Source organism: Glycine max, chromosome 1 (genome assembly GCF_000004515.6).
Source record: "Glycine max cultivar Williams 82 chromosome 1, Glycine_max_v4.0, whole genome shotgun sequence".
In the NCBI taxonomy this organism is placed as follows: domain Eukaryota; kingdom Viridiplantae; phylum Streptophyta; class Magnoliopsida; order Fabales; family Fabaceae; genus Glycine; species Glycine max.
Window position 1 is genome coordinate 51439296 of NC_016088.4, and position 123681 is coordinate 51562976.

Consider the following 123681-nt stretch of genomic DNA (forward strand, 5'->3'; position numbering starts at 1 on the left):
TAATTAAAATTAATTAGGTAAATTAAAATGATAAATAGTTATTCAAATAGGTTATAATTAAACAAATAACTATTTCTCCTTCCCAAATTATAGCTGCCACATGATCAGCATATAACATCAACATTGATGTATCATGCGGTCCGTCTAAAAAACCCTCAATATCAACACTTATATGATTCGTAACTAGCTCGTGATGCTCCTTATGAACCTTGTCAGCAACATGATCCACATGGTCAATATCCTCAAAACCAACTGCAGTTGTCTGTTGCCTACGTGTGGATGTTGTCGGTCTTTGACGCTAAGGGGATTCTTCCTCATTACCCTAAATTGTCTGCCTAAGGCTCTTTATGAAACTCTACCTACAATCCGACACAATTCTTTGATTCTAACTATAATATACAAATTTACAATTTCACATCAATTAATGTCATCGTTCAAATAATAGTTGAGTTTCATATTTCATAACAAAAATGTTTTCATTTTATTGCTAAAAAACTAACTAAAAAAGTAACTAATAAATTTTCTAAAACTTTAATGTATTATAAAATGTAGTATATTTTAAAAAATGTAATAGAAAAAAATTAAATTAATATTAAATTATTAATCTAGCAAACTAAAATATATAATCAAAATCAAGCTACAATTTTATTTTAAATATTTTATAAATTACTATTTAAAAATTCATAGATAAGTATTTTATTATTTTATAAATCATTGTACAAATTTATTTTAAAAATTTTATACTTCAAATCAGTATTTCGTGCAAACTAAAATATATCATCAAAATAAAAGTACAATTTTATTTTTAATTTTTAATAAATGATTATTTCAATATTTTATAAATAAATATTTTAATACTTTTATATATTTTTAAATGAACGAAAAAATTGATTTATATATTTTGATCATATAGGTGTGTGAATGCGTGTTTTATTCACACAAGATTCGAATGTAAAGAGAAGCCGGATCCGTGAGACACAAGATTCGAATGTTAAGAGGGCAGGTCCAAAAAACTAGCCTAAATTTATTGTTTTGTTTTTACTATATCTTCCCTTCTTTACATCTTGGTATTGGGCGATTACTCTCCAGAATTCACTCGAGCTTTGACCCAAAATGCGCCCAACATATATAACTAGGCCCATAAGCGCATGACTTCAGCATTTTGTAACCAATAATAAGATAAGAAAACACTCTTTAATTTAACTACAATTTTTTTAATTGGATAAATTTACTTGAAAACTATCAAATTAAAAGAGAATTATGAAATATAACGTGAAATCTACACAATTTCGATATTTGATAAGAAATGAAAATGAAAGGAAAAGAGTAAAAAATATATATTTTATAGGTTATTTGATATTAAAATTAATGAAAATAAAAACAAATAAAGTTAAAGCTTTTTGTGTGAGCTTTACTGTTGCTAGTCTAGATTTAAGGGTTTATTGTACAATTACTCATTCTATATTCGAAATTATATATGAAATCAAAGGAAAAAGACCATAAGTTCTTGTAAGCAAAATGTGATAACAAGATTACTTTTTTTTTTTACCGGTAAGCAAAAGATATTTTATTAAATCTGTGGTTTGCGACTCAAAATTACAAAAGGTACAAGTGGGAAGGTTTCAAGTGGTGTTGTCATAACTGAATTCAGTTATTATAACTGAATTGGTTTTGACACCAAAGTATAGCCTTTATTCCTAGGACTAGCATCTTGAGTGTATATATATGTTTGATCATGGTATTCATTGATGGCAGGCTGAAAAACAGAGTAGTTGCAGAAAATTCAGAGTGTTCATAAAGAGATAGTGAGCTAGGTGATTCAGAGAGGTTTTGTTAGAAAGAAACCAAGAGAGATCAAAGCTAGCTATTGCTTGTATTGAACTTGTAATTTTCATGATCAATGTGATGATGATGAATTGTCATTTCCCGTGGATGTAGGCACATTGCCGAACCATGTAAATCTTTGGGTTCTTGTTCTGCTGCACTTGTTTTTTGTTTTCTGGTTTTTTTATCTTGTGCAGGTTCTATGAAAAATGGAACTGATAGAAGACCACAACAAGTGGCGCCGTCTATGGTAAAAGGATCAAGATCAAGAAAGATGGGAACAACAAAGTACAATATTGAGAAGTTTTCAGGGGAAAATGACTTTGGGTTATGGAGAATCAAGATGGAAGCAATCTTGATTCAACATGGCTGTGTAGAAGCTCTTAAAGGAGAAGAAAAAATGTTTGAATCTCTAAGCTCAAAGGAGAAATCAGAGATGATTGATAGAGCCAGAAGTGCAATCATTCTATGCCTTGGAGATAAAGCTTTAAGAGAAGTTGCAAGATAAAAGACAGGAGCCTCAATGTGGTTGAAACTGGAGTCATTGTATATGACAAAGTCCCTTGCAAATTGGTTATGCTTGAAGCAACAATTGTACACCTTCAAGATGACAGAGTCAAGAACAGCCAATGAACAATTGGCTAATTTCAACAAGATTCTTGATGATTTGGAAAATATTGAAGTAAAGCTTGAAGAGGAGGATAAAGCTCTTTTGCTTCTGAATTCCTTACCAAAATCCTTTGAACATTTCAAGGATGCAATTCTTTATGGCAAAGATCAAGAAGAAGTCCAGACCTCAATAAGGACCAAGGAGATGCAAAAATAGCAAGACTCCAAATCTGAGGATAATGGTGATAGCCTGAATATTTCAAGGGGAACGAGTGAAAAGAAGGGAACAAGAGGAAAGAAGTCCAGATCAAGGTCAAGGGATTCAAAGAATGGCCAGAAAACAAAGTTCAAATGCTTTAATTGTCACAAAACTGGTCACTTCAAGAAAGACTGCCCAGACAGGATCAAGAAAGGATCTTTGGACTCTACTGACATAGTTGAAGCCTCTGAAGGTTATGAGAGTGCATGTGTTTTAGTAGCTTCTAATACCAAAACACAAACAAAATGTATTATGGATTCTGGATGCTCATATCACAGCAGCCTGAGAAAGGACTACTTTGAAACCCTGAAACTGAAACTAGCAGGAGCTCTATTGCTAGGAAACAACTACCCCTGCAAGGTACAAGGCATTGGAACTGTGAGACTAAAGATGTTTGATAACAGAGAGTACCTACTGAAAGATGTAAGGTACATTCTTGAACTCAAACGAAATCTTATCTCCATAAACATGTTTGATGATCTAGGATATTCAACTAGAATTTTGAATGGTGTTCTTAAGATTTCAAATGGATCTTTAATCATAGCTAAGGGTAACAAGAATAAAAGTAATGGCTTGTTTATTCTTGAAGGTTCCACTATTATTGGACATGCATCAATAGCTAGTAATACATTGATTGATAAAACAAAACTTTGGCATTTGAGATTAGGTCATGTTAGTGAAAGAGGATTACATGAACTTGAGAAAAAAAAATTTGTTAGGTGGTGATAAACTAGATAAACTTGAATTTTGTGATCATTGTGTGCTTGGTAAATCACATAGAATAAGCTTTGGCACTGGTATTCATGTTTCATCTAGGCCTTTTTAGTATGTGCATTCTGATTTATGGGGACCATCTAGAGTGAAAACTCATGGTGGAAGCTCATACTTTCTCACCATCATAGATGATTTCTCAAGAAGAGTATGACTGTATGTTTCGAAAAATAAATTAGAAGCTTTTCAAAAATTCAGAGAGTGGCATACTCATATTGGAAATCAACTTGGTACAAAATTAAAAGTTTTAAGGACTGACAATGGCCTGGAGTTTGTTTCAGAGCAATTCAATGAGTTTTGCAAGAAAGTAGGTATCAAAAGGCACAAAATAGTCCCTCTCACACCACAACAGAATGGATTAGCAGAAAGAATGAATAGGACCATTTTGGAAAGAGTGAGGTGCATACTGCTAAGTGCAGGACTGCCAAAGACCTTTTGGGGAGAAGCTGCAAACACAACAGCCTATTTGATTAACAAATGCCCTTCATCAGCCTTAGATTTCAAGACACCAATGGAAGCTTGGAGTGGTGAACCACCTGATTACTCAAAATTAAAGGTGTTAGGATCACTGGCCTTTGTTCATGTTAAACAAGGAAAACTGGATGCAAGGGCTGTAAAGTGTGTGTTCGTTGGCTATCCTGAAGGAGTTAAAGGGTACAAGCTGTGGAAGTTGAAACCTAGTGAGACAAGAAGCATCATTAGCAGGGATGTAACCTTTGATGAGAGCAGAATGAAAATGCTAAGCAAGGAGCAGATGGATAACAACTCAAGTAGAGAGAGTACCAATTTTGAGGTGGAGCATTATGAGATTTCAGATCATGACAGTGGAGATGCTATTGATCACACTGATCAAGTAGAAACTGGAGATAATGAAGAGCTGGGTACTCAGCATGACTTGTCCAATTATCAATTGGCTAGAGATAGAGCAAAAAGGGTGATAAAGCCTACAAAGAGGTATGGTCATGCTGACATTATCTGTTATGCCCTGAATGTTACTGAGGAGATTCAAAATTCAGAACCAAAGACCTGGAGGGAAGCAATTGAAAGTGAAGATAGTCAGCTGTGGCTTCAGGCAATGAATGAAGAAATGAAATCCTTAAGAAAGAACAAGACCTGGATACTTGTGGATCAACCCAAGAAGCAGAAGGCTGTTGGATGTAGGTGGATTTTCAAGAAGAAAGAAGGCATTCCAGGAGTAAAAAGGCCTAGATTCAAGGCAAGATTGATAGCAAAAGGCTTTACACAGGTTGAAGGAATTGATTACAATGAGATTTTTTCACCAGTTGTGAAGCATTGTTCAATAAGAATCATACTTGATCTGGTAAATCAGTATGATTTGGAACTTGAACAGCTAGATGTTAAAACAACTTTTCTCCATGGAAATCTGAAGGAAACCATTTACATGAACCAGCCTAAAGGTTTTGAGGAAGGGGAGAACAAGGTGTGCTTGCTGGAAAAATATTTGTATGGATTGAAGCAAAGCCTTCGAATGTGGTATCTGAAATTAGATGAGTTCCTTATCAGATATGGCTTTATTAGAAACAGATATGACAGTTGTGTATATATCCTGAAAAAGGGAAAAGTGTGTGTTCTCTACCTTTTCTTGTATGTGGATGACATCCTCATAGCAAGTGCTAACAAGGAAAAGATTAGGAAACTCAAAGAAAGCTTGAACACAAAATTTGAGATGAAAGATCTAGGGTCGGCTAGAAGGATACTCGGGATTGATATTCATAGGGATAGGGCAAATGGTGAACTATTCTTGTCCTAAAGCAATTACCTCAAGAAAGTGGTAGAAAGGTTTAAGATGCATCAAAGCAAACCTGTTAGCACACCACTTGGCCATCATACAAAGCTATCTGTTATTCAAGCACCAGAAACAACTGAAGAAAGGTCTAAAATGAATCAAACACCCTATGCCAGTGGTGTTGGAAGCATAATGTATGGAATGGTTTGCAATAGACCTGACTTGGCTCATGCTGTAAGTATTATAAGAAGATTCATGGGAGATCATGGAAGTGCACACTGGGATGTTGTGAAATGGACACTGAGGTATCTAAATGGATCTTTGAAAGCTGGATTAAGGTACAAGAAGACAACACATGAGGCAGCAATCACAAGCTCTGTAGATGCAAATTTTGCAGGAAATGTAGATACAAGAAAGTCCTTAACTGGATATGTGTTTACTTTGTTTGGAACAACAATCAGTTGGAAACCAAATCAATAATCAGTTGTTGCTCTTTCAACAACTGAAGCAGAGCACATGGCCCTAGCTGAAGGAGTTAAGGAAGCAATTTGGCTAAAGGGAATGGTAAATGAGCTTGGAATAGCACAGTCCTGTGTCACAATTCATTGTGACAGTCAAAGTGCTATTCATTTAGCAAATCACCAAAGTTACCATGAGAGGACAAAACATATAGATGTGAAACTACACTTCATCAGAGATGTGATTGATTCTGAGGTGAAGGTGGAGAAGGTTTCAATAGAAGAAAACCCTAATGACATGTTCACAAAGTCTCTATCTACTGTCAAGTTCAAGCACTGCTTAGACTTGATCAATTTTGAAGATGCCTAAAGCAGGTTTAGTAGAAGTGCAGCCCTGAATCACAAGATAAACAATTGTTGATTTGGAGTCAAGGTGGAGATTTGTGGTGTGTGACTCAAAATCACAAAAGGCATAAGTGGGAAGGTTTCAAGTGGTGCTGTCATAACTGAATTCAGTTATTATAACTGAATTGATTTTGGCACCAAAGTATAGCCTTTATTCCTAGGACTAGCATCTAGAGTGTATATAAACGTTTGACCATGGTATTCATTGATGGCAGGCTGAAAAACAAAGTAGTTGCAGAAAATTCAGAGTGTTCATAAGGAGATAGTGAGTTAGGTGATTGAGAGAAGTTTTGTTAGAAAGAAACCAAGAGAGATCAAAGCTAGCTGCTGCTTGTATTGAACTTGTAATTTTCATGATCAATGTGATGATGATGAGTTGTCATTTCCCGTGGATGTAAGCACATTGCCGAACCACGTAAATCTTTGAATTCTTGCTCTGCTGTGCTTGTTTTCTGTTTTCTGGTTTTTTTTTTATCTTGTGCAGGTTCTAAGAGAAGCGGAACTGATAGAAGACCACAACAAAATCAACACAATTTATATAACATTCATAACATTTCTCTATTTATGGGTGAACCATCCACTTGACCTCCTTCTCCTAGGTTTTTGTTTTTCCCTGGCTCGATCGAACTGCATGAAAATTCAAACACTTTAAAAAACTATCATTTATTTTATTTTAATAAAAAGGTGAAGAAAAATTGTCATAAGCATAAAATCATAGACCTTGTGGTTGTGGAGGATGTGGGAGTGATGGTATAATCAGCAGAAGCACAAGTGAAGGAGTCGTGGTCATAACCATAGACGCGAGCGCAAGAGCAGAACCATTGCCACCGGCGCATTCCAGGTTGAGGAACCACAGTCACTAGTGACGCAGGTGAACTTGCCGGCGACGTTGGATTCTCCTGGTTGTAGCGCGAAGCCCGTGTTGGAGATATGCGAGGTTCCAGCGCCAAATGGAAATGGTTGGCCAAACTTTGTAGCTAGCTGCACTTGTTGGTGGTAGTGAGTATTGCTGAATTCGAACCTAAATAATGTTAAAGACATAAAAAATCTTTACCACTTTTAGTCTTGGAACAAAAAGCTATGAAAAATAGTTACTTAGTAAAGAATCACCTGTCAAGAATTGGAAGAAAAATAGACTTCCGAAAGAGATGAACGAAATTTGCGCTGAAGTTCCCATAGTGGAGGTAAAGACTCCGCGGGAGAGGATACAAGTTCAGAATATATACATTGGAATATTTTTATATTTTAAAGCAATGGAGTACGTATTTTGTTAGCTGACGTGGTAAAGTTGGAAGTTTTTATGATCACAGATTGGAAGAAAACAAGCTTTTCCTCTTTTTAGTACTAGTTATACATAGGGAAAAGGAACACAAAAATGTCATGCTTATTTCTTGATCTGCTTTATACAAGCAGATCATAGGTTTCGGTTAGTAGACCACTTGGGCATGTTCTATGTTTTTTTTGTGTTCGTAAATGATGGGCGAGTATGAGTAATTGGGCTTAACTGTAACCCGGGCTTTGACTGCGCAGACATGTTTGTTGTGCAGAAGCATGGACTGCAAGTTTGAACAGTTGGTGAACCGTTTTCACCTTTTCTATACCTCTTGACTTTTGTCTACATTGACACTGATACAATGATTAAGACGAATCTACTTATCAACATACTGGCGTGAGAAACCCCTGTGCGAAAAATGGATTAGTTTGGCACTGGCCATAGCATAAGTATCGAAAAGCAATAGCTATACACGTTCTATTCACCGTGGAAATTTTTGCTTGGATTAGTTTATCTGTTTTATCCAAATGCTGTGTGGTTTGAGCTGACATTTTTTCAAGGTGAAGACATTTGACCATCGTCTTGAACGGGTTTTACCTACGTGTGGCATAAGCCTACGTGAAAAATATTTGTTTGACTAGTTAAAACTAGTATATGTATACCAAAAATTGTAGTCGTCTTTTTGCCCAGCATACGTGTGGTTTCATCTTCATTGTGTATTTATTCAGTAACGTATTTTCAGTCAGAAAGGAATTAAATCATCATGCAATCTAGATATTTTGCCCAGCAAAGAAAGAAAGAAAGATTTGTTAAGTATGTAAATATGCATTTCATAGCAGCTAGCTTCCATTCGGACTTGAATAGTATTTTGTTGAGAAGCTGTTTGCAACTTGCTATGATCCATAATCCAAGTATACAACCTCAGCTGCACCTAATTCTTGGTTCCACTTTCTAAAGTAAAGTCAATGGTTCTTTTCTTACTTCACGACATAGGAGAATATCGTCATAAATTTGCAAGTTAACTATATTTTATTTGCAATACAGTGTCATGATGTAATAAAAATATATTCAAGTAAACTAAAGGTGGGTTAGTTTGAACAGGTCCAACTTTAGCGTTCGAATCTTTTGGACCATGATCCATCGCCATAATTCAGGTCAACTAGACTTGTCCTTTTCTATCTATATATTCTCTGCTTTCTATTCGCCCCGAAAAGCCGAGGAATCGTTCAAAGCAATAAAATATTCTCTCGAGTCTTTTTCTATATGGTTCAGCCCAGCTATGAATAGTAAACTATTGAAGACAGCAAATCATGCAACGCTCTGCGATCTACCTTAAGGTAAAAAAATTGCTCAAGAAGAAAAATAGTGAAAATATGCTCAGAGTATTATTAGGTGGTGTTATATCAACATTTGAATAAAAATTGTGTCATGAAAATATTATCAGAAATCATACATACAGGGTCTGTTGAGCATGCAATTCAACCTTTGTAGAGTATAGAGTAACAGGGAGAGGAAGGAGGTGTAGAACACTAGAACAGATGGATGAGGAAAAACAATATTATCGGGACAATTGAACAAGTGAATCGATTGTATACACAGCGAAGTGAATGAAAGAACAAAAATGAATGAAAAAAAAAAGAAAGAAAAAAGAAGAACCTTTACAAATTAGAATGATCCTACTGATGCAAATGCAATTTATGGAATCCTCTAGGACCTCTAGACTGGTAAAGGTCCAACTTGGTCTTGGACTCCAACAACAAGGCCTCGATTGCTTGGTCATTAGCAATGGAGGATTGCTTGGAGGCCCATTCAATGACTCCAAGCACCTCAGCCTGAGCAAGTTCCTCGCTATCAGGGACGTGCATTGCAATGTAGGAGAGCAGAACCAGCGCTGGAATCTGAACCATCTCTTCCCCTCCAAAATACACCAGCTGAATCAAGTGCTTGGCCCCGCCGGCGATTATAATCGCCTTGGAGTGATCCACGTGAAGGTAGTTCTCCGTGCACGCGAATTTCGTGAGCGCAATCGACGCTTCCCTTGACACCTCCGCTTCCCTTTCGTCAAGAAGCTTCACCAATGGCCCTATCATCCTTGTCTCCGTCGCCTTGAAGGTCCTCGCCAGATTCCCAATCGTCTTTATGCACGGAATCAAAAGCTCCGAATCCGCTTTCTCTATTATCTTCACCACTTGATCAACAACGGCTTTGCAAGCAGGAGAGTTGGGCTTAAACGCGGATTTCCTTAATTCAGCATCTTTCTCTGCCACTGCTGTAATCTCCATCACCGCCATAGCCGAATTGTACTGCACAGCCTCCGTTCCTTTTTCAAGAAGAACAGCGAAACAGAGCAGTGCTCTTGATTCAGTAATGCTACGACAAATTGGCGAGTTTCCTTTCGCTAATTGCCAGAGAGCCCTCGCTGCCATTTCCTTCATGTTAGCCTTAGTCTTAGGATCCTCATGATCCCTTCCTTTCATGTTTATCCCCGAATGTGAATAGTTTGGCTGGTGATTCTGATTCTGATCCTGATTTCCTTGCTTGGCATCATTACCAACTCCATTGGTCTTGGGATTTGATTCGTTTCCGTGTTTGGTGGCAGCGTGCATTGCGATTGTGCTAGTGATTACTCTATGGAGATTTCGTGGTCTTTCACCCAAGGGATGTGGCATTCGTGCTTTGTTTTGGTTGTCGAGAAATGGATCTTCCATCTTGACGTTATTGGTGCTGGCGATGACGAGGGCGTGGATGGAAGTGGGTTTGGTGCTGACAATGGTGTACTTACTGTGCTCCTCGACGGTTTCGAAAGCGAGGTGACCGACGAGTAGCCTTATGATGTTGTGCTGGGCGAAAAGGTCCTGACACTTGGGGTAATTGGCGGCGAGTTCCGACACGGCCCAGGCCACGACAGCTTGCACTTTCATAGGACCTTCTTTGAGGATCTTCGCAAAGACGGAGCACGCGCCCACGTGGATCACGTGCTCAACGCTCTCGGGGTCACGCCCCAGAACCCCGATGGCACGTGCCGCGTGTTCCTGCCCTTCGGGTTTTCCTTCCTTCAGAAGCTTCAGAAGTGGGCCCACCCCGCCTTCTTCGATTATCAGCTTCCCGTAGCGGTCGCTGCTGCTGGCCAGCGAGACCAGCTGCGCGGCCGCGTCGGACCGGTCCTCCGCCGAGCCCGTGTGGAGGACGGCGATCTGCTCCCAGATGAGGCAGAGGATCGGGTCGTTCGCCGCGATAGGAGGGAGCCCGCCGATGTAGTCGCCGCCTCCGTCGCCGGCGGAGACGCGGAGGAGCCAGGAGACGTCGCCGGTGGAGTTCTCGAGGAGCAAGGAGACCTTGCGGAACGCGGCTCCCGGGTTGAGCGTGAAGACGCGCTTCATGAGGGCGTTGCCGCGGCACCTCAGGACCAGGGCGAGGGCCTTGTCGAGGACTTGTTCGGTTTCGTCGATGATGCGGCGCGTGGGACGCTCGTAGAGTTCGGAACTCGCACGCGCCGCCTGACGGAGCAGCGCCGCCAGCTTCTCCGTCTTGGACTTGAGGTCGCCGCATTCCTGCTTGAAGGAGCTGGCCTCGTCGGCGGCTTTGGTTACTTGGTCCGCCAGCTGGATCGGCTTCGCCAATATTTGCTTCACTATGTCACCCATCGGATCAAAAAATCGAATGGGCTTTGTTTGGCTTTCTTAATTTCGAGAGAAGGATGCGAATGCCTTTATGCGGTGGCTGAGGAGATTTTATTTTACCAAGTCAAACGCGCTTTCTTATCTTACTTCTCTTTTTATAAACCCGGTTTCAGTAAGCTCACCCTCCGGCTTCTCGTTAAACGCTACTGTTTAGATGGACTTGTTTAAAGTTAAACAAAGTTGTTTAAGAAACTCTAGTATCAGAACTGATGGTTTAAATATTGTGTTATTTAAGTGATTTATTTATGTAAATAATTGTTATTTAATTAACTATTATAAATGAAGAATTATTTTTTCAATCTAAAATTTAATGTGGAAGTTAAATACTTATTCTATCAATTTTAATATTAAAGTAATTTTTTATATAAAACTTTTAAATTCATATGATATTATGTGATTCATAAATTTAAGATAAATAATTTATTTAAATCATTGATTTTCTAAATTGTGTCCACAAGACACACACGTCCTCTTCTTTCTTTATTTCAGCGATAATAGTTTTCTTTTTTCTTTTTTCTTTTTCGTGTTTTTCAAGCTGAATCTTAACCTAGTATTGTATTATCCTACCCCACCAGAGATTCACAGCTGCCTTTTCCTCCAAAATCAGTAGGTACTTCACAACTACCGCACGTACGAAGATGCACTTTCCCTTTTTTTCTTTTCTTTTCTTAATTTCTGAGTGTTCTGATTTGAGATCTTATTAGGAAAAAGGATTCATCCTTCATTTATTTCTTTTTAATTTATAGTAAGTGATGGTAACTAACTAACTATGATTCACGTGGATTCCTTACACAACTTTGCTTGCTTTGAAAAGAAAGCTTAACTGAGCGAGAATTTGGTTTTATTCCAAGAATAGCTTGAACACAAAATTCCAAAGTGCCTTATTGGCTTCATCCATGTTTAATTACTTAGAATTAGGTTGAAATATCACCTGGAGTAGTTTTAAATAACTTTTTATATGCTTAGTTTTATATTCAAAAATTAATTATGATCAAATAAAATGTATGAATAGATCGATTTTCAATTAATATCTAGAATTATATAATCACAACTAAAGTTTTTTTTTTAGTGTAATTGCATCTAAAGTTATAATTCCAAATTAATAAAATGTAATTGTTTACTGTCAATTGACAAAAAGTACAAAATTGTCTCAATATTAAAAATTAAGAAAATAAATTCAACTGTTTAATAATAGAAGAATTAAGTTAAACAAATTAAATAAAAATAGAGATCAAAACAATAATTTAACCAATATTTTTTCAGTAACATGATGGCTCAGGCAAAATGTCTTTCCACACAGTACCTTTGAACTGCAATGACTGATTTGAACCAATAATTGGGAAAATATCATAAACAATCTGTCATGGTTGACGCTTCTCACAAATTCAATCCATCACATGGCATGTCAAAACCTGCACTGCTTTTTCACTCTCGCAATCTTGCAAATTTTGTAGCAACAGTGCTATTTGTGCCATATTTTTGTAATATTAATTTTGCAATATTATTTCGTAAACAACAATATAATAAAAACATTTTTTAATAAAACACCTCTTTTCTATTTTAATTTGTGATTTGGTTTTAAAAAATAAATACCATTTGAAGCAAAAACGAGGTCGAGTAGCTCGACCTCTTACCAGTCAATAGGTTCGTCCTCAGTGTCGGTTAAGAACTTGATCTCACAAAGACAATCATTGTCCAACAATCAATCACTGTTAATCATGTAGAGCGTGTTTGATTTCCTATTGAAACTAAGTTCAACGAAATTTTCTTACTTTCCAAGACAAGAAAGTAGAAGTAAATACCTTGTGTTTTAAAAGGAAGGCTAGTTATACTCCACATAAGTGTTATTCAAACATGTTCATTGCTATCAAATCAAACAATTCCTTTCACGGTGTAGATCTCGAATACAAAGAAAGTCTATCATACTTCACAACAAATGTCTTCAATAAATGTGACATCTATATGCTAAAAAGACTATCTAATTTCTTAAAATATAATGTATAAATTTTTTTACGACAATCTTTTCCCTATGCTACAACATACATATATAAACATATATATATATATATATATATATATATGTTTAAATATATTTTTCATACCTGTAATAAATATATATATTCTTTTCTATTTATTATTTAAAAATATTTTTTTATTTTACTTTCTTATATTTAAAAAAATTTCTTTTGGTATTTGTTGTTATTTTTGATCCGTTGATAACATACTATTATTAAAAAATTAAAACTAAGATTTTTTAAGGTAAATTTTTTTCACACTTAGGATGTGCAATAAACGAGTGAAATGAAAAGAGAAAGAAAAGGAGAGAAAATGAAACTTGTGCTAAAACTTGAAGAGAAATATACAGAGAGATGAAAAAGAAAGTGTTAAAAAAAAGCAAAATAATATTTTCTAAGACCAATTTTATTATGTGAAAAGTTGGTGTAAACTCACTAATACTTTGAGTTCAATTTTTAAGGGGAAAAAAAAAAACTGGTGGCCTTTGGAATGGGCGAAAGGGTTTTTGTAGGTGAAACATGATCTGAATTATGTGTAACACGATCTGAACTTTACATGGCCACTATTATTCCACACGAGCAAGGATTACCTCAGGCCCAAGCTGATTTTGTCCGGAGACATACTCCACTGATGCGAAAGTTGAGAAAAAGATAATAATTTGGGTCCCATTGCCAATAAGATTGCACACAACAAGCCAATTGCCATCTAAAGTAGGTAGAACTTTATACGTTTACAAGGGAAATATTTCTTTCTATGTTGCTTTGCATTTGGATAACGATAAACTATATATATTGAAGCTGATGCACCAAATATTACATGCACAATTGTTCCATGACTTATTTAAAAAAAAAAAATTGTTCCATAACTCGTACAATCATTTGATCAGTACTAACCCCTTTTAGTGGCTAATTTGCAGGGAAATCTGCAGATCAATTAATTGTCAAAAGGACCAATTTAGTGGCATTACCAATGAAACAAAGCTAGGAGTCACGACAAGGTTAACTAATTTTGCTAGAAAATGTGGTGACAAATCAACTTTCGTGTTTCGCATTATACGTGCTTTCGATGTTATATTACATGCATTCACCGGATTGGTTCCTTTATATTGGAGCTGAGGAGCATACGTTAGTTTCCTATTTGTAAGTATGGGTGAGACACAATAGTACATGTCTAAATCACATATATGGCTTTATAACATGCTCCTTAATCATGTCCTTCTTTCTCAGTGGTACAAACTTTCGAGGAAGCAACCTCGTCTGGATTATCTACTTAAAAACTACAAAGGGTCATTTTCTCAACATTGCCAAATCTGATATTTTCCGCACGTTAAACTGTACATATTGGCCCAAACAAGAAAAGTGAGCACAAAGCAATGTGCATATATTATAAGCTACTCATCAGGGAAAGTAATTGGGAGCACTTATCACTCACTGTCTCCATACTACAAACTTCTAGGTATCAGCTACACTGTGATCAATCAATTAATTAACCTTTCACTATCAGGGCCAATTAGTTCTATTACTTCAGTATAATATATATATATATAAATGAGGGAGCATCAAGTTCCTCATTCTGTGTATATATATATATATATATATATATATATATACACACTAAAGATCAAGAATTTAAACTGTCAATTATCAAAACTATCATGCACATTAAATATTAGATAAATCAAACATATAGTTATATATTATCTTACAGTTTATATTCATTTATATTTTAATTAAAAAGTATATTATACATTAAATTAAATTTTACTAACGAAATATTAAATAATTATAAAATTTTATAAAAATGTAAATTTGATTCGCAAGATAAAAAAATTATTTAACAGTTAAATTATTAAAATTCGATATTTATAATTTTTTAATAAAAAATTACTTTTAAAATAGCTTAATCGTCACTCATATAATATAGAATAGAGTGTCTTTATTACTGTCAATTATATATGCCAGATACCAAGGTCCCACACGTTAGGTTTTTTTGCTTATCATGTAAACCTTTGGAGTGAATATAAATAGAATAAAAAATAATAAGAAACTCATGATTATTTAAGATTTTTTTGAAAAAAATAGAAGGACAAATATGGGCTAATTTTTTTTACATTAAATGAGGATGAATAAATTGAGCCAACATATACAAATATCTGTTTACTTAATTTGTTAAAATATTGGTTTAATTAGATATGATATTTCGTCTTGCTTGTGTGGTTGTCCTAAGTTCGTTAGAAATAACGATTTCAGATTTCACACGAAGGCAAAGTAGGTCCATATTTGATTATTTTCTGCTCTCCTACACGTGACACAGTGTCACACTATTCTGTCTTACTCTTGAACAAAGCAGAGAAAATGAAACCTCCACAGGCCTTATGCCCCCAGTTCAGGACTCTACCCCTACCCCATTTGTGAGCTTTCATTTTCCCACTTCATTGGGATGCATGGTTACTGTGCCTGAAAAAGTTGTGTACGTGAGTGGTGTTTAATTAAAAGCGATACGTTCATACTTCATACACTCCTACACCCCAATTATAGATAGATCGCTTAGATCTTTATAATCATTTTTCTCGTCCTTTTTTATTTTAATTTTTCTGGAAAGATCCAATTGTTTGAAGACTAGCCATCAATTACTTCAATTGTTTTTGTAATCATCAGAGCCTGCATTTTGGACGCTTTTGTGAATAATGTGAACAAAGTTGTGCACTGTTCTCCCATAAGTCCTCTACTTACTTGTAGCAGAGTAAAATACCATATATCTTCCAGCCGAGAGCTTTAGGGACTACATGATTGACAGATAATGGTTGAGAATGAATCTAACCAATTCGAAACTATTTCTTTCATATATAATTAATTCATTCAACTTATAGTGCATGAACCAAATGAGTGGGTGCAGAAATTCCTTTTTCCCTTTTTCTCACAGCCATAATTAAGCTTACCCAAATTATATATTGAAAAATGATAATACGTACAGATGTTTGGAGCCAAAACACGTACTGCTGATCAGTTTGTTTTCACCAACCCAACAACTAGGAAAAAATAGGAACCTTAAATACGTTTGGAAAAGTTTGGTTAACGACTAGTGTTTAATTCCCATTTCCTGTTTGAGAAAAAAAAAAAATATGCACGACTTACTTTGTAAGAGTACTCTAGTTAAAGTATTGCTAATCACTATCTTAACTAAGATATTGGTTAAAAAATCAATCAATAATTTCTTTATTATAAGTAATACTAGAAGAATATTAGAAATTATGAAAAAAGTACATTAACAATATTTTCAATAAAAAATGAATTTGTTTCTTAAGGACACATGACTAGTTGAGATAAACAATTATCCTTTCACTTTTCGATACACAAAATCACATTCTTCTTTTGCCTTGAGAAACGCTCTCCTTTTTGTTTGTTAACTTGTAAAATACATTTAAGAGCATATTTATGGGGTATTTTTTATATTCTTAAACAATTATAGTTAAATGCAATCAATCATTAGAAGATAAGGAAATTATTCAAATGACACATAGAGAGAGATTTATTTATATAAATAAAAAATATGTTGACTTGTGTGTATATGGATTGCAAGTGAAGGAGAGTTATGTGTTCAAAAATTAAAAGATGTTCACTTGTAAAAAAAAGTTAATATAGCTTAAAAAAAACAATATCAACTTAAAGATAATTGGTTAGAGGTTATATCAAGATTTACCATTAAACTCGCATTACTCCTTAAAGTAAATCTTTATTGTTAGAAACGCCTTAAAAGTCACCCGGTATTATAACATCAAAGGGTAAGATAAGAAAACTATTTAAATGACACTAACGACGACTTTGATGATGTTAATGAGAACCTCGATGATCACTGTTGGAAGTAGGATATAAGGTCAATATGTTTGATTTTGATTTTGACATTGAACCTATTGTTGCCACTAATGATGGCATTGCTATGGATGTTAATGAAGAACCTGTATGGTTTGCTATGAGTCCACTATTAATGCTTCATTGTACCTTTCTTAGCCATCATTCTCCAAAAGATGGTTTGCATCATAATGGTATTTTTACCTCCTCATGCGTGATTGTAGATTCGAGGACGAATCTTTTTGACGAAGGAAGAAATGATGTAGAAGTGTGGTACAATCATGGGCTAAAAAAGGATCAAGGTGCGATCCAATATTGAAATCCAACGTCTCAAAAAATTCATATAAGGTTCAAAATGAAGAAATCATTTAAAGAATATGTCCTTCTAGAATTAGTTATAATTTATTAAGAAATTAGAAATATTAATATATTGTTTTTTCTTTTTAATAAACATATTATATATATATATATAGCATTAAAGAGTATGATTCTAGTAAGTTATATATAGAGAGAGAGGATATAATTAGTAGTATTTTCTTACGAATCAATGAATTTGATATTCTTATGAATCAATGAGTTATCTTTGATATTCTCTTGAATTAACGAGTTGTTGAAATCTGTGTTTAATTTCTTTTTCCATTAGGTACGCTGCATCAACTCTCCTCTTATGTGTGAACCAACTCCACTCATTCTCACATTCTCACATTTAAATCTCCAAAATCCCTGTCGTCGTGCGTTGTGATCATCACACGACAATAAGTCAGACTTTTTCCAATTTGCTTAAAGAAGTTAGATAATGAGGCCGTTTTACTTGGTTTGATTGATGCGCAAATATATATACTTGAGACTGAGTTGGTCTTTTGACAGGACCAAATGTTAGCTTCGGGATCATTGGCTAACAAAAAAAAACTATTTCTCTAAAATCCTTTAAACTAAATACATACTTCTGTTATTTGTAAGTTCAAATTCAAATATCGATAAATCTTCTAAATAAAAATGAATTGCATTTGCTAGCAAAAGGGTGTGGTGATTCGGCCTTAAAGTAGCGAACAAAGTTTATTTCCAGCTTTTAGGCACCCAAAAAGTTAATAAGAGTCTTCGATCTTTTTTATTATTTGTTAATTTCGACCTTAGCAGCAACACTTACCCTCTTTTTAGAACACACATTAGTGGCCCACCGTCCTACAGACCCCAAACTTTTAAATTGGGCCAGCATGTAAGAACTCTGTTCACTCGGGCTATATATTAATTCGTAATCCAGCAATTAGACATATATATATATATATATATATATATATATATATAAAATCTTTCATGGATAATTAATTCAACAATGATATAAATTTGATTTCAATGAAATCAAGTTGGATCAATATGACGAATGACAATATCTTAGTTATCTAATAGACTCATCATCCAGAATTAAATAGTATAACAAGATCTTTTATTCATACTAAATAAAACAAAAAAAAATATTTTTTTGATGGAATTCAAAATTTCCTTTCAAAACTTTTGCCACTATCTATTACGGGGGAGGAAAAAATCTATCTTCTTAGGAATGGTTAAACTACATAAATTTTACCGATTGTTGGTTTAAAATAAATTAACTCATTTTCTTAAATAAGGTTTTGAGTTTTAACATTGTGAATGAAAAAAATATGATTAATTAAGTTATCATCAAAGTTCATAAATATTTCATACTTATAATATAATAAAAAATGTTAATTAAATTTTTAGTTCCTCTAGTTTTTAGCTTCTAAGTTTTAGTCCCTCAAAATTTTTTTTGACAACTTTTAGTTCTTCACTAATCTTTTGTAATCACTTTTAGTTCCTCTAAAATTTTTTGCCCACTTTTAATCTCATTTATTTTTATTATTCAAAATTAGTTCTAAATATAAAAAAATGAGGGATTAAAAATTGAAAAACTAAAAATTAATTTTGAGTAATAAAATAAATAATGGACTAAAAATGAAAAAAAATTAAAGAAAATAAAAATATTGAAGAAAAAATTATGAAAGATTAAAAATTGTCGAAAAAATTTAAAAAACTAAAAATTGGAATCAGACAAATTTAAAGTATTACAAACTTAATTGACCCTAAAAAAATTATATAAACTTTGTTGGCCCGAGCTTTCAATTTGGTAGTCAAATTTTCAACTTATTGGGAGTGTTGATTAGCTTTTTTTTCTTTAAAAAGAGAAATTAAACCAACCATATTTAGAAAATATATTTTTAAAATAAAGAGCTTAATTTTTATCAAAAGGGAGAAAAATAGCTTTTAAGATAAAAAATTTTAATTAAAATAAGTTGTATATCTAATTAACCTTCCTACTCCTCTCCTTCTCACATTGAACTATCAGTTGACAGACAATAAAATAAAACTTTTAGTTTGAAAGAAACTTTTAAGTTGATTGTTAACTCGTTGGCAAGTGTATTAAATTTGTCACAAGTAGTAAAATACTCGAAAGTCCGAGTGTCGAACCCACGTGGACTTTGTTTGTAATTAGATTAATGCAAATCCAAATTAAAAGCAATAGATGAATAATAGATAAAGAAAGATAGAAGATAAGGTAAAGATTTAAAACAAAAAGATAAAAGATTTAAAGATAAAAATAGAAGATGAAAAAAGATAAAAGATTTGAATTAACAAATGATAAAGATTAAATAAAATAGAAGATAAAAAATAGGATAAGAAAAATAAAAGATAGGAAAATTAAAGATTAAGATAAAGATAAAAAAAGATAAATTCAAGATGTGATAATGTTACGACCTGCTCTGCCCTGTTTACCTAGGATGTATGATTTTATGATTTTATTTACTTGCCCCTGATTTCTCAGTATGACAAACCTATTTTATTTATCTATCTCCCAAATCCATAACAAATAAAAAGTACGAAGTCTGAATTCTAGATGTTTGCAAAAATGCATGGCTATAAAATTATCATTCTATGTCTAGCAATGACTTGTTTTATGAAATATTTTCTTTTTGTTCTATTAGAAGTTACCATCTTCCGAGCATATAACTCCTGAAGCTGATGTATGCATACTTTTTTAAAATCTTATTTAGAAGTTATCCTCTCACGAGCATCCAATCAACCCCTAAAAGAATGAAAAAATGAATAATGCATGAAAGATTAACAGAAAAGACAGTAGGATAGAAAATACCTGGTATTGCATTGATAAATAATGAAGAGTACATCATATATCACTTTGCCTTTTAGGTCTGCCTAGTCCTAACTAGGGGTTTAGCCACTCATGGTCATTGATAGTTTTACAATGGATGAGGTATAAGAACTCATGGAATAAGAGGGGTGAAAGAAAGAGAGTAAATAATTTCCCCTACTAGAGATACTCAGGTGGCTTAGGATGTATTCATTGCATTGTAGAGCTCTGAGTCTCCGAGGTGTGTTTTTCCTCGTTGTCTGACTCTCTATTTATAACTGCTGAAGTGGATTTTGGACCTTCGTAGGCTCACTTAGCATGTCCTTCCTCGCTTAACGCACATTGGATCGCGCGCTTAGTGAGCTCCTCTCGCTTAGCGTGCTATGTTTCTGGCTTGTGCGCTTAGCACGTGCTGTTTCTGTTTTGTTCGCTTAGCTTGTGTGCTCAGCGCGAGCTACGCACTGAGCGAGACGTGGGTTGAGCCTTGTTGTAGATTTCCTCTTTTCTTCGTTTTTTCTTCAACTTTTTGCTTTTAACCCCTTCAGTTTTTATATCTGCAACTAAGATTCAACAAAACATCAATTCTTAACATTTTAAACATAAATAACTGCTAAATAATTATTTTAAAGGATAATTTTTCTTAATTTTTTTATTATCAAAGTACAATTATTTAACAATTATCATTGATGATTAAAATTAATTAAAAAACAAAAATTATAAATTGTTTGATAGTTTTAACTTTAAAGTTTCTTTTAAGGAAAAAAGTTGTTACATCAACCATAAGTTAAGTTCTTTTACACTATCTTTATATTGTAATTAAATTTAAAAAGAAAAACTAAGAATCCAATTGGTTCATGATGAATTATTTACCAATGCCAACGTGGGATCTTACATTTCATAACTTGATATCTGATTCAGCATTTGTCATCGAGGAGCTTACATTAATGGGACGTTTGGTAGAGAATTTTTTTTTTTTTTAGAATTTTAGGATGAGAATCTTAAATTTTTATGTTTGATATTTATTTTAATTAAAAAATAATATTTTATAGAAAATGATGTTTCTTGAGAATGTTTTTTAAACAGTTTTTCCCAAAAAAAAATTGCATGAGAAAATTGAGAATCTTATTTTCTTGAATTTAATTTTTCTTACTATAATAAAAATATCATATTATTTTTGTTATATTAAAAAAAATTATCCAAATATTCTTAATAATTAACCAAACAGATTTTATTCATTATGAGAAAACACAACTATTCTCATGATTCAGGAGAGACCAAAAAATATTTCTCCCCTCGAAAAAATGTTCCCTAACTGCAATCAAGTGCATTTTTAATTGCCCACCGGATATTAAGCATAGATAAATGACCATATAGAGATTAGAGAGAGACATTCACATGAAAGCGAAAAACAAAAACGTCTACAAACAGGAATCCTACCTAATGTTTGGCGTAGCTGAAGGATCAGCTAACAATACATGCAATAGAAAGAAAATTAAGGAGGGCCAAACTTAGCATGGGGGTTTGGCTTCTCTATAGATGCGAATCAAGAGATATACTATTTGCAGCATTTTGAGTGCGTGCGTGTTTGTCAATGATTATTGCTCTCTCTTCATGTCTCAAAGCTCAAGTATGCAAAACCAGTCTTTTTAGCTTCAAGCATATTGAAGCTGCAGTACCAAACACGCCGTGAATACTAAATAGCTCGGATCATTGTGAAACATGGATGGTGTTGTCTGTGATTAATTAATGTTATGCTTGATTTATGTTGTGTTTATACGGATATTTATTTATTTATAGGATGAAATACATACAGCTGAAAAGAGACTCTTTGATGTTTACAAATGAAAAGATTATTTTTGTAAAAAGTAAACACACCTTTAAATATAATATTTGTTCATGAAATTTAGGAAGACAATAGATAATCGAATGTCGACTATTGAATTTCAATGTTATCCACGAAATAACAGCAAGCAACCAACAACAAATAAAACTCAATTGACTTGAAGTTTCCTCGATCTCCATTGGGGAACCCTGATCAAGTTTTGCATCCCTCCCCTCTCAATTATCCCTTCAGGCTTCGGCCTCTCTTCCATCTCCTTCCCTCTGTGTTCAAGCTGCCACCAACACATGCATGCATGTTGGCCCTTGTTAGTTAAAGATGCTTAATTAAGGACTAAAAATTATTTTTCAAAACTATCTGTTGAAAAACCATCTGATCCGTTCATTTCTTAGGGAGTTGTATATATCATTAATGGATACAATTGATCATGGAAGCAAAATATTTGGTCATCCTCTGCTCCAATATATATATATATATATATATATCATATAAGTTTTTAAAAAAATTGGTAATTAGTTAATTGAGTCCCTAAAAAAATCATCATTTTTTAGTGTTTTAAAGATTTTTTTTACTAAATTAATTCAATAAAGATTTGGCACATCGTTAAATTAGTTCTTTAATATTTAATTCTCATATTATATACTATATTGTAGTATGTGGTTTCTAGTGTTGCACGAGGTGTGAAGGGAAAAAAAGAATCTTCAACAAGAAAAAAAATGCAAAGAGTTATAATTCAACTTTGTTTTTACAAAACTAGATAGTTATATACTAAATTGGAAATTATTAATTAATTAAAAAATATTAGTGATTTTAATTTTTAATATCCGTTGTAATTAAAATAAATGATTTTTTTATCAATTATAATCATAATTGATATAAAATCTGTATAAAAAGTTTTTTTTTAAATCGATTAGAATTACAACTAATATAAATGATTTGATATATAATTTTACAAAATCATCTCATTTAATATAAAAGTCGTTATAGTGCTACCAATCTGTCAATGATTGTTTGTTATCCCCTTGCTAATTGCTATGTTCTAGTCTTCTAGAAACACATCTACTATAACCAAACTATATTAGACATTGTCACACACCAGTTAACCAATGGAAGGTTGAATTCAGCAAAAAAAAAAAAAAAAAAATGCCACTGCAAGGTTGTTGAAGTTTGTTCTTCGACATCAACGCACACTGCAGCCTGCAGGCAAACCACACACATTGCCTTTTTCGTTTTAAATTCTATACCTCGTTCTAGAACTAAAAAAATAACCGAACAATAAAAAAAATTAAAAATTGAAGTCATCTTAAAGAATTTAGTTTCACTAAAATAATAAAATTTGTAAATTAAAATAATTTATAAATTTAATTTTCTATAAATTAAGGGTAAATATATCCTTATTTTCTGAATTAACGAATAATTGAAAATGAATAATTGTTTAATTTTTTTTATCTATCTAATGACTTTAATTCTAATTTTTTATATCTCCAACCTTGTTTCATTTATACTAAAGAATTCCACTTACATCTATTTTTCCTTTTTTTTTTTTCATCTCTTACACTTCTATTCATTTTCATTCATCTCCGTCAAACAAACTCTAAATACTAGTGTCCCAGCAGCCTCCAAATATCTAGAAGGTTTTTTATATAGAGGTTATCTTCTCTCTCATGTGTGATTGTGTCTACTTGAATAATTTATCAATTAGGTTTGGAAGATAGAGTCTAGTCCATTACAGTGATAGATAAATATATGCTTTATCTTCTTGTACTATTCAGGGCCACAATACACATCACGATGAGTTTGCTACATATCTTCTTTCTAGAAGGATAGGAGGACAACATCAAAATTAATTAATTTTCAAAGCTGCTGAAAAGTCACCTCCACGAGGAGGAAAATAATGCCATTTTCATTTTTCATTCGTTTCATAACCTGTGATTCGTTTTTATAATTTTATGTCTTTATTTTTTCTTTACGTATTTTCTCTAAAATGTAGAATGGTATGTAGTTAGCAATGTGAAAATTTTGTTATCACGCTAAAATTAAATCAAATCTTATATCATCACAGTAAAATAAATTAATTGTTAAGTATTTATCAAAGGAGAACTTTATTAATCACGTTTTCTGTCCCATTTACACAAATGTTATTTTCTCTTTCAGTTCAAGAGAATTTTAGTCAAAACCTCTGATTGAATGAATATTCTTTTCTTTTCTTTTTCTTTTTCTTTGTTGTATGCGGAGATTATGTTCTCACTTCTTAGGTGCCCGAAAAATATAGCTTGCATATATTGTTTACTTGTTTCGTTATCCTTGACATATACTGGTGGTCCATGCCTAGTGACACTGCAACAACGTCTGAGATTTCAAATTTCATGTATATATTAATCGTTCATCTAGTTTTGTTAGGATTAAAATAAATATACACAGTCAATATGAATGTTTTGATTCTATTAACTAATTAAAAATCATCTTTATACGATGTTGGTTTGTTATCCATTTTATGTGATAGATCATTTTAAAATTTAAATACTTAAAATCACTCTCATGATCTGTGTGATTCAAAATATTGCTATGCATGTTCCCTTTGTCAGGTTTGAATTTATTTTCTATTTTCATTTATTAAGTTGATTGGCGATTAATTAGAAATAATGAGATCTGCATGACCACACAAATGTTGCTGGGACTGGGATTTCTGTTAGATCGCTTCAAATATTACATTTTCTTTTAAATTTTTTTATACTAAATGATATCTATTACCAAGAATAAAAAAACACGAAAAATTTAAAAGAGTAATGCCACGGGATCTTAGCACATGCAGTAGTAATAATTTATTAGATGATTATTAAGAAAATGAATGATGACAAAGTTTAAATAAAATATTTGAGAACTATTATTTGAATATAGTAAAGTATCACTATGTCATAATACTATATTATATTATGAATCACATTTGTCGCGGATATTGTCGTCCATGGACACCAAATTTTAATTTTATTGGATATTTTTGTTAATTATGAAAATATTTTTTATGACCATATGACATGTGAATGTTATTTTTAAATATTTAAGAAAATGAGTAATAATTTTATAATAATTATTTTATTATCCAATAATAATAATAATAATAAATTTAATATAATATTTCTAAAAATAAATAAATATTTCATGAAACAAGCACTTGGAATATAACCTCAAAACATTATTGAACTATAAACAAATTTTCGTTTACCGGTTAACTTTTGGCAATTTCAATGGGAGGAACACGCACCTTACTTTTCTTGGGTTGTCCCTCTCATGTGCGTGGCAAGTTGGAACTTGGATCATTCCAAAAGGCACGGTACCCCATCTTCTAGAAACCTTGAGCTTCTAGCATTTTTTCCTTATGAACACGCCAAATGGAGTTGACTTTGGGTTTTTTAATAATAGAACCAAAAATTCCAATTACACAAAGCAAATTTCATTTAGAAAAAGCAAATTAACTTTCTTTGTGCTTTAGGTTATCTCGCCCCTAACCCTATCAACACCACGGATCTCAATCACCGCAAATAGAACTTTCTCTGTTTCTCAGTTCAATCATGTTCATGCTTTCTCTTAATTTCTTGAATTGATCGATAATTAATCACCACTAATAAACCTTGAGATGTTTTCTTAATTAATCGAAAAAAACAATACTAGAAGCAAAAGTACATATTGGACAATCTCATATACCAAAGTCAATTTTCTTCTGTTTTTTTCCTTTTCCTTTTGTTCATCCATAAAATTTTGATGATAAGTGGGAGAGAGTAAGTACAAGTGGCAGTCTATTCTACTCTACGCGTATATGTATGTTTGTAGCTATACATATACGTAGTATAATACAAACTCTAACGACTAACTAATTAGTGATTAATTTTACTATATGCAAGGAAAGGCGCTTCAACAACCGCGTCTTTTCCCATTCACTCGAGCGAGTCGACTCAGTGACTCACTACCAACACTGATCCGTTTCCCAGTTCCGACGCGTATAACCGGAGAACACCGCCGCCGTCGACAACGGCCGTTGTCGCCGGAAGAGCCTCTGATCGTAGTTGGCGCGCTTGTCGGGATCCGAGAGAGTAGAGTACGCAGCGTGGATCTTCATGAACTCATCGGCGGATGAGTTTTTCCGGTCAATCGCCGCCACGTCGGGGTGGAAGACTCTGGCCAGTCGCCGGTACGCCGCCTTGATTTCTTGGTTAGAGGCGCCGGCGGGGATGCCGAGAACCTCGTAGAGCGAAGAGCAAGAGGAGTTCAGATACGAAGGTCTCGGTTGCTCCGTCCAGGAAGAGCGAGCTTCCGCGGTGGCGGTGGCGGTGGCGAAGGCAACTATAGGCCTGGATTTGACGCGGCACGACGGAGAAGCCACGGCGTTGCCGGAGAAGTTAACGGCGGGAAGAGACGCTGGAAAGGACACGGAAGAAATCATGTTCGCTACTTGCTATATTGCGATCCGTTGGGATATGGAAATTGGGAATGGAATGTTAGTAACGAAATTTGGGATTAGGGTTGTTATATAAGAGTGAGGAGAGAGAAAGAAGGGAATGTGGAGCCCACAGTGAATATAACAGCGGTTTTGGCGTGTTTGGATTTTATGACACGGAAATAGAACTTATCCAATGGACGATGTGCTGACTCAGGACGTATCTGGCTTGGCTTTCGGCTTTAGCTTACCTTATTCTCTGCTTCGAGATCCACCAGTTAAACATCGTTGTCATATATATGCACTTGCCTAGTTTTCCAACCCTATTTTTCCCTGCCACATTTTTATTCGTGCCTGTGATTCAATAGTTTTGTCTGATTTTTTTTTTCCTACAAATTTTGCTTTTGCTCTGCTAATAATATTAAAGGTATGTATTAATTTTATTTTTGGTTGTTTTTCTGCACTTTCTATTAATGGATTTAATAGGTAAATCAGTTATCAAATAAATATAAAAAAGGGAAAATGCTAACTAGCTCATTATCTTAAGAGTTAAGACACTGCTTAAGCTGTCAAGGAATTTAAAATAAAATAATTGTTAAACAAATAGCGTTAATACATTTTTAGTGTGATTTCCAATGTATTCTTAAAATGAATTCTAATAAAAAAAACTTTATTTTGAATTCTTTTACTACATTAGCATGACCCAAAAGAAAATCCTATGGATATTTTTGAAACCAAAAGAAGATTTTTGTTAATTTATTATGAATTATAGAAAATCCATCACTAATTAACATTCCATACTATTTGTTGGGTGGAGGAAGATTTTTAAATTATCTTAAATTGATAAATCAATGATTCAAAATAGTACTGAATGTTAAATTGTTAATTAGTGATTGATCCTTTCACCGTGGCCTTTATGTTATTGAAGTATCCATTTTTTTTTTCAAATTGGGATATTTTGAAGATTTTGGATTCAATATTATACTTTTTTTCAAATGCTATTGAAACACAACCATACGGTAAGGAACAAGAATCGGCGTGTCATGTGCTCTATGATGTCGTATTATCAGTGGATTCAGCAAACATAATTAATTAAACACCGTAACTTTTGTTTATATTTTCTTGGATCAAAAGCTTCAACATTCCCTTCCCATCTCAAAAAATAAAATAAAATTAGGGCAATTAATTATTAAAACTGATATAATAATAATTGAACAGCTATGGCCCGCCAGCTACCTTTGTTGCACATTTGGAAGATGAACATCATCATCATGTTCCCCTATACGTCTATCTTCCTTCTAGAGACGAAGACCAAAGATATCTTATATACCACCAATTAATGCTATAAGTGGGTTGCTAGTTACAACTTACAAGTTGCGCCAAATGCATGGCCCCAGTGCTTTGCTCAGATATTCAAATTCACATGGAAGCAATGTATATACTATTAGATTCTAATCTATAGAAACAATTAAATGTATCTCATATTCTCATTCCATTAATTAGTACTATTATTAGATACTATAGGCTTAATTAGTTTGAATTATCTTTTAATTTACGAGTCTTTTAATTAAAATAAGTATGAGCGCGAGGCAACTTAATTATATATTTAAATTTGGTATTTATAGAAAAGTTATTTGATCGATGAAACTTATAAAAAAAGTTAAAAGGAGAAAGTTTTTGAAATTATTTATATATAAAGATTTATAATTTTAATTTATGTCAAAAGTTTATTTTTTATGTCTTTTTCTACAAATAATTTGTCTCACATTAACTTTGCTTATAATTTAAAGAATGACTACTATGAAGTGTGAACTGCGAGGGTGCTGCTTAAGTTTTCAATTAATGATTTAATAAGAAAAATACATTTGGAGAAAGGAGGGTGTCTGACCAAAAATCATTTGGCTTTTTAATTTGCCGGAAAATGATGAGTTTAACTTCAATGCCAAATTTACCAAAATTTTTAATCTATATATGAAGTGATTAATTTTGGGAGTGTGATAGAAAAAAATATGAATTGAATTTATATATTTTGTAAGTGTAAAATGTTTTTGCACATATTAATAAGATTTGTTTATTTTATTTACCGGCGACATCATTTTATTCGTTATTATGATGTAGTGATAGTGTGAAATTAAAGCCTGAGTAAAAATATTTTACACTCATATTATATGACTTCAATTAAAAAAATATTATTCTATAATTCAAATTATTAATATAGTAATTTTAAATCTTCCTACAACAATATTTCGTAAACCATCCTACTTACTATCGATGAAAACATTATTAGATGTTTTTTTATGTTTTTAGTATATTTTAAGTTTTCTTCAACTTTCGTTTTTACTTAAAAATTACTTTAAAGTTAAAATTCAAAATAACTTTTTTAAAGTCAAAGTAAAATTCATTGATAGTTTTCATTTTTTTATTTTAAAAAAACTTCTGTGCATATATATATATATATATATATATATAGATAGATAGATAGATAGAAAGAGAGACGTTTGGTATCACAATAATCATAACTGCACTATATATTAAGCATAATGCTTCTTCATTCATCACGTACAAATATAACACGAAACAAACATTTTTTTTTTCTTTCTTTCTTGTTTTTATTTATTTCTATCTTGCCGGATAGCAACAAAGTACGAGAGCGTATTTCTCAAAACACTCAGAAAACTTATAAGTTTCTTTAACTAATTTATAAGCTAATTTAACTAAACAGGGCAAGCAAGCAATCAGTGCCAATATTTTTCTTCGTCGCTCTTATCCCATGGAATGCATGTCATCCACATTCGACAAAACAATATGGTAAGAGTAATCATACCACGTCTAAGTGCAGTATATATATTATTAATTTATTAACTTGTGAGTGATCAGTGATGCAACTGATAGATCAATCACATACCTCCATGGACAACCATACAACCCTCAAAAGTCACAAGAGCCACCGCACACACAATTAAGAAATATTATTCATTTTTATATTTTTTAGGTTTAAATATGTTGATAATCCTTAAAACATATTTGAATTTCGTAATTAATCCCTGGAATTTTTTTGATTAGGATTGAGTACTTGAAACTTCAGAAATTTTATAGAAAATCCTTTCAAAATATGATAATGTGTTTTTTTATGGAGAAAATTATAAACAGAAAATGTTGTTATATAAATTATTTCATGAATAATATCTTTACATAATTTCCTCTTCCATTTGTATGTGTTGCCCTTTTAGACTTTTCTGTAATCGAAATGGCACTTTACTATTTTCAACCAAATTTTTTGTTCCTAGTTCTTACTGTTACTGACAAGTTGCGTATTCTTCTTTAAAGTTTATTGTGTGTATCAAAGTCAACAGGAAACTTAATAATTTCTTGACACAAGAAATGCGTACGTACTAGCTAGGTTAACTATGCCTTATGTATTATTATAAATCTTATTTGTCTATATTTTTAATTATTAACATTATATTATAAACATATTTATTTATATTATATATAATTGTCATAAAATTTGATAATTTTTAGTTGTTATTTTTATAAAAATCATTATTTATTTGTTAATATATAAATATTTAAGTAATTAAGATATAAAATAAAAATCAGCCCCTTTCTGCTTGGATCCGTCCCTGCTACCGGCTATTGTCATGCATGTTTTCAAATTCATAATCTTTCATAATTTAAATTGAAGTTTAAAGTGTGGAAGAAGAGATTCTTATCCTATTTCTAGAACTTATATTTATGAACCAATGATGATGCAGATTGTCGTGTTTGTGTGAAAACATAATATACCGAATACCCGCATTATAATAAGAAGACGTCAACTGAATATATTCGATTAATTAACTGTAACTGTATGTGAATCAGAATGCAGGGACTATATATGCCTGATTCCTATTACGGAAGAAAATTGCAATACTACTTCCTGTCTCGTTCTTTACCTTAATTATAATTTTCATTTTGAATTTAAAATCATAAACTTCCATGTTTGAATTCAATGCAATACTACTTCCTATATTGTTCGATCTTTAATTAAGATCCAAATAAAATATGCACTAAAATCCAGTTTGAAATTGCAGTTCATTGATAGTAAGTAGATCAATGGTCTGTTTGCATGTAAGTTAGAATCGCTTTTGAGATTCTCCGCTGAAAATATAGAATAAGGACGTATCGGAGGAACAGTTGAAGTTCACGTGCTGTTAATTAAGATATGGAAATCCACAATTTAAGTGGTTTATAAGCATATGTTTGGTAAAATGGTTAGCACAACGTAGCATGTTTTCCAAAATGGTCTCACTTGATTATGACACAAGGTGTGAGTAGACTAGGATAGTCCAACCATAATGGGAAAAAAAAAATTATTCTCACGCAAAATTGAGTTAGGAAACTAAATGATTAGAAAAATAACTAATTTTATAATAATTAATAAAATTAATTGATATCATTAAATTTTACTAATTTCAGCTAAAAAAATTATTTTAAAAATATCCTTAATTAGAATTTATTATCATAAATGAAAAAACTATTAAAAATAAAATTAAAATTAAATAAAAAAATATTTTAAAATGATAATGTTAAATAAAATAAAATAAAATTAATTAAATTTATTTATATTTAAGTTTAACATATAATTTTATTTTTTATTTATATATAAATTCAAAGATAATAATAATGTTATTATGTCGGTTATATGCGGGTCGAGAGACATATTTAACTCTCTCCCCATTTGATCTCTGGCATCCCAAGACAAAGTTCTTAGAATGAGGTGAATTTTATAGTCATTAAAAAAAAACATGAACACTCAACTAACACCTAGTAAAAAAGAGATAAAAGTGAAAAAAATAAATAAATAATACTTTTTTAATCCTAAAATAATAATTGTCTTAGATTATTTTATTCAGATAAAAAATGAGTAATAAATATATAAAAAAATATTAATTTTACAAAATTAATTTTATATCATCATTAATTTATTTATAAAATTTTTTATCTGTCATTAATATCATATGAGATATTAGTAAAAAAAATGTAATAAATGTTACCTTAAAAAATTTAAATAACAGTTATTTTAACAAATTTTTTATCTTATACGATACTTATAATAAGATTAAAAAGATAATAAATAGTATGTTTCTGTTACATGCTCATCGGGATACATGTTTAATTATCTATCCCATTTAATCTCTAGTCTCAAGACAAATTTATTAAAAAAGGTGAATTACACCGTCATTTCTCAAAATATACATAATATATCGGTGGGTTTTTTTCTTTTAATGAAATATTTTCATATATGATTATGAGTCAAATATTGATTAACATGATTAAGAGACCTACTGATTATCTATCAAATGTACCAAATTTTATTGGCAACTTTTTATATTAAAAAAAGCCACACCTCCTCCCTTTGAATGATGTAATTAGTTGCACTTTATTTTAATGTAAATAAATTGAGTATTTTTCCTTTTTCTACAACTTTGTGCCATTAATAACAACTATTTTCAGCATTATAAAATCAATTTTATGAATTAAAGATTTTTTTTACTGAATTTAAGAATTAAAGATAAGTAATATTATTTTCAACATCCTAACTATACCAGCTAGTATGTCGTTAGTTAAGTAGAATTACACTTAATATTTTTAGTAAATTTTTAGGCTTTTAGCTTCCAATTTTGTGGATAAAAAAATATAATTGAAAAAGAATATTGCACTAAAGAAAATCCATTTACAACCCATTTCATTCCTAACTCGTCGACTCTTCAATTTACTGAAAAACCCATTCACAACATAAGAAGAATGAAAACTGAATTTTTTTTTTGTTAATTTGTTTTATTTAATGAAATTGAGAAGTTATTTCATTTAACTTATACTTTATTTGATTAAGTTATGTAAACTATTTAAATTACATAGAAATGTCCAATAAATAAGTATATGCCATTAATTTATAGTAACTTTTCAAATACTACTTTATATAGTTTTTTTTTGTTGCTGTTATATCTACCAAAGTGATATATTTTTTTGTTTATCTCCTAATAACTACAATTTATTATTCTTATTATTATTATTATTATTATTATTATTTTCATTTTTATTCTCAATATTTTGATAATAGGAAAATATCAACTAGTGTCCTTGAAATATTGATTAAGAAACTAAAAAGAAAAAAAAATTATTACAAGACCCTTAATAATATTCTTCATTGGTTGTCTTCTTTAAAATTATACTATTTAATTTTTCAACTAAAAAAGTGAGACCTTAAAATTAATTTTAAAAGTTAAAACTATAATTACTTAACATTATATTTTGTCTGCAATATAAAATATTATGTAAAAATATATATTCACATGTATTTTATGAAATTTTATTTATCAACTAATTGAAAAGTTATTTTTATCAAATAATTCTAATTTAATAACTTAACAAATTTTAAGTAATAATTAACTTTTGACTTTTAACTAATTTTCACCTATTTTATCAGTTATCACATATAACCTAAAGTGAAAAAAAATGTTTTAGTGAATAGAATGCCGTTATCTTTATTAATTAAAAAAATAAATAATAAAATAATTGACATCAGTGTCCAAATCCAATTTTAATATGTCTTGGTGACCCCGTTTGAGTGATTATCAATTAGACGGGCAAATCAGTTGAAAATTTGATATATACTAGTATATTTGTCAGGGATGCGATATCATTAGTAAAATAAAAGGTTGTCTTGCCAGCACAAATCAACATCAGCATATAAAGTAACATTTTTACTGTTTCAATTGCCTCTTATGTTTATCCAATTATACATTTTGAAATCGTTAATAATTTGTCCAAGACTAGTCTCCGTCTACGAGTCTGTGTCAAACGTTATTTTCAAAATTCCATTACTTGATGAATGGTTCTTATCTTCTAGATGTGTTTTGTTTTTCTTTTTTTTAGGTCCCTATATGTGGTTATTAGCAATAGCATCAGAGCGTTGAGTGGTAGAACGTCTATTTATCGTCTTTGAACTTATGGTCAATTTACGCAAAAGCATATTGATTTGCCAACCAATGAAATATTGGAAAAAGATATACACTTCTGTGTCTGTATCAATATTTTCAAAGTGAGGATGCATAAAAGAAGAGGAAAATTCGCACCTATATAAGACATATATTAAGTAAAAATGCGAGAAAATTCTATCTAGAATAATTAAAATTAAATTTTATTAAAAACTATTTTTGATTATTCATATGAAATGGTTATCTTAATGCACCACATACCTTTTCAGATATGGTCATTGACAATTTTAATAAGTATGCTCCAAGTTCCCCATCTTTGTCCTCTGCATCTTCCCAGTTACCTGCGGACACCACAGCTTTGCAGACACCATTTCTCCCAACTTCTGCACTACTAGCAAGACAGGCTCCTAATCACTACTACACTCACAGGTGTGTTTTTTAAGTTGTCATATATTTATTTCCTTTTTGTTAAGGATCATTAATTAAAAATGTTCAGTGAAACTCAAACGCAAAATATATTAAAGAAAGAACATTATAACAGTGTATGACACAAACAAGTAAGCATGTTTAAAGCTACTTAGCTAAACATAATAACAGTTCTGAAAAGTATCAATACATTCTCGTAGGGTAAAGGATCCTTTTATTCATGAAAGTGTAAAATAATGATAATTTAATCTTAAAAAAAACAATTTTTGAATAGTTCTTAGAAGGGTAAAAATGCATAAAAAATATATTATTGTTAAGTGTGGAATGTTAAGTTTATGTTAAACATTTTTAAACTTTATAATTTAATGTTAAATTAGATTAAAAAATTATTGTGATAATAAAATTATGATGATGCAAGAATTAGTCATAATTAAACAATCACAAATTTAAACATTGGCTATGGTTCAACATAAGATTTATAATAGCTTTCAATGTTAATCAATACTGATGAATTTGAATTAACATCAATGATAAAATCAATTACTTGATAACAATAATTAATGAGATCATTGCTAACAAAAGCCAAAGGATAAAAAACAAAATATCTTTAAAATCGTAAATAAAAAATTATAATTAAATGATGGATGAGAATCCAAGTTACTGTTTTTTTGTTACTTGGTAAAATTATTCTATTACTATATATATATATATATATATATATATATATATATATATATATATATATTAAATTTAAGTAACTTAACTGTTAAATATTTTGATATTATCTCGATAATCATATATATTAAATTTTAAATAAATCTAACTTCTATAGTTGAGTAATTTATAGTCAAAGATACATGATATGTTAAATGAGAAGGGCTAGAAAATCTCTTTTTAACATACTTCTTTAAATATTTTTTTTAGTTAAAATTTATAAAAATTACAAAATCATGATAAAAATTATTAAATATGATATGGATTGTGGGTCTGGGTCCAAAATTTTGTCATTTCTAATAAATTTTATCTAATAAGATATTATTTTGAAAAGAGTAATAAATGTAATTAAGTGATTACTCACAATTAATTAACACGTTAGAATTAAGATTAAATATTCAGATAATATCTGAGTTCCATCTTTAATGAAAATAAATTTTATAATTTTCTTAGATCAATACTTGCCCCAAATCTAAACCCTTAATTTAATTAGATCTAAAGGTTTACAATATTTTAGGGGGGAAATTAAAACTAAAAGAAAGCAGTCACGTGATACTAAAACATTTTCAAAAGCTTTCTAAAACTATCCTCCTATTCCTCAATTAATCAAACACAAAAACACGAACACAAGATCCTCCCTTCTCCTCTCAAATCCTTTCGAGCTTCTCCACCGGATTCACCTTCGCAATTTGCAATTACAATTACAATTGTTGTCTTCGAACCAATGTTTTTTTTTTTTATCAAAGTCTCTGAACCAGTTTGGGTAACTAAATCATAGTCAATGCAGAAACTTTCTTCGGACTGCACAAGAGTTATTTTTAAGAAACAAAATAAAAATAGAAAAAAAATTACAAAATAAATTAAATGAAGATATGAGAAAATACTATTCGTTAGGAATGGAGGAACAACGGAACATAAAGAAAATATTTACTCGTTTAAGGTTCATGGCATTGGGAATGTTCAGGGCACCATTCGCGAGTTTAATTAAAAAATAACGGGAAGAAATTAATATCATAAACAAGCGGATTTAGGGTACCATTGTTGTGGTACAACACGAATCCAGTAGTGCAGAGAGACGAGACGTCGATCGTCGTTGTCGTCGATAATTGGTTTCCTTGCGAGAGTGTCGAATTCAGAAAAAAGATAAACAAAAAAATATCACGTCATTTACCTTTTTTATTATTTCAGTTTTTTAATTGAAATATTTCAAGTAATTAGATCTAATTAAATTAAGGGTCTAAATTTGGTGTAAATCTATACCTGATATAAACAGATCCTATCCCTTGAACAAAATATATTTTACAAAAAAGTTATTTTTGAAATAACTTAATCCTCAGCCCAAAATAATAATTAGTTATAAAATCAACGTAGCTAATGTGCTTTTAAAGTCAATAAAACCTTCATATCTATCTCATTGATTAATGTTCTTATTTTAATAAAAAAAATTATTATTTAATAGTATCCTATAATACTATTATATCATGTACTCCGTATCTATCTCATTGATTAATTTCTGCTATCATTTTTTAATCTTCATTTCTCTCTTAAACATAATTGATTAAATAATAATTAATTCTACACTTTCAAAATGACAAATAAAATGGAACAAAACTTTATTAAAAAAAAAAAGCCAACACTAAAAAAAGGAATAGAATTGACGTGCGAACAAGAAAAGAGATTACAAGAGTAATAAATTGAAAACTAAATATATTTCATTTGATGATTAATTGTAGGATTTTTTTTTAATTTTTTTTGAAGGGGAAGGGGAGTAAGAAGTTTTTTATTTATAGTTACAGTATTACACATTACATGTATGGCACAAACAAGCCAATGATGTACACCGATGAAACTCTGATACCTCAAGTCAATCCACACACTATTTAAATTCCTCTTGACATGGTCGTCTAGACTAAGCTTAACACACAATCCTGTGTGGTATGCCATAGTCAATATTAACTCTAGTTTCAGAGTTCCATATAATGATGGTCAGAGTGCAAAATGTGCAGCAGAATAGATATCACAAGGAGGGCTTCAGCACAATCTGCATAAGAGATCATCATCTTAAAAGGAAATCCATCACTCTCATCTCCTGAATTATCCCTGTCTCCGAAACATATCTAATCTAAATCTTTCGATGATGACGGTGACTTGGGCTCATTACTGTTCGAGAACCCATGCTTGCAGTTCTTAGAAGTCTACGAAATTCTGGTAAGCTGATTTTCCCATCTTTATCAATATCGGCTTCCTCAAGCAATGGATCAATGGAGCCTCTCAAACCCGTATGCTAAAAAGCCAACAAACTGATATCAGTTGCGTGCAGCAAATCTGTATCCACGTAAAAAGCACTACTCTACAAATATATAGAGCTCAAGCTGTGTAGATTTTCTAGCTTCACTTACACACCACCCTTCCCTTTCCTCAAAAAATAAACTTTGATAAATGATGCAAAAATGAACTAAGTATACTATTGCAGGAGTACTATTACTAATTTCTAAGGAGAGAATTTATAATAGAAAATCTTAAGGGAGATTGAAATAAGACATGAGACCAACCATTCTAAGTTCATCTGGAGTAATATAGCCATCCTTATCCAAGTCAAATTTCTCAAAAGCAGCCTGTGACCGTTGCTGCCACTTGTCAGAATCATGTTCCTCCAATTGATGTACATGTAAAGTAGCTGCCACAAACTCGGTGAAATCCACTAGCCCATCTGTGTTGCTGTCTATCTGCCAACACACAGGACAAAAGCTATGGTGAATAGAGAGTGATTAGGAGAAACATCTATTGTCTCAATAAAAATAAAATGATAAAAGAGAGAAAATAATATCATCATACGCTAAGGAAACTTCATGTGTTTCAAATTTTTTAAAGTAACAAACAAAAATGTGGTGCCTATAAAGGATCATTGTAGATACTAACCGCTTGCAATATCTCTAGCACACGTGATTCTTTCAACTTCCAAGGTTGATCTTTAGCAAGAGCCTGCACAAAATATACCCTTTAGACCAAAGCAGGGAAAATATATTCAAGGGGTTAATTGTTCACCAATTCATAAGTAACGAGTTTAAATTTAATATAGTCAGAAAACAGTTGATTAACGGGTTACCTGTCTCATCTCCTCAAGACTAATAGAACCATTTTTGTCCACATCTATTGCATCAAACTGATCTTTTAGATCAGACAACTCTCCTTCATTAAGTGTGCTAGCCAATGCCTGCATGATAATAAAGTAACAACACATCGGCATCAAACATTTCCATTGCATCTAACATGTAAAGGCTTTAATTTGTCTTTTCTCACCCTTAGTGCAAATTGTTTCAACCGACTATATTTCACAAACTGTCGCATGTTGTTCAGGACAGATATATCAATAGGAATCTCTAATGCCTCTCCTCCTTCTCTAACCCATGGATGTGCTGGAAATATCAGAATTCGTCAGTACAACACAACATAAGGGTATAGCTTTGTTTTAACTACGTTTAGATAAAGGAAACAAATTATAGTTAGAATACAGTTAAGTATTTAATTGAGAAAACTCTGTATAGAAACACCATTTACCATAATTGCTGAGGTTGAACTGCAACAAAAATTCTATGAAAAAATAATGCATTAATTCAACAAAACAAACTTGGCCGAACAATTAGGCAGTTAAGCCACTCCCTAATTTTGAAGATGACTATTTAATTATTACCCTTTATTTGGATTTAGATAAACAGTTTATTGATTGTAAATTTATTGTCACTACAGCATACTTGCAACAGTAAAAGGGCAAGCCTTTCGTGCAATTTTAAGGTTGTTGCATGTTGACCTAGAGGTCAGAGGTTCAAATCCTAGAAACAACCTCTACACTTGTGGAGGTAAAACTGTGTACATTTATCCTCTCAAAACATCACTGGGTGGGAGTCTTTTGCACTGGGTCAACTCACTGTTTCACACTAGCAGCGATGGTTATGTCCCTCTTCTGTTCTTTTTTCAAGATAACTTACTTCTGGTCTTTTGGGTTTATGCACAATCAATTGTGCAGTATAGTTTTCTTCAGTCTTTCACTCTCATTTTTCATTTCGAAAATTTCCTCCATCTTTTTTTTACTTCAATAATAGTTAAACTCGATAACATACATTTAATTTAAACCAGCTTCATTAAAAATAATTGTAACCATTTTAATGAACAGCTTTTCAAATGCTACTAAATTCAGTACTTAAAGTTTAAGCATTAATGAATGCCCTAAATTTTAGGCAGTGATCATAATGTATATTTATTTCAAGGAAAGGAAACTAGATATCGTAATAAACAGCCTTCTCAAATTAAGAAAACAGTTGGATACTTACAAAGAGCCTGAGCAGCAGTATATCTCGCACGAGGATCTTTTACCAACAATTTCTTCATAAAATCTTTTGCAGCATTGCTTATAGTAGGCCATGGTTTCCGCCGGAAATCCGGCTTGTTCCGTAAGACCTGGGTATGATAAGATCATAAATTAAATGTAATAGCAAAATATTTATTCAAGTTCTTAAAGGCCATGAAAGAAAAGGCCAAAGATTTATTAAAATTCCTAAAGAAACAAGACTAGATAAAAATCCCACATAAATTACAGGAAACTCATGTCATAAAATGAAATATACCTCCTTGAAGATACCATCCTCTGTCTTATCCCAAAATGGGCGTCTCCCACAAAGCAATATGTATGTAATCACACCAATACTCCATACATCCGACTCGGGACCTGACTTACGTTTTAACACTTCTGGTGCAACATAGTAAGCACTGCCAACAATATCTTGAAACCTCTTTCCTGTTTTGTTTGCAAAGAGAGAAAACCATAACTCAAATAAAGATTGCAAGAACATTTTGAATGCTAAGAGGGATAAAAAGGAAACAAAGATAATGATCAACACATTTTTGCTCACCAGGTTTTATGAAATCAGACAAACCAAAATCGGTAGCCTTTAAAGGTGAATCTTCTTTGGTTGACTTGAAAAGAAAATTCTGCAAAGAGGAAAATTTTAATGTATAGTAGCATATACAAATCCATATTGCGTAGATATGCTAGCGAACTTGACCATACCTCTGGTTTCATGTCCCGGTGTACCAACCCATGTAAATGACACTCAGCCGCAACCTTTAGCATCTGCCTTACAACCACAGCTGCATCTTTTTCAGTATAACGACTGTCCTTCCTGATAAATGTGAAGGCAGAGTAAGTTCTAGTACAAGGAAAAATATATTGCTAAGACAAAAATATTTGGAGTCATTAGGGATCATGGTTCTGAAATATGATTCACCATTGACACACTGAAGAGCCACTTAGACAAGGAAAAAAAAATCACATTCAAGATAAATTAGAACTTACTTGGCCAATATCCGATCTAGCAGTTCTCCACCCTCACATAACCTAAGAAGGTAATTGTCACAAAGTTCATGTTAATAATAACATTGATGTATATATAAAGGAACATTAGAAAGTATAAACACATCACAAATGATTTGGCGAATCAGCTCCCGAAAGATATATCCAGAGTAAATTGCAGTTAAGTGATGCTCAAAACCATATGAACACATTGAAGCAGTATAGAAAAGAGACTAAAAAATGAAAATAACTTACTCCATAACTATGTACACATATGAATCATCCTCAAAAGCATTAAAGAACTGAACCACATTTTCATGGCCTGTAAGTTCTTTCAATATCTTGACTTCTCGCTTAACATCCTCAACCGCAATGGGGAGAACCATCTGCCACCAAATTCAAGGATTGATTCAGGAATGCACGAAACCGCATAAGAAAACAAATGGGAACATAAATAATAAGAAAACACTGAAAAAGAGTTTGTGTAAAACTTCTGTACACAAAACCCGTATTTCACTTTAATTCAAAACCAGTTGCAGGCATCAACAGCGCTAGCCAGATTCATTATTACCCTACCACTCTTTATTTGAAGTGGGTGTTTGGAAACAGATCAGGGACGAGGTTTGTCACATCACAATGAACACCGCTAGACATGATTTGTTTGGTTGTAGAACACGTTACAAAACACACTCAAATTCACACAATTCCATATAGCATTAATTATCTCTATCACGACCTTCCCAGGAGGATGCCACGACATAATGGTGAGAGCTAAAGTGAAATGCAAAACGGAATTGTCAACGACTGGTACTATTTTCTACAAGGAAGAGGGGGGAAAGAAAACACAACCAAGTGGTTTTATATACAGATTGCAGAGAAAGCCATAATTAATCAACCTTGTATGTCTGATTAAAACTGGGCATACAAAAACTTCAACCTCGAAACCGGAAATTTGAGCTAGTTGAGGTAAACATGGAACAAAATAATATTAATAGATGCAGTAGGGGAATCAGCAGACATTCCAAAAAAAAACCCTTTCCAATCAACGAAGCAAAATAAATAAATAAAATTCATCCTTATCCCAAACTCCAAACAAATTTACCAATCTCCAGCACCAAAATTACTAGTATAGTACCTCCAGAACCGGGAACCAAAAACAAAAACAAAATTCTTCCTACTCCTGAACAAACAAAACCACAATTGGAGAAGGCGACGAAAAGAACAGAAATTTAATTCCATTACCGCACAACGATCACAAAATCTAAACTGGGTATCCACCACGGAAGAAACAAAAGACGTAACATTGAATACCTTGCTCTTCTCTAGTCTCTTAACCGCGACACGGTCCCCATTTTTTTTGTCAATTCCAACGTAGGTGTAACCGAATTGTCCATGTCCCAACAATTTCCCGAGCGAGAATCTATTCTCGAAGTCTTTCTCGTACCCGAAATCCGTTCGCTTTCCGCACGGAACACGTGTCCCTTGCCGACGCGCACCCGCTTTGTCTTTGGCGCGTGGGTTCTTCCGCGACTCCTCTGGCACTCGCCGCCGTTGAGCCTGCGACGGTTGTTTCTTCTGCGGCGTCACCGGCTCCGGCGGCGCTGCAGCCGCCGGCGCGGCCGAACATTTGCGGTTACGGTTGGATGAGGCGTTGTTGTTGTTGTTGTTGTTGCTGCTGGAGCCGCTGACCTTGGTGGAGGAGAAACAGAGGCCCATGATCGAAGAATGGGAGAGAGATCAAAGGAATAATGAGAAGATATTATCATTCATTAGCATAGAGAGAATTGAGAGTTATGCGTAATGAGAATGATTGAGAGAGAGAAATAGGAATAGGAGGAAGAAGGAAAGGAGGAAGCAGGGACGACGAAGAAGGGAAGAAGGTGGAGGGGGGTGGTAGTCAAAAGAGACTTTTGAATGAAATGAGAGAGAAAGGAACAGATAAAATGGCGTTGGCGTGGCGTTGCCAAAACTAAACTAAACTACTTCCAATAATTCCCATTGGACATTGTGTAAATTTTGTACATGTGTTGATTCATTTTAAGTTTTAACCTCCTCAATTTTTATTTTTCACATCTGACACGCTTTGGTTTGTATTTTTGTTTTTTTTTTTTAAATAATAGGATAGGATTAATTTTAAATAGATCAATAAATATCCGAGTTTAGGACCAGATATAGGCGAAAACAATAATAGTACAGACATTTTGGTTTTTAAGATGGATGTTTGGAAAATAATAAATACATCTAATGAATGCTAATCAAACTTTAAAGAATTTATTAAACAATAAGTTTGATTATTGAACAAGGATAGTGCATCGCTTATTAATTAATGAATTTAAAGTAAAAGGACTACAATTGTAAAAGTGATGAATTACGACTCAATCTTTATTGAAAGAGATCTATATTTAACAATTAATCGGATTACAATTTACAAGTAAAATCGTCTATTATTAAAATATTGTGAGAAAAAATATCATTTATTTATTTAAGATGGATTAATAATGTCGACACGTTTTAATAATATTTTTCGGGGACATATTTCAATAAGAAGGATAGGTTTTACTTAAGAGAATATCAAGTTGAAGCTTGTAGTAATTTTTTAAAAGTTTCATTCTATGACTGGTGTAAATATTTTTAAAATATTAATTAGAAATTATCTTATATATGACTTTTACATTGTTACTATAACAGAAATCAGAGCATCTAACAATTATTTTTTAAGAAAAATTACGGTGACTATAATGAAACTTTTTTTTAAGAACTATAACGAGACTTTGATCTTAGAAAAATTTTCAATATATAAGAATACGATAATCTCTTTTCTTATTTATTACTCTTACTAAAGAAGAATACTTTTATCACCAAAATCATGTAAAATTAGAATTAGATTTGAAAATTAACGATTTTCGTGTACTAACTCATTTTCTTTCCTTTTTACTTCTTCTTTTTATGTGCATTGCAACCCCAATACTATTTACTCGACCTCTAAAATCAACTTCACCAATTACAATTCTAAATTTCACTCTATATTTTCATCCACTAACCCTAACACAAAATCACTGTGGCATGGACATCATCTAAGGCTTTCCATTGCCAAAATGGACATTAGGTTAAGGTGTTTTCATTCATGTGAATGGACAAAAATTGATGTTGAACTCAATTACATCACTTTCAAGTTTAATCACACTCTTCTGTGATTGTGCTAATTACTATTCCTCACATAGTTGTATCTCCTTTAGACATTAGGACTATCACACATGCACATACTCACAAACCTAATTAGGTTTGTACTAAATGCAGTCATATCAATTTTCTAAGTAAACATTCAATTATTCAATTAAATGGGTGTTGAAAAATTGGTGTCTTAGAACACATGATTGATAGGAATATGTGTAAAAAAGAAGTTGAAGATACCCTCCATCTTTTTGAGGAAGATAGGGAGGATACATACCATTGCTTGTAGATTTGGGATATGAATCGTATTATTTTTACATTTATAAAATTATTAGATTATCAATTTTATTTTAAAATTTCATTTCACGTTAATATTTTAACTCAAATTTCAAGTTCAATTTTTTTAAAATTTTGTATATTAATTTTTATTTCAATTCTCAGCAATTTATACATTCAAAATATTTGTCTAAATTTCAAAATTTTCTTCACTTTTTTTAGTTTTTCACATATATTTTCATTTAAAAATAATTTTATTTGGAATAAAATTAGATATTAAATATTAACATCTATATTAATTAACAATATTTTCACAAAACAAAAAAAACACATCTCAACTAATAAAGATTTGAACATTTTTTCATTATAGAATAACATCTTCCATTAAATTTAACTTTTTTGAAGATTTTTTTATTAGTTATTATTACATTCATTTCAATTTATAAGAAATGAATTATAATGTAAAATATACCTTATTTTTTATAAATTAAAACAAGGGTAGTATTACTCTTGAATCTTATACATGTATATTTTTTTCATAGTTTTAAATTATTAGATGTTACTAAAAGAGATTCAAACTAATTATTTCTTTATCTTTATTTCTCTTTTTATTTTTAAATTTACTCTTTTTAACTGTGAAACTAACTTTATATTTCTGTATAGTATACAAAGTTATTATTAGTTTAATCAGTACTGCCATTTGCACACTTCGTTTGACGATTTTATTAATCACTACTACTGTCCTTCTGAATTTAATATCCAAAAAATCATGCGAGAGATTTAGAACACCAAATACACTAATGTTGACCAAGTCTTTACTCTTCAAAATAAACAATAGTATTATAATTTAATCGGGCAATAATCAAATGAACTGCAATTTCACTGTCGTTGGGTGTCCTGGGGTCCAATAGTTGCTGTTTTCTGACAAATTCCTTTTTCTATAGCTATTTATTATGAGAAGACATTGACACAATTTTAATATGATTTTATTTTATAATATAAATAGAACCAAAATTTTTAACTAGTTATATATCCTTTTAAAAAGTGTGCAGATTGATAAACGAATATGTAATGCAAGGGATGTTTTATTATGTAGAAGAAAAAAATGAAAGATAATTAAGAAAATATATTTAAATTAACGTAAAAAAAGTGTGAAATTCACTTTAGTTTTAAATGTTTCTATTTGAATAGAAACTTCGTCTCTTCAACCAAATCATTCCTTAAGTATTTAACTTCAACTTATCAATTCAAATTATTAATTTATTAGTTGGCAAATTCATAGAGCTTATTAATTTTGGATTAAATCATCATTGTCAAGCACAAAATTATGTAAATAACATTAGGTACAATTATTATTTTTCCTATAGCATTATTTGCCAGAATGCTATTCTTCAAAGAAACAAAAGCACATACGCTAACCAAATCCAAAAGTAACTCTTGCACTTCAAATTAATTTAGTTAAGTTATAATTGACGTTTCACTAGTAATCAAATTAGTATTTTGTTAGACATATGATGTAACTTACATCTCAATACAAGTTGTTGGTCAAAATTGAGTCTCAATTTTCATATTTATTTATCTATAAATACGCACATATATAAAAAAAAAATCTTACAAAAAACATAAGTCGTCGTAAATGATTTTATATTTTTATCAAATATCAAATAAAAAAAATCCACACATATAATAGTATCAACAGTGACACACACATGAAGCAAAATTAACATGATTTACTCTCTATATAATTCATTTTAAAAAACATATAACTAAAAAAGTTATCTACCCTTCTTAAGCTGTACTAACTACTAACACTAAAAAAAATAAGGAAGCTCCATTTATTAATTAAAAATCAATAGCTTGCATGTTTAACACCAATTGTTTAAATATTTTCATTAATTCAATTGTTTCTTTTCAATAGTAATAACCTGCTGGACTGTGATGAGTTGCAACGTCATGCTCGTGCAATTGTAAGGATTTTATTGTTTTGCTATATAATAAAAACAAAATAATTTCAAAGATTAACACCTTTTGTGGTTTCAATAGAGAGAATCTCGAACCACCTCATGCCATGGATTATTCCTAATATTGATTGTGTTAGGAATAGAAGAAACATACGCATTACCGAAACGGAGTGTGCATTGGTTGAGTCTTGAGGATATTCATCTGTCTGTCAGTATATATATATATATAAAAATGGGAAAGGATAATTTAATGAATGTAAATATGATGAAATGTTTATGGGACTAATTTATAAGATTAAAATCCAAAAATTTTATATTAATATTAGAATCATTATAAATGATTTTGTTTTAGATATTATGGTCCTATTTGATATTTGGGTTAATTCAAACTGTATTTTGAAAGGATTAATTTTAATAAAATTCTTTGAGAAAACTTAAGAAAAAATAGTGAGTGATTCAAAACTAAAAATCAATTATAAGTTATCAAGAGCAATTATAGAAAATCAAGGCCTTATAATCGAAACAAATTTTCTTTTGGTAAAAAATCTTAAGAACGAAGTCATCTTAGGAACATCTTTCATGAGATCCCCATCCAAATTTTTAAGGGAGAAATAACCACTTGGCACTTAGGAAGAAAAATCACATTTAATTTCTCCACTAAACCAATTGCAAGAAATATAAATTTCTTAAAAAAGAAGATTAGCCAAATCAACTTTTTAAAAGAAGAAGTTTCTTTTAACAATATTCAGAAACAATTAGAAAAACCTCAATTGAAGGAGAAAATCCAATCTTTATTACAACATATTCAATCAACCATTTGTTCCGATTTGCCACATACATTCTGGAACCAGAAAAAATACATAGTTGATCTCCCTTATGAGAAAGACTTCAGGGAAAAATAAATTTCCACAAAAGCCAAACCAATCCAAATGAATGAAGAACTCCTTCAATACTGCCAAAAGGAGATTAAAGATCTCCTTGATAAGGGATTAATTAGGAAGAGCAAAAGCCCTTGGTCTTGTGTTGCCTTCTATGTCAATAAACAAGCTGAACTTGAACGGGGAACACCCCGCCTAGTTATAAACTATAAACCTTTGAGTCAAGCCTTACAATGGATTAGATATCCAATCCCAAACAAAAAAAATTTACTCAACAGGTTAAATTCTGCAAAAATATTCTCCAAATTTGACATAAAGTTAGGATTCTGGCAAATCCAAATAAAGGAAATTGATAGGTACAAGACTACCTTCACAGTACCGTTTGGACAATATGAATGGAATGTTATGTCATTCGGTTTGAAGAATGCCCCTTCAGAATTTCAGAAGATTATGAATGATATCTTTAATTCATATTCAAAATTTTTCATTGTCTATATAGATGATGTTTTAATTTTTTTCTCAAAATATTGATCAGCATTTCAAACATCTGTAAACTTTCATTAACATTATCAAACCAAATGATCTTCCGGTTTCCCAATCAAAAATTAACCTTTTTCAAACAAAGATCCGATTCCTTGGTCATAACATTCATCAGGGAACAATTATTCCAATTGACAGGTCAATTGAGTTTGCTAACAAATTCTCCAACCAAATCTTAGATAAAATCCAGTTACAAAGATTCTTAGGTTGTCTAAATTATGTCGGAGAATTTGTGTCATATTTAAACAATACAGTCAAACTGTTACATGATAGGTTGAGAAAAAATCCTCTTCCTTAGTCTGATATTCATACCCAGGTTGTTAAAGACATTAAGCTCAAAGTTCAATCTATAAAATGTTTGTATATCCCAATCTCGTAGGTATTCAAAATTGTCGAAATAGATACATCTGGCATAGGTTATGGTGGTATCCTCAAACAAATAGTTAATACCCAAGAAAATGTCATTGCATACACATCAAAATATTGGAATTCTGCATAATTGAAATATTCAATTGTGAAAAAAGAATTCTTAACAATTGTTTTGTGTATTTCCAAATTCCAATATGATTTATTAAATCAAAAGTTTTTAATCAGAATTGACTGTAAGTCAGCCAAAGATATTTTACAAAAAGACGTCAAAAATCTTGTCTCAAAACAAATTTTTGTGAAATGGAAAGAAATTTGAAGTGTTTTTGATTTCGAGATAGAGTATATCAAGGACACTTCAAACTCTCTACCTGACTATCTTACCCGTGAATTCTTACAAAGAAATTGTCATGCCACCTAAGGCATCTAACACTTCCTTACGAGGAAGAAGAAGTACACGTAAAGGTTTCAAATTGACTCTACCAAAGCCATCCTCCAAAATGAATCCACCCTCAAAATCTGGGTCACCAACCCAAGCTAGGTCATTAACCCAGAAACCAAAAGAAGAAGGGTCATCTACCCAACTAATTTTAATTAAACCTGAGTTATCCACTCAGGAATTCCCTAAAAATCAAACATTAAAACAAACCAAGGCTGACTATGCCTTCCCAATAGAAACACTTTTGGCCCTCCAAGAAATTGGCCTCACAAAGCTCCCAAAGAAAACATGGGCAGACATAGCCTCTAAATCAGATGATGATTCTGATATTGATTTACAAGCCCTTATTCAAAAAACCAAAGAATCTAAAGTTGTTTGTAACCCTCCAAAAGAAAAACAATTATTGACCACAATATCCTGAAGGGCAACACCACCCCCAAAGCCAACTAACAGTTATATTTATAAAAATAAATTTTCAATTATTTTGCAGATGGAGCCGGAGTATTGGGAGAAAAATCCCTTTAAGGCCATAGCCAAGACATTTCCTTATGGATTCCATTTTAAACTAGTAGCCATTAACAAAACCAAAATTTTCTATGAATTTATTTTAATAGACTCAAACTCATTGTCTATCAAACACTTCAAAGACCCGAATGATATGCTGTTGAACACCCATTCAACAATCCAAATCTTAAAAGTTTTGCAACCAAGACAATTTGGACCAAATTTAAATGAAGTAAAAAAATTATTGGTTCCTTTTGGCACCAAAACAATAAATATAAGCATTACTAGCTGATATACTTCAAGACCAACACAGTCTACAATTTTTTAAATTGGTTTCTTCAATGGTGGGATTTTTTTGGTTCAATTCCCGAAATTTTCCCAAAGCAGGTTCAACAAAACATTTTCACAATTTAACAAAATGTTTAATTCTCAGGAATCACAAATTCCCACATATTTAAAATATTTTTCCAATTTTGCTTTGTCTTGGGTATTTTCATGACAATACAAATATAACAAGATTGAAAACAGCAAGCAATTTCCATCACTTCAACGACATGCATTTGTCAAGTGGTGAAATCAATTCAATGCATCCAAAGCTGAACCATATTAGGTAAAAATTTGGTTCAAAGCCCATTTGGAGTTCTTGAAAGTAAATGATCCCAAGACTTCCTTGTTTCTCAACCAAAAGTCTCAATTAGCTGTCTTCCTGGCTGGATCCAATTCTAAAGAACACTTGACCAAAAACTTGAAGGAAGTTTTGCATTACTTCAAAAGGAAGAAGAAGAGAGTTTTTCCTCAAAGAAAGAAGACACCAACTCTTTAGAAAATGATGACGTATTTTATCAAAACGATGATGATTGTTTGGATATTTCTTTAGATGACATATAATTCAATTTTACTTTTTCTGTAGTAATATTATGTCTATAAAAGGAGTCTTCAATTTCATTGTGAGGTGAGACATATAGTCTTGCGTAGTTTGTAGAGAAAATGACCAAGAACACTCCATGTAAGATTTTCTTTCTCAAATAAATTTTCAAGTTCCTTCTTTCATCTCTCTTCTCCCTTTTTATTGATCCCGTGCATATTATTCCTATTTCATTTTTTTCTCTTCTTTCCCCATAACAGATTCGGTGTAGATTACTGCCGTTTTTGTTTTCTTTTTAATAATGTTTTTGATGCATTAATTTTTCATATGCTTATTTAAATTATTTATATTTACTGTTAACCATATATATATATATATATATATATATATATATATATATATATATAGCCAATCAGTTATTTTTCTTTGCTGAAAATAATTTAATAAGAAATTGGACTTTGACTTGATCACTTGACTGCGGTTTTCCACTATACTGTTAGGATGCTTCAATTTCGAACCCGCGTGGACTTCAAAATTCAAAGATTCCACTGACGTAGAATGTATTTGAAATTGGACTAGTCCTCGTTAAATCAAGAAATAGTTGCCTTGCTCTGTCTCTTCCTTAAGAATTGGTTTTCAGAAAATTATTTAATTTTTACTATTTATTCGCTGTTTTCAAGCTTTATATTTTAAAATAACCAATATCTTTTGTAAACGTATTATATCGGAAAAATATTTACTTTTATATAATTAAAGTTTAAAATAAATAAATATTTTTAATATTAATGAATAATTTAAATTATAATATAAAACTATTCTTTACTATGTATAAGTTATATTCAAATTCAATTTAGAAATGCAGATAAGAAAGGGCAGAGTGAAACAGATGGGTAGTTAGAAAGATCAAATATATACAAATAAAAGAATAACAATTGTAAAAAAAACATATAAAAGAATGCCATTATGAAATGATTGATATATTTTTTGGGATAATACATGATATCCTTTAAGTAGAAAATATTGAACATGTGTTTAATAAAAAAAGTGAGGAGATTAAAAGTTGTGTATTCTACTTTTTTTATGATATAAGAGTAAATATTATTTTTTTAATTATATCCTTACTTTCTTCTAATTTTTAATTAATTTACATATTTATCGCGAAAATAAAAATAAAAAGAACTTATATGCATTTATAGGGTTATAGGTTCTATTTGAAGAGCAAATTTTGAACGTAAAGGTTAAACTTTTACAATAAATTTCACAAAACCTAATTTATCCCAACCTTTTTTTACTCGTTACTCTAAAATTTTAAATTGGTACTATTGTTTTATAAAAAGGAAGTGGAAATATTTGAAGAGTTAATATAAATTTATTTATGTTCATGAAAATATTTTATAGCTTTAATATAAATTATTTTTTAACTTTAAAAGAAAGTTGTATGGCTATAAAAATATTTTTTAAAATTTCACGACAAGTTTAACCATAGTATAATTTTTTACGTTGTACTAATTTATGTTTCTTTTTATTAAATTAATATTTGTCTTACAAATAGTTTCTAATTTATATGGCATATATAATTGACTAATTTTAAAATAACTATGAGTTATTATATAAATTTATTTTGAAATATTTATAAATGTAGGATAAAGTAAAATCGGTGCAAAATTTTAATATTAACGTGTTGATGGGATCCTCTATAAAATAAAAAGTAATAATAATAAATGAAGATAGGGTCAAGTTGACCAAAAGCCCATCCCTAGCCCTTTGGCAATTGCCAAGTCAATAAACCTCGTGCTATTGATTTGTACTTATTGTTAATTATAACACATGTTCAACGAAGGGGCAGTAATGGTCTGAATGGATTTAAGTTCACATGTTGAGGGAAGGCAAGCGATAATCTAGTTATGTAGCTGGCTTACTGATCATAAAATCATAGGCTTATTTATCATTATAGTTTTTCTTTTTAACAAAACCATTTAGCTAAATAGGAGGCTCAACAACAATTTATCAGAATGAGTGATTCTTATGATGTAGGATACAGAAGACTCTAGCCAAACATGCTCTAACTAGAGGTGTCACCCTTACTCATGCTACTGTTGAGTTTGTTTCCCCACAAAAAAACATGAATAGGAGGTGTCACGCTATGATGCTTCACTAGGTGACGCCATGCTGGTGATTGCCACATAAGGCTCCACCAGTGGTGTTTCACCTGCTTCGTTTCAATGTTTAGGGCTTAAAGTTAGGGTGCAGTCCTGATGTTTTTTTTTTATATTCAAAATTACCAAAATAGGTACATTTTGAATTAATTACAAGATTGGATAAGCTGCCAACCAAAGGATGATTTCAAATATAGTATTTAGTTGATTTTAGTGTAATGATTAGGATTATCGTTTACGTGTTAGGGTTTAGTATTTAGTTGATTTTAGTGTAATGATTAGGATTATCGTTTACGTGTTAGGGTTTAAATGCGTGGGTGTTAATATTTTTAATATTATATTTCGTTACTTGAAAAGATAATAATATTTAAGTAATGTTCATGTGTTTTTTATATTTTGATAATTTATTGTATTTCCCTTTTAAAGTAAAAATATTGATTTTTGTTTTACGAAAAAATAATGATATTATAGGTAGAAAAAAAATTTAAATTGAAAATCGAAAAAACTAAGAACAACAAAATCCATTAAAATTACAATGGACACATTGATGTCAATTCTTTCGGCAATTAGTCATGTTTGCATTGACTACATGTTTGTGTATGTTGAGATTTTATCCAATCCCTTTCATTTTTTATGCGCGAAGACTTTGGTCAACCCTTATCACGTATTTTGGATTCCTCCGGAACAATAATAGGTCCATTCTTTTCAAGAATGGTTTTCTCATAGCCAAGGGGATTCCAGTTGCCCAAATTGGCTTCAATGATGTTTTCGATTTTGTACATGTTGTCTACATACGGGCTAATATGGACATGGGCACACATTGCAATGATGTAGTAACAAGGATATCTGTAGGCTTGAAAAGCTCAACACTTATAGTAACATTCGTTCAATATAACATACCATGTTTTTCCTCCTCGTTGTGTGACATGATTAAATGGCTCCTCAACATCTTGTCCTTCCAATATTATATCTTTTAACATGCATGATAAATAGAAGCTTTAGCGTGAATTTTTTCAAGGACATCTAGCCACCTCTTGCAGTAGTGTCGACTGACATTGTATTCTGCTCGAGCTTGCACACCTCTTAGCACAAAATACTAAACCAATATGTCGTGTGTTACCTTAGCCAAAGTAGTTATCAACATATTTCGTGTACCTTTGAAGATCTTATTGACTACCTCTGATATATTGGTTGTCATATGATCATACCTACGGGCACCCTGATCCTGTGCCAAGCTCTATTTTTCTTTCGAAATGTCCCAAATCCAATGTGCAATTTCCTCATTTTTATCCTTAAATTTTTCAAGTCTTTGTTTAAATCAATGCAAACATGTTGTATAAGCTATAAAAAAAGTGGAAGAAAAAAATTAATAATGTGTTGATCACTAATTATGTATAAATATAATGATGAAGAAGTACCTAATTTGATTAGCTCTTCTTTTAACTTTGCATTCTTGAATTTATGGTTGAAGTTGCTTGCAATATGACGAATGCAATACACACGATAACCATTAGGTGGTTGCCATTGTGGTGACATCACAACAATTGATTCGATGCCTTGATGTTCATCTGGATCAAACATATGTCTTGTTGTTGGGTGACATGTTGTTGTATGTTAGACAAAAACCACAACCAGTCACTTTGTGTCTCCTTTTCAACAATGGCAAAATTAATTGGCAGTACACAACCATTTCCATCTTGGGAGGTTGCAATCAACAAGGTTCCTTCACATTTCCTATACAAGAATGTGCCATCTATTTGGTTTATTGGTTTGCACAAGTTAAACGTGTTAACAACATGTTTAAATGTCCAGAAAACATGTTTAAATTGTTGGAATTGTGTGTAAAATGCCCCTCCATACCAAAATTCGGTGGTTTCGATTTCGTAAATAGAATTTGGAGATTTTTTAAACATCCACTCCAACCACCTATGCAACAGATCGTATGATTCTTCCCAATCTCCATAAACCCTTACTAAAGCTATTTGTTTAGCTTTCCATGCTTTACGATATAATATCTTAAAATGTTTTTGGCTTGAAATGTGTTCTTGAATTATGGATATGGACACAGATGGGTCATTCTCAATCATGGCTGCAACAAAAACATAATTATATTCAAAAACCGATCATGCTTAACACAAATACAACATTGATATTATACCGAGAATTTTGTTGCCGATGAGTTATGATGTGAGGTTGGCATGGTCTTGTGTTAAGTTAACATTGACACATTGATATGGACTGCCCATTTAGTTATTGTCCATTTGTTGGTCCCTTAGGACAACAAAGATCTTATTCTCCAGGGACATCCAACCTCACTTCTTGGACATTTTAATTCAAGTGTTGTTGGTCTACTTTCAACAGTCTGGAACTTTTGGTACATGTTCATTGAGTAAGAAACTACAATAATGTGGACATTCTACTTTGAATGACAACATAAACCTACCTAGACCTCACAACCAATCTTCCATGAACCAGGTATATCCAAGCCTGGGACATCCATCTCTTGGTCAGCATAATCCCAATTCACATTGGAAAAATGTGGTGACGAACCCCATAGTGGTTGTTGTGTTTGACCTGCAAAGCAGAAATAAATACTAGTAAATAGTTGTAGTTTGTTAAATTGAAAGAAAGTAAAATAATATTTTTTGCGTACCGTGTCATTGTTGATTAATGGGGTCGACACCCTCATCTTATGTGTCATAAGAATTTTCTTATAAAATCCCAATATCCTTACCTCCATTATCCTCATCGGAGTCATCATGGCTACCATGAAAATCATCTTCACGATGATACTGATGACTTAAATTTGTCACGTGCTGGTGTATTTTTGTGGCAACACTTTGGGGGAAAACGTTGTTATTATCATGTGTTGTCGAACAACCCGACTAATTCATTGTGGCAACCGAGGTTGACAAACTACCTGCTTGGTCAATGTCGACGTAAAGCTCAATTCTGGTTGTAAATGTATTTTGTTGAAAAACACTTATCATACATTGAACGTATTCGTCATCACAAACTTCAAGTGCATCATACTTAGGGGGATTTAGAGTAGCAAAGAATCTACATGTAAACTTACTAATTACTTGATCATTACACTAATTAAGTTTTTTTGCAAGTTTTCGTAAGTAATATTTGGATTTATTTTAATACCCCTTTTAGACCCCTCAAATATAACCCCCTCTAGTCTTAATTATTATTTACCATTCCAATAAATAAAGGCAACGACAAAACTCATTGTAAAAAATGAAAGTGTTGTTAAAAATAACAAAAGTTTTTGTAAGACTAACAACGAAATTCAAGAGGAATAAATGGAATAGGTTGGTGCATTTTCTTTCACACTCGCGAAATATATAGTAGTAAATTGTCAAATTTTGATTCAGTAACATTTTTATTTGTAAACTATTTTTTAAAATTAAATAACAAAAGAAGAAGACCAGGGTGGCGCCTCCAATGAAAGAAGTGGCACCTTGTATGTATTTCGTTGTCCACGAGGTGTAAAACAAGTGTATATTGTTAACATATTGATAAGTGTACCAATTTTATCCCAAGTAGTAACAGATTGACAAGTGTTCCAATTCTTCCAATTTTTCTACAAGGTTTTTTCTTCTAGTTTTTACATCAATTTTTCCTCTAAAGCACTTGAAATCTTTTTCTTTTGAATTTTGCTAATAAAAAATAGCAAAAATGTTAATTTCTTCATTATTTCATTAAAAAATAATAAAGTAAAGAAATTACATCACTCATTAATCCAAATTGACTATCAAATTAGTTTATATTTTACAGTTATGATATATATGGTCATCTACTGTATCTACTTTATCACAAGTAGTAAAGATTAAAATGAAAGTCCAAATGTTGAATCCACAAGGACTTTGGTTGTACTTAAGTGATGCAAACCCAATTATTAAACAATGAGAAGAAACAGAAAAAGGTAGAGACAAAGAATTGTAAATGTGAAATTTGAGAGTTAAAAGGGCAAAAGAAAAAATAATAAGAAAATTAAACAATAACTTTAAATGCAAAATATGAATTTAGAATATGATAATGTTGGGGTCTAGTATGCCTAACTACACTTGATGCAATATTAATGGTTTTCTCTATTAAATATTTTTTCAATTTCCACCCACATCTACTAATATTCTTAACCCAGATCCGTCATGCTGAAATACCTAATTTATGTATTCTCTCTCCCAAATCCCTTTACAAAGATGAAATAATAAACAACATTAAGTATAAAGATGTATGCACAGACACAACAAAGTAACTCTATCCCTAGAAATGCAATGTTGAGATGTCATTTTTTAGTTCTTTAGACATTATCATTTCTCAATGAATAACCCCTAAAAATAGATGCATGGATGACCAAACCACATAATCACAATGAAAAGCATGAAAGAATAATAGAAATTGAAATTGCATTAATAGATAAGAAGAACAGTTACATTACAAGGGGACTTTGGCTGCTAGGTTCCAACTGGGGGGTTTAGCCTATCATTGCCATGAAAGACTTTTACACTTTAGGGGGTTGATGTGGATGGAAGGTGATAGATGACTAGTAATAAGAAAAGGGAAATGACTAAGGAAAGAGGGTTTCCCCTAAGGGATAAATCCTAGGTTTTTGATTGAGACTCGGTGTATCTTTTCCTTCTACTTTCTCCTTCTTATATAGGCACCAGATAGCTTACTTTTCTCGTTGACTTCGCGTTTAATGCGGACTTTCGCGATAAGCACACCTTTGAGCTTCTTCGTGGGCCTTTTTCGCGTTAATCGTGTGTTGTACGCTGAGCGAGAGTGCACGTTGGGCCTGTCTAGTACGCTAAGCGGACTTTCCAATTTTTCTTTAAGATTTTTTCTTCCAATTTTAGCATCAATTTTTCCTCCAAAGCACTTGAAATCTTCTTCTTTTGAATTTTGCTAATAAAAAATAACAAAGATATTAATTTCTTCATTATTTCATTAAAAACAATAATAAAGTAAAGATATTACACCACTCATTAATCCAAATTGACTATCAAATTATCTTATATTTTGCAGTTATCATATATATATATATATATATATATATATGACAAAGTCTATCCCTAAAACCAATTTTTTCATGACTCTACAGCCATTTTTTCATAGCATATTGTGCAATATATGGGGGATTTATTTCGTTGTAGCTGGCCTGAACTTATGTAACAGTGTCATCAGGGAACAATATTTCCAGAAAGAATGGTATACCATTATTATTTATTTTAAAGTTAGTATTATTATAGCATTAAGAATGTACATGTAATTTTTTTTTGCGCATGTTTTCTATAAATACCACTCTATATGTGAATGAAATAATATCAGCTGCAAAGAAAGCAAATATTTTGTTATGTTATACTTATAAATGGCTTTTTTAGGCGAAATCTCTATCGAAATATCACAAATTCATCACTTGTGTTTGTTTACCATGACGACGAGATAAGAAACAATGAGCATGACACTTACTTCACCTAGGACCAGCCCATTCCTTTCAGAGTTATTGAAAATTATACATTTGTTCAATTGAAGAGAAAGATTAAAGATGTATTAATGGTGGAAGATGACAAACAAGTGACTAAGATATACTATCGATGTCTTATGTGAGTCCAACACGATCATGTTTGTTATGATTCATTTGAGTTAAAAAATGATGAGCATGTGCGAATCATGTTATTCATGTTCAACCAATATCAAAGCAAGGGACCAATAAAGTTATATGCAAAACTGTCAAATGTACGTTCTCGTAAGACAGTTCAAGAATTAAGATAGGATTGAATAATTTTGAACCACCGCCATGGCGTTATATATGGCAAGATAATCGCTGACTGATTTTTGGTTGAAGTCTTAACAAATATTTTTATGGTGTTTATAAATTATCCATGTTGCTCTGTTTACCGTTGTACTATATTCCTAATTTTGTGATTGGGTTTGTTATGGGTGTGCTAGTTTAAAGAAAAACATGTCCACAAATAACACAATTTAACTGTGTTGAGACAAACACAATGTCGGGTCCTTAATTATAACATTATTTTGAAAAATTTGTTTACCATTTTTATAAAATCCTTTTCTAATTTTTAGATGTGTTAATTAATTTTTTTCCTACTTAATCTTAGTTAACTATTCTCATTCAAAACATTAATGACAACCAATTAAGTGGATAAAGAGATAAGAAAATGGTAATGTTGGAATAATAATACAAGTAATTGATAAATATAATATGATTAACTAAATTAACAACTTTTGTTAAAGGTTAAGGTTTTAGTTGAAAGAATCTTATAATTAGTGATGAAGAAATTTTTTTTTTTCAAAAATTTTCTTGATTGACCATGCATCCTACAAGGTATTAAAACAACTTTATTAAGGGGAAGCAAATAATTGGATGGCACCTCCAATTATGGGATTTTTTTTGTGTAGCAATGGACACAGTGGCTCCTCTTGTTGAGCATGTAGCAAACCACGCACTGCGCCACCTTGTCCCACAATGAAGGTAAAAAATTATTTTGAAAAGGAAGCAAAAAGAAAAGTGGCACTTCTTGTGCAAATTTCTTTATTTTCGTAGCAATTTGCTGAGTTGCGCCTCCTCTTCATTTATAACAAACCATGCCATCTTTGGTATTGCTGTCTCACAAGGCCCACAAGGAAGGTGGGAATTATTTTAAAATGGAAGGAAAAATCAGAGTGGCTCCTCATTTGTAGTGTTTGCTTTATAAATAGGTCAACAACGTAAGAAATAACATAATAACTTGAAAATGTTGATTTTGTTTCCATTACTACTAGTAAATTTTAAGAATTAATGAGGTTTGTATACAATACCCTTTATTACAATTTTTCAATGTAAACAAAACGTGTTTAGTTGTACTATATATTTCAAGTTAAGCATGACTTTAATTGTACTATGCCAGGTTACATTGTACAATTAAAATATATTAATATTAAATTAAACATCCATCGATAGAGACTGTGGCGCTTCTATTCCATGCCAGATTGATGGCTCATCCTTCATGCACATTTGTTCAGTTCAGTAGTTCATCCTCTGTGAATGAGACTTGTAGAAGTGTTCAACTTGACTATTGTACGTTAGAAGCAATCACAACAACGGGTTCTTAAATGGAAATGTGTAAGTTCGACAATTGCAGTTATATGTATGCATATTTTTAATTTCAGTATTTAAGGTAAACTTCCACGGTGACAAGTTTTTAATGTTTTGAGCATTGTAGATGGAAAAAAAGTCTTATTTGATTTAAAACAAAAAACATATGGCGAGGGTGTCTTGTTGCTTCAATTTGTTGCAGTAAATGCGTCATTTTTGCATAAAATAATGATGATTCCATTAGTATTCATGTTGATGAGTCCAATGGTAGTATTCCCGCAGCGCAAATCGCACTACAAATTTGTCTTAAACCACCCTAAAAAACCTTTAAAAATTGATATTTGCTGTCACAAAAAACCATAAGACAAGGGTGTCTTCTTGCTTCAATTTGTTCCAGTCAATGCGTGATTTTCACATAAAATAATGACAATTCCATTAGTATTCATGTTAGTGAGTCCAATGGTAGCATTCCTGCAGTGCAAATCGCTTTACAAATTCGTCTAAAACCACCCTCAAAAACCTTAAAAAATTGAAAATTGTTGTCACAAAAAGGAACTACAATGGTTGTTTACTATTAAAAAGACATGCAATTTTTAGACAAATTGTTATTTTACACTGATACACATATGCGAATAAAGTTAGTGCACTAATTATACAACAACAATTGACTAATCACCCTCATCAGGATGCACTTGGTTCAAGTTTACGGTCAAATCTTGAGCCCTCTATTGATATATTTGGGACGAACCACCTGACAGAAACATTGGCATTGGGGGAAAACATGTTAGGTGATTGGTCCCAGTTTGCATGGAATGGTGGAGGGGCATAAGGAGTTACAAGGTTAGGATCATACGGTTAGGAGTGAAGTTCAAGAATTGATATATGGTAGGGAGGGTTGCGGAACATAACATTGTTCACTGTGAGGAACTCGATGCATGTCCCTTTGACCTCAGCGACTGTTGGGAGTTATACGTGAACTAAGTAAAATCATTGTAAGGTTGAGAAAGAGTCACAAAAAATTCCATCATTGGGTGCAACCGGAGGCGCTAGGAACTGCAAGGGGTTGTGTTGAACAAATCTTCTTTGTCAATGAAGTCTGTGTCCTTCCCTACGACCCATGTTGATATCAACATTATTCGGTGGCTGTGAAAAATGATGTGTTGCTGGAGGGGCTTGTTGTGTTGGCACAGTTATGCGATCCATTTCATTTAGAGCTTACAATACATTTCCGACACCACTTCTAACTTCATCAACAATGTTATGTTGTCAGTGTTGTGGATTCGCAATGTGATACATGAACCGATTTATCACTCCAAACAGATTACGACACATGTGTCGCCTACAAATGTAGCAAAGACACATCATGTGGATCAGGATGAACTTTTGTAACCTCCACCATAACGAAAATTTAATTCAATAATGGAATTTCATCCAAAGAAAATTGTAATTTATATTTTTATAGCATAAATTGGTCACTATACAAAATATTTTTACAGATATATTTATTTTGTTAAAAACAATAATATTTCCTATTAATTTTTTTTTCTACAACTATATTTTTTTATAGGATTCAGCTCAATATATTCTACAAACTAAAAAATGAAAAAATACTTCTTATTATATTCTCCTAATGAAATATCAACTAAAAATTTAATTACACAAAATATTCTCCTAATGAAATATGAACTCAAAAATTATTAACACTAATTCAACAAAAAAAATTTCTACATTGTTTTTTTCTAAAAAAACAGTATTTCCTACTATATTCTCTTAATGAAGCATTAACTAACAAATTAATAATACAAAATAACACTAAAAATAATGAAGAAGACTTACAAAGAAAGTAATAAAATAAATGAAACAAATTATTTTTATACAAAAATATTTCCTACCTCATTTTCTAAAAAAAATATTAACGTGTTTAGTATTATATTCTCCTAATAAAATATTAACTAAAAAATTAATAACAAAAAATAACACTAAAAAATGAAGAATACTTGCAAAAAAAGTAACACAAAATAACACTAAGAAACAAATTATTTTTATGCAAACATTCAATAAAAATATTTCCCATCTCATTTAAAAAAAACAAAATATTTACTATTATATTCTCCTAACAAAATAATAAAACAAAATATTACTAAAACAAATCAACAAAACTTAGAATGAAAACACTAGCTAACACAAATAAAACAAATTATTTTTAACATAAAAATGTAACACCACTCACCTCACCAACAGAACAGTAACAACACCTCCAAACCACCAACACAACAATAGGAACAACAGAACAAAACAACGAAACTAAAAACATGTGATGGAACAAAACAAATTATTTTTAAGATAAAAAAGTAACACCACTCACCTCTCCAACAGAACAAGAACAATACCACCTAACCACCAACATAGCAATAGCACTCTGAAAAAACCACCACAAGGAAACTAAAAACACATGATGGATGGAAGTAAGTTTGGCTTATATGAAGCTGACTTCTCTGCTGTCAACAGGGACAACTTGAAAGGAACGCCAAATCAGACTTATATTTACAAACGCACCTCCAACGAAACACACGGCCAAACTTTTGGAAAAATACGAAGCTTTTTTTCACTTGGCACCTCCTCCACTGCGCCACTTCGGGAAAACCGAAACTGGGAAGCGCAGATCCAATTGGCGCCTCCTGCACACTGCACCTGTCAATATTTTATGAATTATTTTGGGAAGCATAACGAAGCAAGGGCTAGGCTATAAGGTTACACCAAACAGGATAACGCCTTCGGTTACAATATGTTTGACTGGCGTCTTCTTCATCCATTATAATATATTGTTTTTTTTTTTTTTCAGCTGTTTACTGGATTTAGCTTGGGTGACTTTCCTTTTAGATATTTGGGCCCTTTTATCATCTAGATTAAATGTATGTCATTATGTTCCCTTGCTTTTCAAGCTTACATTAAGGGATGGAGCAAGAAGTCTTTATCTTATGCAGATAAGTTAGAGTTGATCAAAGCAGTTAGTCAAGGAATTGTGAATTTCTGGATAGAGATTTTTCCTTTGCCGCAATTTGTTCTGGACCGGATAAACACTTCGTGCCATAATTTTCTGTGGGGCAAAGCGGATATTGGCAAAAACAAGTCTTTAGTTGCTTGGTCAGTAGTTTGTTCTCCGAAAAAAGAAGGGGGTTTAGGCTTTTTTAATCTCAAGGACTAGAACCTTGCGCTTCTTTCCCGTATCCTGTGGGACTTTCATTGTAAGAAAGATTCTCTATGGGTTCGGTGGTGGGTTCACCATTACTATTTCAGAGGGAGCGATGTGTGGAATTACAATACTTCTTCATCAGATTCAGTTTTGATAAAGAAAATCATTCAAATAAGAGACTTTATTATCTCCAAAGAGCTAAGTACGGAAGAGGCCAAAAAGAGGATTCAATCTTGGAGCACCAATGAACAATTGCTTATTGGCATAGTCTATGAATACATTGGAGGTGTCAAGCCTACTGTTAGTTGGTGTTCTGTTATATGGAACCGAGCAATCCCCCTAAGATGTCTTTCTTCTGTGGCTTGCTAAAAGGAATCGGCTGCTTACTCTAGACAAAGTTGCTTTTTTGAACAAGGGTTTCATCTGTCCTTTATGTTCAAATGAGGCTGAGTCAAATGCTCATTTGTTCTTGTATTGCAGGAAATCTCTCCAAGTTTGGGCTCACATCCGTGATTTTGCTCCTTTCCGCAGGCGTTTCACTTCTTTACAACGCATTACTGACTCTTTGATTAGGGGCAGATCCACATCAGGTTTTCAAGGAAAATTACGTTGTCTGACTATAGCAATTACAGTCTACTGCATCTGGCTGTCCAGGAACAAGCTGATTTTTTAAGATTATCAATTTTCTATAATAGATGTTATTAGCAAGATTAAGTTATGTATAGACAAGCGCACATGTTGCATTTGTTTTAGCATCTTGGTATAGGTCTTCTTGTATTAGAGATACTTTTGATTTTCTTTATTATTGTATCATTTTGGGTTTAATATAATTTACATGTTTCCCAAAAAAAAATTGTTTTTTGACTTACCCATTTAGATAAATAGTTTTTTTTTTTAAAAAAAAAAGCTAAAATCATATATAGTCGAATGTCTAGACTCTTTTTTTGGAAGGTGACTTCCTTGATTGGGTTTCATCAAAATAAATTGGATTGGATTTATATAAAAAAATTAATCAAATTAATCCGATCAACAATGAATTGGATTGTGTCTATAGGTATGATGAATTAAAATTACTTATCATACCATTTTTAAATGGAATTTTGATATATATTTTAAATATATAATTGTATTGTATATACAACTGATACAATTTATTGAAGATGCTACCATTCATTTTTTTCCAATGATATTTATTTGTTTTTAAAGATCACTAATTAATAAATTAAAAACAAAAATATAGTAGTGTCTCAATATATATATATATATATATATATATATATATATATATATATATATATATATATATATATATATATAACATTTAATGTTAATACATTTTTATTGTGCATATAATAGTATAAAAAATCGTATATATGAAAAGGAAAGTATGGGGACTTTTATTAAAAGGGGATAATTTTTTTTCAAATTTTTTTATTTGGGATTAAAAAATTTTAGCACTTCAAGTTTAGTTTTCTTTATTTATGACCTCCTTAAAGTTGTATAACTCTTTTTTAACTTACCACTTCAAAGTCATGAGTTTTTTTTAACTTACACTTTAAAGTTGTAATTTATTTTTAACTTACGACTTTAAAGTTATAAGTTTTTCTTTTTACGTTTTAGGATTTTTTATTTATATGTATTTTCTTTCCTTTTGCTTTCAAATTTTAAAAAAAATTATAAATAATTTTATTTATTTGTTTATTAAATAAATATTTTTAATTTTACTTGTTATTAGTTTCATTTAATATCTTGTATATATTTTCTATATAATTTTGTTTAGTATGTTATACATTTTTTAATATTTTTTATTTAATATATTTTTTATATTTAAAATTTAGATAATTTTTTAATAATTTTATTGAATTTGATTTGTTTTGTAAATGAAATAAAAAGTAACATAAAGATATTTAATATATTTTTTTGAATATTTGTTTTATTTTAAATACTTAAAATTGAAAAAAAAATTAAAACAAATATTAAAATATTTTTTTATGAATATTAAATTATAATTTATGAAATAATATTATTTATTTTGAATAAAGGAATTTACAATTAACAATATCTAATAATTTAATAATAAAATTAGTTTTTAAATTAAAAACAACATAACACATTAATGTAAAATGAACATTACAAATTAAAAAGAAACATAAAAAGTAAAAAATATATTAGTTGCGTATTTGTTTGTATTGACAGTTATTACATTTATGTTAAAAAAAACAAGTCATTTTCATTTAAATGTCTTGAATTTTTAAATTTACTTGTTTTAAAATTTTATTTTTTAAAATTTAAGTATTTTATATTGAATATACAAATATATTGAATAAAATATTATTCAAAAATTATATAAAATATTTAAAATGAAAAAAATGATATTAAAAAATATATATAACATATTAAATAAAAACATATAAATATTATATACAAGATATTAAATAAAAATAATAACAAGTAAAATTTAAAATATTTATTTAATAATTAAATAAGTAAAATTATTTACAATTTTAATAAAAAAAATTGAAAGCAAAAGAAAAAAGGAAATACAAATAAATAAAAAATCCTAAAAAAGTGGATTTGGTTATATATTATTAGAATCAGGATTATAAGCTTAATTCAATCTTATAAAATCAGTTTAAAAAGTGATAATTATTTTTTCACTTATATTATACTTTAATTTGGTCATATTTTTTACCGATCGATGTGAGACTACAACCACTTAAAGAGGGCTAGGAGGTGGTCATAATTAAGGTGACTTTTTGACATTCCCTCTCACGCCAAGGATTTCTAGCTATAAGCATGTCAAATGCAGGTGACCCACCAATGAATCTATGATAGATTCTAATAACATATTAGAATGTGGATTATGAATCTAATTCAACCATACAAAAATAAATTATAAAGTAAAGATTGTCTCTCACTTATATACTTTAATTTAATCATATTTTTAGTTGATGTGAAATTAAACCATCACTCTTGAGGTTGCAATTAAGGCACCCAAAGGGGTTTCTCAACTACATTATCAAAAAAATTAAGAAAGACCTCAACTAAGGCAGGCTAAGGGGATTTGCAATCAAGGTAGTTTTAACAATACTTCTCCTCACGTTTAAGACTTCAATATGGAGTGTGCTAAATGCATGTAGGTGGCTCACATATAGTTTTAGGATAGATTTTGATATCAATGTTAAAATATAAATTATGAACTTAACTTAACCTTACAAAATTTACTTATAAGGTGAGAGAGTTTCTTTTTACTTATATATATACTTTAATACCTAGATATTTAACTAACGTGTTATATAAGTGTCAATAGCATTGTTAACTGGCAGACATCAAGTTGATTAACATTTCACAATTGTAGAAATTAATTTGGAATTTTGTTAATATCAAGGACCTACACCAATATTTAACTTCGACGACAAATCAAGAGAATTCGAAACAAACATATAATGGATAAGAATGAATATATAAAATTAGAAATAAATGAGAAATTTTATAAACTAATTTGGATCTCCTTTTTAGACGAATATTTTGAAAAATGTTAGAAATACTCTTTAACCATTAATTACTTACAATAATAGTATACGTATAAGAGACCTACTAATACTGCAACACGGATTCATCAAAGTTTGAATGTACTCAAAAGGTTAACACACACCTAAACATAGAATTTTTAGGCTTTTTTTTATTATCAAAAGAGCGTTATTTTTCAATTGGGAGTAAGTTTTAAAAAATTACCTAAAAATGGATAAGTCGTAATAGGTGTTACAACTTCTTCTGAGTTAGAAATCGTAATATTTGTTATGATTTTCTATTTTCTTTTTCAACTCAAGTCGTAAAATTATGTACAATTTCAATTAATTTTTTTTTACAACTTCAAAGTTATAAGGAATTTTTTTTATTTTACGACTTTGAAGTTGTAAATCACTTTTTTTTAATGTTTAAGTTATTTTTTTTTTCAAATTTATAAATTTTTTACGATTTTTTTCTTATTTTTTTTTAAATTATTTAAATGTAGAAATAATATTAATTTGACTTATTAATAGTATATTTTTTATAGCTTTATTTTATATGTTATTAATTTATTTTAATATTTTATTATTAAAAATATGTTATATATTTTTAATATTGTTTTATTTAAATGTTTTTGTTTATTTAAAATTTAGATAATCTATTAATAAAAATACATAATAAAATTAAAAACAACATAATTAATACCTTAGTATAAAATGGACAATACAAATGAAAGAAAAACATAAAAAGTACAAGTTATATTAGTTATGTACTTGTTTATATGGATAATTATTACAATTATGTCCTTCATTTCTACATAATGAGCATTTCTTAGGTCTATTTGGAATTGGTTAGTCCATCTCATTATGTATTCGAGTAGTGGTCGGCTTTCCTGAAGTCTGTCGTCATTTCGAAGGATTAGACATAAAATGTGAACCTGAATAGGTCATGTGTCTTCACTTCCAAGGAAATGAAAGTGATGCGGATAAACTTTGAAAATATTTTTCAACTTGTATACAAGGTCAACAAAGTCATCATAATTTAAATTATAAAAGCACATGGTACAATTGCATGCAAGCAAGGTAGTCAAAGTGTTTGAAATTGTCCACAATCACACGACCATTCATTCAAATTGTCTACAATGCGAGAAAGCTACGTATTTGTAATTTCTTGAACCTCAAACTCTCATGTTTCTTGAACATACATGCAAACATAATGCGAGGTAACAATATGTTGATTTTCTCGCATCATGACACATACGTCTTCAGAGTATCTACGTTCTGCCTTTATCATATTCACGATTTTGATGCCTTTAGTAACAAATGAATCATTTATTTTATTAAATGTTTCATTGACTAAGGCAATAATAAGTAATGCTTGGGCTCCTTTCAAAACAGAATTTATACATTCGACAAGGTTGGTAGTCATATGGCGATACCGTGTTCCTTCATCATAGGCCTCAACCCATCTACTCTTAGAAATTTGATCAATCAATCTGTTGCTTGTGGAAACTCTACTTGCATTGTGAGCAACTTTGCCTCAAATCGTGGTTTTCCATCTCATATCATATGCGAAAAGATAAAATAATAATAAATATAGTGAAGATGTAATAAAGCAAAAATATGATGCATGAAATAGGGAGAAACATACTCGTATTGATGGCTTCTTTTTTTAAGTCAATATTTTTAAATTGTTGGTTGAAATTTGAAGTCATAAAAAATTTAATGTTTAAGTTATTTTTTTCAAATTTATAATTTTTTAATCTCATAAAAAATTATAAATTTGAAGTCATAAAAAATAGGATTTTTTATAATTTTTTAATGTCATAAAAAATTATAAATTTGAAGTCATAAAAAATTTAATGTTTAAGTAACTTGTAAAACAAAAAAAAATCCTTATCACTTTGAAGTCATAAAAAAATTAACTAAAATTATAAATAATTTTACAACTTTAATTAAAAAAATAAAAAAAAAAAAACATAATAAAAGTTAGGACTCCTAACTCAGAAGTCGTAAGTGAAAAATAACACTTAAGAATATCCCTTTTTGATAAAAAAAAGCCAAATTTTTATTCTATTTATTCTCAATTGCTCACAGCCTATACAGGCAATAAGTGGGAAATGGCTTATTAATTTTCATGTATATACAGGTGATTATATATGTAACACTTAAGACTTTTACACATATCCTATCATCGATCAGGTCCTAAGACTTAGGCAAATGTTTGATGAGCATGCAAAAATTAAAAGACATGCAATAATATATAGTATTGGACTTAATTAGGCAAGAATCTCATCAAGAGGCTTGGACTCTAGTTTGACCTTATCCAAGTCCTGCAACTGCTTCTTCTCCCTGGCCAACTTTTTGAGCCTAGCAATCTCAAGGTCCTTGTTCATCTTCCTTCTGTACATCTCGGCGAATGAGATTGGTTCTTCAAGCACAGGCTTGCCTCCCTCTTCAACTTTGAGCGGATACACAATTGCCTCTTGTGCTGGGTTTTGGAATGTGGCTATGGATACACGGCTGCAGCTTGAGTTCACCACTGCTTGGTGATCAGCATTCTTGAACCTTCCATTACTCAGATACTGCATCACAAATATGTTACCCGCATAAATTAATTGAATTCTCTCAGTAATAGATAGGTAGAAAGAAAAAAAGTTAAATATCATAAATGGAAGAAATATTTATAAACATGAGATTAAGAATGTTGATTTAAGTATGATGTTAAATTCATTTATAAGATTACTATAATAATAATAAGTAATTTAATGAGGACAACACAAACATTAATACGGTACCGCATTAATTCTCCCCAAAAGCTTTGGATAATTATTTCATTAAAGACATTAGGACTTTGTTATTTGTACGCTATAATAATTTTTCATATTTTTTTTATGATTTTAAATTTCAAAATATAAAAATCAAGTACTCCATAATAAAATAGCAGTGTATTTATATGCAAACTTAATAGTGTACATATACTAATAATTAATGTAAAATTTTTGTGTGTGTATATATATATATATATATATATATATATATATATATATATATATATATATATATATAAATTTGTAATTAATTATTAGTGTAAAATGTTTTTAAACTAAAAGGTATATAAAAATAAAGAAAAATGCTAACAAATACCTACCGATATTGATTAAATAATTTAAAGTAAAAATATTTTTATTTGGTAAGTAAAAAATTACATCGATAATTATTTTTTTATATTGTTTTATAATTTATATAATAAATAGTATTTTTTAAAATTTCTTAACCAATATCTTAAAGATAAAGAAAGAAAAAATGTATAGCAAATATACTTACATGACCATGATCTCCAAGGTTGACGACAAAAGCTCCCTCAATGGGTTGAACCGTAATCCAAGTGTTGCCATTATCTCTTGTAGCTTGAAGACCACCAACCAGGTCTTGAAGCAGAAGGGTGATGGTGCCCGGGTCAGTGTGACGCTTCACTCCGAGTGTGAGCTCCGGTTGAGGGCATTTCGGGTAGAAATTGACCACAATCTTCTGGTCCATATCCACACTCGCCTTCCTCACTGCTTCTTTATCCAATCCCATAGCCTCAGACAACACCTCCAACAACTTGCATGCCAAAGCCATGAGGTTGTCGCTGTACTCCTCCGTCACCTTTCTCCACCCTTCTGGCTTCTCCGGCCACCTCGTATAGTCCCTGCTTTTCATTGGCTGTGAAAAATATATCACTATCTCTCTCCAATCCTGCACCGCTTCTCCCTGCATGCCATGCAAATTAAGCTTGTTCTCAGGAAAATAAAATGAATTCAATTCTTTCTCTTTCTTTTGTTGCCTATATATCAGTCATACAATTCACGTGTCTATGTTTTTTAAGGTATGATAATATAAAGGAGGAATAATTATATATAGAGATATTCTCTCTATCGTATCGTCTTTTTAATAATTCTTTTACACTTCATAAAAAATCTTATATGAAAATAATTATATTTAGTATATGATATTTGCGTTATTTAATGAAGATGTTGCTTACGTCATTATTTATTAATGAGTATTTAATATGCTTTATTGAATATTTTTAACTACTTTAAAAGAATAAATATTCAATACTATTTTTTATTTATTTTTTCTTAATTAATACCTTGAGAACATTAATTTTCATTGAGACAAAACTTAAATTCAGTATTATAGTAAGTACTTTTGATCTTATTTCCATGTTAAAATTAGAGTTTCTCTATGCACAACGAGCAGGGTCAGTAGGTGGGAATTCAGATCCCATGAGTTACAAATCGAATTTTATCATAGATGAAACTCTATTTTTTATACCTAGGTTTTGTCTTTATCATCGTTAGTGATTAAAATTTGATTCATTTTAAAAAAAAAACCTTGTGGATGAAATCAAATTAAAGAAAGTAAAGTTATGTTATGTAGAAACATCGATCACATGTGCATAATATAGGGTTTGGGAAATAATTTACTTGAAGGTGGCTGGAGACTAAGAAACCTCCCTTCTTGCCACCGGTCATGTCAAAGCGAAGCTTCTCTTCGGGTGGCAAAGCGAAGAATTGTTTGGCGAGACGAGTCATCTCCGACACGAGTTTGGTGTCGACGCCATGATCAACAATCTGGAAAATACCCCACTCCTCAAAGGCCTCCACAATCTTCTTGCATATCTCTCCTCTGCGCCCATCCTCCTCTTCCAATCCAGCAAGTGAAATAACTGGAATATCGTTGCTGAATTCGTTGTAAGCGACCTTTGGACGCTCGTCTTCGTCACGAACAAAACGAGACTCAATACTCTTTTCCTCAACAAGAGAATTCAGCGTTTTTGCCGGTGCCATATTGTGTTTTGTGTTAATGAACGAACGTAGGAACCGAAGATTATTGAGGAGGGATGCATAAGAGAATGAAAAGATATTTTTATATTAATGGTTAGGAGAATGGAAAGAGGAGGGAATGGGTGCTATAACTAACTTCCTAGCCTTCCTTTGTGAATGAATGATCTATTTTTTTATTTTTTTTTATTTTTATGAATGATTTAATTAAAGCTTGGGATGTTAGAAATCAGCTGATCCATTGCTACCAACCCTTCTGCCTCTTTCTAGAAACTATTTTATTCACAATAATGTGCTCATTTTACTCAATCTTATGGAAAGACAAAGAGTTTCAAAATTTGAATTAAAATTATTTTTAAAGTTTTTTTTTCATTTTTTAAATCAATGTAATTGTGTAAAAGTATTTGCATTATCATCCGATTATATAGTCATATGATCAATTTTTTAATTTTTATAAATTATTGTAAAAGTTGTATTTAGACTTATTTTAATTAATTAATAATGTAAATTAAAATTAATCTCTTTATTTTATTCGTATTAAGATTTTTAGGTTAGTTTTTGTATAAATCTCAATGATTTTTTTTTTATTTTTTTACAGTAAAATATTATGATGTTACTTAACATGCACTTTAAGAATATATTAATATGCCTTATTCACTTTTATTTTTGCTCACATAATTTAAGTCTTGTGGAAAATGATATGTTTTCTTATATCAGATTCTTTCTAGTGCATAAACGAAAATGTAGATAAACGAAAATGATAGAACAAGTTAGAAGCTATTAATTTAAGAAAATATTTTTATTTTATTTTTGTGTTTATATAGATAATTTCAATATATCATGTTTTTTAATTCCTTTTAACACAAACCAAAAATTAAAGGACCAGCAAACATAATGATACTTTCACATGAAATGGCAACTCCAAATGTTTAAGCAGCCTCGTAGTGTAGTGAATAATGTTTACCTATAATCAAGAATTCTTCTTCTTCATAAACATCTCTTACTTTAGGGGTTAAGTTCTGAACCGTTCAAACTAACGACTTGTTATATAAAGATAACTTTTTGTATATTTATGAATTTAATTTTCATACACTATTTGTATAAAGATTTTTATATTATTAATAAATTAAAAATTATCTTTAAATGTTACTTTAAAAGATAATCATTACAAAAATCAATAATGTCATCTTTCTATTTTTTTTATATTATTTCCATTTTAATATTTATAATTATTTCTGATTATTTCCATTTTAGTCTTCTAACTTTTATTGTTTCAATTTGGTTATGTTGACTAACCCTGACCCAGGCTCAAATTAAATAGTCAGAGGAGCAAACAATTAATTTTGTCAAAATTATTCTATATATATATAATATTCTTGACAATATAAAGATTAGGAAAATGATATTTGTTAGGAATGCATTTTTCTTATAAATAAAAAACACGACTAGTTAGTAGTTATTTCCATCAATAACAGGCTTTCATGTTTTAAAACTTTTTTAAGCAATATTTTTCTTATAACCACCACCCATTTCACTTTTTTTTTTTTTTTTTTTTTTGCAATTCATGTGTTCATGTTTTCATAACAAATAGCATCACTATAAAAATTATATTAGACTATCATTCAATAAAAAATAAGTAAAAATAAAAAAAAAAAGCTTCATTGATTGACAGTGATCGAATCATTCACAATGCTTAACTGTTAAATGATTTTTCCTTTTATTTTGTTAAGCAATTTTCTCCAGAATTCTTAAGTGAACAGGCACAACGTTTAGAAAACTACAACGCCATAAGTCCATAACCCATGCGAGACCTCACATTAGCCCACAAAAAAAGGGCCCAGAATTCAAAAAGCAGAAACTAACGGCTACTTCCTTTTCAGAAAGGTTTTAGTAAAAACGCGTAAGCGTCAACGATCATATTCACCGTCTTTTATAAACCCCACAACGTTGTTCTCTGCAATTCGTTCAATCTTTTTCTGAGCAAAACATTCACCTTTTGGAATTATTAGGTTATCTTTGCATCCGATTTTCAATGGAGACCCCATCATCCACCAGAAGAGTAACAAGATCACAGGCTTTGTCTGCTTCCAATGATGCCCTCATCACAGTTTCCAGTGAGTAATTTTCTCTTCTTCAATTTTTCTTTCTCCAAACTCACCTTAAATAACATCATTCATTTGTCTTTTTGCAGGAAAGATTGAAGATTCTGAAAAGAACGCATCAAAGTCAAAATCAAGGGTGCAACAACAAGACCAATCCGCACTAATAGACATAACAAATGATTCCCCAATCGTGGGACTTGCGAATGGGGTAATTCTTGGTACCCCATTGGCGAAGCAGAGAGGAAGCAGAATAAAGAACACGCCAGGGTCTGGGGAAGCCTTGCTGAGGGGTCAAGTGAAGACCCTTTTGCTTAAAGTGGAAGAGGAGATTGAACTTTCCAAGTTCTCGCTTGAAAGCACGGAACTTGTTGCACCAATGCCCGTGAATACGCCTCAAATTCAGAATCTTTCTGGTTTGGCTTCGGTTACCACCCCTTCTGTTGTTCTCCAACAACCACTAATTCCTCAGGTTTGTCGATTCTTTACCAATGGATAATGCCTAACAACGTGTTCTTTTGACAACGAACTAGGACGTGTTTGGTTGGAATTATTTTCAAAGAAATTATAGCTTCATTTTAAAATAACACACGAAAAAAAAAGGTCATCATTTTTAAATAATCTGAGTCAAACATGTATTGAATTGTTTAATGAAACCCATTTTTTTTTTTTAAAAGAGTATATTGAATTCTTATGCAGGAATGCATAAGAACTTTTTTTTTTCACTCCACCCCATGTTTATTTCTGTTTTCGTTTCTTGTTTTCACTCTTAATTTATAATTCTGAAACATTTTTTAATCTTTTTTTTTTAGTTTTAAATGCTTGTATAAGAAATAAAGAAACCAAAAAAAAATAAAAAAAAAAAAAATATATATATATATATATATATAGTGTTTCTTCCACAAATCCTTAAAAATAAGAAACAAGTTGAAAACAAGGTAATTTTATAGTTTATCTTTTTAAATTTTATGCGTCATGACATAATATCATCAAATTTTTAATTAATGTTGTGTCATAACTTTTGGTGGCAGGTGGTGAATCATGTATTTGATGGTTCTGAATCTGAAAAGAGTGTGATAAGCAGATCCCTTTTATTTGACTTCTCAGAGAAATCTCAACTTTCGAATGCATCAGAAGAATGTTTCTCTGAGCTGAGTTATGAGGAAGTAGTACAAGCTGAAAGGGAAATTAGGAGCTGCTTCATAGAAGATGATGATGCTTCTATGAGTTCTATCTGGTCAATGCAGGTCAATGCAAGCACCCATGATGAAGATGATGAGGAAATAGCTGAAGATGAAGAAGGTTGTTATTCTGAAAATGTTGAAGAAGAAAAAGAAGAAAATGATGGAGGGTTGCTGCTTGATGAATTGTGTGAAGGGTTGAACAACATTAGCATGAATGAAAGGATAGCTCCAAAATTTGAAGGAAAGCACACAAGATTTGCTTACAACAGTGATGATGAGATTGTGAAAGAAGAGGTGGAAGAAAACTTTGGTGAGAGTGATTCTTCATCTAACATATTGCGTTTGAAAGGATTGCCAACTCCAAAAGGGAAACACTTGCGCTTTTATGAGGAAGAGGAGGGAAAATCTGTTTTGTGATTCCTAGATGGACTTTTTGGCATATTCATGAATGCTTCTCCAATAATTGTCATTTAAGTTCTTGTTTTGTTTCTTTTGGTCTCGACGTAGTTCACTGGTAGATTCTTTGTTTTTTTTGTTAAAATAAATGGAAAACGACGGACCACAATTTAGTGATCAAACGTCCATGTAAAACTGATTGCATTCTTATGAAATTATTTTGTACCTAAATGCTTCGCATTTTAAATTCAACTTAATTCACCGAATTAAATGGATAATTAATTTCATAGGATATAATGAGGATCTTTCTAACAAATATTGTAAGATGGCTAAAAAAGATACTGTCAAATACTCTAAGACTTGGTTAAAACAAGAATTCTACGTTCTACAAAATATTTTTTCTTTTTTCTTTATAAAAAAACTAAGTATTAATTTTTTGTATAGTTTCATTCTTGATATTTAGATTGAATGGATCGAGCAATTTTAGTTTCCAAGATTTTCAAAAACCTTTTATTTCTGATTTTGTATATTCATTTTAGTCCTTTTTTCATTTAATATTTCACTAATATTTTGTATATAAGAATAAAAAGGAAAGACTAATTAAAAATCATGCCCTATTAAAAAGATTTTAAAACCCCATGGACTATAATATTCAATTCATACAATCTTTTCCTTTCAAAAAAAAATTCATACAATCTTAGGAATCAATTTGAGTGTTTAGTTATATTCTAATGTAACAAATATTATTTTAATAATCAGTGTTTATTTTTTTTACTTTCATTTGTTATAGAAATATAGTTTTTCATTTGATGGATAAAATCCCTACCGTTGGGGGGCAACTGTTGTAGTTATCTATTGAGTTAAATAATAGAAGTAACAGGTTAATTCTGCACAAATTTTAAAAATCGTCTTCTACTCATGATTTACAGATGTACACGCGTCGAACCGCGTTAAATAACCCGCGGATCACTTGTACAAAACAACGACCACGTAATATTAAAATGGGTACCTACCGGGTCATGTTCTTGTGGCTAATACTCTACGGTGAATCGCTCTATAGCCTATAGAAGATAAATGAAACCCAATATAATGATTTACAATTGGGTTTCAACACAATTAGTAGCTGGAATATGTACACACATATTTACGGTCCTGCTACATACTTCTCAAGAATCAGAACTTAGAACCAGGGATGCCACGTTGGATCCATCATGCACAAGTTTCTTGGGTTCAAGGCAGCTTCAACCAACTCAGTAACACCCCTCTGCACAGGTTGTGGTGGATCCATAACGTTTTCCTCCTGTATAAAAAAACAAACGTAAATACTAAATATTGAAATAGCAGCATACAATATACCATGTGATCCCCTTTTCTTCCCCTTTGTCTTGGTACTTATTAAAGAGCATCCATAAACTTGTCCAAAGGATAAAAATGGATTGCTTTATTTTTACTAACCCATCATATACTAAGAAATTTGTTACATTTCATCTATCAAATACTATTAGAAAGGAAACCTGATTGTAGAATTTCCAAATAAATTAAAGCAAAGGATAAATAATTTCAGAAAATTGATAAGGGCACGCAATTTTGTTAGTTGCTCACCTCTTCAGAAAAATTCTGAGGAGCAATTCCCTTAACCCTTGTAATAACATGTTCCACATTTGTGATAACTTTCTGTTTGAAGTCAACAGGGCTCATAGTACCACCTGCAGCCATAGAGGCAATGGGCATCCCAAGCGGTCTTCTCCAAGACCAAGACAGTAGCTCATCACGGAAAAACATTGCTAGATGATGCCATAGGTGCTGGCTTTGCTGCAATACCAGTAATTTAAGAACGAATCAATTGGTGATCTTGCATGACATGAATTAAAATCAAGATATTGATATTGAAAAGCATTCAAGTTTCTGTTATGTATGTATGTATTCTCAGTTCTCACTTTAGGTGAAGCCACAGCCTGTGCAGCTGCACACATTGAAGATACGATAAGGCCTTCCACTCCATGGGAGAAGAAGGCTTGCATATTCCTTGTCAGCCTAAATGGGACAGGCTCATTAAACTCAATCAATCCATTTGCATCATACGCAGGGTGAAAATCAGTTTGAAATATTTTTCCAGTGTTCTTTGCAAACAAAATCTTATTCGGGGACCTCCCACCAATTTGTAGCATGAAGGACATGAAACTTGAAAGGGCTAACTGGATGGCGAATTGCTTCTTGAAAGCCCAACTATGGTTGCCACTAGGTAGAGTTTTGTACATATACTGTGAAAAGATGTTGTCATTAACAAGATTTTTTGTTATTTCATTATAGGCTTGCAGACGGAGATCCACAACAGCTTCTGGTGATATTTGGCCTGATATAGCTTGGTTCAATTGCTCCTTGAAATAGGTTATTGGAAGATCTGCCTCACGGTCATTCCTAGCACAATGATTCTCATAGACCTCAAGGAAAGTGCTATACATCAAATCATCTTCTACCATGCGAACCTGTCCATGCAAAAATTCAAGTAGGATTATTAAAATATACTTTTAAGTAGGTAAAGGTTTCATTTGCAGTCATGGTAGTCTTGATTGCAATCAAGACCATGAGTCTATCTCTCTAAAAGAAATAGAAGTGAAAAAAAGAAAAAAATGTACAGGGAAAATTAATTTAACTAACCTGGGACCAAACAGGAATAATTATCGGTGTGTGAATGCATATGTGACGGCGTCTTGATTCCTTGTGCTTCTCAAACATTTGGTTCATCACACGGAAAAGCTGCAGTATGCGTTCATCACTTCTAGCATTGGGAGTCAAAGATGTCTGGACAATAAAATGGCGTTGGGAACCATCAGAGCCAATTAGAGTCAAGCGCCGAAAACTGCTCCCATGCCTCTGCACAATTGGAATATCAGCAGCAACCCTATCCAACTTCACGGTATGATCTGGTGCAATTTCCTGCAAGAAAATAAAACAAAGAATGAGTATGGGATGCACCAAATACTCCCCAGGTCAACTTGAGGTTTTATATATATATATATATATATATATATATATATATATATATATATATATATATATATATATATAAGGCTTTTGACATTGTTTGAAAATAAAACCAGAAGCAGTCACCTGATCAGTGAAATATTGCCCTGGAACTTCAACATCAATAACGTGGAAGTCCCGCAATACCTTGCTTTCTTCTTCCAACTTTAATACTGCTGGAAACCTATCCTCAACATTGCTTTGAAGAACATTTTTCCAGTGTTTCAACCGCTCAGTCAGTTGAGACAAAGTGGATGGGAAAGTAGCAGTGCTTTCTGGATCAAGATCACGTTCAAAATCCTGTTTGTACTCCCTTACAAAATCAACATGCTTATTTACAGCATCAGCAGAAAAGCAAGCCCTACAAACACCCGAGAGCTCTTTCTTGAGAGACTGAGGAACTTCTGCAGTTGTAGCTGTTGGATATTTGTAGCAGCGGTGGAGCAAAGCATTAACCACTGCCAAAAGTCTCTCTTCGGGAAGAGTGACAAACCTTGAACCAATTTCTGTTAACAGGGTCTGCAAAATAAAATGTTGTCATAATCATCCAAGTATCTTGTAGTTTAGGCAACACATGAACCAGATGTTATTTTCAGATACATTGGCACAATTCACAACATAACAGGTATGATGAGCAAATCATTTTAATTCGGTGCTAGACTGCTAGTTCAATCCACAGAAACATTATGCAAACAACATGAAAGATGAGCTTCCAGGAAATACCAAAAGTAGAAAATTTTGCTACATATCCAAGTTTATATCAAATATCTACAGTTCTTCATGTGCCTTTGTTCAGTGTTTCCCTTCATGTCAAATTTGCTACATTGATAATTGATTCATAGCTCCAATCAATAAATGTATACAGTTATCCCATTGTTTGTCCTAATTCCTAAGTGCTAGCAGCAATAATTTAGTTTGATTTTGAGACCAAGTGCAGAACTCTTTCACACATGCAATCGGGAGAAAGGTTGGGAGATGGTGAGGTTGCATAGCATTACTGTTAAACAAAGCAAATTAAACTTAAACCCCTGAAAGAAAATCACCTCGAGTTCACTGGCCAAATTAGCATGCTTTCCCCTAAGAGCCTCCATTATATCTTTTGCAGCCTCAAAAGCACTGGCAGCTGAAGCCACAAATCCTAAAGCACCAGGACGTCTTAAAGTATTTTGACCACCTTCATTTCCAGAAACTTGCTGCAAAGGTTGGTCATTTCCATTGTGTATGCTGCTTTCTGCAATTGTAGACCTTTCGGGTTCTTGCCCATGTGAGTTTCCACCATCATGAGATCCAATTCCACCTGGCTGGGAGCCTTGGTGAACTTGAATATCAGATGGCAAGTTACTGCCACCTGGACCTTGTACTCTTGAATTTCCATCAGACAACCCACCAAGAGAACCAACACTAGTAGTACCAGAAACACTTTGTTGAGTTCTTTGTTGAGCCATTGCTATTCTACCAAGTTCAGATTTATTGGCAACATCACGTCGTTCCAGCAAGTATGTGCGCAACCAATAATACAGAGCCTGAAATTCAGGAGAAGAAAGTAAGATAATTTAGGATCTAAAAAACATTTCCAATGAACAAATGCAATTATGCAAACATCACCTGAGGATACAATGTTGCAATCTTCAAAAGAACAAGTTTACAGTGAGGAGCTTCTGTCCTCTGCAGGGAGAGTAAGAGCTGTGGAATCCAAGAAAGCCAAACCCAGTGTGGTACTTGTTCATAGTACTTATCAAATGACCTTCCAACAGGCTCATTAGGAGTATCGAAGCTAAGAAGATAAAGCACACGAGCAAGATGGCTTCTTGAATTGGACACACCAAATTTTATACCTTGCAATAAGCAGCTGACAGCATATTCCAACCAAATCTCATCCTGAGTTTCTCTGTAAGCCTATTTGAAGTAGATGACAGATAAGTACAAAGCTCAAGTTAATACTTAATGGTCATAGAAAGTAACATGAAAAACAGATATGAGTAGTTACCATATCACAGTAGTTTCCCCAGCTTATCCATCCTTTAGGCAAGTTTTTGAAAAGACTAATAGCATTTGAATAGTTAAGATTAGCAGCCTCAGAATCATTCAATTTTAACAAGAAATCCCCTTTCAGACGGAAAATTTCAGCCTTGTGCTTTGCAGGAAAATACTCTAGATTAGTGCTGTTGATCAGATTAATACCATTTGTAAGTTCTCCCTTATTTTCTAGGTATGCCTTTGCCTGTTCAGTTATCTTAACAAATGCTTCCTGTAAATACATCAAAAAGAGCAGATCAGATAAAGTCTACACAAGTTCTCAAATATCAGAGTTCACTGTAGTCAAATATGGACACATACTCCGGAAATAAAACAGGTATACTAATGCTATGCATATATATATGCAAATGTAATTGTTAAGAATTCCTATGTATGCACCAATATGGACACATACTCCAGAAATAAAACAGAACTTGACATATGATGATAAGGTCAAAAAATTATCAGAACAATTATCAATACAATGCATGTAAATCCCACCCCGAAGAATAGACCCATATATAATTCAAAATGTATAGATACTGACATAATGATAAAAGCAAAGAATCCTCTAACTACAACAGAAGTGGTTATCATACCTGCACTTCCATGGTTGAATGGCCATATAATTTTTCAAGTATGGTGACACAAACATCAAAAAGGCCTTGCTTACGAGCAATGTGAGCAAGCCTGTTGACAGTCCATGCTTTGTCACGGTAACCAAGATGATGAAGTGCTGAATTTGTGGTGCCAAAATCTTTGAAAGCGTCTATGACAGAGTTGTACATTTCATTCCTCCACTGCAGCAAATCATACCAAACAGACATATTATCCCATTCATTTGGAGTTCTTAGTCTCCACGTCTCAAGAATGTCCTTCAGATCGGCATAAAGGTTTCCTTGCACACCAACCACCGAATTTCCAGAGAGTTTATTTCCATTGGAAATGTCCATTAGAATCCTAGCTGACTCTTGAACTTCAACTATTTGTTGGAATTGCTGCAGGAGAGGAATTCTGGAATGAACAGACATTTCAGGCAGCTGCCACCATTGTTCCAGAGCAAGATCAACACCTTTACCTACCATATTCTCAGCATCACCCACTCCATTTGTATTTTTATCATGAAGAGCAAAGTATGCTTGAATTAGACGAAGCTTTGGAGTTTCTTCCACTTGAGCCTTGGGAATGACGTGCTCCTTCATATACGTCCAGTCAGGAAGTTTCCAAAGACTGTCAAGCAGAATTTCATAATTCTCAACACTCTTGCCAAAGTCAGCTAGTGCATCCCATTGACTAAGTTGACTGGCACAGTATAACCATTGCTCCTCCCATAGACACATCTCAGCCTTGGGTACAGTGTTATTGTATGTTCCTTGAGTTGCCTTCACCATGGCTTGATAGAACAGGCTTTGGGCACGGTGCCAGTAACCATGCTGAACAAGAGAAAGCCCAGCCCGGGTTTCGGCAGTGACTGATCTCTTCTTCCACAACCCACATCTCATATCCTCTTCATTGAGCAAACGATAGAGCTCGGCCAGAGACTCAGAGCATTTGGAATCATTCGGGAACAACATAACATGACTTTCCAGCAAAGCCAGTGCAATGTGCCATGCATTATATGTTTTCCCAATATATTTAATGAGCTCACTTGGCATTCTGGGTTGAGGATGGCTCAACTGAAGCCCTTCTAATAGAGCTTGCACAACATTTGGTCTGTTGGCTTGCTGCCTCTTATGGTAATCTTTAGACAAAAGATTAATCATTGGTTTAGCAAGTGTTACTTGTTCGTCTTTATTCAATGTAACCCAGACAATTGGAAATACCAGTACCCACAAATGGTATGCAACATTAGCATCTGTGTGGGCTAACTCTCTCAATGGAATTAATAGATCAGCCACCTGGAAGAATTTTTATCATTGAGAGACTGTAAAATATTTGTCGATAATTGCACAACAGATAGTTACAAATTTACAAAGGGTGTCACAGAAAATGGTGATAGGACTGTAGTCCTCTTCAATTTGACAAATCCGAAGTAAAATGCCAAAAAACAAAAGATTTCATCATTTAAACAACGTTCTTCACTTTAAAATATAAGAAAATTTCCACATAGTACTGTGCCGCTACTATATCTTGGACCTTCATTATGTAATAAAATAACCAAGGCAATAAAACTAAAGATTTACAACCTTAACTATGACAGACAATTAGTACTTAAAACCTTAGACATTAAACATTTAGTTTACCTGGAGTTTGCTCGTGCTGTTAAGAAACTGTGCATGCTTAAGCACAAGGGCCTCAAACGTTAGTGGAGCATCATCAGATCCTTCAGATACATCATTAACCTTGTGTGGCATCCCAGATAATTCCAGAATAGAACTTGAAACCAAAAGTGGTTGAACCCTGGCAGAATTTGGAGCTAGTGTAATAGGCTTATCCTCAACTAATATTGCCAGGAGAAGATCAAGGCCTTGTTTAAGCCAGAAAACATCACTCAATGCCCCCCAGTCTTGATTTTGGATAATAAATTGAAGTCTGGTAAAAAGAGTTTTCCCGAGAGACTCATGATAGAGAGAGAAAAATTTCATCCTAACTTCAGGATCTCTGGCTCGTAAACCAAGCATAAATAGCCTTTCCACCTTCTGGAAAACATCTTGACGCAAGGGTAAAGGATATCTGGAAATCATTTAAAAATAATCAAGACAGAATACAATTCAAGCATAACACAGACAAACTTAAAATGAATAACTTACTTATTTGAATCTGCACAAATCCCATAAAGAAGTTCAAGATATTTCCTGTCCCACTCTTCGAGAGCAACGGGTATGAAGTTTTGTTTATCAACTTGTGACAGCTTATGAAGAAAAGAAACTATCTCCTTAGGAGAAAGAAAGGAACTCTGTGTGACTGAAGTTCCTTGTTTACAGAAGTCATCTTCAATCCAACCTTTAACCACATCAAGTATGCAAAGAAGTACACTAGCATCAATTCCTTTCTCTGAGAGTAAAGCATTCAATATTTGGGATACAGATCGCTTGCAGTCGGTAACAACCATCACTCTATCAGTGATAAGTTTCAAAATCGATTTTAGATTTGAAATAACTGCTCCAACATCAGCACCTTGACGAGAAGATGTGACTGCTGAATCTGGATCTGTTCTCTGGCCCTAATAATGTAGGAAAATTTATTAAGTAAAAAAGATTAGAAACAGAGAAATAAATCAAGCATAATTGTTACAGATTTTAACCAAAAACAAATAACAATCAATAAGACAAGATATGTTAATCAAACTAGAATGGCCTGGATAGATATAGTATACCAGATTCAGACTAAAAAAAAGGCACAGGGAATGCCTGCTTGGTAGGTGTTACTAAATTACACCATGGAATTTTATTTTCAAGCAGAATATATGGAAGATATAAATAGAAATTGGCATGTATCCAAAAAAGAAATATAGGAACTGACATAAACACTTAACTACTTCACTCTGGTTAAAATTAAGCACATCTATAGCCAGTGTCATTATCCTTAACTGACTAAGGTGAATAGTACTGATTAGAAAAATGATATTTTTAAAACTAATAATGAACATGATTTTAATGCATGCATGTGTTGACTGATTTATCATGCATATTTTTCCTCTAAATTCTAACTCTAATTCTTTTTGTTTCTACTATAATTTTTATTTTAATAGAAAATTCATTTTAATCCTAGACTTCAATAAAAAAAATAATAATTCAGAAGGAAAACCAGCATACTTGTCTTAAATGAGAGCCTGCCGATGAACCCATATCACGTTGCAGCCGTTGAAGAATGCGAACCAAAATTAAAGGATCAACAAAGTTCCTTTGTACCTCTGTCAAGGTTTTTATGACAAGCAATAGGAAACTAATTGAACTAGCATTATTATCATCACTAGACGTTTGAGGAGCTGTGACAGTGGTAACATGCTTCTGTATCAAATCATCAAGCTTCTGGTGCAACAACTTAACATCAGCAGGCGTGGTAGTTGCTTCTTGAGGAAAAGCAACAAAAATCATCTTCAACAGTGAGCAAAAAGATTTGCCAGCATCTAAAAGTTTATGCTTGAAACATGGTTCAAGAATCTGGGAGGAAAAACAATTACCCAATATAAAAATTGAATCATTGAGTAAATAAATAAATAAAACAAAAGGTAACGATAGGCCTACTTGAGAAATCTGGTTAATGTTATTTCTTATGAACAAGTGAGGTTGTTTCTCTAAAACTTTGTTCATGACATCTAAACCCTGTGCCAGTGCAGTGGATGGATCCTTTGCTTGAGACGGCTGTATACTGCTCAGAAGTTTTTCCAAATAATTAAATTTTACATTTGCATTTGGCCACACTTCCAAAGCTTGTGACAGTAGCTCCAAAGCTTGTTTGTACATGGCACTTGCTTCTTTGTCCTTTGGCTCTATGACTAGAGCAACCTAATCCCAAAAATCAGAGACAATAATCAATAAGATCCACAGAAACGGAATGTTCTAGAAGGGGTTGTTGAGTATACATTGTGAATCTTTTCAACAAGCAATCATACTTTTGCCTCAGCATCATACTTGTCATCTCTAGACCTCAAAGGGCAGGTGACTATGAAGCACAAATATGACACAGGACACAAGGATTTGGTAAAATTTTAAAAATCAATTAGGACACGACACAGTTATAATATAACATATAAAATTAATCTAAAAGTAACAAAAAAAATCTTTTATAACGAGAATATCATAATACATATTTTAAAAATGAGCACGAGTCATTGCAAACATCATTAAATGTTTTTTTTTATCGGCAAAAATATGAATATATTATCTATAGTAGTAATATCAGTACAAGTGGTACTATTGTATTTACATCCTAGAGTCATTATGTGCGGAGCTATGGTGTCTGAATACACGCTTTAGTGCAAGAATTAGGCAGCCATAGATCTGTATCTAAACTAGGATCCCAACCACAAAAAATCTATAAACCAACTTATCTAACTATCATGGTATCTAATTTTTATTGGCATAAAAGTTTAAGAAAAAAAAATAAACTTATAAAATGCAACTAAAAATATTTGTTTTCCATGCAGCTACTACTTAGAAGTGTCTGAGAGATTAGGCAAGTGAATATTGACACAATACCCTTTAAACCATTAATGCATAAGGATGGCAGATAAGAGCTGCACAAACTATAAATCATTTTTAGAATAAAAGATAGTATGGCCATGCAAGTACCAACATCATCAAATTCAAACTGTAAGTTTACAAGCATTAGGGAAAGCAACCATGATTTAAACATCCACAACATCAAATATTGGATATAGTGTTTTCATAAATGTAAAATTTTTTGCTGAGGTAGCCAAATAGCATCATCACCATGGAAATGTAAAAAAGCAGGTTAGAAGTAAGCCTCACTCTGATAAGAAAATTGATAATCATTTCCTCCATTGCAGCATTTGGTTTAAATTCTTCATCAGGTTGACTGGCAGATCCAGGGGTTTCAATGTTAGTGATTGATGAAGGACCACCTGGTGACATGACACCACATAGGGAATGCAGACCAGGCTCTGCTTTTACTCGCTTAGTTGCATCTTCAGGAAATGTAGACCCATCGACAGATCGCTTAGAATCAGCCGAGCTAGGATTAAAGACGTCATTGATTTGGTTAGGTGCATCAGAATCAGTAACAACTTTCATCTCACTTTGTCTTTGCCTCTCCCAGTTAACAACTAATCCAGCAAGTTCAATGGCAAGACGTCTGTTCTCTGCTGTGGTATTATAAGGCAATCCAAGGCGACTAAGAGAATTCACCATCTGAGGAACAAACTGTGCTCTGCAGCTGTAGAAGAGATCGGAATGGCGGACAATAAGTTGGAATATGTGAATAAGATTCGGAATTGAATGACCTTCTTCAACAAGGATTTTCTTGGTATATCTTATCCATATTGGCATCCGAGAATCACCAAGGGGCAAACGTCGAGGCAGTGCTGGCATTAGAATGTCAAGAGCCTGCTTGACCAACATTTTATTTTCCGGTTGGCAGGTCCTGAGAAGAGCAACAAAAACCTGCAGTTGCAAATCAGTGTCAGGGTACAGATATACACACATTATTTTTGCCAGTGAGATTCAGTTAGATACAAAATAAAGACAGTATTTCAAAGTACATTCATATTTCAGATAAAGCCAAAAACAACTCCCATTAGCTAGGCTCTGTAAGAAATCTGTTACGCATCTAGTTTTGACTTGAAAGCTCCTTAAATCCCAAAAAAGCACCCTTAGAAGCACAAGACTATATCCAATTTCTATGGAAAACAGATCCATAAAAAGGGAAAGAAACTGGAGATGATTACATGCCATAAAATCCAGTGCCTTCAAGAGCAAAACATGAAAGATATTTGTCAAAACATGTTCAAATCTAAATGTCTATTATTTGTCAAACATGTTTAAATGGTAAACAGATTAGCCATATTTTGCAAGAAAGCATCCAAGCACTATACCACCTTACATTTATATATTTCACTCAATCATTTAGATGACAACTGGAGTGGTGTTAGAGTATGTGTGGCATGCTGCATTTTGTATATTCTATCACACATTAATTGTGTTAGTTACTTAATCGTCTATTAGTTGGTATATTTTGTCACATGCATTAATTGTAGCAAATTCTGTTAGATTGACAGGCTGTTAGAGTTGTTAAAAGACTGTTCAAGAGATGTTAAATTCCATGGTAGCAGTCTCACATCTAAAACTAACTTTGTTATACGAATCCTGTTATGATCTCTACAAATAGGTGTTCCCAGCATGTAGAGACACCGATCGTAGTTTTCAGATCAAAATTCTCTCAATACAAATACATAACTCTCTCCTTTCACATTTTTCACTACTTTCTCTCATTTACTTTCAATTTCTCACCTGTTCATGTTTACAAGATATGAATAAGGAACATTTTAAAAGAAGTCGATGTTTCCATACCTGGAGTATTATTTTTTCTGGGGCTTGATATGCCTCCAAGAAATGGCAAACATTCACAAATGCCCATTGTTTGCTTGCAGTGTCTTCACGCTTAAGATGATTCCACCCAAACTTTATCAGTTCCTTCCTATGATGGACAAGATCATTTTGAAGATATTTAAGAAGCAAAGTGGCAAGCTGCAGTAGTTCTATTCTTAAAGGCTCATCATACTCAGCAGAAACCTACAGAAGAGGGACAGAATGCATTGAGAGACATAGAAGAGCTTACAAAGCTATATCAAAAAAAAAACTGAATCATGAAGATTTTTTAATTTATATACCTCCTCTGGAGGATCAAGAAGTTTATCAACAATTGTTTTTATTATAGAAGGATCAACAACTTCCCAACTTTGACCATTTTGAAAGGCATGTGCAAGCATTGGAAGAATGAGCATTTGCATCACAATCACCAAATGGTCATGACCAAGTTGTTTTGATTGGAAAAGGCTGAGAAAATGCAATAGAAGAGCCTTTTTCATGCTTGGTGGATAACCTTCTGCCACCTAAAAGGCATCAACATAATAAAATATAAGAATGAACCAAAATCTCAACAGGAATTTCAAATCCAATAATGAAGTACCTCAATAATGTAAAACTCCTTCAGGAATGTATAGTCAATCCGACTATGAAATAAGAATATGGTAAGTATATCAAAGAGAACATTCACTTCGTTTTTGTCATGTCTCAAGTAATTAAGGAAGCATTTGACAAGCCATTTGCTTTCTTTAACCTGCAATTCCATAATGACCATCAAAACAAGTTAACCAGCCACTTGAAAAGCAAGACAATTTAATAATGTACAGTTAAAATTATTTAAATTTAAAATATACTAAAATCAGCATTTGAACAAAGTAAAAAATTTAAAATACCATGAATACTATTTGATAACAGAAAACAAAGCAGTAATAGAGATAATGATAGGAGTAAAAGTTATAAATGGGAAAACTTTAAGTAAATAATGCATATCATATGCACATAAATTTTCTAATCGATATAGTAAGCGTGCAGTTGCAGTGGTAGAACCACACAATATAAAATGAAAATGACTTCAAATGTAACTTAGCCTTAGATTGTTCGCTAGGAAGAATGAGCTTCTCACTACTAAATAATGTGGCCTAAATTTTAAATAATGGCATCGTATAGTTAATGCACAACATAAAGTCCAAAGAGAAGATATCTAGTAAAGAAACCAAAAAAATCAATACAAACAAATCGGTCAAGGAAGCAAATGTTTAATCTACAAAAATTAACTGTAAGGTAGACTGCAATGAAGTGGCAACTTCTCCATATATGTTTTAACATTAAAGCAATGCCAACAAGGGTTAATAGATGCCTTAAAAAACACAACTTTGAAAGTTGGCGACTGAAACAGGAGGAATCGCCGGATTTGCAACAAATCATTGAAGACAATGAGATTTGATGACACGTTCAACTTGCTGCCTCCACAAAAGAAAATTCTTATCATCTAATTTTTCAGAAAGGTGTGAGAGAAGGTTGGGGGAGTGGAAGAGGTGGGAAGAGACTTATTTTCAGCCATTTACTGATCTCACCGAGCTCTGTAATACCATTTTGAAGTTCTGAGAAACTCAAAGAAAACAGAGAAAATGGATTTAGATTTCATTCACCAAGGGTAACAATAGCTTACATCAGTGTATTTGAAGGCTCAGCTGTCATAGTGACAGCTGGCATAACTAACCTCACCAACTATAAGTGCTAACTACCCAACGACAGTTGGATAATTTTTCCTGTTTACAATACTCTCACAACAGATAAGTAAATTGACAGAAAATAGCATTAAGAGGATGAGATTTTAGAGCTGAATATGAGTAATTAATCCCTCTTCCAAATCGATCTATTTCTCAAATCATCACAAATCTGGATCCATGTCCACGGGGAAATTGCTGAAAAATAATCATAAGGTATGAAGCATTAAAAACAAATCGCTATTGAAGAATTCAGCAAATGCTTATTGTTGTTTGTCAAATAAAAATGTGCCGGCATGACCAGCATCTGCAATGCTAAAGATGTCAATGAACAGCTGGACTCCAACAATTGAGAATCCAGAGCCCATAACCCCTATTATTCTACACGCTTGCAATTATACTAAGATAAAAACTGTCGAGATCAAAAGCAAAGAACACAATTAGCATGCCATGAAATTATATAGGCAATCATTCAATAATAGAAACAAGGAATCAAAAAAAAAATCCCAAATCCACAATGATGATACAGCACTAACAACATTGAGCTTGATTATACATACTTGCACTAGGTTCAGCTCCTGTTCTTTTTGCAATCGGGATATTCTTGCAGGTGACTTCCAAACAAGTACTAATGTATCAAACACACTACGATTACTTTGTAACCAACCAGGGATTAATTTGACCAGGGTTTTTATAAGTGCTAGCCCCTGAAAGTAAGCATCAGATGTTGCATTGGGAGGAGCCGGTGGATTAGAAGCATCAGTTGATGGAGCAACAACACTTTCTTCGCCTAATAAACTAGTATGTGTACTTGTGGATGCAGGAGCCACTGTCACATCAGATTTGAGCGGAAATTCAGAGAATGCACTTGCAAGTATCTTTTGCGGTGATTTTGCAAGTTCATCTCTTAATGGCTGGCCAGCTTCTGAACGAATTATATACATGAAACTAAATTTACAGCAAACATGAAAAAGAAACAATGTCAGCATCCAACCTTACTAGGTATATAATTAAAGCTCAGCAGTTCAAAACTCACCGCCTGAAATACTTTGGTTCACTTAATCGAGCAAGAAAATAATCAACAGCAAGGGGTGCATATCGATTTAAAAACTTTGTAAGTGGAAGGCGATATGGACTGTTGATTTCACTATATACTTGTCCTGGGGGAAGAGCTCCTTCTAAATCAATAGTCAAGGTTACAAGTTCATCAAGGAACTTTGAGGCAGCAGGAGGAAGCAAGTGAAAAAGCTCAATTATAGCTACAAGAATAGAGAAGACATATCAGTGCAAGTATGATCTAAGGAAGTTGCATTAGACACTTGCATTAATAGGTTAAACCATAGATGTAAAACCTGCAGCAATCTTTGGTTCTTCACCAGCCTTCCATGACTTCTGACTCTGTGCCAACTTTTCAGGCTCCAGCCACCTCTTTAAATGCTCTAGAAGTTTTCCACCCAAGGTAACATTAAACCAATTGGATAACAGTTCGAGCAGGCGGGCTAGACCAAGCAGAAGAGGCATGCTGAGATTTTTTGTGTGTGCCAAATTGACCAATATAGGTCTAAGGCTGCTTTGTAGAAGTTCTTTGGGCATCCTTTGATTAATAACCTAGGTGGCAGGGTGACAGATGTAAATGAGGTTAAAAAGTAATTCCATGTCTATTAAAAGCATGCACGCAAAACTAAAGCAAAAATACAGAAAAGATAAGATCATGTAAACAAATTATTTGTTTTTTTTAACACTTCCACCAGAATAATATAAGAAATAATGAGATAGGCAGGAATATGGGGGAATGGATGAAGGAAAGAAGACAACCATCAGATTTGAAAAAGGAGAGTTCTCTATTCCTAGAATTGGAAGAGGAAAGTCTCTCCTATAATTCTGGTGAAAGCCCTATCTTTAGCATCTATAGTCCCATAGATTCATGAGAATAAGGGAATAAACAAATTCTTAAATTCTCTACACTATTTCCTTAGTTATGAACTAGATCCGACTATAACATTTGAATGTTAATTATGAATATGCTTTTAATTTTGGGATCTTTTTATTTATTTCCTAGCATGTGTACTTGTGTAGTATAAATTATTTAACTTGTATTGAAAATATTCAATATAGCAGCCATCCTGGGATCCGCTATCCAGTTATAGTACTTTTGGGTTTGGCTGCTCCACTATCTTGATAACTATGATCAGGAACAAATGACGATGGACAAGATAGGCATTAAGACTTCAAAACTCTATCAAACAACAGATGTGTGTACAATTCATTAGGGATATATCTGCACATAAATTGTGATCAAGCCAACGAAGGAGCAGAAACTATACATCATACAAGCTAACTACCTGTCGCAGGCCCTCCTTTGCAACAGCAACAATTTCTGGAGTCCGACAGGTTAAAGACTTGAAAAACATTGAAACAATCTTGGCACGCAGCTCAGAGTGATTTGGGGTTTTAAAATCAGCCCATGCCATTGCCGTACAAAGCAACTCAATGCAAGCTGTTCGAAGTTTAGTCAACGATGTCATCACTTTGGGGTTGATAAACTTAGCAACCCACGCATTATCGTCAGACTCTGCTATTTGCAAGGCTTCTTGCAGGAAATTAACCAACTCTGGAGTCAACTTGAGAAGAGGTGGCCTCAATGCTAGACAAAAATTCAATGCTGTAACTGTTCCAACCTACACAAGATATAACCAAGTAAACTAGTAAATGGATAAATGCTCAAAGAAAGATCGAATAAAATGTCATCAGGAAATAAGAAAATGTACCTGCTGATCAACAGTCTTTAACTTGAGTGATCGCACAATAAGAGGCTGGAGAAAAGGCTGATACAATGGCTCTAGTAATTCAGACACCTCACTACCAGTCCTACTAGCTAAAAGTGCCAAGCATGATTGTACATTCTTTCTCACAATAATAGATGCATTCTGGTTGAACAACTCTTGAGCAAGAAAATCAACTACTCCTTGAAAGCTCTGTTTGCGTGCCTCACTGTTAGCTTCATCAGCATTATTTACCACTCGAAGAACTTGAGTGAGCACTTGACTTGTCTCCTCCTGCTCCTTGCTAGCATATATGGGAAGCTTTTTAAGGACATATATTAGACCACGCACAATTCTTACTTGAAAAAGGCAAAGAGTCTCAACAGTGACCTTTCCGACCAAAGCACCAAGTCCCATGACGCCACCCATCTGTGCTTGCCACGTAAGCCCATAGCAACAATGCAGAAGACGGGGCAACAGTTGTTCAAATACAGGAACACGAACACTAGGGGGCGGAGAATATACAGGATTCATTGATGGACTAGAGACAATCATAGGTGTACCTGGCCCTCGGGACATTATGAAGTCAGTATGTTTTGAACGAGCTAGAAATACAAGTGTTTCTGCAAACACATTTAAAGCACCAAGAGCAGCTTTGGCATGGAGCCTGTTTTCATCTGCTAGTACGTCAACTAAAGCATCCAAGAATATTAGAGGGTCCAGCTCCTTCAAATTTGAACAAGCATTGCTTTTTAGCCTAGAACCTACATGAACACTATTAGAGAGTGATGAACCCCCAAGTGCAGCTGCTGATACATTGCTGGATGAAGAATCGATGTGAAATATCACTGCAAAATGACGACACATATTGGCAACAAAATCATCTGTGGGATCTGCGAGATCTGGCTCACCATTGGCAGCAATGACAGTCATCAAAAGAATTTTGAAAACAGACTTCTCAGCCATAAGTTGGGTCTTTGTCTTTACACCTAAGTCAGCCTGAAGTTGAGGTGTTAATATATTATTGCAGAAACATACTATAACATAAACCCATCTAACATATGCAAGTACTGAGTAAAATATTGGAGGATAAGAAGAGACCAAATTATGTGTATAATACCCAAAAGTAACCACAGTTAAGGAAGTATAATGTGCTAGAGCAAAAAAAGACTGACTGTAGGTGCAGCAGAATTTTTTATAATTTGATTAGACTATCATGGAGGAGTGATTCATGAATATGGTGAACAAGAGTTATTTAGTTCCACACATTAATAAAAAATGACAGCACAATTTTTATAGGATATTATATGTACTTAAACAATAAAAAACTAACCTTGACTTCCATTAACTCAGACCTGCGTGATGATTGATCAACTGTAGAAACTAACAATGCAGATAGCTGCTTAGACGTGCATCCCTCATCAGCAACATTTCCAGGCAAATTGAGCTGAGACGATAGGCAAACTCGAAGGAATTTTAGAGCTTGCTTCCGATAGAAAGCATCCATGCCACAATTTTTGTTTATTATAGCTTCCACAGCAAGATTTATACATCGATCAAGTGGCACCAAGAATGGGGTTGCAGGCTCAAATGTCAAAATCAGGCGAAGCCCGTGCTCAGGATTCTCCTTACACTCAAGTGCTAGAGGCTCTTTGAGGAATCGTCTGTTTCGGCCTCCTAACTTGCCAAGAAGCTGCAATGCTTTTGCACCCCAGGGATAGGGAGCTGGTCTTAAGTGAGACCACAAGGCAAGAATCACCTCAGACATAACACTAGCCATGATGGGTTCAAGGAAATCAGGATTTAAACTATCAACCCAAAACTCAAGTGTTCGTAAACCAAGACTCACTAAATCGTCACTTCCCGTAAGACATAATACCAAAGGCTTCATAAGACGAGAAAGGTATGGTAACAGAGAGCTCAAACGCGCAGGTAAGGTCAAGCAAAGCTCCAATAAAAGGTCTCTCATATCTTCTGCAGTTGGCCCTTCCAACATAGCCAGCAGCATATTAAGGCAGGGCTGCAACATGGGGACCAAATCCCGGAGCAAAAGTTCATATTTACACCCTGAAAGTGCCTTGAACATTGTGCGAAGCAACTGCATGTAGCCAAGAGGTCTTTCAACTTCAGTAGCATTTTTCATGCAAGATTCCATTATTACAGGCGCATGAGGCTGCAAAATCCGTTCGAAATCAGATGGTGCTTTAGCAACAGCACCAAATATAAACCGAAAGAGATGCAAAACCAGTTTTGCTGCAGGTGAATCTGGTTGCTTCAAGACATCAAGTTTGCTGCTCACAAGAAAATTAACAAGCACATCTGCGAATGGCCGGTACACTTTCTGTGCTGCTAGAAGGGTAGAGAATATATGGACAAGTTGAGTGTTGGAGATCATGCACTCAAAAAGCTCAGGCATACACAAAGAGAACATATCCATAAGATCTCGAGGTTCCATGATGGCCAAAATCTGTGAGAAAAGATGCAGCATTTCCCTCTCCTCATCCTTCTCCTTGAAAAGTGCTAAGCAATGAACACCACTTTTTAAAACACCAGAAGCTTTGCAAACCTACACAAGAGTCTTAAGTTAACTTAGCCATTAAACTTTAAAACACTGATGTTAAAGTTAAGCCTATTTGTAGTACCTCATCTTCTCTCATGCCCCTCACTCCTTGAGGTGGTGATAAATTAGAAGATGGTGAGACAAGAGCCTGTAATGTTCCATGGATAGGGAAAATCTCATACATGAGAAACGTTATATGTCAAGGAAGGGTGAGGTTGGCAGCAGATCCACAGGCAGAAATTATTATACCGAGGATTCATTACCTGAGGTCTTGGGGAATGTGCATGGGTGATGCTCCATATGATGGTCTTCATTCCTGAAAGTTATAAAAAAAAGTTAAAAAAAAACATAAACATATGATAAAAAAATATGTATATTTATCAGCCATAAAATAAGGGGGCAAAAGCAATAAAATTAGATGAACAAATGACACTAAAAAAACAAAAAATAAGAAACTACTAAGGGTGATAATGGATCCAATCCAATCAGTAAATCTGATCCAATCCAAACTACAGAAACACAGGTTGACTCGAATATTTGGATTAAATTGGATCAAAAAGAGCTCAGTGGGACCATTATCAGATTAGGTATATGATCATTCAATCTCAAATCCTATGAATGACACTTTTTCTTCTTTTTTTACCAGTTTTTCTATTTTATTTGGATATCTTATTAATATTGTTTAAAAAATTAAGAAAATATACAAATATATATTGGAATTCACTCAACCCAATCCATGATCATCCTTGTCCCCTATGAACTACAGAAGGTTTAAGGATATAAATTACCCATCACTAATGTCTTAATCAAATGTTTGCAATCATTAACTTCCTTCGAATGTTCTACAGGAACCTGCAAAGCCAAAACTGCCTGCAAAGAAAACATGGACCAAAATCACAAAAGCAAAACAAAGATATTCATCTAACAATGCAGAATTGAAAACAACAGAAAAAGTAGTAGTATTTTAACTCGGACAACAAAATATGAGAATCATGATTTTGCACTAATAGCCTTAGTAGGAGTGAAAGTAGTTTTATTCCCTTCTAGCCAAAACAAAGAATACATGGAACATGGTAAACATAAGAATTAGAACTGTACAGTCAACTGTCAAGTTCTGGTTGAAAAAACAACTGAACCATATTAAGTTCAGGAACAATAACTGTACAATTAAGTTTTTGTTACTATGAAAAACAGTTGAAAACAATTGCCAAAGCCTAATATACCCAAAGTCTAACTTGGAAACAGGGAATCGTGTTATTGTTAAAACAAAGCAGTATTAAATGCTTTTTCTTTTATAGAAAAATATTCCATGGAAACAGCATATAAGGAAGGGGATAATGCATCTTCTAAAAACAGAGAGGAACAGTAATTTTCTCATATATCATTTTATTACATAAGAGTGAAGTAAGGCTTAGCATGCCTGGAATTGCTCCTTGACACTATGTTTGAAACAAGGAACAAAAGCAGAGGAAGAAAGCAAAAGAAATGAGAAGAAACTAAAAATCAATAAAATATTCCCTTTTACTAAAATATGAAACAAAATGAAGCACTAAAATCCCAATATATTAGAGTTTGAGAGAGAACTGAAACTAACTTCTCATTAATCTGAATCAGTTAAAGACAGTTACAAACTCTGAGTCATTTCTATATAGAGAGAGACAAACAGAAAACTAACAATAGCAGTCACTAACTAACTAGAGTTAGGACTTCCCTTAACAAACAGCTAACTGACAGCTAACAGTTAACAAGAAGTAAAAGACATTACACTTAGTGGATTAGGTATACTCTAATACAATATAGCATAGTTCATAAAACTGTCATAAGTAGAAAGGGTGCACACAAAAAAGGAGTGTGCATATTTATAATGAAAAATAATTATTCCAGCTGTCATGTGACACTTAGTGGATTACGTATACTCTAATACTCACTGACTATGTGAGTATTCTACTCGGTTAAGCTAGTTTAGAATGTGGAAGTTAGTAGTCCAGCTGTCATGTGACAGCTGGCAACTAACTGTTGGAAGCTTGCTCTGCAAGTCTTACAAACTTACTCTGCAAGTTTCCAGTATCTAGTATAAAAGCTACAATGTAACTGAAAACAGTTGGGAATGAAATCAGAATTTACATTTTCACAAATTTCAGTTTCTACCTCTCTCTCTCGTCTTCTCTTTCTCTTTGTTTCTAATATGGTATACAGAGCTTGAAGATCCTGCAATGGCTGAATCTAATCCTCCTCCTTCCTTCTCTTCATCTTCTGCTTTTGTGCACTCAATCACTGAGAAGCTCACTGATTCGAACTTCCTGCAGTGGAGGCAGCAAGTAGAACCAGTGATCAAAGTGCATCAATTACACAGATATCTAGTGTGTCCGAACATTCCTCTCAGATATGCGAGTGAAGCTGATCAGGATTTAGGCACTGTGAATCCTGCGTGCACTGCGTGGGAGATACAAGATCAAATGCTCCTCACGTGGCTTCAATCATCTCTTTCTAGCTCAATTCTATCTTGCATTCTAGGGTCCGCTGATGTGTTTCAAGTGTGGGAGAAAATTCACAATAATAATCAGAAGTTAACTAAAGCAAAAGTTTGTCGACTTCGCACAGAGTTGTGATCTACTACTCTTGATAACAAATCCGTCTCGAAATTTCTTCTGCGCATCAAAGCTTTGGCTGATGCACTAGCTTCTGTCGAAGATCCGATCACACTGGAGCAACATGTTGATGTTATTCTCGAAGGTCTACCTTCCAATTACAACTCGGTTATCAAAAGTAAATTCAAGCCAATGCTAATTGAGGAAGTTGAAGCGCTCCTTCTTGTGAATGAGATGCAACTCAAAAAGTGACATAAGAAGCTCGCCTCTGAAACGGCTTCATTAAACCTCACTGGAACCTCTTCCTCAGGTTTGCAACAACAATCTTCCTCTTCTAGTCAAGCTCATGCTGCTTCTGAACCTGTGAATTCGAACTACAACTCGTATTCTAGTTTTCGCGGCTCTGGACGAGGTCACGGTGGCCGAAACAGTCATGGTGGCAGCCGTGGTCGTGGAGACCGGTTTCCTAATGTGCAATGTTAAGTCTGTTTCAAGTACAGTCACCCAGCCTCAGATTGTTATCATCGCTATGATCAGAATTATCAACCTTAAATTCCAGCTAATTTTCAAGGATTTCAGACTTCATCGAACCCTTGGACTCAATTCATGGCAACACAGCAGAACTATGGTGTTTATCAGCCTAACAGTTTTCCCATCCCAATTCTGCCACTCCATGGGTAATCATGCCCAGGCAGTTGCAATTTCCTCGGCAGAATCAGCGATATCAGCCTCAACAACAAGCTCAAAATCCTCCTAGTGCTATGATTACTAATGCTGGAATACTTGGTGCATGTCCTACAACTAGTAGCACTTGGTTCCCAGACTCGGGAGCATCCTATCACGTCACTGCAGATCAGAATAACATCCGCCAACTCAGCTCTTTGAAGGTCCAGACCAAATTTTCATTGGTAATGGACAAGGTCTGCACATTTCTTCCTCTGGGTCCTCTTATTTTCAGTCACCTGTCAAATCTAATGTCTCTTTGTCGCTGCATAATTTGCTTCATGTTCCCTCAATCACCAAAACTCTCATACGTGTCAGTCACTTTGCTAAAGATAATTTAATTTTGTGGGTTTCATGCGGACTATTGTCTCGTGAAATCTCATGCAACTAAAGAAATTCTGCTTCGAGGCACAGTGGGTTCTTATGGCTTGTACCAGTTTCCAAGCCTCTTGCATCCTCAGTCTAAGCAGTATCTTCCAGCAAATTGTTTAGTCTCTAATTCTGATTCACAAACAAAATCTGTATCCACTGTTGTTTCTCCTAGTTCTAGGTTTATGTGGCATGTCCGCTAAGGACACCCTGATGATCATACACTCAAACTTGTTCTTTCTACTACTACTTATTCTAAACCTTTAGAACTTGTTTACAGTGATTTGTGGGGACCCTAAGCTGGTAATAATCTCCTACAAGATCCCACTCTGTACAGGTCAGTAGTAGGGGCTCTTCAGTATGCCACTATTACTAGGCCAGAGATCAGTTTTGCTGTGAACAAAGTCTGTCAGTTCATGGCCAGACCTTTGGAGTCACACTGGACTGTGGTAAAAAGGATCCTTTGAACAAAGTCTGTCAGTTCATGGCCAGACCTTTGGAGTCACACTGGACTGCGGTAAAAAGGATCCTTTAGTACCTTAAGGGAACTCTGCACTTTGGTCTCAGATTTGTTCCAGCCTCTCTTCATCAGCCCTTAAGTCTGCATGCTTACTGCGATGCTGACTGGGCTGCTGACCCTGATGACCGCAGGTCCATGTCAGGTGCAGCTAACTTCTGGTCTCCTGGTGGTCCAGAAAGCAGCAAGTGGTAGCTCACTCTAGTACAGGAGCTTAGCTCAAACTTCAGCTGACATTTTGTGGCTTCAAACCTTCAAGAACTTGGGGTTCCTACTTCCATGCCTCTCATTTTCTTTGATAATCAAAGTGTTGTGGCGCTGGCACACAACCCAGTTCTTCATGCAAGAACCAAACATATGGAGATTGATCTTTTCTTAGAAAGGGAGAAAATTCTCAGCAACAAACTCTCTGTGGTTCATATACCAGCTCAGGACCAGTGGGCAGACCTCCTCACTAAATCCCTCTCTCCTACTAGGTTTCAGTTTATTAGGGACAAACTGGAGGTGTTTGAGCTCTCTCACCTTAAGTTTGTGTGTGTGTGGTGGGGGAGGTATGTGAGTATTGTACTCGGTTAAGCTAGTTTAGTGAGTAATATTTCTTTGTTTTTTTCAAGAAAATTTAAAACAGTACAAAATAAAGCAAATCATGACAATCTGACACCACACAAAATGTTAAGATAAACATGCAAGTGCAATTATATAGCCTGAAAGAGAATCTCAAACAGAAGTTTTCTAACAACCTGCACAGGGAGTTCAAGCTTTGATCTCAAGGTAGCACGATCCTTTCCTTCCTCACCTTCCTCCAAGAGCTATAAAAATAATAGCAATAAATTATATTACTAATAGGTTATGAAGAAATGTGGCAACGCAATAACCTGTAGATTTACATTAATAAAAGTGAAGCACAATATATTGTAGACATTGCAAGACTAATTATAGGCAATTGATCAGCCACCTGAGCAAAAAGCTCAGGTGGTAACCTGACTCTCCATCAGATATCCTAAAAACAAAAGCAAAGAGGTCCCTTGTCAGAAGCTGCCTCAGTTGTGTATATATTGATTGTACAGAGGAAATGTTTTCAGAACAACTTCAAACCAACATCAGGTGAGATATAAAAACTTATAGATAGACATAATGATAGGAACCCAAAAAGCAGAGTGTACTTGTATTGATAGAAAACAGCTAAAATCCCTTCTCCGTGGCTGATATCAGAAAACATGTTGATAGGCCACAAGACAGAAGAATAAAAGATGATTAGGCAAAGCTGCTAAGAAAAGTCACAAGATTTAATTAGGTGGTTAAGAACAGTTACAGAATTAGTTAGACAGTTAGAGTTGTAGGGGCAGGAACAGTAGGAAGGGAATAAACTGTAAAAGTGAATTCATTATGAATTGTTAGCATTTAGGAACCAATCAATAGCTTAGTTGTAAAAGGGGGAAGTGGGAGACCTTTGGAAGGAGAATTGTCTCCTTTTTTTTCTGTTTGTCATTCAATTTACATCACAGAAATGTTCTTTCTTTTTCTCTATTCTCTGTTTTCTCATCTCCATGAAATCTCAGGCTTAGGGTTGGGTTCATTGCAGATGAGAATTTGACATGGACAGTGAAAAATAAAAGACAAAACGAAAAGGGAATACTCAAACACCACAAGCACCTCGAGAGAGAGTTACTTCCCATACCTACCTAACTCACAGTTTGCCTACCTTCCCCTCACCTCTCCTCCTGTTAACCAATTCCCACTAACCGATATGTTTTAAGCCCCACCGCCACCAGGACAGGTTATTACAGCACACCCTCATTGTGCACTAACCACAATCACCTAGCACAAATCACAACAGCTTCTGATCCCCTATTGATACTCCATTCAAATCTTGTGCCTTCTTTAAATACTTGTGCTAACTTCATGTACTTCAAAGTTTATTTGGAACCTTGGAGTTAGAATTTTTTTTCTAAAAAGATATTCATTACGTAATAAAGAAAAGACGACAAAGGAAGAAGATAATCTAGAAACCACGAAACTAAGTCACGTAACAAAGCATGCTAAAAAGAAACAACCCTGTCCCAAATATTAAGTTCCCTTGAAAGTTCTAGCATTCCTTTCCAGCCAACAACACTAGAGAACTACAAAGGCAAAGCCCTACCCCAGAATCTTAGATCTTAGATTCTCCGCAAAAACCAAAATCTCTAAATTTAATAAGGAGAAACTGAACCAGATAGTTAGGGAAGAGTTAATTCGCATCATAAAACCTAAAAAGCTTATTTACAAGAAAATTTGCAGCTGAACATGCAAAAAAAAAAGTGTCTCCATTTCTGAATAAGCACAAGCACATCACAAACATATTAGGACATCAGCAGTGAGTGGTCTGTGCTTTTGTAGCATGTCATGTCATTGATGTTAATTCTATTAAGAACATTTTATGACGCCTGGGTACTCCTAAATGGTTGTCATACCTATACCAGGTACATATCCAGTACAAGTATTAACAGGTAACTATTGAGTGTTCATGGGTACAACATACGCAATACCAGTACAGGTATTAACAGGTAACCGTTGAGTGCTCATGGGTACAACATAGCAAAATATCCTAGATTGTATCAAATTTCATGCCAACAACAGCAGTTCATCAAGCAGATGGGGAGCCACACAGACGCAGGCTGGGAATGGAACTATATTTGGAGGAGACCTTTATTCGATAATGAAGTTGCAATGGCTGTTGGATTTCTAGGGGAGGCAGCACAGACAGCAATCCAACCAAACAGAGTAGATTCTTGGGTTTGGAAACCTGATCCAAGTGGGAATTATTCAACAAAAAGAGCGTATTAGAGATCCAGGATGGAGCTTTTGTGGAACTATGGAAACTTAGGATCCCAGCCAAATCAGCAGTGTTTGCATGGAGGCTAATTAGAGATCGATTACCAACGAAGTCAAATTTGAGAAGGAGACAAGTGGAAGTAAATGACATGCTGTGTCCATTTTGCAGCAATAAGGAGGAGGATGCAGCCCATTTATTCTTCAATTGCAGCAAAATCCTCCCTTTATGGTGGGAGTCATTGTCTTGGGTGAACATAGTGGGCGCATTCCCGCAAAATCCGAGGGATCATTTTCTGCAGCATGGCAGTGGGATTGTTGATGGGATAAAATCCACAAGATGGAAGTGTTGGTGGGTAGCTTTAACATGGACCATCTGGCAGCAAAGAAATAGGATAGTTTTCTTAAATGAAACCTTCAATGGAAGCAAGTTGTTAGATAATGCAGTACTTCTAATCTGGACATGGTTTAAATCTATGGAGAAAGATTTTGCACTGCACTATAACCAATGGTCCACTAATCTAAGAGAAGGTTTTTGTAATTAGAAAAGGATACTAGGTGCAGGACATTTGTAACATTTTTAGAGTGGATAGCTCGGTCCCTTGTCAGATTTCATAGAATCATAGTCCACCCAAAGGAATCAGCTGTCTACCTAATCTCATTATGTATCTAAAGTACCTCTGGTACTCCTCATATATATATACTGAGCAAAAACAAAAAAAACGTGAGTACAAATCATCCAAGCAAAAACACCAAGTTTTGTTGCTAAGATATTTGGTTTGCTACTAAATGAAACAATCAGCTACTTCACTCTTATCAAAACTCGCATGTTAAATGTTTATGCTAGCTTGAGTTAAATATTATGAAAATTGTATTTATCTTATGTTTGAAATCCATTAATGTTTATTTTTGTATAAACCATAAGGTGTCTGGTGGTACCCAGACTCGAGCTTTTAGGCTGGAAGTCCCATAGACAGGAGATCTACCTCAGGATATTGTGTTTTTATTGGGGGAAATGTTATCTCTTGGAAGAGCAAGAAACAAACTGTTGTTGCTCGATCCAGTGCAGAGGATGAATATTGATCTATGGCTATGGTTACATGCAAACTTATGTGGATTAAACAATTTCTCCAAGAGTTTAGATTTTGTGAAGTGGTGCAAATGAAGTTGTACTGTGATAATCAGCTCTTCACATTGCCTCAAATCCAGTCTTCTGTGAGAGGACTAAGCACATAGAGATTGATTGTCATTTTATTCGAGAGAAACTATTGTCCAAGGAGATTGTCACTGAGTTCATCAATTCTAATTACCAACCAACAAATATTTTAACTAAGTCCTTAAGAGGAACTAGGATTCAGTCTATATGTTCCAAGCTTGGTGCATATGATTTATATGCTCCAGCTTGAGGGGGAGTGTTAAAGTTTTAGCAGTTTTGTGTATTGTGGCTGTTTTGTTAGTCAGCTTTATTGAGGAGACAGCTGTATTGTGTAAGTGTAAACAGCTGTCTCCCTCCCTTTTGTATCCTATATATATATTTAATAGACAGCAATGAAAAGTAGATTAAAAAGTGTGAAATACACACAAAAATTCAAATCTCAAGTAAAGCCAATCACTTAATGAAATGTATTTAAAAATGTGATGTACTCCAAAAAAATGACCATGCCCAGCCCCAAAGAAAGGTTATCACCAATCATCCATAATAATCAAACAACAGATACACAATTATACTGAGGCAATTGTTAGACATAACATGAACAATAAATTGATCCCAAGTAACCTGAGGAATTGTTCGTTTGAAAGTACTGAATTTCCCAACAAAAGCGTCCAGAATGCGGCCCTACAAAGCAACACAATTTATGTCAGTCCCAGGAAACAAAGTAAAATGCCAAATTGCCAAAATCTAGCAAAAATCATGTGGCAGACCAATAGAATCCTTGCTTCATCTGTAGATTGTTGATCAACCCCTTTCTCAAAAATTGGTTCCACCTATATCAAATGGAAAGAACATAAGAAGACTTCAGGAATTTAATCAGATAGCAAATCCTAAATCTCTTATTTTGGGGAGAAGGGGAAAACAGAGATAGAAGAGAGATTTTGCATGTTAGGTTACAAATAATCATCATTAAAAGAAAAACTCTAGAAGCAAGCAAAAAAAAAAGAGATTATTTAGGAAGAGGTTACAAGAGAGAAAACAAGATATACTCCAAAAGGACAAAAGAATAACAAAAACATTAGGGAAAACAAAAATAATAATATAACCACACCCTCCAAGCACATGAAGAACAGTTAGTCAAGCCCTGAATCAACTACAAGCTAAACACCATAGAGAAGCCAAATAAACAACCATGTTCTAATTCCCAAAGCTCCTTGGCAGCAGCCTAATTTTATAATAGCTCAAAATGAACATCACAAACAAATCTAATGTTGGTACTCTTTCTACAAAACCCTTTCAAAATCTAACATTGGCCTCTCAAAAAAAAATGTTGGTACTTTTTCTACAAAACCCTAGGAGCTAATTGTCAGTGGAGACAGAAGGTGGAAAATTAAACAGAATAAAATTAACTATATTATTAAGAAGAGTTAGGATAAGCACCAGATTCAACATCAAGCGAGCACAAGTGGTGTGGATGCTCAATGATAATGAAGCATCGTGCATATTACTTGAGAATAAGTAAATAATTCGCGACAACTGCAACCATAGAGAACTCGTATTAGCAAAAAGATCACGTCTGTCAGAAACAGTCAGTTAAGGATATTTGCAGCAACACAATGAGATGAAATATTATGCAATTGAGAACAAATTTCCATGTATATATAAATATCAATTATCATCTTACCCCCATCAAATGTTTAAACTTTTCCCCCACAAATTTTTGTTGACTATAAAAATAGAAAAATCATACCTGTGATAAGGAGAGATCTTGCCGAACATGATGTACAATCTCTGCCAAAAGACTATAAGCCAAGGGCCTCAATGTCTCAAAGCATGCCCGTCCAGTCCCAACTAGAACCCTAAAAGTTTGAATTATCTATAACATAAGAGAACATTCAACTTGTATTGATGTCAAGTTTTATTTACTCTGATCACTCTAAATTCCCGGTCCACTTTTTTATATTCTCTACTTCCTGACAGACATAGATTTACCCATTTAGATCCCCACAACTCAACAAGTTTTAATTCGATCTAGGATCTAAAACATCTAACATTGGAAACACAAATCTAGAACCATTACCTGAGAAGCTACAGGAACTCGGATCTTAAACAGCCCGAATTTTGACTCTAAATACAATTGACAGATAACTTTCCAATACAAATATAGCTCACATAGTTTTTAACCCTTCTTTACTCAATAACTACACATGATTGTCCTATTAGATAAATTTAAGATCATCTAGTTTTACTTTGCATCACTATTGACCTTCTGAAAGAAAAACAGAGAATTACAATTAAGGTTCACTTGATAAAAATATGTACTGTGACAGAATAATAATGACAGAGTGGTTATTTAAGTCACATTAAGCTAATATAGTAAACATAATAGCCACTACACACTTACAAACGGTTATTTATACTTCATGTAAAAATATTATTAACAGGGATCCCTTATTTGAAATCCATCCAAAAATATCCGCATCAAGATCTCAGAATAGATCATCAAGTTACCTTACTTCAAGTAGAGTATCAATAAGAGGAAATAAACCTCTCCTGAAATCTGTTCCAAGGACATGTTTCAGGGATATTAATAGTTCCTGCATCCAACATCTTTGTCTTTAAATCAATGAAAGAGAAATCCAATAGGGGAAAAAAAGACAAAAGCAACAACAGTATCACCTTTCTAATGGATACAGAATCAGAGCATGTTACAAGCAAATTCACAATGCTTTTACATATACTTTCTTCATGCGGCCTTATATAATCAGCATAGCTCTTCAACAGATAAGTTAAAAAGGAAACTGTCTGCAATAACAAAAAATGAAACTAGTAAGTATATAATTAGATGATATCAAGAGAAGGATTAGTTAATGAAAAATTTGTGGCTTTTCATTTTCAATTGTTCACCCCAAAATAGCTGATAAAGTAGGATATATATTCAATGAAACAACAGTTGTTATTTCATTTTAAAATGTAATCTTTACCATTATTTGTCATATAAGTTCTATAATGCCCTCAATAAATGGAAATCTTTGGGGTCTTGTTTTCTGTTTCAATTAATATGTTTTCACTAATAACTACAAAAATGCCAACTTGTTTTCGTTTAGAAGGAAATAGTGACAAAGAAAATGTTGTCTTTACCATTTCTTTCACAAGGTGAAAACAATGTGGCACTTTTTTAATTATTAGTGCAAAATATTAACTGAAAATTAAAGCAGAAAGCAAATCAAACACCAGCTTTATTCAAAATCCTAATAGTTGGTACATCATGACCAACATGGGGGTTGGGAGGATTTTGATGTTCATATATATCTCATAAGTTATAAGTCATATTGAAATAAGTTGTACTATGCTTCCAGGTGCTTAAAATACTAAAATAACTACTAATATAAATTGCAAAAATATTTAGCCAGCCTTCATTTTTACCATAAGCACCTACCTTAACTTGTGCACCCTTGAGCTCAATGAAGTGAGTTTTCAAATGAGGAGGAACCCTTTCTGGGCCAGGAACTGATATAGCAGCAACCATCAATGGCAATAATTGAGGAATGTTTGCTTGCACAAGACGACTATATAATTGAAACAAAAACATCACAACCAGTGGACTCTCCGTAACAATCTTGAATGAGCGAGTACTTGGATTAAGCTGTGAACCAGTTGCAATGGTGGTGTTTATACCTTGATCAGAAAGTGAAGTCTCCATGGGTTTGACATCTTCCCCAGTCATTGCCATGTTGTCAAAGAAATGGCTAACAGTCAGTTTAAAATTTTGGTAAATCTTGCAGACGAAGTCCAGAAACGGCTGGACTTCATTTTCTAGAGTTGGCCTAAAGTTCCTCAAAAGGTCAAAGATTATACGGATACAAATTAAACCGTTCTCTTCATTATCGGTGGTAAGCACTTGCATGGCAACCTTCAAGAGGTCCTGTACAAAGGGGCGGAGAACTTCACTGTGCGGAAGTCTGTTCAATATCTCAACCACAATATTCCGAAGCTTGTGCTCCTGATTGTCCACAAACTGTGGCTTCGTAATTTGCAGCAGAATCGCTGAAAATGCCCTGAAGTAGCACTTCAGAAAATTTAAGTACTCAGCGGTGTGAGCAATCTCAAGACTATCCCTAACCTCCATCACCATCTGCAGCCTCGCTGGAATCGCTGTTTTCAACCAGAAATCAAAAACAAAAACAAAAACAAAAAAAATTAAGCAAAAACAAAACACTAAATGTCAAAACAACGAAAACTGAAAGCGCTTAAATGTCAATACAACACAGCCATAGTTGAATCCATTTTCCTACAGCAAAAGAACATGAAAATAAGCACCAAATGTCAAAACAACAAAAACTGGAAGCACTTAAATGCCGATACAACACATGTATAGTTGAATCCACTTTCCCACGGCAAGAGAACATGAATAAGCATCAAATGTCAAAACAACAAAAACTGAAGGCACTTAAATGCCAACACAGGCATAGTTGGATCCATTTTCCAGCTGCAAGAGAACTTGGAAATAAGGAGAAATAAAAGTAAAGCCTCAAGCAACGCGTGAAGCATCCATTTTCAATGTTTCGATCATCACGCAACTTTTTCCACTTCAATTCACAATCAAACAGTAAACAAAACACACAAAAAGTAAAATGCTAAATAATAATCATTGCAGAGAGAGAAAGCATACGGAGGTCTGCCTCCACGAGGTGACGAGAATGCTGCTCGAAATTCTGAACAGGACTCATGTTGTTGGTGGTGTAGAAGTGAGAGGGAAATCAGAAAAGGCTCAAACCCTAACTGGCTAGCTTCAATATCGGAGAGAAGAACAATTCAGAGTCGAAAACGTTTATGTCATGATTCTATCTCTAGGGTTTAACAAAGTAACGCTAATCTAATGGCTCTGTGACCAGACCAGACCTCTCTCCCTCATGCAATTGAGAGAGAGTGGGTTCAATAACGGATACTGGTAGCGATTGGTGGAGTTATATAAGAAGAATTTGCTTTCTAACTACGAGTTAGAGTATGGAATTTGTTAGGGCTTGAGAAGCCGCTTTGAGTAACAGTAGTTTCCCTCCTCTTTCAGTGTCGCGCTCTCGTCCTTGCTATGGGACTCAACTCGGCACCACCGGGAATTGTACTTACTTGAGGGGCAGTGCTTTCGTTTAATACAGAAACACATTTACCATTCTACCCTTTGACAATCCTGTAATTTTAGTGAAAGAGAATTAATTTCTAAAGGGTACAATGAAAAATGGGTTTTATTTTATAGCTATAGGTCATAATAAATATTAAATATATAAATTATATTTTAAATTGAAATTATTAAACGACTAACTTAAAGTTATTATTTTTAGAACAAATTATAAGGACCTGCTAATAGAAAGAGCCATCAACATCTATCACAATAAAATGGATTATTTTTTTTTAATTCAACCATTGAGAAACAAAACAAGAACTAGATCAAAGGCTATTAACATGATGGAATTTTTGTTGATATCTCCTTTCCTCTATTCCATGTTTGATTTTGACTCGATAACACAAAATAACAATAATCCTCCTACAACACAAAATAAGATAGTAAAAGCAGCAACATATTTTTTAGGAAATAATATTAACCAGACAAGTCAACCAATCATGCCCTCATTGGTGACTCGCCAGGTTGGCGAGTTGGGTAGGCTATTGGGTTGAGTAATATCTCTCATCTCATCATTTTTTAGGATTAGGTGAAACGATCATGCAAACCAAAACTACATTGTTACCCTTGTTGGTTGGTTACCTCTGCCCTAACCTTTGCTATTGCCACATGAGATTGTGGGACATCCACCATTAAAAATGTGTCTTCTATAGTCAATAAAGCATACATGTGCTTAACTTTCCATGTACCTGAGGCAGCAATAGCAAATGCCAAAAACTTTTTGTGTACTTGAGGTTTAGCAACAAACAAGATGACAACAAGATTAATCAATTATTGTAGAATCTTAATCAATTAAGGGAACAACCTAATTGACTAACACAAATAAAAATATTTACATTTGCATACAGGCAAAGCGACAAACCAAGATAGAGAAGAGTGGTTGTGAGCCATGGAGGACACAACAAAAATAGAGATATGAGCAAGGTTAATTTATGAAATCAAATTAAAACCTTAACCATAACCATTTATTTGCTATTTTTGCTCTCTCTTTCATGATAATCAAATCAAAACCCCAAGCTCATAACCTTTTCATTTATTTCTTCATTAACTTTTTACTACCAATCAAGCTCAATTATTATCCTCTCACCTATTTTCACTTTCTCCTCTCCCTTTCTTCTATACCAAACAAAGTGAGGATAAGCCATGATAGAAATGGCTTTCATGTAAGATGATTTGCAAAAACTTAAGATTTTGTGAGACTTTTAAGAAGCTTTCTCAATAAGGAAATATGAGGTTTCAATGGTTTAATGTAGGTCTCGGGATTTTAAAGTCAAAATAAAATAAACGAGTTCACTACCTAACACGCATATGAGAGAGAAATGGAGTAAATGGTACTAACGCAAAACATTTCTCAAGCACAAAGAAGTAATGCACAACGACATGTTGACCAAGCATTTCTTCATTTATACATAATGACCAAGTGGAGATATAAGGTTGTCTTAGTGATTGGGGAAGGGTGAAGGGAGGGGGGGGAGAGGTTGCAAGTTTAAATCTCTCTAACTGACATTTCTAACAAAACTAACAAACTAACATTTGTCAATCAAAAAAACATAATGACCAAGTATTATGTTTGTTAAAAAATGTATGTATTTATATACTATAGTGTGTTACATCATATCGATTCATGCGATCCAATCATTGACTCATTGGTTCAACCCATGCCCCATTAATTTAGTATTTTGACCAAATAAATGATCGATCCAATTTTGATAACACTAGTCATACATGCCACACCTTATCCTTTGCACTCCACATTATACTAATGATTTTTTAACTAGACCCTCCCACAAGAGGTTGATTTAGGTTAATCTCCACACACACCTTAACAAACTTACCTTTTTGTGATATTAATAATTCAAATATCCATTTTTTATTACAGATGACAAAGCAAATTGAACTTGTTGGGACAACCTCAACCCACCCAACCTACCCAAAATGGTAAGATAGGTTAGGTGACTAAACCCCACCAACCCACCTAACACAGCTTGCTTAGCCAGCCAAATGATAGGCTAAAAGTGAGGCAAATTTACTTGCTAAGTATATCCATCCATCAATATTACAGTATATCCTAAAAAAATATTTTGTATAATTAAGAAATACATATTGTGGATATGCATATAAAATAAAATAAGAAGTATCATGTTAAAAAATAAATGAATTGACGTTTTTTAAATATTTTTTTTTGTTTTTGTATTTTCTAGCGAGTTAACATATCGGCCCACAATTTTATCTATTGGCGGGTCATCTCACCAATCACCTCTAAACAATGTGGGTAGTGTTTCTCAACCAACCTACAATGGTGGTCCCACAACCCTTCCCACTCAAGGCAATTTAAAAGTATGGGCGAGGCAAGTTGGGATGAGTTGACCTTTGTCACCCTTAACTTTGATTGAACTACTAATCATTATCGTTAGTGTCAAAACGACACTTTCATTGCTATACTTCATTACAAACTTGGAAGTTGTATCCACACCAATGTGTTATCCATACTTTCATTCTCCTTAGTCTAAAAAAAAGTGGAAGAAAACTAATTTTATTTACCTTTTCTCCTCCTTAAATGTTATTTGGAATAATAGAAGAAAATAGTATTGGTAAGATGGAGACATGGGATGGATGTCTCGTAGGTGAAAAAAAGAAAAAAATAATAAAATTAGTGGGACTTATTGTACTATTTCTTACATATTTTTCCTCATCTCTCTATCTGTCACCTCGTTTTTTTATTTCTCTTCGACCAAACATATATACTTCTTAGTTTATTTCTCATTTATTTTCACTCTCTCATTTTATTTTCATTTGTTCTATTTTTCTCATTTTATTTTTGTTAATGCATTTTGAGGATGAGTTTGAATTATTGTTTGGAGTTTCTAAAAAATGATCCAGTTAAGATACATATTATTTTTTTGTTTTTTTTATTGTTTATTAGTTAAATTATACAACACCTAAAAAATTTAATATTAAATACTTTAATTTTAACTGGACAAAGTTAATAATTTTGCAATGAGGTGCCATATTTAGGATGATAAATTATTTATATAATTAAATTATTATCTTAATTTAAACTATTTTTATATAAATTAATAAATAAAAATACAATTAAGAAATGCATTAATGATATATTTAATTTTTTTATCTATAAACTAAACAAACTAGATGATTTAGTGACTGTCCTTTTCTTGTGATAAATCGAGGGGTTAAGACAATAAAAAAGATGATTTGGTTACTTTGGTAATATTGGAAAAGAAAGATAGTAATGGTTTAATCTCTCCTCCAACACTTTTACCATTTTTTCTAAAGACTTGATTGAACTTTTGCCTTTCCCTTTCAAATTTTTGTGCTTTTTATTCATATAAATTCAAAATGTTGGTATATGGGAGATGGTAGACTAGCTAGTCAACATGCTGACTAATAAGTAGATGTGAAAATAGGTCAAGCTTTGACCAACCCAAATCTAACTTATTTACCAGTTACAAATTATTTTGTAGGCCTAGATTTGACCTATTTAAAAGTTTGACCTGACCTGAAAGTCTATTTATATAACATGATTTATAGAAGGTTCATAAACAAGCCAATAAGTTCATAAGCCTAAGTAGACCAATGAGCCTAAATAGACAAACATGCCTATCAAGCTTATTATTAATGTTAATATTTATAATTATATACATGTCATTATATAAACATATCAATATGTTAAGCTTAATAGACATTTTATAAAGCCTAAAATTTGACCTTTTTGATTTTTTTTTGAAAAGCATAAACCTAATTTTTTTAATAAATAAATTAGGTTGGACCAGACCTTTGACAGGTTCCTTACAAATCATTTGGTTTATTTTCACCCCATTGATAGGTAGTGTTAGGACATCGTAACTCTTGTTGAACTCTAACGAGCATGATACATATGAACGAACGATTTGATCTAGTTAATGAAACTTGATGTTTGAATCCCGGACATTTGTCCTCTATGCTTCTAGCTGATGAGGTTCTTAAGTATGTACTATTTATTTTGCCTCTTAATCCTCATAATGGCTAGGATAAACACTAGCAACTTTATGTTTTTACGTTACAAACACTTACAACTTACAAGTGACAAATTGGGTAAGTTCTCTATTTAGTGCATGCAAAATATTGGATGTTTTTCGTTGCATGGATCGAAGACGTTGTCTTTTGTAAAGTAGTTTTTGGGAATTTTAACACTTTTGAAAATTATTTTCCTGAATGAGACATACTTTTAGAAGATTTTTTTTTAACCAAACTATGAAACGGGGATACACTAAATAAAAAAGAGAAGTGTAAATAGTAATGACCTTAATCTTACTTTTTTGACTCAGTTTCGTGGAAATGAAAAAAAAATTATATAAAAAAGACTTTAAATATATTTGTGACAAGAAAAAAACTTCCTGCACAACAACAATTATTTCTCAATATACTTTAAACGTTTATATTTTAAATTTTGTTCTTAGGTATTAACAAATATAATAACAATATCTTAATTATGTTAAAATTTGAAAGTAGGTCTAATTAGAGGGCGTTGGATACCTTATTTAATCAGCAATTTGGACGAAGCACTCGGATGAAAAAATTTACTCCTTATGTACATGAACATGCCCAAGTTTTTATTTTCTTTCTGCAAATTTACATGGTCTCCACTATTGCCTGAAATGGAACCATAAACGATATACTATGACGTCTTTAGTAGATAGGAGACAAGTCCTAATCAAGGCTCTAAAGGGTGCTCTCAAAATTTCGATATCATATAGATTGAACTAACTAAATTATCAAGACTGTCCAACCACCCTTGTCAACTTCAATTAACGAAATACCAGTGAAGTGGACGCGAAGAAAAGAAAGGTTTTGTGATTCTACTAAGTTTCTTTTCAAGTTAGCCAATTATTACACCACCAATATCCATTAACTAATGGCCTTAAGACTAGTCCACCTATCTGTTGTATTAAATGGAGCTTCCCCTTCTGATATTCACTCATATATACATCTCTTACGTACGTTTGTCATTAGCAACTTTCTCATTCTATCATAGTTTAATTTCTACACCAGCTGAGGTAAAGTTGGCAAATAGTTAGCTCAAGAACAAATATTGATGGACAAGAAAGGTGGTGGAATGGTGATCATGGAACGCGCAGAGATTGACACTCGTGCCCCATTCAAGTCTGTTAAAGAAGCAGTTATGTTGTTCGGAGAAAAAGTACTAGTTGGGGAAATTTATGCCAACAAGCTCAAAGAGGTTCCTGCCATCTCTCTTTCTACTCCTATATAAGTTTAATTTTTATGTATTACCCATCAATCAAAAATCATGATAGGTATAAGTCACCAAATTTATTATACATGCCAAATTGTAATAGATGTCGTGTAAAAACCATTTACAATATCGGTTCATGAATTATCTTCTCTTCCTGTATTAATGTTATTGCCTTGGTTAAAATATTGTCATAATTATGTGTCTGACTTTAAAAACATAATGCATATATTAACTAGCTCTAAATTGAAGCAAATGTATAAAGTTAGTTGATTAACTTTCTTCTGATTATGTGTCTCGAATGATTAAGATGCGAGTTGAAGCAAGTGGAAGTGGGAGTCCACAAGCCAGAGGTGGAGCATTGGCAACTGAGCTGGAAGAAACAAAGCAAAATCTTGAGGGAGCTAGAGATGAAGCTAGCATGTTGGTTAAGCGAATCAAGTCCCTTAAGAAGGAACTTGAACAAACAAAGAAAGAACTAGAAGACACAAAAGCAAGAGAGCTCAGGTTGCTGCAGCGACGGGACGATCCGGAGATTGAAGACCTCAAGTTCATTGCAAATGCAACAACCAATGTGGAAATCAAAACACAAAGCAGTGATGAGGAGAAAGCAGAAGAGTTCCAAAAAACAAGATACGTGAAATTCGCTAGTCCTCATGCACTAGCTCAAGTTATTCCTAACAAGGGTGAATTGCTTGGGAGATCTCCTTCAGTTAAGAAGCCAAAGAGGAAGCCATTGATGTCTTTGATAGGATGGCTTTTCTCTAAAAAGAAAGGGAGCCACGCAAGTTGACTCTCCAAGAGCCTAAGAAGTTTCTCTCACCTTCTTAGTTGGCTAACTTGCTTCTATTTTCTTCAAAATTTCCTTAAATATGTGTCTTGGAGAACCCTCAATTTTCAGATTAATAATTACCTGCTGTTATTTTTCTCTGTTTATGAGAAGAAAGTTGGTCCTCTCAATTTTGTAACTCGTATTATGCTTACTGAGCTGGCCTGTGTTGGAGTTTGCTTGGTAGCATAAGAGCTTTTGGAACCGTATGGAATCGAATCAGAGACAATAAAGTGCTTTTGTGTATAGTGTAGACTGTATCGAGTATACTCAGTGACATATACCACAATACCACTTGGATATTTTGTGTTTGGTCAACAACTCAACGTAACTTATGGCAGACCAAACATACTTTTAACTCAACAAATTTTAAGATGAAGTTTTCTTTTTTTAAATGAAATTAATGGCTAATTAATTTTTAAGTAAGAGTATTGATGATAAGCACATACTAATGGCCACTATTGTAAACGTTTACTCAGATGAAAGTTTTATAAAATAATAAATAAGTCTTTTGTTGATGAACTTAAATTAAGAACTTTGATTGCCTTATGCTCGAGCCAATCCTGATGACCTTATATTAAAAAATAATTATGTGTTGTGGATGTGGTGTTCTCAAACTTGCCTTGACCTTGAACTTATAAGTATGTTGTCCACGTGGTCGATTTTGTGGAAGTTTATCTCACAACAATGCTTAGAGTTTTTTTTACTAAACCATGATAAACGAAGACTGATAGGAGGTTTTTTTTTTAAGTTTAATCTTTCATTTAGTCTTTATAATTATATAAATTTTACATTTTAATTTCTATATTTAAAAATTATCTCTTTTAATCTTTATACATAATATTTTTAATCTCTTTTAGTCTATATGAATTTAGAGAATAAGGAATAAAAAAGATAAAAATGACAATGTATAGAAATTAGAAGGGACTAAAAATTACTACTACATGTGGAGGAATCAACATAGATGACTTTTTAAGTTTAATGACTAAAAGATAAATTTTTATTATCTATAAAGATTAAATGACTAATTTTTTTTTATTTACCTCTACCATTACGTATTGCAAGAGGAGTTGACATTTGACAAATGTCTCTTTTGGTCGTACAAGGAAGCTTCAACATAGCTGTTGGCAATAGTATAAAGTAATGCTCCTTCTAGAAAACTTGTATTTATTGCATATTGATATTGATTTTTTGCTCATATAACTTCATATGAAAAGTTAGATGGACTTGCTCATCAACATTGAGTCAATTTAAGCGTAAAATTCAATTAACTACACACTTGTTAATAATAATCGAAGTTCGGTTGTTAAATGATTAAACTGTTAAAGCAACAGGGATTTAGATAAGTTTGAGATAAAATATTATACTCCTCAGGTTACAACTAGTATTTGCCCAGGATCATGTCCATTCTTCAAAGTTCAAACCTCTAATCTTTTGGCTGCCATAGATAAAAATAAGCAACACAATCTACAAGGATGACTATACGCATATATACATACTTGTTCATAATGAATCTTCCAAGTTTGACCCAAAAGGGAAGCCCAAAAGATTTAAAAATAAGAATCATGTGCATTCATAACCAGAGGGCGGTTTAGACAGCTGAGGTAGTCCTTCCACCAAACTTAATTGTCTTCGCAGCTTAACAATATGAGCTTGCACCTAGGACATGGCAAACACAGTCAGCACAAAAATCCTCACTAACTCTTAAGAAACTAAACAATTCAATAGCAAAACATTAGTAAAAGATTTTAAAATATGCTTTCAACCAGTAAGAAAGAGAGGCCCACATGTGCAACTGGAGCAGTTAGCTTCGTGCTCACTACATATGCATCCAAAACAGTGCCAAACAAATAAAACATTTGGTGAAAACCACGGACTAATCCATTAGGTTTCACCATCCAATAAAAGCCTCCTGGACTAAAAAGAAGAAGAATGCAGACAAAATAATAATAAAAAAAAGTATCTCATTTGTGAGAAGATCATCTTGATTAGTTGCACATCAGGAATGGATCAGTGAATTGATTATTTTATTTTTTTTGCTCAGTGAATTGATTATATTTACTTTCAGATGGTAATCCCATAACTGCATAAAATAATATTACTTTAAGGAACAAGCAGTATAGCATAGCATCTACACAATAACTAATGCAGAATAAAAGCCACTAGTAAATTCCTATTGACAAGGCATGATAGAATAATTGAATAAAGAAACCATAACCTGCTGGCGAGCTGCTGCAAGTTTTAAGAGCTCATCAGCCTCAGAGAAGTTCATGAACCATTGGGTTAGAGGATGATCTTTGGTGTCACCTCTCTCCTTATCATTCACAGTATCAATTGGTACTGCAGAAACCAAAACAAGGGAAAGCTTAAAGAAATAAATCTGAAGGGGAAAAAACTTAAATAATAGTAGGAGTTGGAATAACATTGAAAGGAAAGTACCAGGACTTGGTAAATTCAAACCAGCAGGAAGCCTAGGCACATTAACAGCAGGATGATTCTGTACACGTGCTAGAAAACCCTCCGAGGGTTCAGGAAAAACAATCTCATTATAAGATTCAACAACCACAGGTTTCTTCGTAGACTGGGGGCCAGATTCATCTTCTGGATATAATTTCAAATGGTGATACCTATAACCACAAAATCCATTAACATAAGTTATTCAAAAAATGTAATCTCCCAAGTCTCAAATCCAAGTAACCAGCAAAAAGAGTAAACCATCAATTTCATGCCTGAAGTACCACTCTCTCTCCTAAATAGTCCCTAGAGTAAAACAATCCACTAAAGTAGTTCTAAAAGTATTAGAAATCAAGCTAAATAGTCTCTAACATTTTGAAAAAAAACCTTCAAATTAGTCCCTAAATGTTACTAAAATACATCAACTGAGGGACTAAAGTGATGCATATTCATTACTTGAAGGATTACTTAAAAATAGTTTTATTACTTTAAGGATTACTTAGAAGAGAAAGTAGTAATAGTTTGAGGATAAAATTGATGGTTTATTCAATCAGAAAAATATGAAGACCCTAAAACAAGCAACTGAAACTCACAAGTCCAACTGTTTTTCACAGACATCAGGGTGGAAATAGAGGGTGATGGCTATTTCAAATTCACCCCAACCGCATTCTGATAACTCAAAAGGGGGTGATTCAACAACTCTGGTGGGGTTATTAAAACTAGGATGCAACTGAAATACAACCCTCTTAACCACCACCCCAAGATCTTCATTCGACGCTCCACGAACATACACCGTCCACTTATGTGACTGAGACCTGGAGACATCGAAGGATTAGAAACTATAGCCAAATTCACTGACCCAACAAAGTAAAAGGGACACAAACAAAGACACAACTTACTCACTGGCCTTCCTTCCAAGATAGAATGCAATGGTTCCATACACTATTGGGACACAAATTTCAACATCTTTGAGCCTCCTGTTCGCATTCTGAACCAAAAATTAAATTTTTAGGGGAAAACTCGGTACCCAATAAACAAAAACGCGGGGAATACAAAACCAGGAAGGAAAAAATAATAAAGAAGCAAAGGAACAAGGAGGCAAAATTAGGGTTGAAAAAATTGGTGATGGAAGCCAAAAAGAGGGGTTACCTTCTTGTCGGAATCCTCAGAGGGTATTGCGATTTTGAGGCGAGAAAGTTTAATGGCAGAGGCGCCATCATCGGACGATTGTTCACCTTGTCTCTTGAGGGGTAACGGGTTAGAGTTAGACATTTGCCAGCTGATTGTGTTGTTTTTTGTTCCCGAAATTCAGAATAACAAAAATCAGGAGAATGGGGTTTAGGGTTTTAGAGAGAAATTGCAGACACTAGACTAGTAGTCTAGTAGTACTACCCAATTCATACAACGAGATAATGCCTTTCCATTGGCTTTGGTAGCGTTGGTTTGGTTCCTCGGCAGTTGTTCGGTTTTTGTATAACACTTTTTTTTTAAAATAAAATAATTTCCAATCTTCTATGGAGTACTTTATGCTCGGCATCGCTGGAATGCTGGCTTTGCCTATCCAGTAACGAATAAAGTATCCCTTCCTCAAAATCCAAATATTTTAAAGTCAAGAGAAAAGAATGTAGAAATAAAGAAAGGTTTTTATAGAAAAATATCAACAATTTATATTCACAATTCACATTTTACATTTTACGAAGGATGAAAATATTTCAGGCTACTAGTTAGATGTTAAGTTGCTCGTTTGGAAGTGAGTGTGAAAACGTCGTAAGCAATTTATGACGAAATTTGGCAGAATGTTGGTAAGGTGCGGTGGTGAAGGGGTGGCGTTGACTTCTTGGCCCAAGTCAAAAGCAAATAGAGGGAGTGGAAACTGAAGTTCTAATGCATATCACTCTTACATATTCATCTTAGTGGGAATGATGGTTATCCAGCGTGACGGTTACGCAGACATGGAAGGCATGAAAGTGGAAATAGGATGCTGAAGAGGTGCATTTGGTCGACCCCTGGATCTTGAACTGAGTTGTAATTACATAAATCCTGTGATTGAAGTGTCATCAATGGTCGTGATTTGGTTTTGACCTAGATAAGCCTCAAGAATACTAGGTATACAACCTAACCCATTTAAGACTTAACCTATTTACTAAAAATATCAAATTCATACTTCTTAAAAAGAGTTTGTTTTAGTTTAGGTTGCGACCTTTTAAAAAAATCTATTATATAGTTTTTATTTTCGATAAAAATATTAATACATAAAATAGGATTTTTTCGTCTCTAAATTTTTTTTCAAAATTTCACTTTTAATCCTTAAATAATTTTTTTCTTTGTTAACATTTTTAATCATTATCATCAATTGACTTGTGTGACTTGCCATGTCATTAAGGACTTTGACAAAATCATATATAATTGTATTTCTGATATAAATTATATTTTTAACTCCTCGTGTTCTTGGTCCCTCAAATTTTTTTTGTCCAAACACTAAACTTTTTTATTTTAAAAAAATGGTGATTCTCTGCTAAAAAAAAAGCATAAACAGATGGCTCAAAATGATTAATTTAACCAATTTTTATTAATATATTGAGAATAAAAATAAAATAATGAATGTAATATAAATTATAAGCTAGACACTATTCAATTTATGTTTTAAAAAATACTATAAACTTGTGAAATAAACACAAATACTTCTACTTAAGTTGAAGAAATTTCAAATATATTTATTAATCGAAAAAATTATAAGTTGATTGAATGACTCCTATTGATTGATGATAATTAACTAATCATAATATTACTGTGATGTGAGGTTCGTGATTCGGTCTCCAACATTTACAGCAAAGAGACACCCCATTCTCATTTTTTTTTCTTCCCCGTGAAAGAGCAAGCCAAGTTTACATTCCAAGCACAAGTATTTTTCTGCGTTCAATTTTAACAACAAATGGCACCAGAAAATAAAACTTAAGGCATTAATGATGTTTATGGATAAACCTTCTTTTTAGTGCCTCCAGTGGTCAGCATAAAACGCAAAGCAACCAGTCTGTCACGTGCATTGGCATTTACATGTTTGAAGCGTTCAAGGCCATTACCTTACATTGTTCATTCAATGCAAGAAGTTGAGCCTCTTTCTTGTCAAGCAGTGCATTCAACCTGACATTCTCTTCCATAAGTTTCTGAACTTCAGCCTCTTTCTGCATTTTCTCACCCTCTAATTGAGTAGTCTTTGCAACTAGCCTGCTCCAAAGGAACATCAGTCAATAAGACAAGTACGTATCGAGGTAGAAATGAACATTGTACATGAGAATTGAAAAGAATGTTCACACCATGCTACCACAAGACCCAAATTATCTTGTCATAATAACAGGCTTATGGACCAGAAACTTGTGCTTCAATTAACACTTTTTGTGAAAACATGCGAGCAAATGTTTAAACCATGTGAGCTAGGCACATTGGGACACTCCAATTGACATTTCATTATAATGGGTAGGCCATGCCAATCTATATTTTGAAAATCCATTTGAGCCTTCGCGGCTAGAACATGCTGGATTTGCCATGACAAGGAGAGATGCACCCAAATGCATTTATCAATACTAGCATTTAGAGTGAATGGATTTTATTGAAGCATTGCCTAGATAAAGGACCAATGCTATACAAATACTGTAATTTAAACCCTAATTTAAATACTATAATTTTATAAATCAGTAGCTAATGTCAGTTGAACAACGATTATTCAACATTTTAAGTTTGCCATTGCTGAGAGTAGCTGAAAAAATGCACACAAAAGCAAACCCAGTTGCCAACTTCCAACAAGGTGATATTTATATAATAAAACCAACAAACTCTTGGGTTAATTAAATGCTACTGTTTTTAGAAAGAAACTTGGGATAAGCGGTATAGATGTGACTGAGTCAAGCAGAAGAGAAAAAGGAAGACAATCCTCCTGAATGAAACAATATTACAATAGCCAAGTTATGATGTGTCAGAAAATGAGTTTTTGTTCAAATAAAAACATAGTTAACCAAATCACAATGAAAATAATTATGACAAGAATATAGTTACCTCTTAATTGACCCTTAAAATAATTTCTCACATATCTCAACAAACCAAGTTTAATAGTATTAACTTCTTTTGTCACTAAAGGTTCCCAAGATTATTTCATTGTTATTTTAACTTCTGCTTCTAAAATAAGAGTCCAAGAAAGACCCAGGTCATGTGCATACAGAAAATTCTATCCACACCCACAAAAAGAATAACATTATTTTACAAAAGTAGAACACTTGATCCAATAAAAGTCAATGTGATGGCATGTCACCAAGTAAAAACAAAATAAATCATAAATATAGCATAAAAATGCAGCAGGAAGTGTACTGAAGCATTTAACTCAAGCAACTTGACGTAGGTCAAACATCAAATAATTATCAAGACATGCAATATAATAACAAATTGCTTATAGCATGTAGTATACTCACTTTTCAAACAGCCTCTCAATAGTTTGAAATTGCTTCTCTGAAGAAAGCAAGGTTTCTCTTACTGTTATTAGACCACTAACATATGATTTCAGAGACTCAAATTCCTGCTTCACTCTAGAAAGTTCTTCTTCATTTTCAGCAGCTCGTTCTCTCTGTCTGGTTGTTTCTTCCACCAAGTCCTCAACTCTCTGCCGCATCTCAGTTAGGATACTATTTGTATTCAAAGCAAAATGCTCCATCTCCTGTAATTTCATAGACATGTTCTCTAACTGGGTAGACTTCCGCTTAATTTCTTCCTTACTTATACTTACTTTTTCCTTCTCTGTTGCAGTTTCTGACTCAGCCAATAAAACCCTTTTGACAAGGGCCTCCATTACATCTGCGACCATCTGTACAGACTTGAGCATTTCACCTATATAAGCTGCATCTTGTTCATCTAAGGAACCATACTGATGCCTAATTCCTATCCAAGATTCTTCATCTGCGTCATCAAATGAAGAAAGATCAACATTGCTGGACCAACCAGATAATGGTATCCCATTTTTGTCAACAAAGCCTACCCCCTCTAATTGTTTGATGCCACAAGATGTATGGGCTAGATGAGGAACAGCCATGAGCCTAGCTTTTGATTTTAAGTAAGTCAACAATGTAGAAGCAGTCTTGACTCTTCGCCAAAGAACCTCCAACTCCTTTTTTGCATTTCCATCTGAAGCCTGATTGCAAGACTTTAACTCTGTAAGTTCTTTTTGCAATACATCCACTTGGGATTGGCTTTTTGCAATCTCCTGCTTCCATGTCTCATGCAATTGACTCAACTGGGACTTCGCATCTGACATGTCAGCATTTTCATCTGTTGCCATGCCCTATCTAACGTTTCATAGAAAAATTAAGAACACAATATATACAACATACATGTATTGTGATAGAAATAAGCTAATAAGGTTAATATTTCATCATATGAAAACCCTTGGCAAAGCTCCATCATAGAGTAGTCAGGAAGATATCAGGTTAGCTTAAAGTGGGCTTCAAAGTAATTACATAACTAAAAGGATACAGCACAGTAAGTTCAATGCCATATATTAAAACAAAATAAAATCAAAGTAAACAATAAAAGTAAATGCACTTGTACTTTAAGCATATATATGTCAGCCAATGTCCTCATTTCAAAAACATGTAGCATAAATATGCGTAAAAAATAATGTCTTCTGTAAAGCAACAATAAGTACATAATTTATATTGTTTGCTTCTTTGAAGCCTAAGAAAGCTTATAGCATCCATCTATATCAACTCAAGAGAAGTACTAAGTACTAACATAATGTAACATAAATACAAGGCAAAAATCTTGTTCCTGGTTAGCACTTAAAAATGTCTTCAACTTACAGCACACATAAAGAACTGGCTCAACCCCAGATATAGCCGGTACACTTACGTTTGAAACTAAATCCCACTGACAGAGGAAAAGTTCAAGCGGGAAAAAAATTTGAAGCAAAAAATTTAATAAACAGATAAATAAATGAAAAATTGGTTTCTGACACTACAAAGCAGCCAAGAAAAACACAATTAACCTTAATGCTTCAAGATGTTAACTCTTGTAAGCTATATGTCCACGAAAAACATATGCAGTACCTCTTCTCTCACCCCTTTTTACTTAAAATTAACTAAAGCTCGCATTTAAAACTACGGCCAGTTCAGCATAGTTTGGGAGCAATACAAGCACCACCCACGATCAAAGCATCACATCGAATTGTTAACTAAACAAAATGAGCTAAGAAAATAAAAACTCTGAACTATATCACGGGCAGGAAGAGAATCAATCGGTATTTCCCAATAAAAAACAAAAGTTATTGTTTTCTCCTTTCTCTACTTGAATTGAAACTGATCTTGGAGTAGAAGGTAGAAAAATCAAAATTTTACTCCAACCCATAATCAAAGGGACAAGCTTGAAGCCGAATATCCACCAAAACTAGCTAAAAGATGAAATTGCAAATCTTTTAGGATAACAAAAGAGAGGACAATAGTGGAATCTGCCAAAAGGGAATTGGAATAGAACAATATAATTAAACAAATAAGAAGGAAAGAGGAGTACCTGCTTTGACAAGAAAAAGAGAGGATCGGTTGAATAGAATGAAGATAACGGGTCCGAGTTGGATCGTCTTCCCACTCTAATTCGTTCTTTTGCTTACATGAAAAAGAAAAATAAAGACAGAACCAAAATTTGCATCTTTAACTTGGACAATGTTTTTTCTTACTCACCTTAAATAAAGGCAAAATTGTCTAATGTCTATACTAAGTTGTTCCATCCTAAATTTTCATAAATGATAATTTTGTTAATTTTTTTAATAATTATATTTTAAATAATTTCTGATTTGGTTGATAATAATTTATTTTACACTTAACGATGATTTTTATTACAAATTTTAATAATAAAAAAAATACTCGAGTAACATTTTGATTTTATTCATAATGTATTTTGATTTTTTATGCTAACAATATTATCATCTTTTTTTTTTATAAATATACGCAATATGACAAGTTTTTTTATAATTGCTTTAGGTATTAAATTTTACTGGGATGAAATAATATTTTTCATTAAATAAATAAAAATTAGTGAAGTTCAGCATTGGTAATTAATTTATTAAAATAATAATTATAGATATTTAGGTTTATTTAGTTATTAAAATTTGAAAGTAATTATTCAAATGATATTGTTATCTAAACAACTACCGCTAAACATTATTAAAAAATATTTTTTCCTAAAATATTTACTAGCAAGTATCAACTTTGAGGTAATTGAAAAGTAACTAATCAATAAAACATAATTGATAATTGTGTTGCTTAAATATGTGGTTAAGATTTGATATAAATCAATAAATTATTAAAAAAATAAGTGTTACTTTAACTTCTTTTTTTTAAATGCGTGCCTCAAGAATTAATCATGAGGTAGTTTTTACTGATAGCTAACTAGTAACTACATCAAAACCTTAGTACCTTGCAGATGGCTTGCTTAGCAAACAAGCTTATCAATTTATAGATGACATAATTGTCGCTAAAATTTGAAGGTGCTTTAAATCCCTAACGTATGCCTAAATGTGAGAAATGTATAAAATGGAAGATATTTTGTTCTCATGTTTTTTCTCTCCCTTGTCTTATTCTTATGTTTAAATGCATTAGGACATCTTCACTAACAGATTTTATTTTGAAATTTTAATCATTTTTTTGATAGATTATCACTCTTAAATTATTTTTAATTTTTTATTTTAATAGTAGACCTTATTTTAAGATCTTAAATCTTTTTTTTAAATCCTATGAGAAACCTACCTTTTAATATTTATTTATAATTTATTTTAAAATAATTAATATTTTATATTTTGAACAAAATTATAACAAAAATACAAAATTTATTAATAATTAAAATATTTACTTATCAATACAATTTTGATTAAAACTTATAACAATCATAAAAAAATGTGTAAAATTTTATCTATTCTTTTTTTTCTCTCTCTTTCTTTTCATCATGGTATCTGAATGCATTATGACATCTCAATAAGAGATTTCATGTTGAGATCTTAACCACTTCTTTGGTAGTACCATTAATGCCACATCATTCCTAAGATCTTTTAAGTTTTTTTTACTCCAACTCCAATAATATATCTCATATTGAGATCTTAAATCTTTATTTAGGTCGGCCCACCTTTTAATACTAATTTATAGTTTATTTTAAAATAATTAAAAATGATTAATATTTTTTATTTTGAAAAAAATATAACGAAAATACAAAATCTGTTAATAATTAAAATATTTTATTTATCAATATAATTTTGAAAAAAAACTTATAACGATAATATAAAAATGCGTAAAATTTTGCCTATTTAGTTTTTTTTTGTCTCTTTCCTTCCCCACCCACCCCTTCCACCCCTTTAGTTTCTCTTCTTCCTTTTTTTTTTCTTCTTTTCTCTCTTTCCTTCCCTACCCACACCCCCCATTTGAGTTTGTCTTCCTTTTTATTTTTTTTTATTTTCTTCTTTCTTTTTTTCTCACTTTTCTTTCCCACCCCCTTCTTCTCCCCCCTACACCCTTCTTTTCTTCCCTTACCTACTCCCTCTGATCCACGTTTCTTGTTATGTTATAGTCTAGGCCTCATGGTCGTGCAAGCCTCTGATCTGGTCATGGGGTCATTGTCGACCACCGTGTCTCTCGGCCCGATTACTGTAATTATTTTATTGTTATGTGTTTTATTTTAAAATTATATTGTTATGCATTTTGTTCTAGACTGTGTTTTGTTGTCGTTGATTTGTTCTTATTCTTCTTATGTTTTGTTAATCTATTTCTTCCTACAAGAATCAGTTAGGGAGAGAGATAATGATTTTTTTTAAACGTGCAAATCTTCAAGGTTCTTCTACAAGAACCAAACCTCTGACATGGAGATCTTAAGGGTATCTCTAATAACTGGATCTTGGAAGAACAAATTTTCAGCTTAAGATCTCTCTCTAAGATCACCTATTAAGGCATCTCCAATAGCATATCCCATTTTGTGTTCTTAACCACTTTTTTTGGTGGACCCTCTGCAATATCATATCACTCATTTTGAGATCTTAAATCATTTTTTGTAAACCCCACAAGGGACCCATCTTCTAATATTTATTTATAAATTATTTTAAAATAATGAAAAATAATTAAGTATATATTTTTAATTTCAAAAAAATTATAATGGAAATATAAAATTTATTAATAATTAAAATATTCATTTATCAATATAATTTAAACTCACGATAATACATAAAATTGATTGGAAAAAAAAAATACAAACATCGACATTGAGCAACAAAAATTAAATTTCATTTTTATTGTGACCAAAACGTTCCCAAATATGCTCCACCAAGTCTGTTTAAGGTTGTTGATGAACTTCTTTTGTATGCATATAATGTCTTGTTTGCAGGTAGGCAGCAAAGTCAAGATAAGTTAATGTTTGAAATTTCTTCGTCAATATGATTGTAATCAGCATCAATGTATCATTGTATGTA

The 123681-nt window shown here is 32.7% G+C and overlaps 9 protein-coding genes across 11 annotated transcripts; 2 read left to right on the forward strand and 7 right to left on the reverse strand.

Annotated features, from left to right (window-relative positions):
* Positions 1-8889: 8889 nt before the first annotated feature.
* LOC100816188 (uncharacterized) lies at positions 8890-11159 on the reverse strand. Its single transcript, XM_003517123.5, has one exon. The coding sequence runs from the start codon at positions 10988-10990 to the stop codon at positions 9023-9025; it is 1968 nt and encodes a 655-aa protein (XP_003517171.1). The 5' UTR covers positions 10991-11159; the 3' UTR covers positions 8890-9022.
* Positions 11160-25589: 14430 nt separating this feature from the next.
* On the reverse strand, positions 25590-26583 carry LOC100816709 (chaperone protein dnaJ 11, chloroplastic). The gene has a single exon (XM_003517124.4). It carries the CDS (start codon positions 26326-26328, stop codon positions 25852-25854), a length of 477 nt encoding a protein of 158 aa, XP_003517172.1. The 5' UTR covers positions 26329-26583; the 3' UTR covers positions 25590-25851.
* Positions 26584-36132: 9549 nt separating this feature from the next.
* On the reverse strand, positions 36133-41740 carry LOC100817249 (calcium-dependent protein kinase 28). Its single transcript, XM_006573493.4, has 12 exons — positions 41101-41740; positions 40045-40175; positions 39793-39834; positions 39508-39619; positions 39350-39428; positions 39065-39234; positions 38771-38897; positions 37743-37858; positions 37549-37656; positions 37362-37424; positions 36995-37168; positions 36133-36726 (listed from the first exon to the last, which is right to left on the reverse strand). Exons 1-12 carry the CDS (start codon positions 41503-41505, stop codon positions 36565-36567), a joined length of 1689 nt encoding a protein of 562 aa, XP_006573556.1. The 5' UTR covers positions 41506-41740; the 3' UTR covers positions 36133-36564.
* A 25044-nt stretch (positions 41741-66784) lies between these two features.
* On the reverse strand, positions 66785-70280 carry LOC100818312 (naringenin,2-oxoglutarate 3-dioxygenase). Its single transcript, XM_003517127.5, has 3 exons — positions 69222-70280; positions 68077-68505; positions 66785-67334 (listed from the first exon to the last, which is right to left on the reverse strand). Exons 1-3 carry the CDS (start codon positions 69582-69584, stop codon positions 67029-67031), a joined length of 1098 nt encoding a protein of 365 aa, XP_003517175.1. The 5' UTR covers positions 69585-70280; the 3' UTR covers positions 66785-67028.
* A 1209-nt stretch (positions 70281-71489) lies between these two features.
* On the forward strand, positions 71490-73488 carry LOC100818852 (uncharacterized). The gene is made up of 3 exons (XM_003517128.5): positions 71490-71692; positions 71770-72149; positions 72709-73488. The coding sequence occupies exons 1-3, from the start codon at positions 71611-71613 to the stop codon at positions 73276-73278; spliced, it is 1032 nt and encodes a 343-aa protein (XP_003517176.1). The 5' UTR covers positions 71490-71610; the 3' UTR covers positions 73279-73488.
* Positions 73489-74153: 665 nt separating this feature from the next.
* LOC100819389 (transformation/transcription domain-associated protein) lies at positions 74154-105599 on the reverse strand. Its single transcript, XM_006573494.4, has 35 exons — positions 105163-105599; positions 103930-104645; positions 103170-103295; positions 103002-103087; positions 102241-102349; positions 101931-102026; positions 101261-101323; positions 101115-101174; positions 97270-97338; positions 93121-93202; positions 92596-92648; positions 92415-92480; positions 91106-92338; positions 89779-90771; positions 89353-89688; positions 88363-88618; positions 88047-88269; positions 87571-87958; positions 85888-86037; positions 85589-85810; positions 85269-85490; positions 83712-84362; positions 82485-82745; positions 82053-82400; positions 81048-81460; positions 80541-80970; positions 78897-80195; positions 78269-78529; positions 77887-78177; positions 77325-77804; positions 76369-76800; positions 75916-76194; positions 75195-75743; positions 74860-75069; positions 74154-74557 (listed from the first exon to the last, which is right to left on the reverse strand). The coding sequence occupies exons 1-35, from the start codon at positions 105218-105220 to the stop codon at positions 74438-74440; spliced, it is 11631 nt and encodes a 3876-aa protein (XP_006573557.1). The 5' UTR covers positions 105221-105599; the 3' UTR covers positions 74154-74437.
* A 5023-nt stretch (positions 105600-110622) lies between these two features.
* LOC100808689 (WEB family protein At3g51220) lies at positions 110623-112002 on the forward strand. The gene is made up of 2 exons (XM_003516500.5): positions 110623-110905; positions 111228-112002. Exons 1-2 carry the CDS (start codon positions 110762-110764, stop codon positions 111708-111710), a joined length of 627 nt encoding a protein of 208 aa, XP_003516548.1. The 5' UTR covers positions 110623-110761; the 3' UTR covers positions 111711-112002.
* Positions 112003-113083: 1081 nt separating this feature from the next.
* On the reverse strand, positions 113084-116373 carry LOC100819921 (transcription initiation factor TFIID subunit 14b). Of its 2 annotated transcripts, XM_003517130.5 has the most exons (6): positions 115350-116324; positions 115100-115188; positions 114794-115015; positions 114186-114373; positions 113965-114086; positions 113084-113405 (listed from the first exon to the last, which is right to left on the reverse strand). In XM_003517130.5, the coding sequence occupies exons 1-6, from the start codon at positions 115470-115472 to the stop codon at positions 113310-113312; spliced, it is 840 nt and encodes a 279-aa protein (XP_003517178.1). In that variant the 5' UTR covers positions 115473-116324; the 3' UTR covers positions 113084-113309. The 2 variants fall into 2 exon arrangements, with proteins under 2 accessions (XP_003517178.1, XP_040872085.1); XM_041016151.1 differs by having other exon boundaries at positions 113965-114373; positions 115350-116373.
* Positions 116374-117022: 649 nt separating this feature from the next.
* LOC100820457 (uncharacterized) lies at positions 117023-120895 on the reverse strand. 2 transcript variants are annotated; one of them, XM_003517131.5, is made up of 3 exons: positions 120747-120895; positions 118661-119527; positions 117023-117425 (listed from the first exon to the last, which is right to left on the reverse strand). In XM_003517131.5, exons 2-3 carry the CDS (start codon positions 119518-119520, stop codon positions 117251-117253), a joined length of 1035 nt encoding a protein of 344 aa, XP_003517179.1. In that variant the 5' UTR covers positions 119521-119527; positions 120747-120895; the 3' UTR covers positions 117023-117250. The 2 variants fall into 2 exon arrangements, with proteins under 2 accessions (XP_003517179.1, XP_014631226.1); XM_014775740.3 differs by having other exon boundaries at positions 118661-119523; positions 120747-120884.
* Positions 120896-123681: the final 2786 nt, after the last annotated feature.

Coding starts and splice junctions, on each gene's coding strand:
- LOC100820457 (XM_003517131.5), bottom strand. CDS start 119,520: ATGGCAACAGATGAAAATGCTGACATGTCAGATGCGAAGTCCCAGTTG. Junction 117,426..118,660: donor ATTGAGAGGCTGTTTGAAAA/GTGAGTATACTA, acceptor CCTTTGGAGCAG/GCTAGTTGCAAAGACTACTC.
- LOC100817249 (XM_006573493.4), bottom strand. CDS start 41,505: ATGGGCCTCTGTTTCTCCTCCACCAAGGTCAGCGGCTCCAGCAGCAAC. Junction 40,176..41,100: donor AGAGACTAGAGAAGAGCAAG/GTATTCAATGTT, acceptor ATTTGGTGGCAG/ATGGTTCTCCCCATTGCGGT. Junction 38,898..39,064: donor AGGATGGTATCTTCAAGGAG/GTATATTTCATT, acceptor TATCATACCCAG/GTCTTACGGAACAAGCCGGA.
- LOC100818852 (XM_003517128.5), top strand. CDS start 71,611: ATGGAGACCCCATCATCCACCAGAAGAGTAACAAGATCACAGGCTTTG. Junction 71,693..71,769: donor TGCCCTCATCACAGTTTCCA/GTGAGTAATTTT, acceptor GTCTTTTTGCAG/GAAAGATTGAAGATTCTGAA. Junction 72,150..72,708: donor AACAACCACTAATTCCTCAG/GTTTGTCGATTC, acceptor TTTTGGTGGCAG/GTGGTGAATCATGTATTTGA.
- LOC100816709 (XM_003517124.4), bottom strand. CDS start 26,328: ATGATTTCTTCCGTGTCCTTTCCAGCGTCTCTTCCCGCCGTTAACTTC.
- LOC100818312 (XM_003517127.5), bottom strand. CDS start 69,584: ATGGCACCGGCAAAAACGCTGAATTCTCTTGTTGAGGAAAAGAGTATT. Junction 68,506..69,221: donor TAGTCTCCAGCCACCTTCAA/GTAAATTATTTC, acceptor CATGGCATGCAG/GGAGAAGCGGTGCAGGATTG. Junction 67,335..68,076: donor ACCTTGGAGATCATGGTCAT/GTAAGTATATTT, acceptor TTTGTGATGCAG/TATCTGAGTAATGGAAGGTT.
- LOC100816188 (XM_003517123.5), bottom strand. CDS start 10,990: ATGGGTGACATAGTGAAGCAAATATTGGCGAAGCCGATCCAGCTGGCG.
- LOC100808689 (XM_003516500.5), top strand. CDS start 110,762: ATGGACAAGAAAGGTGGTGGAATGGTGATCATGGAACGCGCAGAGATT. Junction 110,906..111,227: donor ATGCCAACAAGCTCAAAGAG/GTTCCTGCCATC, acceptor CGAATGATTAAG/ATGCGAGTTGAAGCAAGTGG.
- LOC100819389 (XM_006573494.4), bottom strand. CDS start 105,220: ATGAGTCCTGTTCAGAATTTCGAGCAGCATTCTCGTCACCTCGTGGAG. Junction 101,324..101,930: donor CTCGCTTGATGTTGAATCTG/GTGCTTATCCTA, acceptor CATTTGATATAG/GTGGAACCAATTTTTGAGAA. Junction 74,558..74,859: donor CTCAGAATTTTTCTGAAGAG/GTGAGCAACTAA, acceptor TTTTTTATACAG/GAGGAAAACGTTATGGATCC.
- LOC100819921 (XM_041016151.1), bottom strand. CDS start 115,472: ATGTCTAACTCTAACCCGTTACCCCTCAAGAGACAAGGTGAACAATCG. Junction 115,016..115,099: donor CTTGGAAGGAAGGCCAGTGA/GTAAGTTGTGTC, acceptor CGATGTCTCCAG/GTCTCAGTCACATAAGTGGA. Junction 114,374..114,793: donor TGTGAAAAACAGTTGGACTT/GTGAGTTTCAGT, acceptor TTGTGGTTATAG/GTATCACCATTTGAAATTAT.